General features: G+C 38.4%; 1 protein-coding gene across 1 annotated transcript; it reads right to left on the reverse strand.

Annotated features, from left to right (window-relative positions):
- Nucleotides 1-18,861: 18,861 nt before the first annotated feature.
- On the reverse strand, nt 18,862-100,344 carry LRFN2 (leucine rich repeat and fibronectin type III domain containing 2). The gene is made up of 2 exons (XM_088151312.1): nt 98,972-100,344; nt 18,862-19,990 (listed from the first exon to the last, which is right to left on the reverse strand). Exons 1-2 carry the CDS (start codon nt 100,342-100,344, stop codon nt 19,069-19,071), a joined length of 2,295 nt encoding a protein of 764 aa, XP_088007438.1. The 3' UTR covers nt 18,862-19,068.
- Nucleotides 100,345-144,179: the final 43,835 nt, after the last annotated feature.

Below are 144,179 nucleotides of genomic sequence, written 5' to 3' on the forward strand. Positions count from 1 at the left end.
CCTTCAACAGTCTCAAGGAAAGGGGGAAGAGATTTAATATCAAAATGCATTGCTGAAGTACCGAAATGTATTGCAGAAGAAGTTCTTGGTGACTTTCATGCAAATGCTAGAACAGCATGCTGGATGGGGAATTCTGGGAGTTGAAGTCCACACATCTTGAAGTTGATAAGGTTGAGAAACCCTGTGCTAGAAGATTATTGGTGAGTTGAGTGAGAAGCAAGATGAAGTTGCCTTCAAACATCAGTATCTATTGTGAGGGTTGTACATTTTTCAGATGTGGCTGCCTCATTGGGATTTCTGCGAATTTAATCTCAAAGGGATGCATCATCAGACATGAATATAAATGGGTAGACTAAGTAAAGGATTATGGAACATGCAGACACTATCTTATAGCTAAAGATAACTGGTTTTAAACGATGTATAATACATTGTAAGGTTATGTTTTCTAACTGTATTTTCTAACTATATGGACTTTTCATTAAATGTATATATCACCTTTTCATAAAATCATAGAGTTGGAAGAGACGTAAGAGATCATCAGGTCTAACCCCCTGCACACCATCCCTAATAGATGACTATCCAGCCTCTGTTTGAAAAGTCTACTGATAGTCTGTTGACTATCTATAAAAGTCTACTGATAGCCTGTTGACTAAGTCCTTTCTAATGTCTAATCTGTATCTACATCCTTGAAGTTTCATCTCATTAGTTCTAGTCTTACCCTCTGGAGCAAGTGAAAATAAGTCCAAACCTTTTACAATGTGACAGCCTTTCCAATATTTGAAGACCAATATCATGTCCCTTCTCAACCTTCTTTTCTGCAAGCTGAACATACCTAGGTCTTTTAACCATTCCTTATATGACTTGATTTCCAGTCCTTTCACCATCTCTAGACTTTCACCTTCTCTAGACTTTCCATTTTATTAATGCCTTTTTTAAACTGGGTTGTGAAGAACTGAACATAATACTCCAAGTGAGGCCTGTTTAAGGCAGACTAGAGGGGGATAATTACTTCCCACAATCTGGATTCAATGTTCCTCTTGATGCTCCTCAAAATGTCATTGGCCTTCCTTGAAGCTGCATTACACTGTTGGGACATGTTGAACTTGTGATCCTCTAGTATATCCAAATCCTTCTCACATATGCTGCTCTTAAGCTAGATTTTCCCCATACTGTACAGGTTTCTTTCATTTTTCTTAGCTAGATGCATGACTTTACATTTCTCCCTGTTAAATTTCATTCTGTTTGTTTCTGCCTACTATTGTAGCCTAAGTCTTGCTGAATTTTTCTCCTCTCCTTCCAAGTATTAGCCACTTTTCCTAGGTTTGTATCATCTACAAATTTGGTAAGTATCCCCTTGACTCCCTCATCCATATCATTTGAACAGTACTGGGCCCAGGACAGAGCCCTTTGGCACCCCACTCAAGATATCCCTCCAGGTACACATTTTCTTCAGCAGCTAAGAGATGCAAGTACATGATCAAGTCATTATTATCTGAACAATGATAGGGTAGACTGGGTGACTGGTCGAAGATCTCCAGTTTATTCCGAGTGTTTGTCATGTCTTGGGCAGACTTTTGGATTGTGGCCACGGCCTACCACCAAAAGGCCAAATGTGGCCATAGGCCTGAAAGAAGTTAAGCACACTTGATTTGTCTGATTTATTTTATTTCAAGAATACCAGGATGGTACACCTTAAAAATCAGGTATGCAATGCCACTTCATTCATTCATTCATTCATTCATTCATTCATTCATTCATTCATTCATTCATCAAATTTATATGGCCACCCATCTCACAAACAAATGACTCTGGGTGGTATACAACAAGTCTAAAAAAAATTAATATATACAAAACAATTGCTATTATTATTAATACTTTAAAAAAAAATTTAAAAAATACAAGACTGAAACAGAACAAATATTAGGCGAATAGCAGATGTTAATAACAGTGGAGCCACCTCACCATCTCACCAGTCCCCTGGGGTCCCTAGGCCTGAAGGCACAACCAGGTTTTCAGGGACTTCTGGAAAATCAACAAGAATGGAGCCAGACTTACTTTGGGGGTGGGGGGGAGGATGTTCCATAAAGCTGGTGTCACAATAGAAAAGGCTTGCCAGCCAGGATCCGCCAAATGTAGCCCCCTAGTCAATGGTACCCATAACATGCCCTTTCTTCAGGATCTGGTGGGAGGGGCAGATCTCTCAGATACCAGGATTTGGATATACTAGAGGATCACATGTTCAACATGTCCCAACAGTGTAATGCAGCTTCAAGGAAGGCCAATGACATTTTGAGGAGCATCAAGAGGAACATTGAATCCAGATGGGAAGAGGCAGTCCCTCAGATAACCCAGCCCTATGCCTTGTAGGACTTTAAAGCTCAAAAACAGCACCTTGAATTGGACCTGAAAACAGACTGGTAACCAATGCAGCTTGCAGAGCAGAGGTGTAACATGTGTTGTTCTAGAAACACACATAATTGCCCATGTGGTTGCATTTAGCACCAGCTGAAGTTTCTGGATACTCTTCAAGGACAATCTCATGTAGAGTGCATTACAGTAGTCCAAACAGGAAGTAGCTAGGGCATGAATGACCATGTTAGAGTTCCTTAGTCTAGGAACTGGCACAACTGGCACACAATACGAAGTTCTGCAAAGGGCCTCCTAGTCACGACTACCATCTGTTCTTTGAGCAGGAGTCATGAGTCATGAGTCTAGGATAACCCCCAGATTGTGCATGAGGTCTGTTTGGGGCAGTGCAATCCTATCCAACACCAAAGATGGCATAGTCCTAGAAGTGGGGTGGGTGGGTCCCCAAACCCAAAACCATTCAGTCTTGCCAGGGTTCAGTTGTAGCCTGATGTTCCCCATCCAGACCCTCACAGCCTCCAGGCACTGAGATAAGATGTTCACAGCATTGCTTAATTCACCAGGAGCAGAGATGTACAACTGGGTATCGTCAACGTACTGATGATACTTCGCCCCATGATGATAGATAAGCTCATCCAGTGGCCTTATGTAGATGCTGAATAGGAGTGGAGAGAGCACAAATTCCTGCTGCACCCCACGAGTTAGGGGTTGAGGGCAGGATCTTTTCCCCCAGTCACCACCAAATGGAATTGACCACAGAGAAAGGAGGTGAACCAGCACAACATCATGCCGCCCACCCCCAATCCTCTGAGTCAGTCCAGAAGGATATCATGGCCAAGAGGTCAAGTAGGGCAAGGATGGATGCACACTCCTCATCCCGCCCTCGCCAGAGATCATCCAAAAGTGCAACCAATGCCATTTCTGTCCTATACCTGGGTCTGAATCCTGACTGGAAAGGATCAAGATAACCTGCTTCATCCAAGATCCTCTGAAGCTGTTGCGCAACCACCTTCTCAACCACCTTCCCTCAAAAGGAGAGGTTAGATACTGGATGAAAATTGTCCAGTATAGTGAAGTCCAGCAATGGGTTCTTGAGGAGGGGGCAAAGGAACAACCCCCTCACTCAAAGAGGAATTCACAATCACTAGAACCCACTTACACAACACCCCCCAGACCACTTATTAAAACAACATAAAACTTTAAGTAACCCAATACACACAATGCACAGAGAGGCAAGATTAGCCATATATATTTCACATATATCTAGCTTTTCTGAAATATTACACAAAATATTACACTGTCATTCCAGGTTGTGCATCTGACACCAGCTATACTGAACAAATGGCTTTAGTGCTGCATTTTGCAATAGCAACAGAACCAAGTGCAGATGTATCTGCAGTAGTGAAGGTCAGAGAGCATTGCTTGGAATTTATTGCCATAAAAGTTACCACAGGAACTGGGATGACAAACATGCTTTTTAAAAGCTAGAGGAAATCAGGATTGACATACTATATATGAGGATATAGCACCTAATAATGCTGCCAATATATAAGGGACAAATATAGTTACAAGCCTTATTTTTGGTCCATGCATTTTTCATTTATTGATCAGAGTAGTTTGTCATGTCACTTCTAAGTTTTATCCAAAGAATCTGCCCTCTTTCTCTCTCTCCATTTCCCTACATCAGTGACAAGTTCAAAAGCAGGGGTGCAGAAGTGCAATTTGGGACCATGAATGTGATCCACCTGCACCCCTTTTATGGATCCCAGAGAGCTCCCTGTATGGATAGATCCAATATATTGGAAAGGTTTTTTGCATTCTGAGGTGTGATTGAGGCTTCTAAACAGGCAAAAAGGATGTCTTAAACCTTGTACCTGTTTAAGAAACCCATTGTACTCCTTAAAACCTTGAAAAACTCCCAAAATGGGCTTTGACCCTGCCTCACTGGAGTCCATCCCAATATGCCACACAAAGCCTGCTGGCCCTTGATCTAAGGGAAGTTGCACATTTCTGTTTTAAATGAACATCTAATACTGAAAACGAGGACAGATTTTATCACATATGTTCCTTGTATGATGAGAGCCAGTGTGGTGTAGTGGTTAAGGTGTTGGACTAGGAGCAGAGCGTCTCTAGGTTCAAATCCCTTGTCAGCCATTAAAGCTCATGCAATAATTTTGGATTAGCCACTCTCTCGCTCTCTGTCAGCCATCAGCATCTGCAACAAATCATGAGGATGCTGGAATGATGACTTGTACACAGTGATGTTAACATGCAAATGCCATAGTTATGTATTTGAAACAAGTACATGTGTACTGTTAGAGGAAAGGTGGGATATAAATCTAAATGATGATGATGATGATGATGATGATGATGATGATGATGATGATGATGATGATGATGCAGCACTTACATTAATGCTACTTAAATTAGAAGGACCAGGTTCAAGTGTGCCTTTTGCCGCGAAGGTGGGCTAGCTATTCTCTTGGCCTTGCCTTCCTCACTGGACTTTTATTATGGGGGTAAAATGAGATGAGAGCTCCAAATAAGCTGCCTTCTGCTCCTGGAGAAAAGGCGGACTATAAATCTGATGAATAAATAATAAAATAATGAATAACAGTGTTTTAATAGGATCAGTTCCTGCCAGAGAAAGATAGAAGGAGGGAGATGGTGTCACTCAGAATGAAAAATATATATATATACATATTTCAACTTTCTATGTAGCTTTGGATGATGGCATCATGTACTATCTGAAATAGATGTCAGTAGTAAGACTTGCCAAGAGATTGATCTTGATGTTTCTATAGCCCTAATGCTACATCATTTCTCCAGGGTTATTGTACAGATGACAGATTTGAAAATCTTTTGAAAAATGAGCCAAAGATGGCAGAGGAATTTGATCTTCTTGTCACCTTCCCACCAGTACAAATGCATTGTCTTGCCATAGGAAAAAAACAAAACAGAAACAATAACTTTTTGATTATGAGATTCAGGATGATTTTGTAACACAATCCAAACAGTAATTCAGAGTTGTTGCTTATTTTCCAAGCTTTTAACTGAATCAGTTGAAGAACATTTCTGGTAGTTCAAAGGTCACAATTGGCAAACTCTACAACAGACAACCTTATTCTAACTGCAAGCCACAGTTTACCTTTTATTGCCCTCACTTTTTTCCTGCTTCTGAGTTCCACAAGAATGTAGCAGAAACAAAATCCAAATGGATGCATGAGACTATTTTCATCAGCTTTATTTCTTGCCTTTCTACTTCTTTTGAGAGGTGTTTTTTGAAATAAGCAAAATAGGAGTATTAAGTGTATTAGAAGCTCAAAATGCCTGTTTTGCTGACTGTTTCCAAAAAAAAAAAAAAAATGCTTTCACATGTCAGTCCCCCCCCCCCACACACACACACTCCTAAGAACTTGGAATACATCTCTGTAATATTATATACAAATAGATCATTTTTGTTGTTTTGCCTGAGATTGTCTATGATATTCCTCTCCCTAAATCAAACTGCATAATCTTCAGTCAAACTATTTTGGTATCTTATGCAGAATTTTACTCAGTTTGGCAGTAAAGCATAAGAATAAGAAGCAAATTACAAAAAGGTTAAAATAATACACTAAACAAAATGTCTAAAGCAATTATCTCACTCTGCCTAATGATAGGGTTGGCCATGGATTCTGTCTGTGTGTGTGTGTGCGTGTGTGTATGTGTGTGCGCAGTGAAAGAAAAAGAGAGAGAGGATAGCTTTAACTTTCTAAAACAAGTAGAAAGAATTGATTGCTACAAATCTGAATCACAATGTGATTAGGGTATTTTCATAACTTCTTACTGATTTCCTTCTACAAATCATTAAGCCCTAATTGTCTAATATTATTTTATATTTTAAGAATACCTCATAAAACCCAGTTTTATTCTACCCAGTGGGATCTAAGCAGCCACTTAAGTTTCACCAGGTTCTTGCTATAACCTTTACAATCCATAATTATTATTCTGCCAGCATAAAAGTCACATGTTATTACCTGACACCATGTCATTCCTTTCACACCAAATAACAAGTAGTTGTGTAAATTAAAACCATAATTAACTCAGTGCTGAAGCAACCATCTTTCCACTGAGAAGTTTTGAATTAAAGAGATTCCTTTTATTCCCAATGGAAAGAGCCTCTGTCCTTTACCCATGGCATGGATATATTTTTTGTTCTTCTTAAAAACTGTTTTGATATGTGATCATTTGGGCCCAGCCTTATCATTAAAGCAAAATGGCCACCTGTTCCTTTGATGCTGAACTCTTTCATCTTTCCATTTTCACACTGTGTGTGTTGTGTATCCTGCACCCCACAAATTAATCTGATACCCATAGGCATTATGAAGGCCACTATCTCATTTCTGGGTTACTAGGACTTTTGGAGATGAAATGAGGACTGGGTCACCATCTCATTCTTTGCTTCAGGCCTAAAATGGCTGTGGGCTGGTGTTGGGGATATGAGCATTCAGAAGATTACAAAGACATTCCTTCTCTTTCTCTCTCTCTCTCTTTCTCTACCTTTTTCCCTCTCTCCATTCATGGAAGGAGAACACTGAATGTATACTGTATCTTTCATGTCTGGGACAAACTATGCTGATATTTTTGAATCTTAGCAACTTTAAGATGGGTGGACTTCAACTCCCAGGATTCCCCAGGTCTATGCCCTGACACAAGCTTTGAGCATGTAGTTTTCCCCTGCTTGGGAGGGATACCACTGGGAATAAATTCTGAGCATGGGAATAGGAATTTTTCTGAAATTTACTTTAGCCAAATTTCTCCACAGTTTCTGGAATTTTAAATGGCTGGATTTTGCTTCTGAACAGGAAGAGATAATAATAGAAATTCTGCAATACAGAAGTGGGCAACTAAAAGCTGCCACAGTCCCTTTCAAAATACACTGCTGGATTCAAGTTTCCTGCTGCTTTGAAACAGAAAAAGCATAAAAACCAAAGGGCCAGCCTGAGGCCTAATAAAGAAACAAAGCAAAACAAAACAAAACAATAAAGCTCAAATGGGTGGGGAGAGGGAATCCTCTGGAATTTAGGGAGGTGAAAGAGATAAGGTAAATATTAAGTTGGTTATCAGACTTAATTTATATTTATTCCTCATCCGTTTGTGACTTCTGGAAGTTATGCACAAGAAAAAGAAGGCTGTTCAGTGATTTAACCTTCTGTGTTGTGCTCTGCATGTTGTCCAGCTTTAATATCTATCACTTTCAGATACCATGGCAGACTTTTGGTATGATGCCTTCTTTAGCTTCCTCTTTCAACCCATCTTTTTAACATTAACATTTAACATATTTCTTATTTCAGTCAGCCAACATGTTTCTCCCTCTGGATCCATGTTATTTGGCAGTTCAGGTTGCTAGCCACTAAAGCCAGTCCAGAATGTTGTCACAAGAGTGGTCCCTCCACCAGCTGGGCTGTTCACCAGTTGGCTAGTCGCAGTGTGTCTCTGAGTTTGTGATGCCAGCCACCAGCTTTGGGGAGTTAGTATTGTCAGGAAACTGCAGGAATATGGCTTCAAGTGAATGAGCTCTAGCACCTGGCTAAAATGAGATGCAGAACGGTTTATTCAGGCAACTTATAAAGCTTTAACAAGAGATAAACTGTTTAAGAACCAGATATAATCAAACTGTCACATTTTATAACTTATAAATATATAACTTAAGGGCAAGGATTGAACCGTCCTTCCTTCCTCCCTCCCTCCCTCCCTCCCTCCCTCCCTCCCTCCCTCCCTTCCTTCCTTCCTTCCTTCCTTCCTTCCTTCCTTCCTTCCTTGAAAATATACAATCATAGTGGCTATTTAGCACATTGGTTTAATGGCACCTTATTTTTTATCATATAGTACCCAACTGAGTTTTTCAAAGAGTCTAATTAGGAATAAGCAAATGGCAAATCCCCCATCATCAAAAACATTGTTCACAAGCTGTGGTTGGCAGGCACTGGTAGTAAGAACCACAGAGAATCACAGAGAATAAATCAACTCCTGCAGATTGGGATAGGTTAGTACAATTATATTTTTAAACAAAATCCAGTTATTTCATAATTTAGTTGCTCTAAATAATTCATATGCTTCTAATTGAAACAATTGGTCACTGAAATCAACTGTGAGATTTTACAGACAAACATGGGAAGCACAATTCAGGCTAAATAATGTATTAGCCCTAGCAAAGTTTAACATCTTCATAGATTCAGATAAGAACTACCCGTGTAAAACTGGGGAATGTCCTCCATGCTTCGGAAGGGTCACTTGATCAGCTAACTAGTGACCTCTGGAGGTTGAGTAAAGAACGTCTTGCCTAAGAAGGACTGGCTTTTGAATCTGATGCTCTTGTACATATGAGGACAGTCTTAATAAAGTACTTTGAAGCACATGGGAGCACAAAGGTAGCACCTATCTGCAGCTCTTTAAAGCAGCCACATGTTTTTCCAAGATCACATGGAAGCTGTAGAAAGCAGCATCATAAGAAAAGATGCAACCGCTTTAAAGAAGTTATATTTGTGCTGTCCCACACCATGTGGTCCTTTTCTGAATTATTTCTGAAGCATTGCATAGCCATAGTCCTGTATCTATCTAGCGCTTTGAACTTCTTTGGCCTTGGTTGGTTGGTTGGTTGGTTACTTAAGGCATTGGTAAATTGTTATAATTTAAGCCATGCCTTTGAACTTCCTAAGAATTGTGTTGAAAACACAATAAAGTAAAATCCAGTAAATGGATCAACATAGGAGATCCCAAGGATGGTAATCAAGTTAACAAAAGCCACAAGTATGTCAGGGTTGAATGTACTAACTTTGCAAACCAACCACAACACACATGTCTTATGAAAGCCAATGTCAGTGCAAGTGTATGTCTGGTCTTTCAAAGTCCAGTCATACTTTATTTGCTAGCTGATGTTCCCCAGTAGGTTCTAGGCTCACTGTGTGTAGTAGTTTTCCTAAGTACGTTGTTGTTGATATTTTTCCCTTGCTGCAACCACAAGAGTCAGTATTCATCAATGTGTTGATTATCTGTCCACAGTTGTTCACTATACTCTGATTTAGCGGATGGTTGCCACTGAAGGAATAATGCGGCCTTTGTGAGATGGAGTAAGAAAAAGAAAAACCTCAGAAATGTCCTAAGCACAATGTCTTCTGAGAAATGATTTGGTTTCGCATTAATAGTCAACCAAACCCAGTAATAGTGCAGGTCATATCATTGTTGTTGTTGTTCAGTCGTTAAGTCGTGTCTGACTCTTCGTGACCCCATGAACCATATTGCGCCAGGCCTTCCTGTCCTTCACTGCCTCCCTGAGTTTGCTCAGTTTCATGCTCATTGCTTCAGTGATGCTATCTAACCATCTCATCCTCTGCCGTCCTCTTCTCCTTTTGCCTTCAGTCTTTCCCAGCATCAGGGTCTTTTCCAAAGAGTCCTCTCTTCGCATTAGGTGACCAAAGTATCTGAGCTTGAGCTTCAATATCAATCCTTCCAATGAGCAATCAGGGTTGATTTCCTTTAGGATTGACTGGTTTGACCTCCTAGCAGTCCAGGGGACTCTTAAGAGTCTTTCCCAGCACCACAGTTCAAAGGCATCAATTCTTCGGCGCTCAGCCTTCTTTATGGTCCAGCTCTCACAGCCATACATTACTACTGGAAGGTCATATCATACCTGTTTCTTTTACTAGCTTTTCCCCATTGCACACATCCTTGAGTAGGTTGCTGGGCAAGTTGAACAGCTGGGATGCCCTAGAGCTAAGTTATGATGAGCTGAGCTAATATGTGATGTCATATTGCTAACAGATTGTGTTTGTGCAAAATGAGCAGGGAATATTGTTTGACCTGCAAGTCCTGAAAAACTTGCCTTCCATTCTGAGCATACCTTCTCTGTCTTCCTGTACAGACTTGGAAGTTTGGGTGTGTTTTTAAAATATTATATAGCAGCCTCTCCCAACCAGTATTTGGTTATTACCTTGCTGGCTGGGAATTTTGTGAAGTATAATTGCAACACATCTGGAAGGCATCAAGTTGGAGGAGGCTGCAACCAATGTTACTGCAGGAATATAACCAGTGAAATCATAACAGTTCTATAATCTAATCATAAGGGACACTTTTCATTGCCTCTTTTATTTGCTGTGTAGTATAGCTATTTTTTTCTGCCTAAGATACACAAGAAGCTGTTTCTTGTAACACTAGATAGCCCTAGATGAATCGCTCTGAGGAGGCCTCGGAATGAAACATGGTAAGTTGGCTGTGAGGTCTACTTGTCCAGGTTGCGTAGCTGAAGGAGTGTGACAGTACTAGCAAGGAAGGGATGCATGGAGGGATTATGCAGGGAGGAGTATGTGAGGGAGTGACAGAAGAAGCCATGGGTCTTTCTTTCATCTCAGATGGTGGGTCTTCTTGGGGCATTCCTGGCTTCAAGCATGGAATCTGCCTCCACTGTGTGATTTTCTCTTTGAGCATTATTAGATCATTATCATACATAGCTTCAGATCTATGCAGGAAATGAACTGAGCTCCTTGCAATCAGTCAACAGTGTTACTGGATGGTTTCCATCACATCAAGGTCCCAGCGTCCTCCAGCTGAACTGATGAGATTGTGTGCAGTTGGAAATTCTCTGTTCCTGCCATCATAGCAGGGAGAAGCTGTGATCTGGCATGGCGAAGGATGCTCAGTGAGGCTCTTGACTAATCATAAGGCAGATCATTATGCTATCAGTATGGATCTAAAGCCTCATTTGGTAATATCTTAGTTTTGTGAAGTGAGTGCCAAACCAAATGGGATGTTATTTTATCAATATATTTAAAATGCTTGTGGCTTCAAGGAAGGTTTTTATAGGAATTTCTGCAGAAAGGAAAGGATAAAAACCATTAATTCCCCTATAGTCTGCTTATGGCCTCTCACACAAATGCTAGTTATGTTAAAAGAAAAGTCACACATTAATCACATTTATTGCAGTTATAGTGGTAGAAATGAAGTCTTTGTTCACTCAATAGTGTGTGGTTGCCGTCTAAAGCAAAAAAATTACGTCACTTTTTTCTTTCTTGCCTAAGATCAATCTTACAAGCCCCCCACCCCAGTTCTCCTCTCCCATTTATACTTGTAGGCATGGACAAACTCAAAACTGCATCACATAGTACTATTAATACTATTATTACTACTATTACTATTGTAGAGCATAGCTTCAGTTTTTATGACAAAATATATATCCTCCATAATTAGGTATTTTTCTGAGACTGTATATAGAATATGGAAACATGAATTTTAAGATACATTTGGTATACATTCAATTGTCATTTCCAATATTTAGATATAAGGAAGTGCATAGTTTACTACCATAATTAATACCACTTGGACGTTTTTCATCCTTGTGCTCCTCCGCCTTCTTCTTCCCCTCCTCCTCCTTGTTAGCTATTAACTGCCAAATGTAAAAATATCCCAGTGCTGTTTCTCTTAAGAAAATTCAGGCTATTAATAAATTATAAGCTTGTAGCTTTTAAAATACATAAATGACAGTGGAAAAGAGTGGTTTCTTTCTGTTAAAAAGGATTGTTTGGGAGAATCATTTTCTATACTGAGGCATGGAAAGAATTTAGAAAAACAGCAGCAAATGGATACTTTCCATAAGTGCAGTTAATCCAAATGAATTTAAACAATACCAATTATTCAGAAGAAAGCAAATACAATGGACTGACTCCATGGAAGTTGAAAAGAACAAAGTTTAAAAACAGGCATCAAATTAAATTCTTCTTTAAAAGAAATAGCTGATACAGGATTAAAACCACCACCACACAATCTTAGATGTGTATATACAATAATTAGCTTTTGATAGGTTGGCATTTATTTATTTAAAGAATTTATATGGCCACCCATCTCAGTCTACAGACTCTGATCAGCTAACAGTACATACAACATAAAATAACACAATGTAAATGAACAATAATAAATGTACCAAGGCTCCTAATAAATCTTTTCACATTACATCACAATACATATCAGTTTTCGTAGCATTTTGGCCCCTATGCCTGCAGGAAAATCCAGGACTGAAGGCCTTGCAGACAGATCTGACCCTCAAGGGAGATGTTGTTACATAGGACAGGGGCTGCACAGAGGAAGCATGTCTCCTGGGTCTCCTTAGATGACAGATGGGATGATCTGGTGCAATGGGCAGAGATAATCTGAGACAGATGGCCCTACAAATAGCCTAGGCCTCTGCCATGCAAGGTTTGTAAGTGACAGCCAGTACCTAGTTTTGCATCTTAGCGGAGCCAATACTGCTTGCGAAGCAAAGGTGTTACATGGGTGTACTACAATGTGCCCCAAACTGCATGAACGACTTCACTCTGAACCAGTGGCAGTTTCTGAATGCTCTTCAAGAGTAGCCCCATATAGAACACATTGCAATAATCCAATCAAAAGGTGACTAGAGCATAAATGGCTGAGAATGGGAAATTATAGCCAATCTATTGGTCTATAATTTATTACAAGCTGGGGATCAGAATCTTTTCTTTATGTCTGTCATGTAGGACAGCAGGAAGAAAAGGAATCATCCTCTTTGTCATACAGTTTAAGAGTTGCTACCCATTGTTTGTAGACTTGTTGGGATGTGCTACAGATTAACCACCAATAACTTGCAGATCAGTTGGTTATATCAACTGGGTGCTGGAAGTGGAGTTTGGAAGTTGACTTGGAGAACCTAATTCTTGGGATTTGCTCCTAGGTCATAAATGTGAGGTGTGATTTATGGCATTTTTCTTTTCTTCCGTCTTCCCAAGAAAGATGGACTCAAATGTTTGGTTTATGTGGTGGTGAGTTAAAGATTTATGCCACTCTCAACAAAAATGTTTGAACATGTGGGCTAGAATGATAATATTGGCTAGCAATCAACACTGGATTCTTGTTCTACTCTATGTCAAATTATGATCAGAAGTAGGAGAAACACTACTAAATTAGAATTTCATAGCCTATTGGCTTTGATTGCAACGCTCCTGAAATGTTTCATATAACTAGGCCTGTATAGAGGTAAGGGAAGATTCGTAGCACACATCAGGCAATGTTTTCAGAGGCTTTCAGGTTCAACCAGTGATATTTTCTAAGAGCAAAAAGTTTGGAGAGCCACTGCTTTATGTAGAGAATGCTGCGCTAGGTGGACCATCCATCCAGTTTAAACCATCTCCCTGTTTCTCTCTTTAAGTATAAATGTTCATCTGTAAATGCACATACTCATGTAGATCTCTTTCCATATTTGTAGCAGTGGATAAGTTCCCATAATACAAAGAAGAACAAACTCAGGTTTGACAACAAGATGTTGAATTCCATCTTGATGAATGGAACTGTAGATGTTCTGTTTCTCAAGACATGTTGTCACATTCACACTTTACAATTCTGAGTAAAAATCTTTTAATATTTAAAAATACAATGTGTGAACAGGTTCTTTGGTGTGAATAAGTAAAGGGGATAAAAAACTCCTAGTAAAATGAAAACATTCAGATGTTGATGTATTGTTGGTGACTCAAGATGGGTTAAATTCAACCATAGATTTTTAACAATTAACCATTGGCTTGGTGAGAATTCAAACATTGCTGTCTTAAACTGCAAAGGCAATCACATGATTCAAAAGTTGGATCTGTTTTGACATTTTCACTATAATTTTGAAATACATTCATCTTCCACTCCTATTCCATTAAATGGGAAACTCTTTTTTCAATGAATACTAAAATTATAAGGTTTATTTCTGTGAATTTGGGCTGGTTTACACATGCACATAATTACTTGACTTTTTTGATGCTTGTAATTGTGTGAACTCAGCTGCAAGGAAGTCTATTTGAGGTTATGTTAGCACAAACAGCAGTGATGGCTTCTTCTTCAACTCAGTAACAGATGCAAACATGAAGAGATTCATATGAGAGCCTGCTTTTAGTGGCATCAGATGTGCACACACATTTGCCAACACTTGCAAGATGCACAACATCAACACAGTGAGCATCTGATACTGAGTAATATAATAAGGCCCTCTGTGATAGCTGAGGTTGGGGAAGAGTTTTGGAAATGCACGGTATTTAATTTGGGCTGAAACATTCATATGGCAAAAAAGCAGTTTCAAATTGCTCATGTTTTTTTGCCAGAATATAGTGTATAATCAGAAACAATAGGGACAAAACATAAAATGAGGTAATCTGTATACCAAATTATACCAAGTAAAGTCTCCACTGCTTACATTAATAAAAATGGATGCAATGGAAATGCTATTTATAGTAATTTCCCCATAATTCCATAGATCCTTATTTCAAAAATTGTGAAATAGCCTTTAATAAATGCAACATTGGTCAAACTACAAAAAATGTAGTTTGGTTAAGTTTGGGAAAAATAATTCTTCCAGGAGAAAACTTAAAATAAGCCAGATGTTTATTTCTGTACAGAAGAGATAAGCAAGTAGGAGAATCAGGTGTCTATTTGCAATGCTGTGGGGCAGCAGATTTTGCAGCAGTGGAAAAAAATGGATGGCCTACAGATTTATCTGTGCTCTTATTCAGTTTCAGCAATTTGCTGTGTATGCTGGTGATAGAAGAATGAAAATAAGTGCATTGTGACATTTATCCAATAAAATATGTATTTATGGGTGCACCTCAGTATGTCTATATATCATACTGCACTGGTTACCAGTGAGCTTCTGGATGCAACTCAAGGTGAAAGTGGTCACCTATAAAGCCCTTCATGGCATAGGGCCTGGATATTTGCATGACCATCTGTCTCTTTATCTCTGCCCATCCTGTAAAATCCAGCGGGGTTGACATGCTCATCAATTAATCAGTGTCATTTTATGGGATGCAGGAGGCATGCCTTCTCTGCTGGAGCACCTGCCCTATGGAAGAACTTCCCCCTGCTGAAATTTAGTTGCCCCTACACTACCAGCTTTTAAGAAGGCCCTGGAAGACCTGATTCTTCCCCCAGGCACTGGACTGGTTATGTGCTGTGCAACTGGCCTGCAATGCAGTATGTTTTATTATTGTATCATTTTCAATGTATTCATGTTTTTAACCCTTACTAGCTGCCCAGAATTGCCTGGTGAGTGGGTGGCTATACAAATTGGATGAGTGTATGAATAAATAAAATACTTTTCGGAGACCACACCTTCTTCAGGGTTGCTTAATCTGAAAAAAAATTAAGAGTTCTAGTACCTGTTGTGGTGGTGTATTGTGGACAGGTATATATTCCTGGGAAGAAGAGAAGTGAAGAGAAGAGAAGAGAAGAGAAGAGAAGAGAAGAGAAGAGAAGAGAAGAGAAGAGAAGAGAAGAGAAGAGAAGAGAAGAGAAGAGAAGAGGAAAAATGAAAAGAAAAGAAAAGAAAAAAGAAAAGATGTTGATGGGAGGTAAAATAATGCTTGGATATGAATGCTAGTTTTTGTTAGATGATGAGTATTCATGAAAGGGGAACATTTCCCAATTGGTACTGAACTCCAGCTTTTATCAGCCATAGCAGGAGGGTCTGAAGTTAGAGATCACTGGAATTGACAACAGGTGTCACTTTGAGGGCTATACATTTCCTCCCATTGTTCTAGCTGAACTGTTTCTTGCCACTTCAAATCAATTCCAAATTATATCCAGGAAAACAAGAAGGAGAGCCATTGAATCAAATACTGACATCTGATTATATGCATTACCATTAGTTTCCAAGATTTAGTGTGCTGGAAAAACCACATTCTCTTTTTGGGCAATTTCCAGTTGTGTGGTATTATGACTGTGGTTGCACAGTTGAATGGGTGGATAAACTGATTACAGGCAGTGGTGGAATAAAAGGGAAACAGATTTTAAAGATTCATGCATGAACATTTCTTACTTAACATGTTTCAAATAATACAGCTGTCCCAGAAAGGGATTCTGGTGAAGTGTTTTCAAGAGGAAGCCACAATTTTATATTACCTTCTGTGTAAAGGAATCATTCTTTTGCACCATCTGGGTCATCAAACATTTGCACTGATTGTCCACTGCCCAGGTAATCTGGAATATATGGATAATGCTGCATCTGCTTCAAAGAGGATGTAGAAGAAGTCCTTCAGTCCTAGTGCAAGTGCAGCATCTTTCTCCTATTCATTAAAGAAGCCTTTTTTCAGAAGGCCTCTGGAAAAAAAAAGTGCTACTACTTTAAGAAGTCTTCTCATTAAAGGTATTGTGATACAAAAGATAGTTGCTTTGATGAGGGATATCAAATCTGGGCTGCAAAACCCCACATGAAATCATCTCAGATACCTCTTTGCTGTCATCTAGTGGCTGCCTGCAGTTTTACAACCCAGACATGTTAGCCTGAGCCTTGAGGCCTATCAAGTGCTACGTTGACTTCATGTAATAGATATTGCTAATTAACACAATCTGGACTGGCCTTTCCAACCCTGTGTCCCCCTGTGTTGAAATGGTTGCTCCCAGCATTCCAAGCCAGCTTTGGTCATGCAGGTTGGGGCTTCTGGGAGTTAACAACTTGCCGCCTTGAAAGGGCAACAGACTGTGAAAACTGTTTAAAATATTGAGTTTGCATAGCTGAGATACTTTTCAGAATCCTCGAGGAGGGCCCTCAGACTTTCTTATGTTCAATATTGCACCATTTCTTCCCTTAAAACACTCAAAGATCCTTGATTTTCACAATTTGCCCGATTCGTATGGTTCTGTAACTCAGCCTGAGGGTTATATCAGTTAGGAACTGATGAACAGTAGGAGTGAAGATACTGGCATGTAGCAAAACATTTCGGACAGAGAGAATGTGTGTTATATATATATATATATATATATATATATATATGTGGACATTGGCAGTTTCAAGGAAAGTGTAACACACATGCACACCACTCTTGCTAGAGGAACCTCACTTCTGTATTGGTGAGTTATTTACAGCCAGAGGTATTTAACTGATAGAAAGTATCTGCTTCCATGATCTGGAATGAATTCCCTTGAAAGAATGTACAATTTGAAGGCTCATTTGTTTTTTCTAAGAAAAAATATCAATTCTAGCATTCAGAACAGGCCATTGAAATAATGAATAAAAGAAAGGTTCAGTTTTTTTTCCCAATAAGTTGTTTTTACTGTACATTTTGTAGCAAAAGAGGAAGGGAAAAGAAAATATTTTTTATCACAGGGATGCCATTTTCTAAAACTTCAAATAGGAAACATGACGGATAACAGGATCAAATACATAGCCATGTCACAATATATCTCTGAGCTGAGCTTTTTCTTAAAAACAAAACAAAAACAGAGATTGTATGTGAGTGTTCTCTTTGCCCTTTACAATTCTTTTCTGCACAGATCCTTTGAAAAAATAGTGTGCAATTTCAGAAAGAGCTCCCCAATGGACAAATCTTTGGGAGTGAATAAATACAGAAAACAATTCTGAATTATAGGCCACTGAGCTTGTGGCTATAAAGGCCAACATTTCACTTCTGCCATGGAGTGGTGCTTTGGGAGGGCAGGATTTGTGCATTCACAGCTCTTCCAGATCCATTAATGCATTTGATTACCACTTAAAAAGGCATAATGGGCAGTCTCAAATGGGCAAGGGTTTTGACAGGAAAGACAAGCATGTGAGCATGATATGGGACAAAGAGAGACTATATAGCATGGTTGAATCTGGGCCCCACCTCATCAATACTGCATTTTCCAGAGCTCATGAGGAATATCCCCATAATCAAACTTTGAGTTTCATGTGGTGCCTGGAGATTTCAGGTTTCATGCCCTTCTTCTGACATATATAAGGATATGCCAATTTGTGGTATGAGGGCTATGGGCCCCCTCCCCCCCCCTCCCTTAATGTTTATGAGTCTGATTTTTCTTGTTTGTTCACTAAACATTGATTTTGGAACCTTGGTCAGAAACAAGAATGTCTTTCTCCTCTCTTTCCCAGGTTATGAAAACTGAGTTTCTCTCTTCCATCCTCCAATCTGTGACATTAAACTTGCTTATATTGTTAATAACCTGTGGCCATCTGGTGATGAATAAAATAGATTAGGGATTAATGATAACATCTCAATTATTAGATTTATTTATTTTTCCTCCTGGGAAAGTGCTATGGAAATTGTTTAAAAAAGTTATAACAAGGGAAAGAAAGGCAGTGGGTATGGACTAGTAGGGTTAGGGTTAGGATTGTTCCTGGAGAGGAAAGAATCTTCAGCCAAACAATAGCAAGACCTTTTCAGAATGTTGCTTTTAATCTTAAAAGGTGGTTTGTGTGTTCAGGGTCTCTTTCTCCAGCTATACTGGTTATGTAGTGACAGCTAATGTTATCCCCCTGCCAGTTTTGTGTCCACTGAAATGTTCTTCTCAGACAATGGGAAAATGAAGAAAAAAATAATTCTCCTAAGAGTTGAATGGGCATTTCTTAACCAGTATTAATCCTCTTTCAATCTCGTTAAACAGTTCACTGGGAAACTGGGATAGCACTGAATACTTCCAGTGAATCCATTGAGACATTCACACATACATAAATAATATGTTGAGGGCATATCACCATCTCCTTACACACATGCACACATCCTATAAACTTTTCATAACTTCTTTTACTCCACTTGAATTCTTTATGTTAATATTTATTGACCAATATGTGGCTGAATGTGTGTGTGTTTTTTTGTTTTCCTTCTATCACATTTATGGCCTTTTGAACTCATGGACTTGGTTATGTTTGGTGGGACTAAGAATGGTATGGAGGGCAACTTCTATTTACACTGTGCTTTCCATGACCCACTCTGAGCTCCCATAAGTTCCCTTTGACTCTGTCAGGTCACTGTCATTGTACTGTAAAAGCATACCATTCACTGACAAACTACGTTTTGTCCAAATGTTTGTGATCTTTTTTGGGTAGTTGCAACACTGAGATGTGGAAAAGTCCCCCATGTCAAAAGAATGGCTACGTTTAGTTTTACCCTCCAGTGGTAACATGAGGAGGCTACGAAATTTGGATTCCTGCTGACCCAAAAGTGGTTCTTTGTCTGAGTGACGGACCACTATGGAAGTTCTTGAGTCTATTGTTTCCTCCTTTTTCTGACACTTCAGGTCCAGAGAGGCGAAAGCTCCCATGAGCCGATCAATATTGTGATGCTTTGATCTTGATGGGGGCCTCCATTTATTGGACAATGTGCCCTGCTCACTTTGGAGGCTGTAGCCATCACAGTCACGGCTGTTCATGGAGCTAGAGGAAGAAGAGATGCTGCTGTGTGCTGACTCACAGTTAAACTCCATGAGTTCATTCCTTACCACAACTTTGGGATTGACTTGTGGCAGGACTCCATTCTGGACAGGTTGAGATCCATTGGTTTGAGAATAGACGTTGCTAACATTGGCCATCTTGCCAGAGGTGTTGTTGCAAACCTTGTACCGCACCATGAGTATGACAATAAATACCAGCAGAGTTGCCACAATGATGCCTCCAATTATTAAAATCATGGTCCCACCCAGAAACTGGCTGTGCATGGACTGGCACTGGGGATAGTCCTCTTTGGTGTAGAACTGGGCACAGCCCACTATGTTGGTAGCAGTGAGCGTTGTGGCAGTGTCATCCCACAAGGCCAGAACACAAAGATCATAGCCTGTTCCAGAAACCAGGTTGTTCACCACAAAAGCCTTATTTGTGGCTGGAATCATCCTTGAAGAGAAAGAAAAGAGTAGCATTAGATTAATTTGCAAGATAACAATAGACTAAAAAGGCAGAGGCAACTGTGGACTTCAGAGGAACTAAATAATGGCAGTAACAGGCACAAAAATTGAATTCTCAGTTTTTTCACCTGGGCATACAAGCACGGCAACCTTGCTTATTTCTGAATATGTGATTAAAAAAAAAAAAGAGTTCTGTCACCATACCTTGTGATTCCTCCCCACAGTATAGCAACTGATCCTTAAAAGATTAGTGGTATTTGCACCACGGTTAGGTAGACCATATATTCCAGCTTCCTTGTTGGTATTCAGTCCACTTTGACACATATTATAAATCATAATGGTTGCGATCCCATATTGACAAAGCACAAGCATTCAGAATTCAAAGAGGAGCAGTTACTTCAGTTTAAAATCTAACAAGGTTATCAAAATATCCATTACCAACTTTTATAGTAGATAGGTTATTAATCCAGGCTGGGTTTTTTTGTTTTGTTTTGTTTGTTTTGTTTTGTCTATGTTTTTAATTGTTTCAGCATTGTATTAGATGCTGTAAGCTGCCCAGTCTGTTGGGGGGACTTATAATAAATTAAGTGAAATAAATGCCTTTATTTGTTTGCTTGTTTAATTTGTATGCTGCCCGACTTCCTACAACTCTGGGCAGCATAAAAAAGATTATGATTGCTATATAAGGTTACAACTGCTATATGCTGTTTATTTGATTGATTGATTGATTGATTGATTGATTGATCATGTTTATATAGCCCCCCCATCTCACAAAGTGACACTGTTTCTAGTATTGGGGTCAACACTGCCTCGAAAGCATTCTCCAATGAAGAAGAGGAGTTGGTGCTTCTTCAGGATTAAGACTCATGAGAGACAGGGGAATCATAGTCTCCTGCCAGAGAACAGCTGGAGGGGAACTCTCCTCTCCAGAAGTGGAAATGTCCAGAGATGACAAGGTGCTTCCCCCCCCCCAACTCCTGGCATCACATCAGCCTAAGCAGCAGAGACAATGCAGGCTTCAAGAACAGAGATTCAGCAAACGTGTTTATATCTATCAGGCAGAGCAGTTCCCTCTCTCTGGCCAGCTCTTAGCTTCAATCATTCATTGCATTTCAGTTCTGCTAGATGCATAACAAGTAATGGCCTTCATGGTGATTCTAAGAGCAGTTCTTCCTGAATTGTAAATCAAAGAGTCTGCCTAATGTTACAGCGTGGAATTGAGTGAGCATAGCTTTTATTAGTGCCATACTGGAAAACATTTGCAACATTTGAACAGCTTTGTGCACCTACAGGAAATAAACCAGGGGTAGGAGTTGAGATACTCTTTGGTGTTAGTCTCTTATGTATATAAAGCATCCGAAGGAAGGCCACCGGAAACTTAATTGTCTCCATAAGTAGCATTGTGTGTCTTCCCAACATCATCAGTAAGCAAAAGGTTTTCCAAGCTGAGGAAAGCAAACAAACAAACAAAATATTTTGACATTACTCACAGGCATCTAGGAGTGTCAGGAAATGGCAGCCAGGGATAAATAATGGCCCTCTGCCACTTTCTCTAATAAAGGAGATAGTTTGCTCTTTGATGACAAACTTAGCAAAAGGTTCAGTTTAGCTCTAAGAGTTTAACATAGTAGTCTCTTAACTATGTTTGCCTTTCAATACTGGGGGAAAAACACACTGAGTAGAAAGGTGAACATTCTTCCTATTTGACAAAGCCCAGTTCAAGTAAATGTTGCTTCAGGTTGTTATATGAGTGGATATATAAGTATATTTGTAAGTTACATTTTTCATAAGAAAGACATTCTTCATGCTATGCCTAACAGCATGTCTTGAGTAGTAGCAGCTAGACATTAGCCTTTTCAGTCAAATATTGTGACTCCTTCTATCACACTCAGCAGTGAACCAAGAATATTTGACAGCTGGAATGGATAATTTTTTAACATCCCCCTCCTCCATTGCTGTTGTACTATGTCACCAACTGCCAAATAGCTAATTGGCACAGCAGCAGCAGCAACACGACTCCATACCTACCCCTGACCCTCTGGTTAGCCTCCTCATCGTACCCATGTTACCAGTCAATGCATCCCTTTATTACCTGCACCCAGGACAGACCAGCCCTACCTCTCTGTCCTTGGTATGCTACTGGCATCACTGCAAGTTATTTCAAAGGCCTAAAACAGTGGCTCTCAGTCTTTTCTATCTTGTCCACTAATTATTCTGTAAAAGCATCTGAATCCCACCTTGCTAGAAATAAAAAGACCCTTTTCCCCAAAGGGACGTATTGTTATTCTATTTATTATTTGCAGTCCAATTTAAATAATTAAAGTTCCATTGATTTATTCTGTGTCTTTTAAGTCCCTTCTGCAGCATGTGTACTATCAGTTGAGAACCACTGTTATAACATATCCAGTTAAATATGTCACTCTACACTCGTGTTTCTCAAACTTGGCAACTTCCAGATGTGTGGATTTCAGTTATCAGAATTCCTCAGCCAACATGAATGTTGCTATTGATGTTGAAAGTTGAAGCCTACACACCTGGAAGTTCTCAGGCTGAGAAATACTGCTTTAGAAGTTCTGGGCATAGAAGAAATTAGAGACACCATAGAAGTGAAGTTGCCTGAGACAAAGGGAAAAAAATCTTCAACTAACAAAGTGACAAATGTGGTTACTTGACCCAGAACCTTAGTTACTGGTTGAATGGGCCTTCCTGTTGGTTCCAAAAGCCATTGCTTAATTTCCATCATTGCCAGGCCCGGAACATAAATATGATGGTGTCTGTTCCCTAATTCAAAAATAAAACGTTGTTTGTTTGTTTGTTTATTTATTTATTTTATTATTTATTATTAAATTCGTATGCCACCCATCTCCTCCAATGGGTGACTCTGGGCGGCTCAGTTCTCTGACTACTGGCAAGATAATGCCTTATACATATTAAAGAGAATTTATAAAAGTGGATTAAGCATCTTCTCTAGACTTAGTTCTTCTTTGGGAAAGCAGTATCAGAAGGAATACCAGATGATTAAAATAATGTTAAAAAGTCACCACCATGCCTTGTATTAAATTAAACAGCTGCACACAGGTTTTTCCTATCTAAGCAAGGTACCTAAGAACCAGAGTTACAAATAGATATACTATGAAATTCTACTTAAAATAAAATAAACAAGAAAAACAACAAGAAAAATCAGATGGGTGAATAAGGAAGAGCAGCCAAGAAAATGTGATTGTCATTCACCTTTTCTTTGAGACATAGTAGAGTAGTAGTATTGGATGTGAAGATAGAGACATCTAATTTTTAAAAGGTAAGCTAAAGTTGCCCTCAAGAAAGTACATCAGCTGATGACCATATCAACATACCTATGTAGCTTTTTTGGCAATGGTATGGAAGTGGTTTGAGATTGCCTCTTCCCAGGATACCTAACTCTTGTCAGGCCTCCAAAGTACACCAGACTAGGAAACCAAAGTCATGTAGGCCAAATCTACTTTTATTGTAAATATACAGTAACAGAATCTTGGAAGTCTGAATACGACTCCCACTTCCTTCCCTTTATCTTTGTGTGAACTAGAGAGGGGCTTGTCTGAGACATTTGCATACATTACATTCCTACCCTGGACTTGGGTTTCTTTTATCTGACCATTGCCTTGGAACAGACTTTTCCTCCTGTCCCTCAAGGCCATTCTGTCTTTTCTCTACAACTCTCTGTAAAAGGCTCTAATGTTGGGAAACAGAAGGAAAGAGAAGGAGATGACCAGCAGCATGGTGGATGGACTCCGTTACAGCGGTGATGGGTGCACTGTCGGAAGTCTTGAAGGACCAGGTAGGGACAGATTGTTATGGAAAAAATCCATCTCTGTGATCTCTAGGAGTTGACACCGACTTCATACACAACACCATTCAGAGAATCTTAGGGATCAAATTCGAAATGAAACCAATTTTTTTTTCCTACTATGTATAATTCCAGAACATAACAATAAAAAGTACTATAATTTATTAAGATACATGTTTACTGCTGTGAAGACAAATTTTGTACAATACTGGAAAAAAAGACATAGTACCAACTATACATAACTGGGAACTTAAACTTAGAGAACATGCAGCAATGATGAAACTAACAGTATATATGTATAACAGAAGTTTAAATTTAAGCAAAAATTACTTCCATATATATATATATATGATACATTATGCCACAAGGTAAATACACTTAGAGAATGGTTTCTAAAGTTTATGCTGATTGATTGATTGATTATGTGCCACCCAGTCATTTTCAACTCCTAGATATTGCAAATTCCAAACAAGGAAGAAGTCAGAAATTAAATATTTATCTATAGTATTTTTAGGGCTGTTTCTCTTTTCTTTTCTTCTTTTTAACATTCATAAATAATTATAAAATGGAGATTTTGGCATTAAGCTCAAAAAGTTATACTACTTTTTTTATATCACAAAACAACTCAATGTACTCTGTCAGCTTTTACTAATGTTGTATAACCTCATTAATTATCTTTTTTTTAGTTCAGTGTTTTATCAATGTATGTATTCATTGCAGACTGATAAAGCACTGGTAAACACTGGTAAACTGATGTGACTGTATTCATCATACACATACTATATACATGCATCAATATTATTTTTTGTATGGCGATACATTTACACATCTGAAAAGCACTGCATGGAAGGAATCCTGATACAGTCACATGCAGAATCATGCCAACTACTTTTGTAGTGTTTCATTAATGTGTAAATTTGGGTCTCTTATACGGGGGGATGTGAATAAGGAAACAGAATTAAAAACTGTGGGAGATTCAGTGTAAGAACACTGAACACAGGGCAATGCAAGCAAAGAGAACAGAATGGGACTGCAGAGATAGTCCCAAAATGAACTATTTTTCCAGAGATAAATATGCAGATGTATTCATCATTTTCTACAGTAATGTATTTTCTTTGCCCCTCTTTTTTCAACCTACTTTTTTCACTTACTTGGTCACAACCTAATTGACAGATTCAGTTCTAATTTTGTTCCAATGATCTATCTTAATTACATCCTTACAGCTAATATGCTTTCCTTTCTTATTTCTCATTATCTATCAGTGTGGGCCAGGAATAGTTCAGACTTGCACTGGAGATGTAAGGGAAACATAGGTATGTTCAGCCAACCACGGTTTCGTACCAATCTGACAGGTAGTGATTGCTGGAAATTCTCGCTCATACAAAACCACATGTCATTTTGACAGTTTTAGTATGGAATATGTGTTCAGGCTAATTTGGACATTTTAGATCTCCACAGTTAGATCACATAGTCAAGATGAATAACCCTGCAGGATTTTTATTTTTGCTGGATTCAAACTAAAATAAAATTATTGCTTAGAATGCACAGTGAAGGAATCCACAGTCAACTGATTGCCATCCACACAGGTAATTCTTAACTGTTATTTAAGAATTGCCTGTGTGGTTATCTAATGTGTGGTTCTCTTTTTATAACTTTTAATTATATATTTATGGTTTTAATTTGATGTAAACTGCCCAGAGTCCCTCATTGTAGGGAGATGAGCGGGGACAAGTCCACTAAATAAATAAATAAGTAAATAAATAAATAAATAATTCCTGTAGACTGTACCAGCTTTTGGCAAGGCTACTCTGCTCATCACTTGGGGCTCTAAAATTGGAGCCACCAAGGAGTCCAGCAGCTTGATTGTGACAGGCTACCATAGCAGTTGTAGTGAAGGTAGAAGGATGTTTGTATTGTTCTCTCCCACCCCAGTTGGTTTTCTAAAAAAAATAAATGGGCGTGATCTCTGCCCTGCTTTTGAATGCCGTCAGGTGCCATAGGATTAAGGCCTACCAGAACCTAATATGATGACTGAGATTTAGCTAATAAGCTAATATGAGATCAATCTTTGTGTGGGAGACTTTACTGGTATATATATATACTCATACAGACATACAAGCACTTACAGTATATGTGTATAATTAATTAGCACTTCCTGTAGTTATATGGCAATTGAAGATATGACCCACCCATATTAGTTCATTTGTTTGTCAGATTTATATTCCACCTTTTCTCCAGAAAGGTGGCTTTCACTTTGTCCCCAGAAGAACAACCCCATAGCCTAGGTCAAGAGAGTGTGACTGGCTTGAAGTCAACCACTGAATTTTCACACCTAAAGGGAGACCTAAACCTGGTTCTCCCCAATCATAGTTCATTTCTTTTACTAACTCACTCTAAAGGTTCTTTTTTCAGTGCGCAACACAATAGGAATATGCAGAGCTTTGAAGCATTGAAATTTTGAATAAAGGATCCTCTTGAAGGTAAACTACAAAGCAAAGTGGCCAGTTGCTTCTAAGTAGTGGAGCAACCATGACATTTTGCTCATAGAAAATGGCATCTAGGAGTGAAGATTGGCCTCATCTCCAAGTTCATGTGGTGGGATGTATCACTGAGCCTCTGCATTGAGTTGGGGGCATGTTACAAAATTCTGCATTGAACCAGAGAGCAACCACTTCACGCTCCCTCTGCCCCTCCCACAATACAACATGGACCTGCTTTCATCCCAGAAAATGTTTTCAGGACTAACAACTTGGTCAGTACTATTTTATCTTTATTAAAGTTAACCATTTGAATTATGTTCCCTACCACATGGTTTTTCTCTTCCATTCTTTTGATCAACCACTTTCCTCTTTCTTAATCTCCCAGTTGCTTTGTGGTTCATAGGAAGGGTCAGGTGAATATTAAGGTTTTTTAAAAAAATTTCCAACCTAAGAATAAAATTAATGAGTATTCCCCCTTCCTGACAATTGAAGGGTTCTTAAACAAGTGTCAGGTTCCTCTCCTTACCTCTGCTGAAGTGTGAAACTAGCTGCTCTGGATTAACTATGGTAATCCTTTTTTTAATTCATACCTCCTGCATCTGAGATATGAATTAGCTATCCTGCATAAGTCTTGCTGGAATTGGTGAGAATGTTTATGCCTTTTCTGGTTGCTTTTGACTATAAAACATGATTGTTAGAGGTGCTATTTCATCTCCCTTTCTGAATTTATAATCTATTATTATATTCTGTGGAACTGCCAGCACAGATTTCTTGAAAATGTGAGGGTTTTTTCCCCCCATTCTGTCTCCTACATCTGCATTCTAGATGATATATGAACTACCTTTCCCCAAACACCACCTCTGTTTTCTTGCCATTACTTCCTGTAAGATTCCTTTGGAAATAAAGCATTTTTTTTATTACTAGAGTAATTGCTATGATTTCCTACCTAGCTTGCACAGATCTATGGATGAATAAATCTAGATTCATTCTGTGTCAGTTTTATATCCCTTCAATCATATTTCTGTTCCATCTAATATCCACATCAGTTTTCATGTGCACATTTTCATAAAATGCACATCTTACATGAAACTTTTCCTGACATATGTATTTGTGTATGCAATGTTTCCCAGCATTTTTGCATGAAGGTTCTAAGCCAAAGCCTGTGTAATTTGGAGATGTTTCAAATTAAATTGTTTCCATTAAAAAAAAAATCAGACTAAATAAAATTCCTCCATCCCTCTATAGGCCCAATGAGTTAAATAAATGGGCTGTCACTACAATCCTATAATCCTACTGAATATTGACTTATAAAGCTTTTATAATATCTGTACCCATATCCATATCCACATCCAGATCAACATAATATCACCATCCACACAGCCTTCATATCTTTTGCCTTCCCTTGTAACTGATGCAAATAGCTAGAGGGAAATCATGGAAGCATCTAAGAATTTTTCCCCTGATATGAAAGAATCCTGATCTTCTCGCACAGAAGGACCATTTATATAAGGAATAATTTGCATATATAAGTTGATTATGTTAGTATCTTCATTGGCTCTCTTAGTAGCCTTTTATGAGCTCCCAGCTTTCCATATTAAGCTACCACGATCATGCTTGCATTAATCTATTATTCTTGATAGATGCCAACATTTGCTTTTCTCAGTGATAGGTTAATTTTCCCCAAGGAAACTGTACATGTTCAGGCATAAACAACTAAGTTAAGTAAGTATATTAATCAACAGTTCTATTTTCCATGTTCCTTCTTAGGGAGACATTATCTTACTGAGCAAAAGACTAATCCACCTACTGCTGCTATTTCAAAATGTTGAAGTAGCAATGGCACACTAGATGTTGCACAGATATGATATGATCCCTCCCCAGAGCAGTTATTAAAAGTCAGGGAAGAAAACAATAAGCTGCATAAGAAAATGAAGTACTAAGGACAAAGGATGTGTTAAAGGAAATAGATGAAGTAGATGAGACAGACAATGTGATCCTACTGTGATCCAGGGTTTTAAGAAAAAAGGGTTAGAGACTTATGAAGCATGGGGAAATGATAGGATTATCCTTATGTTATTTCTCTTTTGGGGTTGTTTTTTTTTGGGGGGGGGCATCTATATTATGACATTAGCTTTCCCACTTTGGACACTGGATTTGAATGGCAGTGCCACCCTTTCCAAAGGGAGCACTGGGGAGGAGGCAGCATTGTTCTGATACACAGATACACAGCTCAGTGGTTGACCACTGCCAATAGTCCAGGCTTTGGTGGAATTCACTGGAAATCTCTATTGTGGAATAACTAGCATATGCCTGTTTTCATCAAGACCACAAGTGGAAAGGAAAGGTGTAACTTATCTATACTTACTATGTTTTTTCTTTAAGATTCAATAGCAAGGGAAGTCATTTTTCACATCTATAGCTTGGTTGTAACTGTTCAGTTGAATGCAGATGCTATATGCCCAGCTCTATTTAATTTCAAAGGAATGTGCAACACTCCACATGGAAACAATGTCCTAACTGCATCTTGAACAGGAGAGATGTGATCCACAGTCATAAATAATAGATCAGGAATGGGTAGCTATGAACAGATATGAAACAACTATGGAAGGAGGTGTCAAAAGAGGGGAAAGTGCAAAGGCATGTGGAACCTCAGAAAAGTTGACTGCAAATGGTTTCAAATAGTGGATCAGTGTTTTCTGAGCCTAATCATTTCATAATTTACGGCCAACAGATTGCTTTGAGATTCAGAAGTGGAGAGGGACAGTTTAACCGTATCTAGTTTCTATTTATTTGTATTTATACCAGTTATGCATATTGGCTGGATATATCTTCTGTGTTGGTTGGAACCTCATAGCTTTGCTTTCCAAAATTTAAATAGATGGTAGGATCATTACAGTATCCCCAAGTTTAAGTGCTAGTGTGAAACTTAACTTGCTTCTTTGTTTAACAGGGCTCCTTCTCAGAAAAAAAAAGAGGGGGGTGGGATTGACAAAATTAAACCCACTCCATTCCAGTTCTGAAGCTCAATCTGTTTCTCTTTGGCTCCAGGTTACTGCAGAGGGAATTAGTGTAGCAGTCACAGCAAACTCACACAAGCAAAGCATGGGAGAGACAGAGAGTATTGTATAGACAATGAGTGATAGCTCTGCCCTAAATCAAATAATTCTTTCAGCCAAGTACCACTGATTGCCTCAGCCACAACAACTTGGGGGACAGAGGGCAGAGGACATGAAAAATCCTGAGTATAGAGGGAGAGCTTCAGGTTGATGATTCTGTCCACAACATGCTCCTACTCCACTGTTGCTCAGTCTCTTCCTGAGTGATATTGGAAGACGTTTTATAACCTACATTAACTGACTTAGTCTAGTAACTTATTTATTTTATTTAGGAAGGAACATCACATTTCCTTACTAAAATCACTTCTTTCTTTATAACCTATTTCTGCCTATCTAAATAGCATTTGGCATCCATTTTCCCCACAGAATAGACTACTCTTGCTATCCATGTGATTACACTTTATACCAAAATGACCGTACTAAGGCACTTTTAAAAACCAGTTTTAAAAGAGCATGACTTAAACACCTCTGTGCCAATTTCTGTGAAATCTGATGCACTTCAACCCCTTATTAAATGTCTGGGTCACTTTTCAATTTCATTTAACTGGCAAACAGCCATTGTTAGTTTTCCTCATCCAAATTTTTGGGAAGACAGAACTCAGTTCTCTGATTCTCATTGTGATTCAGGCATTGAATAAGATTAAAATATATCTGGAGTGACCCAGACTAGATCAGTCCATTTCTAGAGTTCCACACTGACACCTTGGATTGGACTGGACAATCTATTCATGCACATATTCTATTTCTTCCCTAACACCAAGTCCACACAATAAATGTTCCATTATTAACTATTCTAAAACTGAAAGAAGAAAAGAATAGGAAAGAAGCCTCAATATGATGGAAGAAAGCAGAGACCGAAGTGAGCACTCTCTATTCCTTGTGTTGGAGCTAATCAAGGAGTCGTCAATATCCAAGAGTGAAAATACATCTGTATTGATTTTAGGTGTGAAGACTCTTAAGAGCTATCATCAATCACAGGAAACCTACAGTATATTCTGGAGAGGGAGACTTCTACAGAGTGTGTTAAAAAGAATGTTGAGATTAGGAAACTTCATGGAAAGTTACCCAATCCTCCTCAGATACAATTGCTTTGGACTATAAGCATTTCAAAAAGGATTAACCCTGCTCCATTTTCCAGCATTGTAATGGCCTTAAGAAGGCAACAGTGGATTGAATGTCCCTAAACACTGTTTCTTGGTCAATAGAAGGACAGCCTCGGCATCTGCCAAGGCTAATTCCCATGGATCTTGAAGATATTTTTGTCCAAACACAAATGTTCATATTTCAGATTCAGAACTAAAATACAGTTATAAGCATACTTTGGAAGATTTACACAGCAACTCACTTTTGGCACAAAGCTAGGTAACAAAACAGATTCAGGACAATTCTGAAAGTTGGTTCACTTGCTAAGACATATCTAGAAGGGTTAAATAAAGTAGACAACGTAGATGAGACAAAGAATGTGATCCTACTGTGATCCAAGGCTTTAGGGAAAAAAGGGTGTTTAGAGACCTGTGAAATAGGTCTCTTTCTTACCTGTTCTCCTATGTGTTGAGGAATCCAAAGCAAAAGACTGGTAGTATACATCTCACTGATGATCTCTTTGCTGCAAGGAATTCTCTGCCAACTAATGGGCAAGAAGAACATGAAACTAGGATTGTGAAGATCAGTCTAAATACCATCTCTATCAGTGTTATATGCCTCAATTTATTATTAGTTTTGCTATGCTGCCTCATCATGGTCGGGGGCTGTTCCTGAAAGGGATGGGAGAATAATGCTGGGAGTATATACCAAAAATATATTATCCCAGTATAGTCACCTAAGGTGTGAAGGTCATCCTCACTGTCCAGCTAAAGCAAGCAGGGATCGGTATTGGGCAGCAGTGATATAGGAAGATGCTGGAGAAAGAAGATCACTTTAGTGACAATGGCAAATTCATCACTTCACACTATGTGGGAGAAAGCAATGATAAACCACTTTTGTATTTTATCAAGAAAACTACATGGATAGACAATATAAAATGATTGACAATATAGTGCTGGATGATGAACCCCTCAGGCCAGATGGCACTCAACATGTTACTGAGAAATTCTGAGGATCATTCAGAGTACTAAGAGGGTTTACGATGTGGCTAGATTAAAATCTTTGGGATGTCTAACTGCTGTTATTGTCATGCAGGAAAAGCAAATCTGAAGCTGCAAAGACAGAATCATAGTGGGAACATGGAATGTAAGAAGCATGAACATGGGAGAGCTCAGTACAGTGAAAGATGAAATGAATTGACTACATGTTGAAATCTGAGGCATTACTGAATTGAGATGGACTTGAATTGAACAGTTTCAGGCAGAAGGTCACACTGTCTATTACTCAGAACATGAAAAACAAAGAAGGAACAGTGTTGTTTTCACAGTTAGGAAGGGTATAAGGTACTTGGCGACAATGCAGTCAAAGACAGTATATTATCAATTAGATTTCATGGGCAACCCTAAAGGGGTTATAACAATTATCCATAATGTTATGACAATTATCCAAGTTTAAGCTTCAACTACTGATGTAGTAGAGGAGGTTGATAAGTTTAATTATTATATTCAATTTGAAATTGACAGAACACAAACACGAGATGTGGCTCCTTCTAGTTGGAAACTGGAATGCCAAAGTTCAAATATTAAGGAGAAAAATGCAGTTAAACTATAGGGTCTAGGAAACTGAAATAAGCAGAAGAATGACTTATCAATTTCTTCCGTGTAATCCAATGATGTATATATTGCTCTCTGAAATTCTTTATTAGGTTCCTTTCTGAGATCTTTCTTGGCAATTTCCATAGTTTGTTCTGACATCCAATTTACCTTTTTTTGTTTCTTGATTTTGGCAGTCTCTTTTCACATTCATCTGTAACAACTTCTTTAAGTTCATTTTGCAGTCCTTCTGGTTCCTGATCAATGAGGTTCAGTAATTCAAAATGATTCCTGACATTCTCCTTGAAAACAGTGGGCATATGCTCAAGAATCGTATTGTGGAAACCAGTTGGTTTTCTTCTTCCTCTTTAGCTTAAAACAATATTTATAGCCTGCCCCACCATGATAGACTTTGGGCAAGGTACAACAAAGTCACAACAGTAAAAAATAAGAAAGCCATTGTACAAAATTAAATATCCTTTAATAATTCTTTAAAAATCATCAGTGAGATCATGAATGCCCTTAAAATTAAACAATACAGGCTATATGCTCATTGGAATAAAATTAATTTGATCTGCCTATGACTGTCAATAAGGTCGGGGCCATTTGTACTACCTGGAGGAGGGAATTTCATAAAGTGTGGATGGCCACTGAGAAGGCCTGTCACCCAATCGACATCCCATAAACCTTGTGAAGAGAGGTGATCTGCAGCAGTCTCTCTCTCTCTCTCTCTCTCAATCTCTCTCCCCCCCGCCCTTTTTTCAGCTTTCACACAGCTTCTTTTAATATAATCAGTGGAGAAATAATTTTTTTTTTAGGGTATTTTAATAGGTTTTTAAATTATTTATAGTTTTTAGCCATCTTGGAGAGAATTGTATTTCTTCTTTTTTATTGTGAGCCGCCCAGAGTCACCCGTGGGGGAGATGGGCGGCATACAAGCCGAATAAATAAATAAATAAATAAATAAATAAATAAATAAATAAATTTATCTCTCCTTAAATTAATAAGTGGAAATGATGCATGAACTAGTCACATCTTGTTCTGTGTTCTTCCATGCCATTTTCATAGCAGTTCCCAAATACCTCACTTTATTGCTGGACAATATCAACAGGAAAAATATAACACAGAGTGTGAACAGACAGCCACCATGCTGGAGCATTTCCATAAAAGAAGGTGCAAAGCAACTATATTACAATTTTTTGTGTTCATCCGAGAAGCACGAATCAAACTGGTTATCTTAAATGAAATCCTTGAGCATCACTACTTGGTAGTGTCATTACATAAAATAGAATTAATGAAGTTTGGTGAGGTAGCATAGAAATAATAAATAAATAACAATCAAAATCTTTTAGTAATAGTTGGGGAAAGGAACAAGGCATTCTATAGTCTTCACACTATCACTTTTTATATGGTGTTAGTAAATAAGGAACATCAGAATGCCATCATACATAGAGTACATACATGCCTTGATCCTCTCCCATGATTCTTCTTACACTTCTCCCGCTCCATTTTTAATTAATTAAAACAACAAAAGAAAAAAGTAAGAACAAGAAAAGCACGCACATACACACACATATATTAAATGAACTTTACACTAAAGCAAAGGTTGAAATGAAAATATAATGGTTATAAAAGATTTGTAAAGCTTTTTTTTTTTTTTAACAAAAGGCAAAACAAACCAAAAGAATAAAGAAAAACATTATAGGAAAAAGCATTGTAGTACTCCCCCCCCCGCTTTTTTTCCCCAGCTACTAATTGCTACTTAAATATTTTTGGACTGTACTTTGGTATGTGTGATTATTGTTCATTTCTATTTGAATCATTTTGGTTATTTAAAAAAAAAAAACAGTTCCGCTTTTTTGTCAAAAACCATATTGTAACTGTCTTAGTTTTTTACCATATGTGATGATCATATAAAAAGGCTCCCAAGTACTAAAAACAAATATACCAAAACATCCAGAAAAAAATTAAAATAAGATTTGAATTAAAACCACAATTATTTTTATTACATATGGTCCCAGAAAATTTAAAAGCAATGGATCATAAATTATTATGATATATGCTGACAGCAGTAAGAATCAATCTGGCACAACATTGGAAAAGAGAAACCTTGCCATCAATACAGGATTGGGAGGCTAAAATTCAAGAATTCACAGCAATGGAAAAACTGACTGTATTTACTCCCAGCAGAAATCTGGAGGAAATCAAATTCAAGCATCTTGTACTCTTTTTATGACTGGGCTGGATGAAAAGATTTGATTCTGGCAAGGTACTGCCTGATATATCCTGATGCTACATAAAAAAAGGCTTTAAAGAAAATGACCAGTACTGTGACCTGGACTAAGAAGCCAACAGGTAGCCAATGCAGCAACTTCAAATAGGTCTTATGGGCCTGATGGGTTGTGCTTTTATATCAGCATAACCTCGGAGTAATCTCCAAAGACAGCCCCATGTAGGGCATGCTACAGTGGTTGGGTGCTGAACAAAGCATGATTTATCATTGCCAGGGAATGTTTTTCCAAGTGATGCTGGGCGAAGATTCCTAGTTGTTTTATTGGGAGCCAAGAGCCCAGGAGAACTCCCAAGTCACAGATCAGCTATTTGGGAGGAATAATTGCTGGAGCCAATGTCACTAGGTTGCACAGAAGTCTACTGACAACTAGAAACACGATCATGTATAGATATAACCTAAACTTGTTTCACCCAGTCCAGATTGTCACATTAGAATTAATAATGAAGATATCAAAGTGATACTTAGCTTCTGCCTTTTAGGATTAACCACTAACAGTAAAGGGATAATCAGTCAAGAAATATGCTGCACACTAGCACTTGGTAGAGCAGCCACATAGGCCTTGGAAATTACATTCAAATGGTGTGATGCATCTATACCTACAAAGATCAGAATCGTGCAAGCTACAGTATGATATTCCCTTTGACACTCTATGGAAGAGAAAGTTCGACTTTGAAGAAGAAGCAGGATAGGAAAAGTACTGAGGCTTTTGAACTTTAGTGCTGAAGAAGACTCCTGAGAATGCCATGGACAGCCAAGAAAACAAACAAATGGATCATTGTACAAATCAATTCAGGTTTCTCACTCAAGGCACAAATGACCAGATTCAGTTAGCCTACTTCATAAATATTACGCAAAGACCCAGCTCTCTGGAGAAGGCTGTAATTCTAGGAAACATGGAAGGAAAAACAAGAGGTTGACCAGCAGCAAGGTGGATCGACTCAGTTACAGTGATGATGGATATCAGGCATTTGAGATCCAGGAACTAGAGCTCTGACCTTCCATGACCACCACCTGGAACTCTCCATTGATGTAGGAGCAGAACCACTGAAAAATGTTGCCCCCTAATCCTGCAGGTGGTTCAGAAGGATACCACAGTCAATGGCATCAAATGCCACTTAGAGGATTGAGGTCTAAGAAGCACATGTTCTCCCAATGAACTCAACAAATCTAGCATATGCAATGATGAATTAAACTTTTGTCAACTAAACATTTCCCAGATCAAAACCCAAGGAAATACATTCATTCATTTTATTATATTATATTATATTATATTATATTATATTATATTATATTATATTATTAATCAAAAAGTGACTCTGGGCGGCATACAACAATCCAATAAAACAATAAATATATAAACCATCATTACATAAAACCACTATATAGTAATTATTAAAAACATTAAAAACTATAAAAACAACTGAAAGAAGAAAAGAAAATAATAGACGAAGGAATGTTAATAATAGAGCCACCTCACTAGTTCACCTGTCCCCTGGGGTCTCCAGGCCTGCTGACATAACCAGGTCTTGAGGGACCTTCAAAAACTCAGGAGTGATGCTCAATTCCACTGTACTGAAATATAAAAGATCTTGGTAAGTGAAATTTGTGTCATATACCATTCAGCTGGGAGATTCTGAACTCCTTGCTATATGTTCCGTGTTTCAGGATGAGGAGAAGGAGGCAATTTTATTTATTTACTTACCTATGTGCCAAAGTTTATATGCCACCAACTTTTCCAATGTTGAATTTCTAGAAACTGTCTAGCAGAATAGGGTGTCAGTTTTTCAAGAACTGGGGAAAGCGACTGGGTTAAAAACTAAAATGGATAAGTCCTTTGTTTGGACAGTTATTCATATGTAGCTGTTTGGCATGATGGAAGTCAGCATGACGGTCAGTGGCTAAGTTACATGGGGTCTCTCTCTCTCTCTCTCTCTCTCTCTCTCTCTCTCTCTCCACTCTGAAGTGTCCCAAAGTAGTTAATGCTACTGATGCTTTTATCTGTTTTAAATTGCCCTTTGATGCACTTCATTAGCTTTGCTTTTGAATTCCAAGAACCTGCATTTCAGTATTGTACAGAGCCAAATGTGCTGCAGAACTTTGAATTCTGCCCTTTTTTTAGGGGCATGGTGAGGTGGGAGCTAGGCCCAGTATTACTTCTTTGTACGCTGCTTGTTTACATGAAATTTTCCCAGAAGTCTCTTCGGCAGCAGTAAGGAGTCTTTTTAGAAGCCAAGTACCACAACACTAAAACAAATAGCCCAAACAACTCACTGGAACCAGAGCAGCCAACAAAGTAATTGCTGCATATTTTCTCATTTTAATTCTTTTCTTCTTTTGTTGACATGCAGGCAAAGTCCTAATTTTGTCTTTTCATAGAACAATTATCATTAGAGTTGATTCCCTCCCCATGTTGCTGAATCCTGTCTTCTCATCACTCACACATCCAGCTGCCCTTTGGAGAATTTGTCTTGTCAGATGAAGCCCATGGTACATGTTGCCTCATTATTATTTCCTAATTTGATTATGCTCTTTTCAACTCATTTGGAAAAGGGGGAAGAAAAGACAGAGTCAAAGGCACATTGATAAGCTTGGTATGAAATGGCAAGGAAGACAGATCGAGATAATGAACATTCCCCCTGAGCTTCAAAGAGAAAAGGAAGTCATGTGAGATTCTGTGCATGAGGGAACATTAATTAATTAATTCAAAATTTACAGTGCTGGAACTGGGTCCCAAAGGAATAGGAAGAAAAACGTTTTAAGATGATTGTGCAAAATATGGAGGGCCTAGTTTTGGTCTTGCAAAACAATCCTACTTGCAGGGAAATCCCTCCTACAGTCCTTGTACTTTGCCTATGACCTTATATATACATTGCCCTCTGGCTGGTGTGGCCCCTAAATGAACATGCAAAAAACAGAACAAACAAATTCACAACCCATTTTCTTTTTGAATTAATGGGAAAGGTCTTTAATATATTTAAGGGTTGCACTCTCCTTCAAGTATAGCATTTTTAATATGGGGAGCTCATGGATTTATCTGGATTATTGAAGCCACAAGTAGCTTTTGTGACTTCAAGCATTGAAAAAAAAAAAAAATTAGCCTTGTATGCCAGTAATGGATCTGCCTGATATCAATAGTTCAGTCATTCATTTTCTGGTAGTTTCCCATTGCTACAAGGTGGCATGCAGGTAATCCCTAGGTTAAGAATGCCCAATTTACAGATGATCCATAGTTAAGAAAGCAGCCTATTGTAGCAAAATTTGAATTAAATACACAATGGTTTGAGTATTTAATGGTACACAATGGTACCATTAAATGGTAGAATTGCACAATACTACTTATACAGTATTATACAATAATACTGTTCCAGCTTACATACAAATTCAGTTTAAGGACAGGCCTTGAGAACGGAACTCGTTCTTAAACTGGGGACTACCTGTATATGAAAATTGCTAACTTGGATCAGAAAGCCCAAACATTTTATGCCACTGCTTTATCTTCTTCACCTGTTTCCAAATTTGGGACCAGGGTATTTAAATGGTTATGTCTTCCCTCTGTATCAGATTCCCTGCAACAGTGGGTGTCTACAGGAGAGAATTTTCAGCAGGGGCATAACATGAAATGTCCTGTCCAGCAAGGTTTGCCATTTCACTAGGAAGGGAAAGGGGACGCGGTGGCGCAGCAGCTTAATGACGCTGAAAGTTGCCGGCCAGAAATGGTTGACGCTTCAGCGGTGCAAGTCCAGCCTTCACGTTAAACAGGGTGAGCTCCTGTTTCCTCCCCAGTTCCTGTCAACCCAACAGGTCGAAAACTCACGTGAGTAGATAAATGGGGACTCTCACTCTGGTGGGAGGAAAAATGCTGGCAGTGCCTTGCAAAAAGGAGTTGGGAGCAGTTGCCGGTAAGCGCGAAAAACCGCGCACGCCCGGAAAGGGCGCGAAGCAACGGAAACCCCGCCTCCTGCGCTCGCCAGCTGGGCTCTGCTCTAGGAAGGAGGCTCTGGCAAACCACTTCCGAAAAACAATTGCCTTGAAAACTGCAAGGACTCGTCCAAGCAGTCACTGCAGGGTCAGCAATGACTGAGCGCAGACCAAAAAAAAAAAAAAAAAAAGGAAGGGAAAACCTTTTCATAATTTTATTTGGTCTTTTAAATCCATTTCACTGCACCATTTTGACTCCATTTTTTTCCAGTTTGCTGCCACCCTACAATGTACATTATTCTTATTGCCAGATTGTCATAGCTATTCAATATGTAACTTGTTTGCTGTTGCAAGCTGGTCCTGTTTTATTATGGGTCAACCTATACATTCTGCAAATGGAGGAATGAATGATCTTTGCCTAAAATTCCATTGTAGGGATTAGTAATGCTAGAAACAATGTCACTTGATCTAACCAACCCCACTGATCCTCTTTGATTTCCATCTTTCCTAAATCCAGTTAGTGAATTTGAACATTCTTATATTTTTTTGGCACCTTTTCCCATTCTAAACTACATTTGGTTTATCAATAAAGCAGTACCTTATTTTCAGTAAGCATCTTGAGACTCCAGGTCTCGGATCCAGAATTAAACAAACACTATCCAATTTTGTGTGTGTGTGTGTGTGTGTGTGTATCATTATTCACAGCAGCATTTTAAACATCATTTATTCATGAACCAGTGAAAGCCAAGTGCTTTAAAAAAAAATAAAATAAAGGATTCTGAATTAGCTCTTGTTCTCCCCATTAGAAAGATATCAACGATAATTTAATGTTAACACCAAGAGACAATTACTTTCTGCAATATATATGTGACACAGAATTTCACAGTTCCTTATCTACATTCTCTCTTCAAATTTATTGGCTAGTTGAGATTAGAAAAGATTAACTTGACAAAGCACTTGTTTAAAACTGATAAAAACTTTGCTTTTTTAATTGCTAGAATATTACCTTGAGAGGTAAGCCATTGACAAGTTAGACAATCATACCTTCTATATGTGACACTGTCCTCGTTCACCTTAATTACAAGAGTGTCTCCACTGAACATACTTCTTCACACTGTGGTCCCAGCTCTCACATCTCATGTTCTATCTATTTTATTTTATTTTATTTTATTTATTTATTTATTTACTTTTTTACTTTAGTTTACTTTATTATTTTATTTATAGTTCCCTAAATGATTCTGGGCAGCTCTGTGACATGAAGGGTTTTAAATGTGATACCAGCACATTAAATTGCTCCTGGAACCCAACAAGCAATCTATGCAGCTTGCAAAACAGCATGACACAGAGGCCACATCACTGCCTGCACCACCACGTTCTGCACTAGCTGCAGCTTCTGATTAGTCTTCAAGGGCAGCCCCATGTACAGTGCATTACAGTTATTTGATTGTGAGTTGACTAGGGCATGAGTGACAGTTGAAGGGCTTCCAGGAAAGGGTGCAACTGGTGCACAAGATGTACCTGTGCAAAAGCTCTTTTGACCACGGTTTCCACCTGCTCTACAAGCAGGAGCTGACAGTCCAAGAGGACCCCAGATTGTGTACAAGTCTTGAATGGTGAAGTACAACCCTATTGATAATAATTATGAAATACCTCAAGATACTCCAGCCACACATTATTATGAAAAGTGTTTTCCTTCCAAGTGTTTATTCCTCTGGGGAAAAAAATTCTATGTGTAAGATATCCTGTATTTATACTTTGTGTTCTTTATTCGAGTTTTTTACTATGACTAGAATAATAGAAAGGAATTAGCAGTCATCAGTTCTGCACTGCTAATGTGCAACAGTATTAAGGAAAAATGCATTGAAAGTAATTCTGCACTTGGTTTTACCCTGGCTTTGCAGTCAGAACCCATGACCTCTTATTGCTCTTCTACAAATCAAGGCATTTGCTTTCTAGATTCTAGAATGAGAAATGCATCTGTGTAGCTCCTGAATTAATGCTATTGGATTTTCTGTAACCTGAAATTAATAACTACGTTTATTAGTTGTTACTTATATACCCACCAAAACTGAAAATAGCAACATATCCATTAACAATAGTGTGAAAGTCATTGGACCAATGAAAGCATTGATTCCCATTTCTATGGGAAAATGCATGATTTGATTTCTTTTGTATCTGGGTCAATGTCACATGTATATTTGCATAAACAGGTCTGCTTTCACTTCAATGTTTCAATTTAGAGCAAAAAACCCTTCATATGAAATTGGATTTATATTTCTATATGTGTATATAAAATGAATTTTGTATCAAGACATAGTTTGAAATCTATTTTCTCTCAGAACATACCCTCCCTCCCCATTTGTTCTCACAATGCACTTTTAAAACCACAATTGATTTTTTTTTTTAATGTAAAAAATGGTGCTGGAATGTTCAAGAAGTGCAGAGGTCAGCACATCACTCTATTCGAATTTGCATTTTAGCTGGGGAAGTCGAAATTGGGTTAGATCATAACTGAATTCAGAAAGAGTTATGAATTCAAGCATCCATGCACGCAACTAAAAACACTGTAGGTGTAGCATTTCAGCTAGTATTTTGTGGAGCTGGGCATCAAAGATATTGACCATGCTTCAAAGATGAGGCATGTGATACAGTGCCATCTTGTGGATAGCTTGGAAAAATTTCAGAAGGGTAGAGTGTAAGCCAAAGATACAAAGGTCTGAAGTCCCAGGACTACCATATGGCCTTGAAAGCTTTGAGCATAGCCTCCAGAGCCCTTTCCCAAAGTACTACTGAATTTTAATGAGACAGTAGGGGGAAATGATCACAAATCTGGACCGTAATTATGTAAATTAAATTAAATTAAATTAAATTTCAATGAGATGAAAATAAAACTGATTTATGTGCTGTCCCCACTTAATTTTTCCCTCCAGTCCTTGGCATGCCACTCAAAGACCAAGTATGTTCCTCATCCCAAAGCTGTGCACCTTTGGGATGACATTGTGCACCTTCAGGAAATCCTCAACAATGATTTCGATTGTTGAAATCCTCAACAATGAAAGAAACGATTTTCTTTCGTTTGAAGATTCAGAAATCTTCAGGAAAGCCTCAACAATGATTTCGTTAACCAATCAGAGCAGAGAATTCCTGAACCTGAGAGGACAATGCAGCAGGAGACCCTCCAGCATATGTACTGTTAAAAAACAGACTGATGAAAGAAAGGTGTACTTGCTGGAGAGGTGGGAAGACTGTCAAAGAGCTGCAACGCTCAGTGTCCTTTTAGTGAGCTGTGAAACATTCAGCTTTGTACTTGTCAGAGTAGTTTGATCGAAAACCTGTTCACTGAGAGCTAAAATCCTCCTTTCTATAATGGCTAATTTAAATTCAGATTTCCACATCTTTTAGTTCTAAAGAAAAGCATACAGATTTAAAGGAGTGATTTTTTTGATTTAGCTTTCAAAGGTTTGCTTTAGAATATTTGCTAATATATTAGATCAGACATTTGATTCTATCATGATCTATACTGCAGTATGCTCACAAATTCTTAGCTCTACTATTTGAGCAGATTGAAACATTTCAGCTCTCTTCAGATACTAATTTTCTTGATCAATGTCAATCTGGGTTTTGTTCTTTCTCCCTTCTCCTGCTATTAACTGCTGGCTCTCTACTTCTTTTCTTTACTTTGGCCTCTGCTTTCCTTCTTATTTTAACCGACACCATCGTGTTAATATGCTGCACCAAATGCCACCTTGCCTCAAACTTCTGACACCATCTTCTGTTTCCTCTTTCCTTCCCTCTTTCTCAGTTTGTTGTGAACCATGTTCCTTTTCCTTTCCACTATTTTCTTACTTCTTTTATCTCCTTCATTTCTCAGTGTCATAGTACCTACTAGCTTTTTAATTTTATTATTTCCCCTTCTTTGTTTCTGCTCAGCTTGTAACAGCTTAAAGAAATCACAGCTGATTAAATCAAATGTACATTTTGCTCTATGTACTGTTTGTAATAATGATCTTCCAGATTCTTCTGAGTAGTCCACAAAGGCTTTCTCCCATCAAGCAGCATTAACAAGAAGTGCTGTTTCTGATCCTGGAAGTTCTACTTAGTATCATGGCTTGGTTTCACTAAGAAATAAGAGCTGACCTTCTCTGTAAAGTAGTTAAACCAAAGTATGTGGCTATTGCTACATTCTGTGATAACAAGTTCCATAAATAATGCCTGGTGTATTTTAAAACCACTTAAAGTGGTTATGGTATGCATTTGTAAACCAGTTTGCTTACACATTGTTTGCAAGTGTTTTCCTGGAATATAGTATATTTTGTATGCTATTTTCACATTGCACAGTATATATATTATTGCATTCATTTTTTGAGTGGGGAAGTCACTTGCAAAATTCTAAGACTATCAAATATGTTAGGATAACTGTCTCTCAGTATGCATATTGCTATGGAAAGCTGAGTTTAGGAGGTATACATTAAAATCAACCAACAAGATTTTTTCCTTTTTGCTAAGTCATAACTAACTTATGCCTTGTCCCACTGATTTCTACACACTTACTTCAACTAAGATTGGATCCAATGTATTGATTTTATGTACATTTGTGTATATGCTTTTAGTGTACATAAAATGTATGCAGTTTGAGATGGAAGACCCTCTGTCACTGTTAATAATAAAGTCTCTAGGTAGTTTTATATGGTCTCATGGTACAGATTTGTAGGAAGGCCTTCAATTGTTAATAACCCAGTAACATGTTTCTTGTGAGATGACCTGTCTGCTGAATGTATGTCCCGTCCTTGCTTCAAGGAACTGAGGTTAAGGTATAGAGGTATCTCATTTTTTCTTCAAAACATTGCATATCCTTTTGAGCCTGAAACAATGACTTGATCAAGGCTAAACACTGAATTTAACAGCTGAAGTAAGATCTGAATCTCACAGAATACTGGGGATTATTAATGCCATCCACTTGCAGAGACTACTTCCTAGTCTTTGAAATATTAAACCAATGGAGCCCTAATTGAAGCAAAGATGGATAAAGTCAATCAGCATTTATAGCAAAATATATATTTAAGCAAATTGCTACTGTCTATGTGTATTGGGAATTGCAGAATGAGGGTCATATTTCCAGCACACAAATTAACTAAGATCAGTATTCATTGAGATTCAGATTCCATTTTCATTACAGATTTATAGGAATAGTCAGATAGCATTAAAGATGATAAAAGGCAAAACTGACATTAGATGGCAAGATGTTCTTGTATAATGCAAATATGTTTGGACAAGACTCATAAAATAACATAGTGCCATTCTTGGTGGAACAGAATGAACAAATAATATTTATTTTCTCTGGCTTTGGGGAAAAAACAGTTAGATCTAATTAGTGACATGTTTACATTAAAGAGAGTTTTTTTTTTTTAACGTCCTAGTTGGGTTGACTTTAAATTTGTTTCACCATTGTGAATAGTATAGGGAAGAACTCTCCTTTTCTCTGCTTATTGTTGCTAGGGTACCATTAATAAAGGACAATGAGTTCTGAGGATTGCAATGTCTATCCTGCTTTTGGGTAGTATCTCAATTACTTTATATCAGCCTCTATGAAGCCAATTCCAGTCTCAATTATCCCTGTTATCATATGCGTTGTAGAGCAGAGAATATTTTTCTCTTTGGATCTGCTCCCATTTTGGCATTTCCCTGTCAGTTAAAAATAATGAGCCTGAAGGCTGAGTGACACAGACACACACACGCACTGTAGCTACAGTGCAATTAAAGTAGTGTCTTAAATATTCAAACATCAGGTGGAAATACCAGAATGCAGGGCTGGCCATTAGGCAGAATGAAGCTGCTACTTCAGGCGATGGCACTGGATGCATGATAAATTGGGACCAGGCTTCTGCTGCCCAACTGATTATGACTGAAAGTAGTCATTTCCTTGTGCCTAGGCACGTGACTCTCCAAATCAGCTTATATATATTGCTCAGAAGGATCCTAACAGTGACACACTGTAAGGAAACTGGGTGTTTGCTTGCGTTAGCGCCCATCATTGGTTCCTCAGAGAATGTGCCTCTGGTGACTTTATCAGTATGTTCTCTATGGGGTAATGTACTGCTAGCAGTAATGAGACAGGTAATGGCTTCCAGGATCTGAACAGAAAATGAACATGCTGCAGACAAGGTGCAACAGATGTATTTTACTGTTAACCTCACTGACCATACAAAGCAGTGACACTAAGATGTTGCAAAGGATTCTCAGACAAGGGAAGAGACAGAAACATGTAAACCTGTTAAGCTTTCAGTAGCTGGGAATTCCAAATGTCAGTGGACAAACTACAGCTGGCTTTTTCTCAGGGTGTGTATCTGCAGGTTGTGCTCCATGGAGAAGTCCAAGGAAAAGCTCACCTGTTGTTCCCTATTAACACACTCAGACTTTCTCAGGCCTCTTGATACACAGCTCCCGGGCTGCCGACCATCTTTCAGATACTTTCTTTACATCACTTGCAGGGAAGTACAGAGAAAAGTTGCAACTCTTCTACTAAAACTGCCTTTTCCTCATGCCTAAAATGCAAACAAGCCTGCAAAATATATACAGGCCATACAGCTTTTCTAGGAATGCTATTAAGGAAGGACAAATTAATTTGCTCATGACAATAATTTTCTGCAATATTTCTAGTTTGCTACTCTCCATCCCTTAAGGTTGTCAGAATACTGTACAGAATTTTATAGTGTGTGGTGTGCAGTACATTGCATACTTTGTACACAAATTACATTGGCTACCAATTTATTTGGGGGCACAATTCAAGATAGTATCCTGAAATTGCTTGGTGTTGGGCTATTTGAAAGATTCTCTCCTCCCATATGCCTGTATCTATAGTTTATCTTGCTTCAGAGATTCTTCTGTATCTCCCACTTCCAAGAAGCTATGGACTATAAAATAACAATCCCAGGTACAATTTGAAAAATGCTTATCGCAGGCTGCAATTTCCCATCCCTATTGCGAAGGGCCACATCAATGTTTGGGAATCTGAAATAGTGGGCTTAGTCTAGATACAAAGGTCTTCCATGCCAGGTCTACTATATTTCTTCCACTAATTGCTGCAGCTTCCTCATGGTTGCATGGTGATTATACATTTTCCAGGTGAACAAGTTCAGTTTGCTATGGTTTGATTCTTAGTAAAGAAACAAATTCAGATGTGTTTCAGTGAATGCTGCTGGATCTGATAAGGAATTTGTGGTGATGTCTTGTTGCCACTCCTATTATATCAGGGGTTCTCAAAGTACGGCCCGCAGGCTGAATACAGCCCGCCAGGGTCATTTATCCAGCCCGCCTGCCTGATTGGCCGCTGCCGCTGTCTGTCAGAAGCGGAAGTGTCGGGGCTGTGTCGGGAGCTGCAGGCGATGCACAAGGAGGGAGATCGCAGAGGCGGACTATTCTACATGACAGGTACACTGGGTCCAGCAGCATAGTCCAGTCCCCCAACATTCTGAGGGACCGTGAACTGACCCTCTCTTTAAAAAGTTTGAGGACCCCTGTATTATATAATCTCAGCAAAAGAATAACAGGTGAAGAATTGTTATTCTCCTTTTCTTAACAGGGCTGTATCAAGATAAATAGTAATATCAGTGGTTTCAATTCATTTTAATCAAACCTGGCATTTGAATTACATTGTGGACACAGTACATGAGGGAAATTTACAAGAATGTACATTTATCTGCTCCCCTAAATCTTCCCCTGCAATGCCTCCACAACTTTGTTTCTTTCTGCATCTTGGGTTTAATATCCTCCTTCAAAGGAATGTACCAAGTCCACTTAGTTATCCTCTGTTCTACCCCTTTTTTTCTATTTCCCATTCCCATTGTTATTGCTCTTCTTTATATCACCCTATATGAATAGTCCCTTGTTCTACCAGAACTCTACCAGAACTGTATTTAACAAATCTATTGTTCAGATTAGTCAAGGCACAGTGCTATCCTTAATTCTGGCCACCATTCTCCCATCTTGTTCTCTCCCTTTTCTCACATTCAGTTTTCAGCATACCACACTCTTCTGCACATTTTATTTTTCAAGACCTCCATCTGCTCTGCATGGATGCCTGAATGAAGGTGACTAGAGGAGTTTCAATCTTACTATAAATCCATGCCCAAGGTTGTTATTGTGGGGAAAATAGGTGAGAGGAGCATTATGTGTGCAGCCTTGACCTGTACAGAATAAAGGTGGGATATAATAATAATCGTGATCAGCCAATTGCAAAAGGCAGCTTTACCTGGAACAGCTTACATCCTGCAACAATACCTTTAACACCATCAAGCAACATCTACCTATCTCAGGTCCTTGGGAAGGACTTGATAGGTGGATAAAAATGCCAAATCCAGTCTAAACATCTGGCTGACTGTACGACCAACAATAATAATTTGCACCACAAACTCTTTTCCATCTTTGTATACATACATGTGCTACATGTATGTGTATAAAGCATATGTAAGTGTTCCTGCATGGTTCCATGAATTGCTGCACAAAACAGTGATTTCAACTTCAGAATCCAATCAAGTACTGTTGTTTTCCCAGTAATTATCCCATAATACAGAGAAAGAATTCCCTCCTTGCTCTTTGTTGCTGCCACTGCTCTGTTGGCAAATGATAAAGAGGGACTCTGAATTTGCAGACACTCTTTTTCCTCACCCCTTTCCCTTTAGTGATTGTGCAATCCCTCCTCACTGAGGCAAGACCTGACAGACCTTTCCCTTTCCCACATTCAGCCAGGCAGCTAACACACCCATTCCAAATGTGAACAAATAGACAGAAGAATACATATTGACTGCAAAATCCAAGTGTCAAGTGGGGATGGGAGGAAGAAATTTTCCCAGGTTTACCCAGCAGATTCTTCTCAGGCCCACCCTTGCTGGCAAGCAAAGCTTTGTTTTGAGACAAAGGGAAGAAAGTTAGCTGGGAGATATGAAAGAAGGCTGATCACCTGGGAGGAGAAAGAGGGAAAAAACACCTTGAAGAGAGAGAAACGGGACTTGCTGAAAGATCTGAGCAAGATGAAGATTGGAAAAAACCATATGGTTTTGGTGTGCTAGTTTCCAGAAGGAGCAGAGAGCAGAGGAAGGTTCATGTGAGGGAATCAAGCAAAATTGTACTTCTTGGGGACTAGTGGTGAGGGAGAGTGTTTACTAGAGTCAATAAAATCTTCAGAGAGTAGAAATAATGCCTAGGCAGAGAAGAGGCTTGATAATGAAGCTCAAGCTCAGATACTTTGGTCACCTAATGCGAAGACAGGACTCTTTGGAAAAGACCCTAATGCTGGGAAAGATTGAAGGCAAAAGGAGAAGGGGACGGCAGAGGATGAGATGGTTAGATAGCATCACTGAAGCAATGAGCATGAAACTGAGCAAACTCAGGGAGGCAGTGAAGAACAGGAAGGCCTGGCGCGATATGGTCCATGGGGTCACGAAGAGTTGGACACGACTTAACGACTGAACAACAACAAGGGAAGAGGCAGAGACTCTGGGTAGATGAAATGGATTGCCTGGGGTCTCTGTTAAGAGCAGAGCCAAATGTCTCTGGGCTAGAGGTGAGAGAAGGTGCTAAATCTTGATCTGGAAATGTCTAGGGAGTTAACAGAAGCTAAGAGGAAGTGTTCCTAAAGCTTTGACAGAAGGTTGCAATCTATAGGAGTAAGGGAATACTAGCTGGAAAAGTAAACTGGGGGAAATTCTTCCTCTTGTCACTGTCCTTTCTCCCACATCTCCTTCATTAGCCTGGGAGCTTCCAAGCACCTCTGTCCATAAAACATTCAACTCTTGGCTAATTTGCACATCATCATGCAAAGTCTTCATCTACTTCCAAGTTGTTCTCAAATCACCTCCTGCTAATGAGGGATCACTTAGGAGAACCCATCTGATTTCTCACAACACTTCTGCTCCATTGTGTCCTCTCCTAGCATGGTCTGTCATCATGCCATAGCTATTGGAGGATGGACTAAACTTTGAATTCCTGTGCAGTTGGGGTGGTGGTGGTGGTTCTCAGTTTAGCAACTAATAAACTGGGGTCTGAACTGGTGTGGCTAGCCATCCCAGAATCCTGTACATTTCCAGCCCTTTGGATCTCATCTTCTTTCTTCTTAGCAACGTTGCCTCCTTGAATCCTGCCAATGATTCTAAGTATACTGCAATTTATTGTTAACAGCACTGATTATATAATATAATATAACACAACACTAAGGTGCTATTTAAAAAATAACTAAACAAGAAGAAACAGAGAGATGGTAAAACATGCCAAACTTTCAGCTGCTGGGAATTCCAACAGCAGTAAGTGACTTTCTCAGACCTTTGGATACTAAGCTCCTAGATTGCCATGTTACCTTTACCTTGGAAGGCTTTGTTTACATGAGATGCAGGGAAGACCAGAGGTAGGTGCAGCTTTTCTCACAACCTTGGCCTCTTCCCACACCTAAACATCAAGCAGACAGGCAAAATACATAGAGGCCATAGAACATTTCTGGCAACCCCACTGCTGTGTCTCTACTCAAAATTACAGTAGCCTTCTGGACTAGTTCTCTTCTGCTAGAGGTGGCTAATCACAGGGTAAACAGAAGCATTCAGGAGCATTTGCATTGTAGCAAGTGAAATCAAGTCACACAACTTGATTCCCAGAAAATTAAAAAAAAAAAACAAAAAACAGAGGGCTCTGTGTGTGTGTGTGCATGTGTGTGTATATATATTCCTTGCATTGCCAGATAGGCCAATAGAAGCAGAATAGGCAATTATCAGCAGAAAACAGCTGGGCAGGCTGGCTGGCTGATTTCCCCCCCCCCTTTTTTTTTTGGCCAGCAAGCAAGAAACCACATGTGTCTTTGCAGCATCTGAGCATGTGCAAAGACAAGCCCCACTCTGCAGCAACATCATGATGCCCACACATAAAGGAGGGGCTTACACAGTGACATCACTACAAGGAAGGGTTTGCCATAATTTGTTCCACTTTGCTGCAGGCACCCTTGGAAGCACTAGTACCTTTGGGGAAGGGCTGTGTGGGTGGGAGTGTGAAGAAAGAAGGGTTCTCTCATCTCAAAGAGTAGGTCCTCCTTCTCATAGCTGTCCTCTTGGACTGATTCTGCAAAGATGTTCCTAGACTAGAGTTCTCTGCATAGCATAGTTGCCACGGGTGGAATCATTTGCTGGTATAGGCATCAATGCCTTTTTCAAGACAATAATTTCTCATGCTTAGGCAGTGAAGTTTGCAGACTGCTAGTTTAACAGAGACCCAAATATTGTCAGCCAGGCATTCTCTTATTCTGACATGCAAGCATATAGAAATCTATTTTTGAAGAAAATTGCCTTTCAGCAAAAAGAGAGAGAGAGAGAGAGAGAGAGAGAGAGAGAGAGAGAGAGAGAGAAGACAAATGACTGTGGTTCCTGTCTTTGTGCCTTAAGAAAGAAAATAACATTTTTGATAGTGATGATGACAATTATTCTATTTTTCCCTAGTATATTTATCATTCCAGAATCTACAAGCTTGGAAAGCTTCTTTCTGTCTCTCTCTTTCCTTCTTCTCTGTCTCTATCTTCTAAAAGAATACAGATGGTACTTACAGAAGCATGGCATCATAATTAACAAAGTAGCACAATTTTTGAAAACAAACAAGCAGCCAAATCGCAAGAAAGAAAAAATTAAGGCTTATGCCAGGCTGTCTGAAATTATCTCAATAAATTCAAAACTATTTCCACTTTTTGTGAGCAGACTTAGTAAATGTATCTTGCAAAGTGTGATGAAAGAGATGAATGAGAGAGAGTTACTTCATACAATAGCCCTTTCACTGATAGTAGAACTGCTAATGTGCTTCTCATTGTTGCTTCAGAGGCACCAATGTCAGCACTCTATAATCCTTGAAGCAAGCACGATAATCCGAAGAAATCAAACCAGGTTGGAATATTTATGCAAAAAGAATGTCAAAATAAAAATCTTCATGGAGTACTTTCCTCATGCATGGTCATAATCTCACTATAAATCTTCCCACCCAACCTGGGTGTCTACATGTGAAGGGGCTAGGACTGGAAGGGGAGGGACTCATACCCTAGCAAGAAGACTTGGAAGGGTGTAATTGGTACTAGGCCATGGACCCAAAAGCCACACTCCAAACAATGCATGGAACTAGGACAATAACTAAATATGATTTCATTTCATTTGAATTTAGATTTAACAATAAATGAATAGATGATGATTCCTCACATCATATATTTAAAAAATTTCCTTTCTATCACATTAAAAATGATAATTTGGTGACAATGATTGAAGTGCCTCTTTCAGCCACTTCAGAGATGTCAGTTATAGAACGTGATGTGAAGCTCACATTGTGCACCTCTGCCTTAGATCAACCCAAATGCCAATCAAAGCTTTATAGCTCCTGCCATTATAGAGGCAGGTCGAAGGAGCTGCTCACTACCTAAGGTATAGAGACCTAACTGCTCCCATCCTCCAAGTATTCACAGTGGAGATTGATAAAAAGTAAGACTGTTGGAGGGTACGCCAGGGAAAACCATAACCTCTCATGGTTCTCATATAAACAGCGATATTTAAGAGAATCTAATTAACTCAACTGAGAAATTCTTCCCCTTCCAAACTACTGAGTAAACTGGGGTAGAAATGCATTCAGGGTCCATCGGAGCTACACAAGGACTTTGGTACACAGCTTATAAATCATCATGCAGCTAATCCTGCATTATTTTTAAGGGAGGATGGGCAGGTTATTGTGGAACTGAATAAAGGGCAGGGTCAGGCAAAGGAATTATTAATTAATTAGTTAGTTAATTAATGCCAATCATGTAGGGAGGGAGACTTACAATGGATCACTAGTTCTGCATGAAGCCGGGAAAGATACCTCTGTCTCCAGATGAGAGCCTAAGCAGCAACTTCATTTGTAACAAACTAACTTTGTGCATAATTTGTAGCTTTCCATGATCAGGGAAATGTAGGTAGAGCTCTTTCTTCCTGAGAGACTATGATGCAATTGCAAGCCAGTATGCTAGTATCCAAAGACATTGGTCTTTAGTTTCACTTAGCTACACAGCTAATTAAGGTATAATTCCAGCTCGTTGTGATTAAATACAATTGCTTTATTAGAAGGATATTTAATTAGCATTAGCTCTAACCATTTTTTTTCCAGTGGAGAAGGATTCATTCAGTAATGGTTGAACTTCACTGCTAAGTTTATAAAATCCAATTGCTGTTTAATGAGCAAGCTGATTGTCTATGTAGCAGCCAAGGAAAAGGCACAGGATTATCTACTAGGATCATTGATTTCATGGGCATTTGAACAGATGCACAAATAATTGGTAACACACTTGAAGGTCCAGTATTGTTACTGTATTGTGAAATGTTCAAGCTGTTTGGCTACTTATTTCCATGCTTTCTAGTGATAGTCACTATTTTCATTTCTGAAGTTAACAAAACCTTGATCAGTGTTTTTAAAGAACAAAGATTCAGTGACCATAAAGACATATTGTCAGTAGAGTTGTGGGCTGCTCTATGCAAAAGGGATTGATGCTTGCCTGTCCTGCATCATCACCCCACAAATACTTTTCTTTTTCCTCACATTGTGAAATTTATTTGGTCCATGCAGAATTAGCAGCATCAGCCTTAGTGCTGGTAAGTCTTTTGAGCTCTCTTGGTCTCTTTGGAATTCACATAAGTGCAGTGTTTGTAGAGTCCTTGGTGCTCTCTGAACTTGGTTGTTTGCTTGTAGACATTTCATTATCCAACTAAGTAATAACTATGAAGTCCTTGGTGCTCTCTGAGCTTGGTTGTTTGCTTGTAGACGTTTCATTACTCAACTAAGTAACAATTATGGAGTCCTTGGTGTTCTCTGAGCTTGGTTGTTTGCTTGTAGACATTTCATTACCCGACTGTAATGAAATGTCTACAAGCAAACAACCAAGCTCAGAGAGCACCAGGGACTCACAGTTCAACCCTGAGCTACAAATACTCTCTTCTATTGGAGTGCAGTGTTTCTCAACCTCAGTAACTTTAAGATGTGTGGACTTCAGCTCCCAGAATTTCCCAACGAGCATTTGCACCATTACAAAGTTGCCATGGAGCCATAGATATTGCTACACTCTGGGCTATACTTCATACAGACTGTGGAGATTGCCTGTTATAGACTTCTGGCCATACACATGGTGTTCAATGTTAATCCAACAGCCATATGCTTCTATTATGCTGCCCAGAGCCACCTTGTGTGAGATGGGTGGCTATATTAAATAAATAAATAAACAAATAAACAAATAAATAAATAAATAAAATTACCCCACTAGTGCTTTCACAATGCCCGTGTGAACAACATTGGGTCTCCCGATGAAGTGGCACAGCGACAATGATCAAAGCATCACATTACCTGCACTACACAAAAACACTCACAAATCTGGCACATTATTTTTTGCGTGTAAGCATTTGGGAGAACCTTGAACACTGAAGCCATCTAAACTGCTGATGTATCATGGAAACTCAATTCTGGAAAACCACCTTCCTAGTTCATAAAATTTTAGAAAATAAGAACAGATGAAAGCAAAATAGATATAGAGGTATATGTAGATAATCTTGGAGAAAGTATGCAGAAACAGTTACGGCAACATAAGAGACAACTCAGTCCTGGGAAAGGAGGAGGGGTGAGGAATAAATTCAAAATAACCTGCCTTGAGACTGTGTGGTATAATATGTTGTTATACCAAATCATTTGTTTTGGGACATAAGCATTTTTCTAAGTGATTTTGTCCAATATATATGTTTTGCATGCAAACCTCTACTGAAATGCATTTTGTACACTACTTTCATAGATATGCACATTTTAAATTCCATTTTTCTCTATTATGTGCATTTTTTCACATTTTCAAATTGAAACATTGCATTATATAATTCAGAGAATGTGGATTTTGAATGAAAGTACTATGTTGGTTCAAAGTAAGAAATTAAGTACTTATCTGGATTTTGGTTATGAATGTTAGCAAAACTTCCTAGTAGTAAGCACCATTCTATCACAGTGGAACTAATTAGCTAGAGAGGTGATGGTGGGATTTCTCTAGTGAATTTGTACAGAAGCTGGAGAGACATTTATTGGATATGGTTTAATTTGAATTCCTAGATGTGTCAAGGGTTGGACCTAATAGCCAAAACTCTATGATTTTATGAATATCTGAATTAAATGAATTTCTGCTCTATCCCTAGAGGTAGACAAAGTTTTAAACCCCATCACTGGAAGCATGCATAAAGTTTAACTGGAGATTGCCTCCTTGAAATTTAGAATAAAAGTACTACTTTGGCTCAATTTCAATTTCAATAGATTGCAGCAAACGCTTAGCTTCACTGATTTTGTTCATTTCAGTAAACATAAGTGACTTCTATTAAGTTTTTGCTATTCTGAATAGCTGGTAGGCTGAGTGAATTCTACAAAGAATGGCTGAGTGAATTCTACAAAGAATTTTATGGAACTGTAGGCATTGTCAAACACCAAAAATCTTTACCAATGATTCTTCTGCTGAGTTATAAGTCTTCAAGGTATAGGATGCTCTCAAAATTCTCTTAAGGTAATATTTCTCCCAAGAGATTGTTATCTACTGAATCATGTAGCCTTATTCCCAGCTAGATGCATCTGAAATCTTTTCTTATTCAATATTTTGATAGATCCAGTCTCCTCTCCCCACTTGTTAGACCATTCTTCTGCAGAAGGGAGACATGCCTGCATACACTCAGGCCAAAATGGAACTCAATCCACATGCTAGGCTGATTTTCCTATGACTCAGCCTTATGCTAAACTGGAACTGTAGGAATCATCTGGAAAACACTTCATCAGGACATACAAAACTTTGATGATCAATCTGAATTTATGTCTTTGGAAGCTACTCCCAATCCCTCCTAGAAATAGTTTCATCTTGTTGGGTTAAACAGCTTTGTCTTCCAGAGGCCTCTGGAAGCAAAGACCAGGCCCTGCTGTGGAACCCCAGGAAATCCTGCTCTAAGTTTAATAAAAAAATAAGATTCCTAATAAGCTTAAATAGTTGGATCTAATGAGTTCAACTAGCAAAGACTATGTTTTGTTTTATTTTTAAACTACAGTTTAGGATTTCTAATTCATCTCTGCTGGATTCTTTAATACATGTATTGAATTGAGGATTGCAGTTGATTTAATCTTTTTTGTTACTGTGTAGAATGGACTAAGTCCTGTGCAAGACTTCTGGGTATTCATAGTAATCTGGTTCTTAAGGAAAGAAAAATAAAGGGTCTGAAAAAAGGATAAGTTCTTGATTTGAAGCACAGTCCTTAGGATGGGATATTTGTGTTTCAAGACTGAGCTTTTGTAATTGTTATGAATCACAATAGTGATGAAAGAGTATCTACTTCCAAAATATATCAGGAATGATTCTGACAGTATGTCCAGCCTCACGGGATTGGAGGTGCACAAACCCTTCCCTGAGGTTGTCACAGTTACCTTATTTTCCGTTTTTTATACAAAATGCTACATGTGTGCAGTTTTCTACAGCTTTCATCATTTGACTTAATTCACATATTTTTTGCTTTTTTCATTAGAAATACAAATAAAGCCACCGACAGAATCATGCCAAAAATAACAAGGCTGAAATGACTGTATATCTGCCCACATTACCATTCTTTTAGTACAGTGGAACCTCGGTTTACGAACTTAATTCGTTCCGTGACTCTGGAAGCGACCCGAATTAGTCGCAACCCGAAGCAAATTTCCCCATAAGGTTCAATGTAATTACCGTTAATTCGTTCTGGCATGGAGGACAGGGAGGCGGCTATTGCTTGGAGGGAGAGTCCCCCTCCCTACGACCACGTGTCAGGGGCGGAAAATGGCCATGGACCACGTGTCAGGGGCGGAAAATGGTCGCGGACCACATGTCAGGGGCGGAAAAATGGCCGCAGACCATGTGTCAGGGGCGGAAAAATGGCCGCGGACCATGTGTCAGGGGCGGAAAATGGCCACGGACCACGTGTCAGGGGCGGAAAAATGGCCGCAGACCATGTGTCAGGGGCGGAAAAATGGCCACGGACCACGTGTCAGGGGCGGAAAATGGCCACGGACCATGTGTCAGGGATGGAAAAATGGCCACAGAACATGTGTCAGGCGCGGAAAATGGCCACGGACCACGTGTCAGGGGCGGAAAAATGGCCGCATATCCTGTTCGTACCCCAAGGCAGAGTTTGCAAACCGAGGCAAAATTTTGCGGCCAGAGCTGGTCGTAACCCAAAAAGTTCATTAATAGAAGCATTCGTAACCCGAGGTTCCACTGTATATTGTTTTACTTTTATGCATGTGTACATGAGCATATTGATAAAACATTGCCTAAATAAATAAATAAATAAACCCATGCACACAAAACCATTTTCTTTTGGTAAATGATACTTCATATTATTATGGATAGAGACTGGCTATCTGAATGGCAACCTTGTTTCTTCATAAACTACAGCTTAATAACTGCACTCAGTGATACGTTGCATAGAAGCAATACATTGAAGTTGAATGGAAGCTTTTGGGAATAGCTGGTCTCCCAGCTGATTCCTGGATCAAAGTTTGTCAGTGGAAGCCCAGGCAGTCTTAAGAGTCAATGTGATTTGAATCATTCTTTGGACAGAGAGTATCAAGTCATGGTCCATCATACTGTGATAACATCCTGACACTGACACTGCACTTGGAGATGACCCAAAAACATCAAGTATGGTTTCTTTTTTATTTGTTTTTAAAAATGAATAAGCCAAATTCTTCTAGAGTAGCAGAATTCAAGTTGACAGGTGCAGCCAGATGGGACCATGTTGCAATGAAGTTTAAATTACATGATTCATAAAATATGCAAGGTGTTAATGTTCTTTTGTTTAGTTAGTTTTGTTTCCTGATGTTTGTGTAAGCATGCAGGAGCCAATTCCCACTAAGCTTAACCCTTCCTTCCTTAGCCATATGCTTCATCATATCCTTCCACCAAACATCAAGGGGGCTGAGACAAACAAGCACAAAATCCCCAATCAGTACCAATGTGGGTAAAACAAAATGAACTGAGGCTCATCAAAGCTTCTGAAGGATGTATTGGTATATGACTCCAGAAAAATTGTCTAGAATGTATACAGGTACTTCATATTTATGTTGGAAATGTGGACAACATAAAAGGTCATTTTATCATGCCTGGTGGACTTGTAAGAAAGCCAGAAAATTTTGGGTTCAAATACATACACTGATACAAAAAAAATTAAAGACTGAGATTCAGCTGAAACCAGAACTTTTCTTGTTGGGATTAATGGATAGACAACTAGAAAAGAGCCATGGAAGACTATATTTATATGTGATCACCGCTGCAAGACTACTATATGCACAAAAATGGAAAGACTCTGATACACCCACAAAAGAAGAATGGTTGGTGAAGATGATGAAATTAGCAGAGATCACAAAATTAACTTGTTTGCTTAGAGAAAGATCAACTATTACATGTATTAGTGACTGGAAATCCCTAACAGACTTTTTGCTAAAAAAGAAAAAAAAATGAACTTGTGATTTATGGGTTTGACAATTAGAAAGGGTACCTTACGGAAGAAGGAAATTATGATGTAACCTTAGAAAGAGAGGGTAAAATATAAATGGATTTATAACTGTTGGCAAAAAGATCAGAAGCCACTTCTTAATAATAATAATAATAATAATAATAATAATAATAATAATAATAATCATCATCATCTTCTTCTTCTTCTTCTTCTTCTTCTTCTTCTTCTTCTTCTTCTTCTTCTTCTTCTTCTTCCTCACTATTCTTCTTTCTTTTTTTTGTTTTGTAATATCTCTATTGTTTTTATCTTTTTAAAAATTTATTCAATAAAAATTATATTTTAAAAAAAAGCTTCTGAAGGATGCAATACTTTGTTGGCAGCAAAACTGAGAGATGTCTCCAATGGAGACTCTTCATTAGTGCAGAATGGCACAATGGAGGTCTGTACTTGCCTTTGTGTGGCATGTCAAGGGCTCCATTCCAAAATGGAAATAATGCTAGGACAAAGAAGTGCATTAAAAACTATACTTGCTTAAGTTTAATAGCTCATTTAAATGCAATTAATATAACCACTTCTGGGTATTTTGTAAATTTTACCCTTCTATCATATTAACAATTGCAATTTGGGGAGAAAGTTTTGGAGATGCTATTGGGTTTTTGGGGCTGTATATACCCCTTGGCCCTCAGGTTGTACCTAAGGTCCTGTCTTAGTGGAAGGCATTTCTACTTCTGTAAGTTGAGCCACCCAATTTTTGCCAGTTCCTCCTAACCTCTTAAGTTTCCACCCATGAATTTGCTCCTGAAGATTTAGTGATTCTGCAGAACAGTTTAGGACATGACACGGAAGACTGAAGGAAGTCAGAGAAACAGGTGAACATTGGGCATTCTTTGATTACAAACTTTAGAACCTAGCTCCTACAGGCTGTAGATTACATTATTCTCATGTGCTGCTATTATTTTATTGAAAATCTGATGTATAGGCACATCAGGATCAGAGTCCAAATGGTCCAGGAGTAGAGTCAGGGAGCAAACTTTAGGAGTTTTTCTGATGGGTCCTACTAGGCTTTCCTTGGATTCAGAAGCTCAAGCAGAACTTATCTGAGTACCCTAAGACTGCAGTTAAAATGGGCTGGGGAGAAAGGAGATAATATTCTTTTCTTAGAATCAGATCAGAAGCAAAGGCATCCGAGTTTGTTCCTGGTTTTGTTCTTTCTTTGGTTTGCTCATCCTGCTCCCCCATAACTTCTTAAGAGCTGAGCCTCAAAATGGGGTATGCAAGAACCATTTTTTCCCCTTACTTTTTCATATCGTCTTAAAGGATAACATTTGAAATTGTTCTTAAGAAGTGGTGTGTTTTTTGTTATAATTGAAGTATAAAGTGCAAGCCACAGCTGGAAGGCCCCTGATGGGCAGAGGTCACAAACAGAAAAAAGGGGAAAAAGCCAAAAGCCAAAAAACCTGCAACACTATTCACTGAAGGAGAAAGTGGTTTCTGCCTATCACCTGCTTCACCTTAATTAAAGCTTTGTGAAGGCACTCTAGCATATTGAGAGAAAAAAACAGAAGTTTTTATTCCAGCTCACTCTTTCTTTTTATTGTTAGAAATGGTACTCATATAGCAGCATCAGTTGCTCTTAGTAATAGAATAATATATACCACATTGATAGCCTGCTCGAATCTCTTTGTATTAAATCTCCAAAAATTGTATGGGAGAAGACCAGAACAATATCTTCTCAAAGCATCTGAAACATTGGCAGGCATTCTGTCTTGTACTTGTGAGCTGCAACTTACCCGCCTTCAAGGGAGGTTAGTGGTGATGAAGAGGAGGATGAATATATTAGGAAGTCTTTTCCTTAGCATGCTTTGCTTGAAAACTCTGGAAATAGTCCATCTCGCTAAATATTAATTCTAGCATGATAATGTGAGACCAGCTTACTAGGTTTGGTATGTTTCCTTCATAAAACACAATAAGAGGTGGAAGCAAAGTTTAAAGCCACTTAGAGGCAGAGGGAACTGGCCCTCAATAATCAACACCATCCTGACTTTCATCCACTGAGCCAAAGGTTTTGGCATTTACCCACAAGAAACTTAATTATGGTTTTCTCAATGAAACACATTTTCTGAGTTTGCAAGTCCCACTTTTGCATTGTCCATTAAAAGGATTCATACAGTACAGTAGGCAACAAGAGGATTGGCTTGTCTATGGTTCAGCGTGTCAAGGTTATAATGGAAAGAATGGTGCTCCCTCACAAGCCACATCTAGACAAGCCTCCATTAAAATCAGGACCATGTCCTGGCTTAGTGTTTGTTTACTGATCAATATACGTAGAAAAAGAACTTATTTCTATTGGTTCTCCATCCAATCTTAGAACCCAAGCAGATGCCTTATATCAAGTCAGGCTATTGTCACTACTGCCTGGTACTGCTTACATCGCCTGGTATTTGCCAGGATCTCAGACAGGAATTCAGTCCCAGGACATCATGCACCCCCTGAAAACTTGGGTGTTGTCCCCAGAGCCCTCCCTAAGTGGCAGCTATGAAATTGTAATGTTTAATCATGCAGAAGGAAAAAATGATTAACTACTTGACTGGAAGGTAATCATGTTCATTATGTTTGATTTTGATTCAATGTACATGAAATCAAAGTTTCATTTTTGTCCTGGTTGAACCAACTACTTTTTAGAAATCGTTGTCTAAAACTGGCAAATATATCATTCAGAAACCAAGTATGACTCTTCAAAAATGGTGTCCATACCTGAGCAAGGTGGTATCTGTCTCACAATTAAGAGAGTGCTTTCTTGTGAAAGAATACCTAAACAGAAGTCTATGGGTACAGAGAGTGAAAAATAGCTCTTTGTGATGGAATGTATCTACGAAGAGAAGGGTGATGTGAGAGAGCAAGGCCATCAGGAAAGAGGGGGTGCATTCCAGGAAGGGAAAGCAGACAAAAGACAACCCAGTCCATGGGGGGAGTGTGGGAAGTGAAAGAGGTTCAGGATAGCCGCTCCCTAGAATCTCCCAGGGTATATACATTTGTTGCAGTAGTATAGATTAGTCTGGCAAGATTCTGTCTGTAAGGTGTAAGCAAATAAAGGAACTTTACTCAACTGGACTGTTTCACTGTTGTTCTTGGGCTGGGCCTGACACTATCCCAGACTCTCTCTTTTCCCTGCATCTTTTTTCCTCCAAATCTATCTGTCTGTCTGTCCATCCATCCATTCATCCATCCATCCTGGTCTGTCTTCCCTGCTGTATTTCACAAAATTGTTCTCGCTTTCTCTTTGCAGCCCTTTTTCATTATTCAGGACAATTATGTTTTGATTGCCAGTCTTTCAGCATTAATAATAACATACAATAAAGATAATAAAATGAATACACGTTACAAAGGGGGGCCCACTCTTGTCCACTTTTAGTGTAGCTCACTGAATGAATAGGGACACCAAACAGAAGTTGACCATGAGAAGTTAAGGAGAAGGCACTTATTTTTAGTGCTTCTTTCTTTTTCTTTATTTCTCTCTTCTTCCATCTTATTTCAGTTCAGGTTAGTCCTGACCAAGAAGGCCGCTACTAGGAGCTTGCAATGAGAACAAGTAAATAAGGAAGATTTGTGTAGACATTTTGTAGTGTAGTTGACAGGGAAGGCTTTAAGCAACTTGGACAGTGAGGGAAGTATCATTCTGAGAGGCAAGTGTGTGCAATGTCAGTCTTCCTGCTTGAAGAGATCCAAACTTCTCTTGCTGCAAGTGCAAGCTTGTTTCCTTGCACTGGAGGGGAAAATGAAGTGACTTGAGAAGAGAGTTACTATACTGAAATGCATCAAGCATATGAGAGACAGACAGCTAAAATTCTCCAGGAAGGGCAGAGAAGTGAAGAGAACACCTAGCAATGGGGGCGGCGGGGGGCGGGGGGGGAGGACTTTGGCAAAGGCATACATGCAGAAGAATGTGACCCACAGAAGTAAGAGGATCCAGAGGCATTTGATGCTTTTAGAACTTCGGAATCAGTATCAGGCTGTCCTAGAGGACAATTGACAACCACATGAGCAAGCCATACCAGAGAACACTGTAGAAGACACTTATGCCTCACCCAACCCCACATTAAAGAAACCCAAGATCCATCTTGAGAAAAAAGGTGTGTGTTGTGGTGGTGTGTGATTTCCTGATAAGGGGAATCACTGTGGCTGTGCACAGACCCAATACAATGCTGTGACAAGTGTGCTGTCTTCCAAGTATACAGGATATGATAGAGAGGTTACCAAAACTATTCACCAACAACTAACTTCTTGATCCATGTGAGGAAGAATGACATAACCAAAAGTGTCTATGAGAGAATTTCCGGAGACTAAAAGTCTTTGAATAAAAAGGTGAAGAAACTGGGAGCATTTTCATCAATCCTTCAAATTAAGGATCATGATATAAAAAGGAGAAACAGGATCCTTTTTTGGTCAATAACTTACTATACACTTGGTGTTGCCAAGAAGGATTTAGTTTCTACAACAATGGCATAGGCTACTTTCACAACTTCTGGAAAGAGATGGGATATCTCTTACTAAAACTGGGAAGGAAGGGTTGGAGATGGACCTGACAAGTACCCATCAGGAGGGTATTAAGCAGAATGAAAGGGGGGAGGTGGCAGAAGCCCAGAACTGATTATACAGCCAAGGACTGGGACCAAGAAAGAAGAACAGAAGGGGAAAAGTAAGAAACCAGAGTGAAGACTCAAAGTTTTGTGGGACACTACAATATAGACACCAGTAAGTGGTACCAGTTGAAACCTCAGATGTTTCTACACCAATGCAAAAAGTATAGGAAATAAGTAGGGAGAATTAGAGATAATAACTTAAGAAGACAAATATGATGTCATAGGTTTCACTGAAACTTGGTGGGATAATACTCATGATTAGCACACAGCACTGGAGGCTACAATTTATTCAAAAGGAACACACCAAATAAAAATGGTAGTGTTGTTACACTCCATGAATTTTTTTTAAAAAAAACAAAACATGTATATACTTGCATAAAAATTCAGGAATCAAAGCCTGGAAATCTTGTTGAAAGTATTTGGTAAGAATAAAAGGAGAGAAAAAAAAAAGTAAGGAAGCTGTGGAAGTTTATTATAGATCATCTAGGCAGGCAGAAGATATGGATGAGTCCTTTCTGCATCAAATGTCTAGTTTTTCAGAGACATGCATTAGTGATAATGGGAGATTTCATTTATCCTGTCATGTGTTGGGAATATAACTCTGTCAAGAGATTGAGGTTGAACCTCTTGTCCTCTGTTCCTGATAACTTTATTTTTCTGAAGGTGGAAAGAAAAAACAAGGAAGTCTGCCATTCTGGACTTAATCCTTACCAACAGGGAGGAATTTGTTGAAGAAAAGAACATGAGTGGCACCTTGGGAGAAAGTGATTGTTCTTGAATCTGTGATATCCTGGAGAGAAGGAACTGAAGAGTCAAAACTGCATATTGGATTTCAGAAGAGTGGATTTTGATCAACTCCAAGGGAAGGTAGATTGGATCCAATGGCTTGAAATCCTGAGGAAAAGAAGTGTCCAGGAAGGAATGAAAATTCTATGGGATGAGAAACTGAAGGTAAAATTACAGACAATTCCCACAAGAAGGAAATATGAGTGAAATCTAAAAAGGCTGGTATGGACACATGCAGAGCTCTCTAAAATTCTGAAGAGAAAAAATGTGATATACAGGAAGTGGAAGGAGGGGAACATAACCAAGAGAGACTACAAGATAGTATCCAGAAACTGGTAGCAACTCTGTCAGAAAGGATGACACTCAGAATGAGTTGCGGCTTGCGAGATATAGATATAGCAATAGAGATAGAGGTAGAGAAACTGTAGATAGATGTAGATAGATGATATAGATAGATATAGATGATATAGGTATAGATTAGATAGAGATAGAGATAGAGATAGAGATAGAGATATATAAATAAAAGGGGGTTGGGGGTTATTTAAAAAGACAAAAGCAAAAGAGGGCATAAGCCCATTGTGAGAAGAAAATGGTAATGGATGATTGTGAGAAGACATAAGTTCTCAACTCGTATTTTGCATCTATCCTCTCAGACAAGAAATGGCATCCTAGCATTTTATTCTGTTTACCACCCAGAGTTCCTTCTGGTAGATGGGTAGCTATATCTTTTATTATTATTATTATTATTATTATTATTATTATTATTATTATTATTATTAATATCTGAAAAGGAAATATCACACAGAAGAGGGAATGAACTTATTCTCTGATGCCTCAGAAGACAGGACCAAGAACCAGTGGGTTAAATACAAAGAAGTAGATTCAGGTTAGACAAGAGAAGGAATGTCTTGACTGTTAGGAGCTGTCAGCCACTGGTAGGGTTTCCTTTTGCTGGAGGTCTTCAAATGGAAGCTGAATAGTTATTTGCCAGAGATGCTATAGTTACAGTGACCATATGTCATTTATTATAACATAATATGATAAATGTATTATAATTTATACTACAGGTAGTCCTCATTTAGTGACCACAATTGGGACCAGCATCTCAGTTGTTAAGTGAAGCAGTCACTAAGTGAAACTGAAGCTGTGCTTACAATCTTACTTCAACTTTCCTTTGCTTTACAGACCTGCAAAGGTCATAAGTGCGAGGATTGGTCATCACATTTTTTATCACCATAACTGTGAATGGTCACTAAACAAGGCAATCACTGAACAAGGACTACCTGTATTTCAGAAAGCTGTCCTTTGGATTAATTTAATTTAATTATTTATTTTCTTGGTTTCGCTCTTGAATTTTCCTTTGTAATGCAAAGTTATAAACATAAACAATTCATTTTTTTTATCCTTAAGAACCTCTTTCTGATTTGCCCCTTTTTCAGGTTTGTCTTTTATTTTTTCCAAGAAACTATAGTCACTGTAGCTATAGTGGATCTTGCACAGAGCCTCTGGTAGAGGACCTGAGATTGAGGAAGACATATACCACCCATAGGGGTGAGAGGGTATACATATACATATACATATACATGTGTGTGTGTGTGTGTGTGTGTGTGTGTGTAGAGACTCATAGATTTGAAAGAAGCCTGGTTTGGCCAAATCATTACAGTATTTGTCCTAGCAGAAGACAACCATCAATGTTTATTGCTTCTGCTGCCAGTCCATTTCCTTGTTTGGAATCCATAGTTCCTTTCCTCTCTTCCTCAATAACATTTTAAAATTGTGTGTGCAAATTTGTAAGGGGGGGGGGGGAAACAGGCAGCAATCATAATGAATGAGAAAGATGCTCTTGAGCAAGAAGCCTGAACAATATATTTCTGCCAGCTCACTTAAAGATCCAGTAGAAGTCTCCTCAGTTTTTAACTAGACAAAAAAATCAGCTTTTGAAAAATAATATAGTTGGTGGCATGTTGTTGTTCTCTAAATTAATCTATGCACAGTTTAAGAAAGGTTTTTGGTTTCTTTCATGATATGTGAAGTTTTTCAAGAACAGCTGAAACAACTTGTTTCAACAGTTAGTATCCACAGTAGTTATGAGTGAAAGCTTAGTTCAATTCTCCCTTTAATATACTTTCTAAATCAATATGTAAATTAACGTTATTATTTGAGTGTCTCATATTTCTGAAGCTTAGAATAGTGCTTTCCAAACAAAGAGAACACGTGACTCATGTATTGGGGAATATGTGTATATATATATACATACACAAACAATGCATATATTTGAAAAATACATATAAACATGAATATTATGAAAACATAAATTAAAATGGGAGCTTTTTTAAAAAAAAAATCAAACTTACTAGGTATGCAATGGAACAGGCTGAATGGAAAATAATGAGAAACTAAGCAAAAATTAATGAGAGATTATTTCAGTGTTTACTTGGTTAACTCAAACTTTTATCAAACAAACACTAGGATATTATGTTTGTGATACTCATTCCAACTTCAGCATGTTTAAGCTTTTTCTAATCAGGTATGTATTAATTTCTAAATCAGACTTGGGCGAAACTAGTCAGGTATATGCCTAGACACTTAATGTCAAGCATAATCTGAATATATGTCAAAAGGATATAAATTTTGATCCACGCACTTTAAACATTCATCAAAACAGGGCAAAGAACATGGCTGAAATGCCAGGGATTTTATGGTCCATGTAATAAAAATGCAGATGAGATTTCTGATGGAAGTCGATCTTGGATTAAAATATTCTGGTTACAGGTATGATTTCTTTAAAGCCTAGCAGACAACAAAGCCCAATGGGTCCAAGGAAATTTGAGGACAGAGGCTGTTGTGCAGTGAAGCAATGAAAGCAATTAAGAGAAACTGTGAAAATTTCCTTTTTGATGTTTCCTGTCCATAAACTTTCTTTCTTTCATTCTGTATCCCTGTATTCCTTTATTGCTTTCTCCCATACAACAAACCATCCAATGAAGTAGATGACCCTTGCAAGTGGGGAGCTGAAGCAAGAGTTACTGATTTCTGCAAAGGCACAAAGTACCAAAGGTTTCTGCCAAATCCAAAGCAAAATAATTATCCAAAGAGTGCACTTGCTTCCAATGAAAAATAACTAAATAACTGGCCCAGAGGTAGGTAACAATTCTTACTCACTTTGTCTGGAGACTATTGAGCACTAGATCATATATAGTATAATCTTATTCTGGGATGATGATGATGATGATGATGATGATGATGATGATGATGATGATGATGATCTGAGATTTTCTTGTGGTTACTCATCCAAATACAAGTAAGGTCTCACCCTTCTTTCCTTCCCTCCTTCTTTCCCTTGGCTAAGACTGGCTAGGAGGATACTCTCTTTCTTGCATACCTGAACTTCTTTATTGCTTTTTCCCATATGGTAAACTACTCAGTGTAGATTTATATTATATAAAACATAGGATGGTAAGGGACTAGAAAAGATCAATTGAGATGCCAGTACCAACAAGGCAGCACTAAAGAATGCTCAGACTACTGTACAATTGCACATATCTCACATGCTACTAAGATAATGCTCAAGGTTTTGTGATCTAGACTTCAACAATATATGAAACAAGAATTGCCAGATGTACAGGCTAGATTCAGAAGAGGCAGGGTCTCCAAGGATCACACTGCTAACACCCAGTGGATAATGCAAAATGCAGTGGAATTCCAGAAAAACATCTATAAAGGCTTTTGAGTGTGGAACGCAACAAACTGTGGATAGCTATGAGGGAGTGAAGTTGGGGTTTCTGTTTGTGTTTGGGAAAAGTAGCTGCAACCAGGTAGAAATGCTTCTCACCCCATTTCCCTCATTTCCCTAACTCAAACTTTACTCGCAAGCATCCAAGCCAGCATCCAGCTGCCTGTGGTAATTGAGCCACACCCTAGTGATTTTAAGGACATGCTGACATCCAGAGGCAACCTCACCCCACCCAGGCTCTTAGCTTAGAAAAGTAAATGCTAAGACAGAGTGGGGAAGTGTGTGTGTGTGTGTAGGAGGAAAGGTGATAAGCAAACTGCATACAGATGGGGAAGCGGAGGCAATGCCTGAAGATTGGCAGCCATTATAGCTGTGAGCTGGACCATCAGAAAGGTTGAACAAATAAAAATTGTAGTAGTCAAAATGATGGTTGAGAACACTTCGGACAGCAAGAAGAACGACTCGTTCAATACTCCAAAAACCACTAGCTAGAAGAACTAATAATAAAGCTAAAGATTGAATATTTTGGACACAGTGCAAAAGCAAGAGTCATTGAAGAAAATCCTGATTACTGGAAAAATAAAAATCAATCAATAAAGAGACTGACTGAAGACAAGGTGGCTACATATAAGCATGAACTTCAAAGAATTCAAAGAAGCAATACGTGATAGACAATCCTGCTGAACTGATGTCCACCAGTTAAGAAGAATCAGAAATGACTGAATGACTGAACGCACACATACTGTATATACATGTACACACATATGTCTTTAATTTGAAAATATCTGGCGGTATATCTAAGTGTGTTCTTACTTTATGATGTTATTGCATGTTGGTAAAATAAGGTTTTCCCCTGTGAATGCTTCCCACTCCCTTCAAAGAATGGCATTTTCCACTGAATTCTACAGAATGGTCACAGGAATAATTTTTCATACATCAAATGAGTTATGATGGGGTAGTAGTACAAAAATATCAGCATTGATTTTACTCTGTGTAGAGATACATATTTAGTGTACATATGAATATACTAAAACTGCCAACAGCTGGAATTACAAAGCTCGAATTTATCTTCCATCTCCCTTGATTTATGGGTATTTTGGCAGAATGATCCAGATGTTTGAAAAGAGTTAATGGTAACACTCTGAACAACTTCTTTCACATGAATATATGTTTGTGGGTGAGTGAGTGAGTGTACGAGATTACGGACACAGCCCTAGTACATGGAAATTTTACATTTGATGTTCTCTAGTTGCTATGTAAACTGTGTCAGATTCAGCCGGCACAGCACGGCGAAGCGCTGCTCAGCCGTGCCTAGTCAATTTAATTCCCCGGGCGCTAGCCGAGAAAAAGGGGAAGTGAAACCACAAACTGATTATGGCCAGGTGGTGACACTTAACTCAAAACCGCAAGCGGATACTTTGTATCAGCGCAGTTTCCTTTCGGGCGCTGCAAACAAAGAAAAGCGCAGAGGCTCAGAAGCGAAGCAATCAATGAACAATCGAGAACTCCCGGCTTTGCCGCAAACAGGCAAACCCAATAAAGGTGACAACAGCACAACCCATAGACTGCAATCAGAAAGACAAAAGCCCTGGACTGAATCTGCCATTTGGGCGAGGGGGGATTACTGCGGGTAATCTGTAACTAAGCAACGGGTAAAGTGCGGGAACGGGGAAGCTATAAAATACCATGTAAGCTATGCCAAGCCAACCCTGGCTTTGTCTGTACTTACTTACGTTACGCTTGAGTAAACTTCTTTGCTGAACACACGTGTCACGAGAGTTTCTCTGAGACGAACGGGGTAAACCTTACAAACTGGTGGTCAGGACAGCTACTTGCTCAGAGGATGGGAGAAGATCTAAGCTTGACAACAACCCAGACCATGAAAGGACAAAGTCACTAAGTTGTCACAAGTAGCTGGTTGAAGATTAGAATGTGCTATCTAGCCTAACATGGCTTATTTTCTCCTTCCTGTCTTAATTCACTGTCTCTCTTTGCCTTCCTCTTAGTTTTCTTCCTCATTCCTGGATACAGGAAGAGTGTCTCTGCTTGCAGAGGAGAACATGGGAGAAAGGCAAGAGGCTCATGCCAGAGGTGAATCATTTCATTTTTTCCTACCAAATACCACCTTATGTCTATATTTTTTAAACTACCTATAGAGGATCATAAATATAACGCTGAAGAATGAATGCAATAGCAGTTACATCAATATCAGGCTAGCCCTGAAAGAGAGGAAGGGGTATAAGAGGGGGGAGAGAGAGCCTCTGTCAGGCTTTCAAGATGTCAGCCCTTCAAGATAGGGCAGGTGAGGACACTAGAAGAACCACTGGAATTCTATTATTATAAAATTATAGAGTACACTGACCATTACTAAGTTGGAAGGTTACAGGAACTGATGGAATACCAACAGAAATATGGCTAGCAACAGAAGAAGAATAATCAAAGTTTCCAACTAAGCTATGCTAGCAAATCTGGAGAATGACCAGTGGCCAACAGATCAGAAGAAGTCAATCTACATTCCAATAGGAGACATGCCAGAGTATACAAACTATCATACAATATCCTTACGTTCATTTGCTAGCCAAATAATGCTTAGTGTATATTAAATCCCTACACAAAAAAAGAGATGCCAGATGTTCAAGCTAGCTTTAGAAAAGGCCAGGGAACAAGAGACATTATTTCTGATACACACTGGATAATCAAGAGTGCCAAAAAATACCAAAAAAGAAGCTTCATAGATTATAGAAAGGCCTTCAGTTCAAGCTATGGAATGTGCTTAGAATAATGGGAATCCCAGAACATCTCACTCTCCTCATGAGAAACCTACATACAGGTCAGGAAGCCACAATACAGACAGAACATGGTGAAACAGACTGGCTCCAGGTTGGCAAAGGAGTGAGGCAAGGCTGTATACTCTCCCCTTACTTATTCAACCTATATGCAGAATATATATTAAGGGAAGCTGGACTGGAAGAAGATGCGCATGGTTTGAAAATCAGAGGAAAGAACGTCAGTAACCTGCACTTTGCTGATGACACTACCCTGATAGCCAAAAATGCAAAGTATCTGCAAGCTCTAGTAATAAAAATGAGGCTAAAATTAAATATAAAGAAGACCAAACTAAGTATAACAGGTGGAACAACCAGCCTTAGAACTGACAGTGAAGATATCTGACTGGTAGATAGCTTCTGTCTTTTAGGATCCGCCATCAACTTGTAAAGGAACAAGCAGTCAAGAAATATGCACAGACTAGCACTTGGTAGCATAATTAATTCGTGTTTTGCTAACCATTGCATTCCTTTTCAAAGGTCATCTCTGTTGTTCTCTACAGTTAGTATAGGACCAATTAAATTCAGATTTAAATATACATTATTTCTACCGCTCTGTCCAACTATTTTGTAAGGTGGTGGTTATGGGAATCAAATTGAAGGAAACAGTGGTATGTACACTGTTTTAAACTTTGAGAGAAAAATGAAGGAGAAGGAGAAGGAGGTCCTTCCTTCCTTCCTTCCTTCCTTCCTTCCTTCCTTCCTTCCTTCCTTCCTTCCTTCCTTCCTTCCTTCCTTCCTTCCTCCCTCCCTCCCTCCCTCCCTCCCTCCCTCCCTTCCTTCCTTCCTTCCTTCCTTCCTTCCTTCCTTCCTTCCTTCCTTCCTTCCTTCCTTCCTTCCTTCCTTCCTTCCTTCCTCTGGCATTGTAATGGCAGCTTAGTGAAGAAGGCAGCTATGCTCTCAATAAACAGGAATCCAAACTGCTGTATTAATGAAGTAAAATACCTAAGTTGGTTTGATTTGGACAGGGAGTTATTTTCTCCCTGACCAGGGACAGACAAGGCTCAATATGCTAACCTGAGTTGATGATGATGTGAGACTGTTTTATTTAACAAGTTAAGGCTTAGTGATCACTGATAACCTCCAAATTTCTAGTATCTTTAGAATTCACTAGTCATAACATTTTAGTGCTATAGCAGGAAGTTGTAACATGATGCATCTCTATAAATAGCCTCTACTGAGGAAGCATTTGTGAAATTGTTATTTGTAATTTTTATACTGCTGAAACCAATGAGTACCTCAGGTGCTCTCCCTAACCTTTCCATATTCATCTAAGAACTTAATACCATTATAAAGGAGGGTTCCAGCATCTGTGAAGACATAATCTTTGTGAATGAAAACACAGCTCATTTTCAGACACTCTGACTGATGATCAAGAGGTCAGGAAAAACAAAAGATAGTATGAGGTGGAATGTGAGGATATAAGTGAGGGAGACACAACTTTGGGGGAGTATGCCTGGAATAGGACTCCAAAAAGTGTCCATGTATTCTTCAAAAATGGCTGGAGAAAGAAGTGGGAAGGATTAGGCCAAAAATTAAATTTGATTTGATGAAAATTAATTATACACACACACACACACATATATATATATACACACACAATCAAATATATTAGAATGTTTGCTCCTTGTGTATCCATACATTTTCCCCCTGTCACATTAAACATTAATTTGATGGCAACGTTTGGAGGGGCTCTGATGTAAAGGCATCTCCAAAAGTCCTAAGCCCCAGTAGTAAGGGGTATGGCACTCTGATTGCCTTGTCCTCAGGGATTAGGACTCTCATATCTCCTCAGATGCCATCTGCAAAGCACCAGGATTGTTGCATTGTAATTCTATCTTTCAATATCACCAAATCTTAGGAGATACAGGTGTTCTTGCATGACTACTGGTGGTACTCATATGTCAAGTTCCACGAGATCTCAGATAAAAAGGCTGCCAAAATCGTGCATACTTGAGGGAGGGTGAGGAGAAAAGAAAACATTTTATTTATTTATATGTTATGCATAGCATCTGAAAAGATTGCAAACCATTTGTTAACCTTCATGTATTTGTTAAGACTTCCCAAAGAATTCTAGAAAGCATGAGAACAATAGGAAATATTGTTATTCTCATTAATTCACTCAACGTCATTCATGAAAGAAACCATTTACTTGGCTGAACAGACCATAAAACTACATTATCAAATGAATAAGTTCAAAGAAACGTTGCTGGATTGACAGATAATTACAACTAATACATACACATCTTGCCTCTCTGTAAAAGAAAAACCCCAGACAAAGCTATTTCGACAAAACAATGCAGCCCCCCCTACTACCAGCAATGAACAAAGCAGCCATGTTGCCTCACTCTGGGGGGGCCTACTCCAGCAGGTCCAATGCTGAAAGTTCACAAGAGGTTTCTTTGCATGTGCAGTGCATCTTCTGATTAAAGGACTTGTTGAAGGACGTGTGGGGCATTGTGCCTCGTTGAGGAGAATTGTGCCCCTTCTTTGTGCCCCCTTTTTGCTTCAATTTGCAGTTGCTCTTTGAGGCAAGCCAAGCTATCTTATACAAGTTTAATATTTACATCACTCACCTCTGTCTGTTCAAAAAACAACAGCAGCTTTTTATAGAGTGAGAGGCTAATGCGATTGAAAGGAAGAATGATCCCTTTGTATTTGAATATGCACATTAGAAATCCCCCAGGCTCATCTGTTTAAATAATCTTGTCATTTAATGTCAATCAGAAGACGGTTGAAGTAAAAAAAATGCTTAAAATTAAAGGTCTCCCATGCTATCTTGACATCTACTAGCTAGCAGGTATGTACATATTTTCTGTTGCTACTTCTAAGATCTTGCTTCTACAAACGCCTCTCCACCCATAGAAGCATCTTCATTTCCCAAAGAGAAGTCACTAAAGAATAAGAAAATTATTTATTGTCAGAATAGGTTTTCTCTCTGTATTAATTAGCTGAATTAAATGTACTTAATAATAGGCAAGTGCATGACAGAGATTGGATGTGCAACACAGGTGGGGAAAGGTAGATAATCCAAAACAATATTTATCAATGGGACCTGTGTTAAAAGAGTCACCCATTCTGACAGCAGCCCAAACTGGAAAGAGTAATACAGAAAAGAATTAATTTGATCATCCAGCACAGAAAGCTAGCTGGCAACCAAATTACAAAATAAGGTAATTAACCATCTCATTCTGACAATGCACATATTAGTTTAGCAATATCATTTTTAGATGTTTTGTGTGTTTGGGTGGGTGGGTGCTATTGCTCTTTATTTCTCTTGCTATACATCACTGTGAAGGGCAGTATAAACAGTGAATGTTTGGCAACTCTTTTGCATCAACAACATATAAAGCTAAAGCCCAACACCTAGTGATTACATTTGATTTCACTGTCTATTTTACTGGTCTATATTCCAGTATATTAATTTTTGACCCACCCATATCCATTTTGTCCAATGTGTGCAGCTTTTGAGAATGAGTGAGAAGTGGAAAATGGGGGAGTGAAATTGGAAAGGGGAAAATTGGGGATCTAGGAATGTAGTGGAGGGCAGAGGGCTTCTGGACAAGGAGTCCTCCATTGAACATTGTCATTCTTTGAGTTTCTTCACTGAAACAATGCCATCTTATGGGACCCAGGAGGCAGGCCTTCTCTGTTGTGGCCCCTGCCCTTTGGAATAATCTTCCCCTGGACATACGGTTGACCCCAACTCTACAGGCCTTTAGGAAAACTGGCTTATCTCCCAGGCTTTGGAGTCCGGTTGAGCGAGTCCCCAATGGGTGAGTTGTAGTTTTGTGTTCTGTTTGCCATTTTATTGCTTAATATACTTAAATGTGCTTTGATATTTTGTATTCAATATTATTATTATTATTTGGGGGGGGTCTTTTGTATGCCACCCAGAGTCACATAGTTTGGGTTGGGCAGCCATATAAATACATGAATGCATCAATAGATAAATGAGTTCTTTGTTTCATAAATTTCATAAGTTTCATAAAGATTCACAAAGCTCCTGCTGTAAACTTTAAGGTAACCACTTTTTTGTATGCAGCCTTCAATATACAGACTCTTCTTAATCAGAAGGAAGAGTTTCACACAGATTTTTCACTTGTGAATCTCATTTGGTGCTATTTCAGTGCTGTGGACAGATTCTGTTTTGATGGACAGGGCAAAGTTACTAGCATATAAACCTATGGGGTTTTGCTTTATATCTCTAGGTGTAAGTTCTCACGTGTTTACCTGTTGGAATTACTGCCTCTGAAAGGAGGAGGAGGATGTAAGAGTAGTAAATATCTGCCAAACCAGTTTGATAAAGACGTATGAAAATGGTCTCTTTTCATGGCAAACTGTACTATGGAGAAAAGGCATCTATTCTGTTCTCTTTTAATATCTTTGCCAGTGTCAAGATCTATATTGTAAATCCTTGGAGGAAGAAATCTGTCTTTTTAATTTGCTTCTTTGATTATCTTACTCCATAAAATATACTTTAAAATGTAGCTGCTTTTCAGATATGTGTTTTTGTTTTGGGTGTTCCTTATGCTGGGAAGTCACAATGAATGATTTGTTGGGAGAAAGCAAAATCCTGATAATGGATAGCATACTAAATGTTTGGGTTGTGCAGCAGTCTGGATTCAAAGGAGAAAAGGAGATTCAGAGGGTGAGTGGGTGCTTCCTCAAGGAAAGAGTGCTGTTTCCTGGGCTTGTGTAGTGCCAATCATCAATCACAGAAAAGTTTGGCTTAAGGGGGTGCTGATAGGTGTCTTGTGCCACCTGCTCATGCTCCAAATCCCTTTTGAATCTGGACATCTAATAGTCTGACTATGTATTCATGGATATGTGTTGTATTATGTAAATTATCATTGTTTATGTTGCTATTACAGTGTAGTAACCACACTACAGCACCTTATAAATGCCCTGGACACAAAACCTGTTCATAATTCTTCATTACAATTGAGCTTCTTGACAGTGAACAAAACTTTGCTGCCATTCTCTTCTCTTTTCCTTCATTTTTTCCTGGCTCTTGTTATTGCTAAATTACTGCTACTCGTTTATTTTATTTTCCCATTTGAAAATGGCTAGTTGAAACTCTGGGGATTTTTAATCTGCAATATTATTCTCTAATCAGAGGCAAATTTACACTGAGATTTGTAGAGATTACTCTCAGGTGAGTGGGTAGATGGTTTTAATAGGATTGGGTAAGTGCTATAGATCAGATGATTGATTGAAATTGAATACAAATTAACATCTGCCCCCCTTAATGAAAGAAATCCAGTCCAAAGCTGGAAACTCTTCATTTTGAGACCTGACTCAGATTGGCTTTATATTCTACCTTGCTTCCAATCTACATTCTCTCTTCTTCAAAGAATAAAAAGAGTTTATTTTAGGAAAGTGGCAGGTAGCAACTGGAAATTTCAGAGATGCTCCAGGATTGTGAGAATGCTGCAGACATAATATTTTTTGCTTTCTGCAAAGCATTTGACTGAATACTCCATAATATTCTATTAGCAAGCTATTTAAGTACAGTGAAAGCTCAATTTAACAGACAATTTAAGGGGAGGCAATGTGCAATCTTCCCAGATGTCCATTAAATATAACATCTAATAATTTATATTGATTTGTGTCATGTGTGTAATGACATAATTATGCAAATTGCTGTCATTTGCATCACATCATTAAGCAAATTATGTAAATTGCTATGAATAAGGAAAATTTAATGTTTTCAAAAGTATTTTAAGTGGCTTGTCCAGATTCCTTTGGATACAATGGACATGTGTGCTATCTTGAGGGGCTGTCCAGACAGAAATGTTGCCTGTTGCATCAAAAATCTTCTAAATGGGTTTTCGCTGCCTATATCTTCATTAAACTACTGAAAACCTGTGTAAATCAGCTCTGATTCAATTTGAATTGCAGATTTGAAGATTTGATTACAAATTCAACAGAAACTGATGTTATTTGAACTGTTCAAGATTCAGACTGGGAAAGATTTGTCCATACGGTACAAAGGGAAACTTTAAAAGATCTGAAGCTGTTTTATTTTTGGCAGAATACAATGAAAACATCAGGGATGGTAGGCCCTTTAGAAAAGTTTAACCCCATTACATTCTAGCAAAATAGCGTCAAAGCTTTTCCCTATGCATGTGTCTTGCTTCATATCTATTTTAGGGCCGAGATAATAGGGCTAAGGAAAGAAAAACGCAACTTGCCTCCAAACTGTCTAATTTCTAGCAAAGCACCAGTAGAGACGTTGGCTGATGCAATTTTCAAACTTTCAAAAAACTGTAAAATCTGAATTTTCGAAACAATTTTTAAAAAATAAGCTCTTCCTATTAAACTTTTGGGGGGTGCCACTCTTGTACTCTGATCCCTGGTTCCCTGGGGTGCCAGAAGGACTGGCATAACTTGGCCCCTCCCAGGAAGGACCCCCTCAACACTGTTCTCAGACTAAGGTTGCATTCTTTTGGGTTGGACTCATAAGAATACATACTGACTTCCTTGCCCTTGTAGGGTGATGGAACATTGCTGCCTCTGATCCCAGAGTTTGCTGGAGTGCCAGGAGGGCTGGCATAGCTCCTTGGTAAGCTTGGTCTTTTCCAGGAAAGACTCCCTGATCACTGGCCTTGGAGGGTTGCCAAGCAGAGCAGGGGACTTTAGCAAAATCTGGCCTCTTTAAGGCAGGTCTCCAAAGGTTGAAAACTGACCTGCCCTTGGAGGCTGGGATAGCTTTTCTGCCTCTGTTCCCCAGGTTTTCTAGGATGCCAGTATGGCTGGCATACCATCTTGGTAAGCCTGAACCCTCAGTGCTATCAGAACTCATTTGTTGTTTGCAAGCACTACTTTATGCTACTTCATTAGCAAAGGCAGCAAAAATGGTCTAGCAGAATAAGACACAGCACCTTGGAAATAGACAGGCTATAAAGAAGCAGGCTGGTACAAAAAAAAAAAAAAAAATCTGTAGCCTTGCTGTCCTCCCATTCCTAAAAGCAGTAACGATCCACATTTGTCAAAGTAACCTTGATATACATTTCCTCATTGTGATATGGAGAAAGTTCAGTTTGCCCCAATCATACAGAATGTAAAAGTACATTTGATGCAAACCTTGATCCATATTCAGAGAGCTGGATTGAACTAGCGCTTTTCTTGGCAGGACCAGCACAAAAGAGAGAGCAAAGTTATAGCTTATGTCTGGCCACACTAAGGAAGTTAAGAGTATCAGCCTTGTCACCTCAAAAGAAGTCTGACAAGCAGAGAGTTTAATGAAGTTATAAATCTCATCAGCTAGCTGCTTCTGTCAATGTCAGAGCCCATCATATCACTAATATCTCCCCCTTGGTATTCTCAGTACATGGAACTAATGTTGCAGTATTGTTTATTGCCTGTAAGACTCTCAGAATCCCAGTAGTAGTAGCAGTAGCAGCAGTGGTAGTAGCAGAGGAGAAGGAGAAGCAGTAGCAGCTGAGTCCTCTAAGCTCTTTAAAAGCACCCCATTCAATTTGTTGTTTCAAAGCAGTTTCCCACTTCTGTTTGCCAATCTGCTTCAAAGGGGTGATTTGATCAAAGCTTCATCAAACTGATTCACCCATTTGAAGCTTCAAAAAGCCATACTACTTAGGTGTAGATTGAACGGCATGACAATTACGTGAATGCATAGCTGGTTTGAAAATGAGCTCAAAGAATGCTCTTCAGGGGGTTTTCATTGAATGGGAAAGAGGTATCAAATGAGGTACCAGAGGGTTCAGTCCTAGGTCACCTACTCTTCAATATACTTATCTATGATTTGGATGAAGAGGTACAGTGAATGCCTATCAAACATGCAGATTAAAAAAAAAAAAAAGGTTAATCCTGACTGATAGAGAACAGTAGCTGCAGGACCTTTAACCGAAAAAAGTGCAAAATTCTCCACTTAGGACACAAACATTAACTGCCCAGGTACAGAAGAACACCTAAGTAAGCACTAGCATATGTGAAAAAGATCTTGGATAATACTAGTTGACTGTAAATTAAATACAAATGAAATTTTAGGCTACATCAACAGAAATGTAGTTTCTAAATCATGGGAAATAATCATTCTATTTGGTCAGAACCCAACTTGAATACTATGTTCAGTTCTGGGCACCACACTTGATAACTGGGAAGCTGACCTGGGGAGGAGGGGGGTAGCATTGTTCAAATACTGAAAGATTGTCCTATAAAGGAAATCAAGACCTATTCTCTCACATTCCAAAAAGCAGTACATGGAATAATAGATTTCAGTTAAGGAAACCACTTGCTAACAATAAAATCAGTTTGACAGTGGACCTAGTAATCCAGAGAGATGGTGAGTTCCCCTTCACTGGATGTTTTCAGGTGGAAGCTAGACAGCCATCTGTCTGGCATGGTTTTATTTGGATTTCTGTACTAAAAAGAAGGTTGGATTCAACAGTGTGAATGGGCCTTTGAACTCTATGAATCACTAATTGATAAAAATGCCCCCCCCCCAAAAAAAAGCATAGTACAGAGCAGGAAATGACACCATTTATAGCATTTGTAACCACAGAGGTTTTGCAAGAACTCTGCAAAGTCCTTTTGCTATGCCCTCTCCCTTTCCAAAGATAAGAAATTTTACCTTTAAAAAAGGGGATTAAGGACTGAACGCGGAGGCAGTGCTAGCTTCCTCCTGCTGCTATAAAGGAGATTGAACTAGCAGAGGAAGGGGCAGATCCATCTGGAGATGGGATACTCACAAACAAAGCACACCGCATACCAATGGGCTTGCAAGGTAAGTGAGATGGTGTTTGGCCATCACTATGAAAGAGACCTAAATATGAAAACATCACGTAGTGCTATCTATGAAGCATATAGCATACAGTACAGCTGCCTACGGTAAGTAACAGAGTTTCAGGAGTGTGCATTACCGCTCTTGATTCTGTCATTGTGAAATATAATAAATACACATGAGAGGAGGAGGAGGAGGAGGAAGAAGAAGATGGTGATGCTATTTTTTTTTCTTCCTAGATGATGATGATATGTTATATCACACTTGTCCTCTGGAAGCTCAACCAGGGTATACAATCTTTCAATTCTATCCTCACAACTATAGCCCTGTGATAGGGCTGGGCTTTCCCCAGTCCATGTCAAACTGCACCACATTAAGTGAAATGGCTGAGTTAATTAACTTGAAAATCAGAAGTTAAAAAAATCCAATATGAGAAGAAAAATTCAAAATGATTTTTGTTTCATATTTTTTCAATTGAGTAGATTGGATGGTTTTAAAATTCTCATATTATGAAGTTTAAAATATTTCTCTGGGGAAATATCGTGCATCCATGCCAAGGCTATTCTCAGGATATGACAATGTGCTGCAAGGCATGAACTAAAGAAAGCTTTTATCTCTAGGAAAACTACTGTCTTCAAACCGAGGTGTCCCACAGATAGAAGAGGAATTAATGCAATATTCCCAGCTATTTAGCAAAAATAAATGATTTTTGGTTGGTTACATGACAATTCAGTTGAGTTAGCATATTAGATTTTACCAGAGAGAGGAATCACTAGAAATAAATTGGCCATAGCTAATGTAAGTTGGCTCATCATTGGGCTGCACTTCAATTTCCCCCGCTTGTTAGACGATCTGTCATGTAGCAGATCTCCCACAATAGGCAAGTGGGATTTATTTATCTGAAAAGTTTATAGGCTGAACTTATATCCTTCCTCCTTCTAGAACAAAACCAAACCAAACCTGAGAAGGATTTAACCTTTTCTTGAGAGGAAAGGAGAGATTGCTGTCTCACCCATCTGGTTCAGTTCCAGTTGTATTGTTACTGGTAGATCTGTACATGTAGCCAGCTGGGCTTCAAGAACAGGGACAGTGAATTCACACCTTTCCATACAGCCTGTTCGGACTGAGATGATCCTGTGCCTTCACTGCCATTAATTAAACTGATACTAGTCTGTGTGCTCATTTAGTTCATTTTGTACCATAGTCTGCAGCTTTAAGATGAACAGTAATTGAAGACAATACTGCTGTAATTGAAAAACACAAAGAAAATAATAGAGTGGCCAGAAATAAAATAGGATCAGCATTGTTCTTGGAATAAACAACCAATTAAAGATCTAAACACTGGGTAGTGTTGGATGAGTCATCAGAATGAGTGATTGCCTTTTCTATTATGAAACTGGACATTCAGATCTGTAAGAGAGGCACTTCTGGAAATGTTTCTGCTTTAGGACTTTGTCCGTTGGGAGATTTTCTTGTATGGCTCCAAGCCCATAAAAAGCCCTCAGAGCCCACTCTTCATGCCTTTAGAAGAACACTTTAGATCAGTGTTTCTCAACCTTGGGAACTTTAAGATGGGTGGACTTCAACTCCCAGAATTCCCCAGCCAGCATGGCTGGCTGGGGAATTCTGGGAGTTGAAGTCCACCCAACTTAAAGTTCCCAAGGTTGAGAAACACTGGTTTAGATGATGCATCACTTGAGCTAAGACTTCAAATATTAGTGGTATTATGGGTTGTATTTTAATTTTTCTTAAAGTTTGCACTGCTGTTTATTTCTATTTGCTTCTTCAGGTTAGGAGCCACTTTAATGAATAGGAAGGAGGGATAGAAGTTATATAAACAAGTAATAACATTTTAAAAATGTGAAGTCAGAATGCTAAAAGTGAAATGACCCTATTTTAGGTCACCATTCGCACCACTTATGAAGATAGTTCTAAAGTTCTGTTGGTCCATGTGTATAAAATGTGATGTTTTTGCAATATTCTTAAAATTAATGTAACATCCCCAAAACTATTTTGCTATTATTTGTGATATCTCTGCTTTCCAAACCTTTCTCTGGTTTAGGAGATCTCAGCAGATTTTTTTTTAAGTACTTGGTGAGTACATTTGTGGACGCTTGTACTCACAACTCTTCTTAATTTGAGAGATATACACACTATATCTAATAATTATTGATTTGACATTTGTGCTGCTTTTCTATTTCCTACTTTCCTATTTCCTACTTTGGCCTAACAGATGGATATAACTCTCAGAGATTTCTGTCATTCCCTGACTTCTTTATTAATTGCAGCAGAGTTCAAATATATGTATTGTTCTGATTAGCCTTTTGCCTCTGTTTATTTGAGGATCACATTAAATAATGATTTTTTTTTCCAAGTTGTTTTTCTCCATCTCTTAATTTATATTTAGGGCACTGTAATCCTTTAGTAGAACCAGTTTGGCATAATGGTTTAAGACACCAGGCTAGAAATTGGGAGACCGTGAGTTCTAGTCCTGCCTTAGGCACAAAACCAGTTGGGTGACCTTGGGCCAGTCACTCTCTCTCAGCTCTAGGAAGAAGGCCCAGTTCAAAAAAAAAATATTGCCAAGAAAACTTTAGGGATTTGCCCAGGAGTTGCCAGAAGTTAAGAATGACTTGAAGGCACACACAAACACATGCATCCTTTACTGGTAGAAAAAGTGGCAGAGTCATTTCAGATCCCATTAATTTCCCATGCTTACTTGTATCATTTTTGGGTCACTTCTTGTCAGGTACTTCCATACCATATCAGTATCACCAATCCCTCAAGGCCATTATGAAGGCTGCCTGAAGTCATCTGCATTTCCTCCAGCCTTAAACTTGGAGAATAATCCTATGGCTGAATGGACAGGGTGAGGCAAGAGTTCCCACCAATGGAGGAAAGGGAGCTGAGAATTCCTTCCAATGAGGAAATGGACCGACAAGAACCTCTTCAGAGCTCCAGCACCTTAAGAAAAACATGTTGTCTTTGTTGAAATTCCATCTACACCACAGCAAAGCCAACCATAGATTGACTTAATTCCCAGAAACAGCTAATATCATGAGAAAGGACAAGTTCCTTTTACTTCAAATAATATTTTTATTTTTTTAATATAACTTTTATTGAAGAAATTTTTAACAAGATGAAAGCAATACAAATATTAGAAAAGAAACAAAGAAAATAAAGAAGAATATTCAATAAGTGAAAAAGAAAAAGAAAGAAAAGATTATAAAGAAGCAGCTTCCAATCATTTTGGAAGTTATACGTTCATTTATATTATTACCCCCTCTAAGTTTACATCACAACTATAATTTCCTTCTTCCATAAGCTACCCTTTCTAATTGTCAAATCCATAAATCTCCAAATTGTATTTTTAGAAAAATAATATTCTTTGACTACAGGTGGTTCTCACTTAACAACGACTCATTCAGCACCTGTTTGAACTTATAACGGTGCTGAATGAATGGTACTTATGACCAGTCCTCAAAGTTCTGGCCATTGTAGTGTTCCTGAGGTCATGTGATTGCAATCAGGGTGCTCAGTGACTGGCTCACAATTACAACATTGCAGTGTCCCATGGTCACATGATCATCATTTGCGAACTTTTCTGGCTTCCTATAAGCAAAGTCAATGGGGAAGCTGCCAGGAGGTCACAAATGGTGACCATGTGACATTGCACTTAACAACGGTAAAGGATTCATTTAACAATGGCAACCAGAAGTGTACAAACTGCTGTCACTAAGGGGCATGATCACATGACATTGTGCTTTATGACCACATCCCTTAGGGACAGAAATTCTGGTCCCAATTACTGTCATTAACTGAGCACTACCTGTACGTTGATGCCAGTTTAACTCTGAAATCACATCATAATTTGCTCCACATGGCATATCCTTGAAAATGAGCCAAAAGCACACAACTATGCAGAATGCAGCAGCCCACATAGTGATGGAGTGATATAACGTATGTACTGGGGGAGCTATACTGGCTCCCATTTTGTTTCCCAGATGCAACTCAAGGTGCTAGCGATGACTTATAGAAGTACTACATGATTTAAGAACTGCTTGTTTCAAGGAGAATCTGTCTGCCTAAGCCATGCCGGTAGGCAGTACTTGCTAAAATTTCCCTTTTCCATGAGGTGTAGTTGGAGGGGACTCAGAAATACATCTTCTGTGCTGAAGCTCCCCTCCTGTGAAACCAGGTACTCTTAGAAATAAGAACTGCATCGAGGAAAAAAAAAAATCTGATGAAAACTTGACTAACTTTGTGGATCTCAGCACATGAACCATTTTATAGACAAGAAATAATAGGTGAATGCAAATAACTAAATTATTGTGAGATTCTAGAATTTTGTCAAGGGGAAGGTAAAATAAAATCAAGAGAAGAATTGGTGGCAGAGGGATGTAATTGCCAATGGTTTTCTTATTTACAGCTGTTAGAAAGATATAAAGTAGACAAAATAATGTATGGTTTTGAACATTGTAAGACTGACTTTGAAATAGAATTGTGTACAAATGATGAACATGTCATTGCTAAAATATATAAACTTTTATTGAAATTTGAAACGGAAGAAGAACAAGTGAAAGAATGTATGATAAAGTAGGCTAAAATGTTTGGTTATAATATACAGATAAAATAATGGGAAAATATGTGGTTGAAAGGATTGAAATTTATACTGTGTTCTAATCCTAAAGAGAATTTTTATAAACTGATGTACCGTTGGTATATGTCACCACAGAAATTGTCTAGAATGTATAAAGGCACTTCAAATTTATGTTGGAAATGTGAACAACAAGAAAGGACATTTTATGATGCTTGGTGCACATGTAAAAAAGCTAGAAAGTTTTGGATTCAAATACATAGACTAATTCAGAGGATTTTAAATATTTATATACAGTTGAGACCAGATGTTTTTTTGGGGGGGGGGATTGATGAGAAAACAGTTGGAAAAAAATTATGGAACTTAATTTTTGTACATGATAACTGCAGTGAGATTATTGTATACACAAAGATGGAAAGATTCGGCATTACCCACAATGGAGGAAAGGTTGGTGAAGATAATGGAACTTGCTGAGATGGCCAGATTGTCTTCTTTGATCAGAGAAAAGACAATATCTATGTTTATTGCTGACTGGAAACCCCTTATGGGCTTTTTGCGTGAAACAGAAAAAAATGAATTTATAATAGATTATAGAAAGAAGAGAGTTGTAACCATAGAGAAAGAGATAAATTTTGCTGTAATGAAGATTGGAAACAACTACTTTATATCTTTTTTCTTTCTTTTCTATTTTTCTTTTACTTTCTTTTTCTTTTCTTTTCTTGCACTTTTAGTTTTCTGTTTGATTTCTTTCTTTTTCTTTTTCTTTTTTTTACTTTACATTAGTTTGTATTGATTTTTATCTTCTTTTTTTAAAATAAATTTTAATCAATCTATATATATATATATATATATATATATATATATATATATATATATCAGATAGTATGCTAGAAGATGCCAATAGAGCCCTCACAACAATCCCTACTACCACCATAACTCAAACCAATGACTTGGTATATGCTACAGCTGCTGTAATCTTAGAGATGCTTGCTACATGATCAAGAAGAACAGCAGTACATACCCCCTCCACCAGAAATTGAGGTGGGAGGCTAAGATCAAGGCAACTTGGAGAGAACTTAGTCAGAGCAAGTGACTACAGAATGGTGTCAAAATTGAAGATAAGACCTGGCTCCTGAAAAAAAATGCAAGAGCCTGATTCCATCTGAAGTCCTAGACACTGCTAAAAAAGGCTCACAGAGCTGGCTGTCAGGCTAAGGAGATACACTAGAGAATTAGAGGCCAAGAAGATAAATGCCCTATTCTCCAAAGAACCATCCAAAGTGTACTTCCAACTGTAGTACTACAACACAGTAACAGCAGAGCCATCAACAGCAGAAACTGAACAATACTGGAAGAATATATGGGAGATAGAGAAGACACATAATACCAGTGCAAAGTGGCTGCAGGACCTGAAAGCAGACCACAGCAATCTCCCAGAACAGGAACCAGTCACTATCACTTGACCCACTCTTGGATGTAGCAGACATCCAATAGTGGGTCAAGAACATGAAGACCTGGACAGCACCTGGTCCAGACGTGATCCACACCTACTGGCTAAAGAAACTAACAGCAGTACATGAACACCTAGCAGCACAGATGAACCAGCTGCTAGCAGCAGGCTCCTGCCCAAAGGCTAACACAGGCTAACACAAGACAGGACAGTGTTGATCATGAAAGACCCCCACAAGCACCATCCAACTATTGGCCAATAATCTGCCTCCCCACAACAAGTCCTATCAGTCATCATAGCCGCCAAGCTACAGGATCATATAGGCCAGTACATGAGCACAGCTCAGAAGAGCATTAGGAACAACACCAGAGGCTCAAAACACAAGTTGCTCATAAATAGAGCAGTTGCACAAGACTTAAGGTCTAGACAGACCAATCTGAGCACAGCCTGGATTGATTACAGGAAAGCCTATGACTCAATGCCACACACATGGATCTGTGAATTCCTGGCACTATACAAAGTCAACAAGACACTAAGGACTTTCCTCAAGAACTCAGTGGGACTGTGGAAGACAACACGGGAAGTCAACTCCAAACAGCTCACACAAGTGGCCATCAAGTGCGGCATATACCAAGGTGATGCACTGTCCCCACTGCTGTTCTGCATAGTCTTGAACCCTCTCAGCCAGATAATCACAAGGACTGGATATGGATACAAGTTCAAAAGTGGAACTACCATCAGCTACCTCCTCTACATGGATGACATCAAGCTGAATGCTAAGAGTGAATGAGACATTGACTCACTGATCCACCTGATTCAGATCTACAGTGAGGACATTAGGATGTCATTCAAACTGGAGAATTGTGACTGTATGGTAGTAAAGAGAGGGTAGGTAGTTAAGACTGATGGGGTAGAACTACTAGCAGGCCACATAGCAGACATACAGGCCAGCTACAAGTACCTTGGTATCCCATAGTCACATGGGAACCATGACGAGGCAAGGAAGACAGCAACATCCAAGTACCACCAAAGGATAAGACAGGTCCTGAACAGCCAGCTTAATGGGAAGTTCTATGCCATAAACATGTACACCCTGCAAGTCATCAGATATCCTGCTGGTAGAGTAAGCTGGCCAAAGCAGGGCATGGAGGCTGCCAATGTGAAGACCTGGAAGCTCCTCAAAACATATGGAGGTTTCCACCCCAAGTCCAACACCCAGAGAGTGTACAACAGCTGGAAAGAGGGCGGTCAGGGTCTGATGAGTGTCAAAGCCACTGTCCTGGATGAAACCCAGAGCATCCAGGAGTACATCAGTAACATGGCACCCAAAGATGAGCTGCTGAGAGAATGCCTGAGGCAGCAGCAGACATGGGAAGAAGTTCAAGTGGAGGAAGTGCCATGGCAAGACAAGCCCCTGCATGGGATGTACCATCAACAGATAGCTGAGGTGGCTGACATTGGGAAATCCTACCACTGGCTGGAAAGGGCTGGACTAAGAGACAGCACTGAGGCACTGATTATAGCAGCACAAGAACAGGCACCAGATCCATAGAAGTAGGGGTCTACCACACTAGACAGGACCCAAGGTAAAGACTGTGCAGAGAGGCCTCAGAGACAGTCCAACACATAGTGGCTGGGTATAAGATGCAGGCAGGAATAGCATACACTGAACGGCACAACCAAGTAGCTGGCATTGTGTGCAGGAACATCTGCACAGTGTATGGGCTAGACCTCCCCCAAGTCCAGATAGGAAATTCCACAGAAGGTCATAGAGAATAACAGGGCTAAGATCCTGTGGGACTTCCAGATTCAGATGGACAGGCAGGTACTAGTCAATCAACCAGACATCGTAGTAGTAGACAAGGACCAGAAGACAGCAGTGGTGATACATGTAGCGGTGCCAAGTGACAGCAAGATCAGGAGAAGAAGTATGAGAAGCTGGAGAAGTACCAGGGCCTGAAGGAGGAACTAGACAGGATGTGGAAAGTAAAGGCCACAGTGGTCCCAGTGGTGGTAGGAGCACTTGGGGCCGTGACTCCTAAGCTGGGAAAGTGGCTCCAACAGATCCCAGGAACAACATCAGAGCTCTCTGTGCAGAAGAGTGTAGTGCTAGGAACAGCTAAGATACTGCGCAGAACCCTCAAATTCCCAGGCCTCTGGTAGAGGACCTGAGATTGAGGAAGACACAGACCACCCATAGGGATGCAAGGGGAATTCTTATATATAAAGAAAGCTATTTAAGCGGTCATTCAGGGACTAAGAATGTGCTAAGTAGGGAATTGGGATATGCATGCAATTATTTATTATAAATTGATGAAGATTCTAGTTTGGGATGACTGAATTATGGTTTGATTTATAATTCGTATTTATATTTGTTTATATATATAATTTATATTTGTTGTAATGTGGTTTATTTTACTTGTTAGCTACTTAAATCCACTCAGCTGCAGCAACAAAGAAGTACTTGTAAGATATATAAACAAAATAAAAATCTTCATTTCCACCAACACTATCAGCCATACACCCACGTGAATTCAAAGTATACTAGGGTGATATTGAAGGAGATATAGTTCAGAAAAGTAAGTTTGTTTGAGCAAAATTTACAGCTTCTTCTGAAGTTGTAGAATAGATGGGTTTTCATGGGACCCATCAAAATCCTATATATATTTGTGCATTTAGCATGGCAGCATCCCATGAAATTAAATTACCATTTGGCTTTAGGACTACAGGGGATTGCTTTAATGCCCTTTACAATTATCTCCATTATTAGGGAAATGGCAGGTAAAGGGAAAACAATGACTAGGAAATAGCTAGAAACAGTTATGGAAAGTAGTATGATTTCAGACAAATGGCATGTTTATTCTGTTCTCCCAACTCTTGATACAGATACAATATTCAAGTGTCCATGTGAAAAGGAAAAATTACAACGTAGAGTCAAACAATGAGAAAAAGACTGAGCACCAAGTTCAAATTTATAAAATTGTGGAATGTCTATTGTGACCCTAGAGACTTGATGCAGAGTAGTGGGGAGACACAAATTTTACAAAGTGCCAGTAAGCCTCTAGTGACCTCCTTTCTAAGGACACCAAGCTTGGGAAAACATTGCGTCCCTGGGACATTCAGACTGGGCCAAGCATAAAAGTATTATGATATACGTAGCAATATCTAAGTACAGGATATAAGAGGGAAAAAATGATCCATCGCTGTCCCTAGGAATTTGCAACCTCAATTTCAGTTCAGGAAAAACTAGAGAAGCCATAAGAAGGGGAAGTCGAGACAAAGATAGAGAATGTATATGAGTAAAGCACTTCAGCAGACAGTACATAATGTTGTGCTAAACATTTTTCTGGTGTTATTTTCTGTTCTTCTCATTCGATTTGATGAAAGGGATTTTGCTTTTGGAATTTGCATGGATGGAGAAGTCCACCTCCAGCAAAAAAGGAAACTCCAAAACACCATTAAGACAAATGAGAAAGATTCTGAAGCAGCCTAAGAATTAAAATAGAAAAACGGGTCTTGTTCACAAAGGAAAACAACTTTGAAGAAACCTTAAGGTAGATTTGACACCGTGTTACAAGCATACTTTGTTTTCTTTATGTTGAAGATGAAGACTGTTGGTAGTATTCAGGCACAATATATTGACAATCCCCTATATCCATGTATTCAATCCCTCTTCTTGTTAGGAATAATGTTACTGCAGGGTGGTGTTCAGAACCATGACAGAAGCGCTCTGTCTTTCCTTGTTATCTTACAATGCCTGTTTGAAGCTTGAAGAATCAGTTAAAATTCAGCAGACAACGCCAAAGACTAAAGGCCACCTGACACTTTAGCTGGTGTGGGATCCAGCAGCCTCCTTTGTTGGCATTTAGTATTGATGGCTTGTATGAAAATGTTAAAGCATCCGATTTCACCCATGAAAATGGTGAGTCACTTGAAGTTCAGCAAACATGCTGTTTCAAGCAAAGCATCTTCTTCATGTTGAAAGTGTGAGTGTAAGCCTGGCCTTTTAGATGCCACCCAGCTAAAGGAAGAAATGTGACAGATGTTGTGGGTAAGCACCATGACGTGATTCATCCTGAATATGACTCGAGAGCAAATGCTTCGCCTTTGATGAGCTAGATAAACCATTAGAGGCAGCACTAAAACAGACCAACATTAACATGCTTAAATAGTTACCACAGAGACATCTTGAAAACTTCCTGTGATATATTCACTTCCACAAGTGTAACTCCTGTGACTTTATTGCTGATTAACACCAATGTTACATGAAACACAGTCAGCCTTTTGTAAGCGCAGTTCCTAAGGCAGAGTTTGGAGCCATGCTTGTGAAGCTAAAATCATCAGACATGCTTTTTTTAAAAAGAAAAATCAAAGGCAACTTGTTTCCAAATAACTCAGTGTTGTACACTCACTTTGAAGATGAAGCCCCAGGTCCACCTTACTTAGCCTGATGTCCTCCATATCTCCTGCAATTATAATTCCCAGAATCCCTAATGCCTATGCAAGCCAGCAATTCTAGCAGTTGTATTCCCACCATATCCAGAGAGCATCAGACTGGGAAAGCTGACCTACTTGATATGATATGAGAAAACCACTATAACACCCAGATCTCCAGCACTTCTGTATTCATTCATTCATGATACATTCCTAAGACCCCTCCACTCACCATGACTCTTGGGCAGCTTACAAATGATTAAAAGCAAATTAATAAAACCAAATAGCAGTAAAGAGATAGCCAGGCCAGGGAGGGAAAACATAACAATTGCACAGTTATATAGCAATTATATGACAACTAATGGACCCACACTCTGTTCTGGCCCAGTGCCAAGTCTTTAATGTCCTCCTAACAGACTGCAGGGCTGGGGTTGTATGAAACTTGGAGGAACGGAGTCTTTACTCTAAATATGTAACTTGGCATGCATGTCCCCCAGGCATGTGGGGGACCAACATGCCATTGTAACACTTTTTTTTTTATGCCGTGTCCTCACGACGTTGCCTTTCTCTCATCCTCAGACCCTAGCTGAGGCAGCTTAAGGTCATATTTGGCTGTTTCAGCTTTAAAGTAGTGTTTTCTGTCTTCTCTCAATGCAATTTTTGCTGTAATCTAGCATGCTTCATCAAAGACACGGTTGATGATATAGTCAGGGGCTGGGATTGGCTCAGCTCCTGTTGGGTTTTTTTCCCTGCTGCAGGCATGGCCCTTCCTTCCTGTCATGAGAAGTGTCCTCCATTATATTTTGGCTTGGACTGTAGGACAGTCAAACATCAGAGGGCTCTTCCTTTGTAATGCCTGAGTGGCAGTTTCCAAAACTGTTGTCCGGTTTTACATGCACACTTATGTACTTATGTTTAGTGCTCTTTTAAGAGAGTGCTAGACCTGTTTTTTTTTAAAGCAGAACTGAGCACTTGCTAAACCTAGACCAGGTGATTTTGTTGTGTACAGAAAGTTGATTTAAACAAGGTTGTTAGTTATGGCACAAATAAATGCAACACAAGCTTTCTGCTGCTTCTACTAACAAAGCTTTATGTGGTCATATTTCTACTGTATGGGGGGGAGGGGGGAGACCATTTTGCCTATTCCATAGGTTACTTCCAGGTACTGTTGGTCATGGCCATCCCTAGCCAACAGTGCCATTCCCTTGCAAAACAAGTTGAGGATGGAGCCTGCTCCTTATATGTCAGTCCACCCCACTTCCCTTCCAAACCTCTCCCCCATTCTAGTCAGCCAACATATGGCACATGGCACATCAGGAAAGCTCCATCCTACTTCATCCTGCGTAGCAGTCTTTAGGTGTAGTGGTCTTTCTAAAGAGCTATAGATACATGTTCAGAAATAGTTTGATAGACTGCTCACAGATTCATCTCTGTGCCTGCAATCTGTTAATCAGGCAACTTGAAAGGTGGCTAAACCTACTATTCCAAGTACTTGCCCATTTTATCTTTATACTCCAGCTAGATTCAAATGAATTAGTGGAGATTGCTATAGTGAAATGATATGATACAATACACATACCATAACTGCAAAATCTGGAGGACCACCACATGTAGCAAAGAATTAGAGTTTTCTGCAATTTTTTGCTGTCATCTAATAGTCATCTTTTTTTTTTTTTTGGCCATACATATGTAGACTATAACCTAGATGCAGAGTAAAAAAAATAAAATTGATGTTTTCAGAAGAACTTTAAGAACTAGGCTAAGATCTCTTCATGTTCCAAGCATCCCACATCTGACATTGACAGAACAACCAGTGGGCTAGTCCCCAAAACATTTTCCTATGGTGCCTTCACTGGGAAGTCTACCCAATTTCCAATTTTACAATGTGTGCATATAGCAATTTACATGGATATGTGGTAAAAATGAGCAATTACCAAAAATGTGTTCCATATACTATTAATAGCTTTGTAGAAAAGCAAGATTTAGCAATTCATTGATATTATTATTTATTTTTTAGATTCATGTTTTGCTTTTCCTCTTGGAGCTTAAGGCAGCATATCTATTTCCTCCTCCAACTCTATTTCTGAAGCAACAACCCTGTGAGGTATCTTGGGCTAGACCAAGGTAATCAATGAACTTCATGCCTGATGATGAATTTGTCCCTAAGTCTCCCTGGCCCTAGTACAACCACTTAAATACAACACCAACCAGCTTATCAGCTTTACTCACTTTTTAAAATTTCCCTATCAACTTCTGTTAGGAATGTGGGAAGTTTTTGTTTGGGTTATATGTTTAAGAAAACTCTCCTAATTTGCATTTCCTGGATTGGCATGTCTTCAAAGATTTCTGGGTGTTTGCTGACAATGATTTTGAGTGCCAAAATTCAGCAATGTGGTTTCTGATTAAAGACAGAGGTGAATCTGTTTTCATTTTTAATTTGGTTTATTTTGGATTGGATTCCATTTTAGTTGTGGTTTGTTTTATTTAAGCCTTTCTTAGGATTGCTTTAATTGTCAGACTTGGGGGGGGTATTTAACAACATCACATATGGTATATAAATGATTTTTCCTGAGATTCAACTTTTGTGGTTACAGGGAGCAGGGTTCTTGTGTCCATTGAGGAACCAATTTATTAAAAAAAACTATTTCTTTTATCTCTCTGGACATTGGCACTCATAGGAGGGAGCAAGGGAAGCAGGTGACAAAATGTGCATTGCAACATTATATATAATTAATTAATAATTTCTCTTTATAGCTTAACTCCCTTTTTCCCTTTGGGGTTTTTTAACCAGAAGTTCTTATCCTATCTTATGTCTAAAATCTAAATTCCAGTAATTTAATTGCTAAAGCAGGCTGTGACCCAAGAAGGGAATGTGAAAGAAAGAGTACTGTAACTGAGTTGCTAAAGTCAGCTGTTTGAAAAGCTAGAAACCAGGAGATTTTCTTCACACCACTTGCATGCCATAGCATGTGCTCAACAAGCACCCAACCACCCTCTGTAGACTTTAATTTGACATATCTTAAGTCAAATGGGGAAAAGACATGAATGACATGAAGCATAATTAGGCATGTGTAACCTCTCCTTCTAGGGCAGAAATACCTTAACATTTCTTAACAGTTTCTTAAACTTTTTTCTCTCAGAATCCTTTCCCATTTTTAAAAATTATGGAGGATCCCCCAAAATACCTTGTTTGGATGAGTTATATTTATTGAATATTTATTGTATGAAAAATTAAAATCAATGCATTCATAGAACATTTATTTACTGAATCATGGAAAAATAACACTATTAAACCCATTAGATATTCATAAATATTGTTCATGAAAAACCCATACTTTTTAACAAATAAAAAATAATAATTAGAAGATTGACATTGTTTTACATTTTTGCAAACCCCTTCAATATCTGGCAAATAATTTTGATTTTGTGGACCCCTAAGAGAGTCTTTGGGGGAGGGGGGAAAGAAACACTGCCTTAATACAATGGAAAGGCTCAGTAGCTTCAATGACCTTGACAGGGACATTGACAGGAACAGTAATGCTCAATACAGTTACTTTTTCCAAGAAGAAATGAAATTAAGAATAATCCTTAATGGCAATGAGGGCAGATAGAGTTCTTCAGGAGTGAGGGAAGTTAATCCACCTAAGAGTTAGAACCCAGAGTCAAACCTGGAAGAAAGGAATGATAAACATTTCTATATTGTTGCTAAGAAACAAGGCATTTAGCCATATTTAGGTGTCAGATGTTTAGAAGATGCTTCTCTAGTTGTGGAGTCCTTGGAGTTCTCTGAGTTTGGTTGTTTTCTTGCAGATATTTTGTTATCAATCTAGGTAACATCTTCATTACCTAGCACTTTCATTACCTAGCATCTAGTTAACATCTTCATTACCTACATAACTTTTTCATTACCTAGATGGGAAACAAAACATCTGCAAGAGAACAACCAAGCTGAGAGAACTCCAAGGACTCCACAGTTCAACCCCGAGCTACAGATTTTCTCTTCTATTGGTACTCCTCTAGTTCCTGAGGGAGGCTGTCAGGTTTTCCTAAATAATGTTGGAGGTGAGGAGGTGGTCAGATTAAAGCTACTAGGAAGCAGTTTAATTATTGTTAACGGATGATAATACGTGCTGTTTATCAGGTATTTGTGTTTGCGGCATATATTTATTTGAAAAATATTTAGTCAATTATGGTGACATTCTTGAAAGAGAAGTTCCTTCTTTCGTAAGGACATATAAACTGGAACCTGAAATATGAGAAACATGAACCAAAGAAAACCTGAAATTGCCAAGGCAGAAATGAAGCATACTCAGATGGACATTTTAGAATCAAGTGAACTTAGGTGGACTGGGATAGGCCACTATATCATCTGATTTAAATGATTATGTGATCTACTATTGGAGGCATGAGACCCAACAAATGAATGAAATGGTGCTGATATTCAACAAGGACTGCACAAGAAGGAGGCATGACAGTTAATGGCCCAGCTGTCAAGTATGAAAGTGAAGGTGCAGATGCAATATCCACTGAATTATTTGAAGCTGTAGAGGGAACCAGTAAGATCTGACAGTTCTATGTCAATAAATATGGAACAAGACTGTGTTGCCTAGAATTTTAAAAGATAGTGTATATTCCTATACTGAAGAAGGGAGATGCAAGAGAAAGTGCACTGAACAAATTCATCACAAAAGATGTGCTTGCTTAAGATCTTACAAAGAGAAAAAGAGTTGTACATAGAGAGAAAAATGTTATAACATTTCAGTTTCAGAAAGGCAGAAGGACACAAGGTCACTTAACTAATGTAAGATGGCTAATGGAGAAAGGAAGAAAATATAAGAAAGAGATTACCTTTGCTTTACGGATTAGAGTGAGTTATATTGTATGGATTATGCTGGAATGTGTTGCCAGATTATTATTATTTTGGAACATTTTCAAGGGATAAGAAACTATCGATAAAAATTACTTTGGATGAGCCGTTCAGAATAGGAAATTGAATGAGACAAGATTCATATTGTCCATATATTTGCTTAACTTGTATTATGGTTATTATGAAGACAGAAACTGATTGGATCAGATGGATAGAAGAGATCCAGCCCAGAAGAAGGTAGGGGAGAGTGAGGAAACTGCTGTTTCTGCCCCATCTGTGAATGTGGGACATTTTGCAAAGGGAGGGGCAGAGTTGATTCATGTAAATATGTACTATACCTATGTACTGTACCTAACTGAGTGCTCAGTTGTGTACAAGAACGAGAAAAAGGCAGAGCTGCTAGATTTTCTGCAAGCCTCTCTGCAGCATAAAGAAAAAAAAAAGTATTGAGTTGAACAGCTTAGTGTTGTTGAAAGTTATTCTTGCACCTGTGTTGACCATTTGTACATCAGTATGATGGCTGCTTTTTTATTGCAAAGTGGTTCATGGTTGTCAACAACTACTGGTTTATTTTTTGCATGTCCCAGAGGGAAGAGAAAGGAGCCACTAGTGCAGTGTTGTCCAAACTTGGCCACTTTAATATGAGTGGACTTAATGCAACTAGAAATAAGCCTGCTCAACAGAACGCTGCAGCCAGCTTTGAGAAGAGATGCATTAGAATGCACTATTAGATGAATCAACGGCACTCTGTTTCAAATAAATAAATAAATAAATAAATAAATAAATAAATAAATAAATAAATAAATCTTGTTATTAGAATGTTCACTGATCTCATGTGTAAATATATGTAGACAACAGCTGGGTGGGCTGGGGGGTGTCAGAATGACAAAAGCAGCATTGTGGCATTATAATTGGAGCTTGTGGCATCAAGCCACAGTGCTGCTTTCTTCATTTTGACAAAAACAGCAAGATTTCTGGATGTCCCTGTATATAGATTTATAGGTCCATTGTTATTCCCCATGTCCGTGATTATCAGATTGATATTATATTGGGAACGCTCCTGGACATTCTGTGCCTTCACACAAATGTTTCCATAAACATCAGCAGAGCATAAGCTTTGTAGTTAAATGACCCAGTATAACTCACAGCTACAACTAGTAAAGTGGGGAAAATATGAAATGCTGCCAATTCATAGCATGTCCAGGTAGCATAGGAGTACAATTTCCCATCTGAAATGCAGTTCCTTCATCTAAAACTCAACATATGCCTGGGAAATTGGAATGGCTGGCTAGAAATTCAGGTCTGTAAGTCAATATTGAGATAGATGGAATCTGATTCAATATAATATAATATAATATAATATAATATAATATAATATAATATAATATAAATAAATATATAAATTCAATATAATCAGGAACTGTTAATATTTGAATGTGTATACAAAATATATTGAACTCCATTCTAGCCCTTCCACTTAGAATAAAAACAAAATATGAACGGTAATCCAATCCTAAACAATTTTACTTGGAATATATTCCTAGTAGATATGATTTCAGTAGCAGCTAAATCATAATGATAAAAATTATAATGTTTATGTAATCCAGTCAACTCACAATTGTTTAAATATGCCAAATAATGGTACATTGAGATTTTTTTAAAAAAACGTCCCAGAATTATAAAATGTATACAAAAATATAAATCTAAAGAAATACCTAATATGCATTTTCAATATATGAATATTGCTATTGCACAAACAGAGATGATGCACTTATTCATAATCTGTAGTCTGGTTTTTATCATCCTTAATAAGAAACACAGCAAAATAAAATGGGCCTAAATTTGCCATAAATCTGAGCATTGTGAAGTACTTCTTAGAATCACATTTTGGAGCAGAAGGATCCTTTCTTCATTCCATCTGTTCTAGTCCTGGTTTTTGCAAAGCAGATCATGTAGTCATGGAGCAAATGTATCAATGAAGTTCATCTTCAGTAGGATTAAAATGCACCTGTGTAGCAAAAATTGACCCTGCCCGACCCAGGCAGACATTTGTGCCAGCAATTCCAAAGTTGTGATCTTGTGTATGAGTCTCAAATCAAGAACTAGGGAGAATATGTGCTAGGAAATGTCTCAGTGATTCTGTATGTTATATTTGTAGACTGCATCACCCTTCATTATCCTTTAACAGTTTCTATTTCCTCTTCATTATGATTCTTAACTCTCTTAATCACTAAGCAATGAGATACCCAGTTGAGAATGCAATGATTGTATGCCCTGCAGTAGAATGGACAATTTTTCAGACAGTTTGAAGAACTGTGATAAGGGGACAAAGGCCTTTAAGTCACCTACCAACGTGTTGAACCTGGACTGCAGGCATTAAGTCACCTGATTTATGTCTTCTTCACTATAGTGAGATATATCATATTTATATTTAAATGACAATAATATCTGAATTTACATCTTCATATATAAATTTGCATAAGAATGTTTTATGATAATCCTCACCCTTTTTTTTTTTCTCTTTGTGACACACAATCACATAGGCAACATATTCACCATTATGGAAATAGCAATAATTTTTAAATGTGCATCAGTGGTTACATGTTCATGTATAACGTATGTACTTCGTAGCAATATATGTGGCCTTGGTCTCATGGCAGAACTGAACAACCTGGTTCATGTGGGGGATTTTTAAAAACTTGTGAAGACTCTGCTTCGGTTCTAATACAAGAAAAAGCTGCTTGGATTCTTTGAGGAAATTGACTTGAGTTTAATCATCTGCAAGCCTTGTCTTCTTCCCTAAAGATCAATAGGATGCCTGTGGTTCTGGGCATAGTCAGTTGCTAAGTAAAAGCATTGTAATTCCAAAGGAATATACATACATGCAGTGGACCAGTCTGACCATTATTCCTAGTACCACAAACATCTGCATTTTGATAGACTTCCAGGTTCCTTGAAGCTGGCAGGACTGGGGAAAAATCTTTTAATTATTTCTTATGTTTACTAATTTGCAAGTAATCACTGAAACCATGAAATCTCTTTTGCTCAGTCCAGGAATGTATTGGGTTATATTGTAAAGAATTTAGAGAGGAGGAAATGTTCAGAATTAATTATGCATAATTTATTCTATGTGCCTAGAAGAGAACAAGCTGTGCCACTTCTCCTGGCATAAGATTTATTTATTTGTTTTTTTGATATAGATTCCATTTTTTTTCTCCAGGAGTTAAAGATTTTTTTTATGGAATTTCCTTTAATTTTATCTTTTTTTTAAAAAAAATAATTTTTATTAAAGTTTAAAAATACAGAGATTAAAAAATTAATACAAACTAACACAAATATAAAAAGAAAAAAAGAAAGAATAAAAAGTACAAAGGGAAAAGAAGAAAAGGAAAAAAGGAGAGAGAAAAAGTATGTGTGTGTGTGTATATATACTGTATATGTGTGTGTGTGTATTTCATATATACTGTATATATATATGAAAAATAATATATAAAGAAATGACTTTCCTCTTCATCAAGACAACTACAAACAATTTCAGTAACTCATCACCTTCTCTAACATTTCAGTCAAAGATCTCTTAATCCTGTATCTCATATTTTATCTATTAGTAAATAATAAAACCCCATCATTCAATCTTAATCAACAAAAGTCCATTAAGAGCTACCAGAAATAACAACATATATAACATTAAACAAGTAAATCAATTTCATTTCATTTCTTTTGCACAGTAACTTATCATTTTCTCTAAAAATACAACAAAAAATCTTCCCATATTTTATCTTATATCTATAAGCATACTATAGGAGCTTATTGTTCAAACTTAATAATAATAATAATAAAAAATTCTATTAAGAGCTACCAGTAACTTAATATTTAAACCCTTCAAATAATATCCCACAAATTAATTTATCATTTTCTCTTCATCTCCTCTCAGAAATTCCTCCACAAATTTAACATTTTCTCTCAACTAACGTCATAACCCATCACTTTCTCTAATCATACAACAAAAAAACTCTTCTCCCCAAATCTTATCTAATAGCAAATCTTTAAGGTCTTGTCATTCACTCCTGGCCATGAAAAATCCATTCAAACTACTGGAAGAAAAAAAAAATTATATATTTTAACCTTGATCAAACAGACTGACTTTATAATCCTTCTTTTTGGTTTTAAAAGCCTTGCTGTTTATGCCTTTTAAATAATGTCCCCAAAAAACTGATTTCTTTTCATTCTGTCTTTATCTTTTTTCAGAAACTCCTTCATAAGTGTAACACATCTCTTTTGTAGGTCCAAAATAAGAAACTTGTCCAAGTCGCTCTTCTGCATTGAAATCCATATATCCAAATCACTCTTCTGATTTATTATTTGTATGTCCCTTTTAACTATTAAAACATGAGCCAGTTTCATTTGTAAGTCCTGTGTAGCATCTTTATCAATATCATTCTTGTATTCTATTATTTTTAAATTCATATCCAAAACAGCCTGATTCTCAGTTATATCCTCTTCTAGTTCCTCTTTAAAACCCATTTTTATACTATCAGACAATCGTAAGAGAAAGTTCTGAATACATTGCTGAGAAATATCCTTGAAATCTTCCAGAGTTAAAATACTTTTCTGCGTTCTGTATTAGTGGATCTTCTCCTTTAATTGTAATCTTTATTTCTTTCTGATTGCCTCTAGTAACCAGCCTTCAAGGTCTCCTTTTATCATATTTTTCTCTAATCCACACCATTTTCTAATGGAAAGATTTCTTACACAACTTCAAGTTCTTCATATATATTTGAACAGGATTTTAAACAAACCACAGGAAGGATTCTCACAGCTGATTTCAAAATCTTATTTCCAGTCAATCTAGCCCTTTAGTCCATTTATAACTTTCCAAAATCAACGTTCTGATCACCCTTTTGCTGCTTATTTCCAAATAAAAGAAGTTTCTTTAAAATATTTAAGTTCTTAAACTTACATGAAACTTCTTTCATTGAAGGAAAATCACCCAGTGAAAGAAAGTGTCTTTCTGAAGGTTCTTAGTATCCAAAAAGCAATTTACGAGCCATTTTCAGAAGTGATTAAGAAAAGAAGTGGGCAAACCTAGTGTCTCTTTGAAGGGTCCGAACAGCAGCTTGGGCCAGCTGACTCTCCCAGCTCCCAGAGCTCTAAAACCTGACCGAGACTACTGTTTTACAGTCTTGTTTTGGGGACCCTCTGTAAGGAGCCCTATGGGCAGTCCCAAGTCCTCCCATTTATCCAGAGAGGAGTTTAGAAGCACCAATCTGTTTGTTGGCTCCTCATTCCACCACAGTCATCGGCTCTGCTGAAAGTGAAGCCATCTTCAGTTCACCATTGCTTCCCTGGAGGTCAGAATTTCCCTTCATTTTATTCATGTAATAGCAATTTTGTCACGTAGGTTGTTCTGAGAGAGAGAGTAGCTGGTCCAAAATCACCAAGATGAAAGTGGACTTCAATCTGGCTCTACTGAATCATACATCTGTGGCTTAGTTTTCAAACCCCACAGAATGTCCCCCTCCTGCCCTTTGATTAAAAATGCATGCTACTGTGTTATATGTAATAACACAGAATTATTAGCTTACGAGTCACCAGCTTCCTTATATGATCTCAAAATTGCCAATTCAACCATTTATATTCAAGACATCATGGTTATTGTACAAAGTTAAGGGGTGATGTGAAGCTAGGGCAAAATACAAGGCAGTTTCAGTTTTTCATAACTGGAAAAGAAATAATTTTGACAGAAGAAAAAAAAAGTATATTCAGATGTAAGAGTTTAGATTTTTTATTTGCTCTTATTAGTGAACCTATAGTTCAGTACTGTCATCTGGGGCAATTTTTTAAAAAAATGCTACTTCAAGCACAGCAAACATACCAAAGAGTACATGTTTATCTGCATATGATATTTTTGCCATTTCATAATAAATGCACCACTCATATAGACACAGTACAGAAAATCTTTTAATTCTTGTCTTCGGTGATAATTCTATCAGGAAAAGGCTCATGCTGCAAATCCACATAATAATTTCTCTCCTAAAGGTAGAAAGTAATACCATTCATGCTTACCTGTAAATTAGTACTTCATCATCAGAGCAGTTATACTGTAGCTGGTACATTTTAACTCTTGGCGCTGACTTGCTTACTGTCCACTTGACTAAAGCCGAAGTAGTTGTCACCTCAGAAACCAAGACTGCCCGATCTGGTGGTCCCTTGTTTTCTCCTCGATTAGACTTGCTGGAACTTGTGATGTCAGAAAGTCTTGATTTAGGAGGGGCTGTCCGTCCTGTACCATTGCTGAGATGTGGAAGCTGGACAATGGATAACTCAATTGTTGCAGTAGACTCTCCAGCAGCATTTGCTGCTATGCATGTGAACGTTCCATAATCTTTAGAGGTTGTGATAAGGATTTCCAAAGTGCCATTGTCATAAACTACTGTTCTTGAGGAATTCCCAATAAGTCGATCATCTGGTGCCACCCAATGAATGACTGGAGATGGATCTCCAATGGCTTTGCACTTCAAAGTGGCAGTTTGTCCTTCTAAAACCAACAGTTTGTGAGTATGCTGGGTAATCAGAGGGGGCTCACAAACAAATTCCTCTTCCTGGACATACCAAAAGTATCTTCCCTTTAAACCTGGAGGAGAAGCACAAGTTTCCATATCATCATCTCTGTCCAGGCGCCGTAGCCACAGTAGCTCACAGTTGCAATGCAAAGGGTTTCCTCCAAAGCTTAGAGATAAAGGTGGGGAAAATGGAGTTGAGGTTAATGGAGATATTTGAGACCTGGCAAAAATGGGATCAGGAGGAAGCTTCTGAAGTCTGTTGGAAGTTAGATCCAACCTGGCTAGTTTCTGAAGGTCTGCAAAGGTCCCCTCTGTGATATAATCTATCAAATTATGATCTAAACTAATCTGGTGCAGGTTTACCATCTTCATTATGGATTCCCAAGGGATGCTTTTGAGGTTATTATAAGAAAGATCCAGATCTTCTAAGGTAAGCAGGAAGTCTTCAAAAGCTTCATCTGAAATATAATTTAGTTGATTGTTGTTTAGAATCAAGTGCTGAAGGTTAATCAAGCCTCTCAAAATATCCTCCCCAATGTCAGGCAACCTATTACTGTCTAAATGCAAAGATCGTAGGCTTTCTAAGTCAGCAAAGGAATAGGGCTGAATGTAACTGATGGTATTCCTAGACAATGTAAGGTCAACAAGGCCAGTCATGTTGGCAAAGTCCTGTCTGCTGATATTAATAATAAAGTTGCCCCCAAGCCGGAGTTCAACAGTCCTCCTGTCTATGTCTGGTGGTACAAAAAGGAGTCCCTTTGAAGGGCAGAGAGTCCCCAGTGACTCAGACAGATTCTGACAAACGCAGTATTTTGGACAGGCATTGACCACAACAACCACTCCAAACACCAGGATGCTGCAGAACAGTTTTTCCATGGTAAATCAACGATGGGGCCTGCAAGAATGAGAAACAGTTACACATTAGAGAATTGCTTTCATACCAATATCAGCGAATGAAAACAAAAACAAAAATCTAAAGCAGCATGTTTTAAAATCTAGTGGCATTTGAAGTGTTATTTTACCAAGCAGGACATGACAAATGTATTTAAGCAATACCTCTAACAACACACAGTTATACTTTATGGCTGTTTTCTAGATAGTGTGATTGGTACTTTTAGAAAGGATAAAACATGCTGCTTTTTTCTGTATGTTGACAGAAATCCCATCTCTTTTATTCTGAGAGCTATTCCTTATTTAGTTAATCATAAAATACTATTTCAGCTGGAGAGGGCAAACTCTTCTTTTGGAGGAAAGATCTTACACTTATTTATCTCCTTGAAAACATCCCTGTGTTAGGGAAACGTCTGGAAGTCATTCAATGGTTCACCTGCAGCTTGTACAAAGCTCTAAGCAGACCTGGAGCAAATTTAAGACCAAGACAGGAAACAGCAGCAATATCAACAACATACGCACAAAACATGAACCACCCTCCACCCCAGTGCCTTGGCATCAGAGAATGCGTGTTTAAGTGCTTTCTATTATCTGAAGGGGGGAAAGCTTTCTGGTAATTGTGGGAAGCTCTGGAAGTTAGAAGACCATATTGAGTAGGGCAATGATGCAAAGAAGGCAGGGCTGCATTCAACATGTTGGGGAGGCCAGGATGTTCTATTTTATTTTTTGTGGGGAGGGATTTGGAACATATTTTTTTCCTTTTTTAGGGCAATTTTAGCCTGTCACAGTTTTGGGGTGTTTTGAATCTTCACATCTATGACACCAGTTTTCATCAGGTATGATTAGAATGAGCTTTAAGAGCCAGTATGGAAAAATTAGGAGAAGAGGAGGAGAAGTGATCTGGTGGACCCTGAATTATTTATTTATTTATTTATTTATTCAATTTATATAGCCATCCATCTCACCAGCAAGCAACTCTGGGTGGCATACAACGAGGCTAAAACAATCAATCAATACATTAAAAGATATAAAAACCAAGTAAAGCAAATAACAACAAACAGATGAGGGGATGTTAAAAATAATGGAGCCACCTCACTAGCTCACCTGTCCCGTGGGATCCCCAGGCCTGCTGACATAGCCAGGTCTTGAGGGATTTCCAGGAGCTCATCAGTGATGAGGCCAACCTCACCTTAGGGGGAGAAGATTCCACAGTGCAGGGACCACAGCAGAAAAGGCCCACCACCTAGGGCCCACCAGATGTAGGTCTCTAGGTGATGGAACCCATAACATGCTCTCTCTGCTGGAACTAGTAGGATGGGCACTTTCAAACAGCTTTCCTCAAGTAGGTGCTGGTTAGAGATTATAAGAGTTGAAGTCCAAAACATCCAAAGAGTAACCAAGTTAGGGAAGTTACTTTAGGATGTAGATTTAGTTCTTTCAGTCACTAAGTGCAACAAGAAGGAATTAGTATAAGACCACACAGTAGCCAGCTCTACCTTCCATCACACATCTTTGCTTCAACAGCTGAATTGCTCCTATGCATTTAGTCCTATGCATTTATTTATTAACAATATTGATCACCTGCCCCCAATTCCAAAGGATTCTGGGTGGTATACAGCTAAAAACATCAGCTATACAGAGACATTCTGTATGTATATACAGTTCAGACTATAAAAAAATAATAGTAGAAATATGTAATAATGGCCATGTAATTAAATGATGAATGCATAGATAGAAAAAAAGGTCTTCCTCTCTTGATGTGTTAATACTCTGCAGAAGTAAGTTAAGACAACACAAGGTCATATAACAAGAAAGGTAGCATAGTCAGTTTTATGATGAAGGATTCTGCCCTAGTAAAAATCTAGAAATAGACTATCTCAGGACAGGCTAGACTTTTTCAGAAATGTTGATTTAAAAAAAAAAAAAATTACCTCTTAGCAAAATATTGAAATAGTAATCTTTCGCTTCTGCTACATTTGAATGTGAAGCTCCTATCATTTATGAATCTGATTATACAAGTCCTTGAGATTTGCTACACTTGGAGAATTCCTGCTAATGCATATTTCAGGACTATACAGTTCACAGCCACAAAACAACGCAATGCAACACATTTCCATTCTTCTTAGATATCATAATGTAACCTGTGAAGAGACAATCTCCTAGAAATATTTGTATTGTAAGAATTTTTCCGCTCACAATTGTTTAGATGTCAGTTCATGGAGTGCTATTAATGTGAGATGGAGAAGAAGAAGAAAAGGTTGAAATACCTCAGTCTGTTCAATCCTGCAGATAAAGAGAAGACTCTTCCAACACATGTTTAGCTTTACCTTCTCTCTTAAACTAGAATCCTGTGGCTTTGTAGCCATGCTGTTTATGCAAATCTCTGTTACAGTTAGCAAAGCTCTGAGCTTTGTATTTATCCATTAGTAACAGACAGTGGGCTTTCGGAATCTCAAGTATAATTATATTCTGGAGCTTTAATTTAGTGTGCTATCCTAGAAGCTGTAACTATAAACAAACAAACAAAAAAGGCTTTAGAAAACAATTTGAGAAGGAGATGGATACAGTTAATTAGCAATGAGCAGAGATTTCTTTACCTATCTCCTTCCCCTATTGCCTAGCCCAAATCTGATTTTTTTCAAGGTTTTTGTGCAGTATGGTTTCTCCTTTTAGTGTGTTCTATTTCCCCAATTACCATTTGGGGAGATGCTGTTATGTGTCACGGCACCCCTGAGAGCAAGTTGACATGAAGAAGCATAACTGAGGAGGAACAATCGAACACAGTTATGGGATATAGGTAACAATATCAAAGAAAGGACAGCTCAAGTTATGTCTATAACTTCTAATGCCTAGGAATTAAGTTCTCCAGGCATGTGTATGTGTGTGTATCAGAGAGAAAGAGAGTATCTGTGTATGTATGAGAGATGCATAAAGAAGAGCGGTGCCTTCACTATCAGAAGGATTATAGAATCTTTGAAAGGATGAAAACAATGTGAAAGTCATCACTCTATTTTATTAATTAATTAATTAATTAAATAAATAAATAAATTTTTCAATCGCCCATCTCCCCCCAATGGGGGAACTCTGGGCGATTCTATATAAAGTGGACATATTCAGATGAGCTATTACATAAACTGAAATGCAAACAATTGCTGGCTTCAGAGGCTTGTGTCCACAGTGACATCAAGGAATTCTGAATTCAGTACCTGAAATAAACAATAAATTATTTAATTATATTCACGAAAAATAACTGCTGAGGGCGATTCCCTGCAAAATCTATTCAGTGAAGAGAATAAAAAAAAGTTATAGTAACATTGGAAGGAATGACTGAAGATGGAAGCTAAGGACTATTGCTGGTTGCGACAATAGATCTCTCTTCTCGGAATAGTTATCTGGTGAGGACTGTAATGGAGAAACCCAGATGAAAGGAGTATGTAGTCCTTAAAAGTCTTGGGCATATGGGGAAAAGGAAAGTTAAGCTCAGTCTCCATTACTAAGTAGACAAAAATCAAATAAGCCAAACAGCCACCATACTAGAGTGATCACCTATTGATCAAAAATCCAACAAAATTCTCCTATAGGATTATAAAAGAATCAAGGTAACCTCTTGCCATTAGGTAAAACTGAGGAGTTGGACCAGATATTGATCCTATTGTACTGCTTTCTACTACTTTCTAAGGAAGAGAGAAATGAGCACAGGATTCTCTCTCTCCCTCTCTCTCTCCCTCTCTCTCCCCCCCCCCCAACCACTCCCACCCCACTATCCCTTTGGTAGGAATCCCAGCTGAGTCTATGGAAGCTCATTCCTTCTGCCTCTTTAGCATCAATGGTGGACCCAAAGAGCCTCTTCTCAGCTCTTGCCTTTCAGGAACCAGCTGCTCACCCTCTTATGGAAAGCCTTGAAGCTACATTTAGGGTCCTTTTCTTCAAGACAGGTTCCCTACTCACACCTTCCATGGGCCCTGACTAAGGGAAGGCTGGTTGGAATGATGCCATGAGTTTCCTCCTATGTTTGTTCTCTTTTCTTTCCTTTTGGGGTGGTGGATACAATAGGTTTCTTCTTATAAAGTCCAAGTGTGAAAACATGAAGTGGGGGAAACCAAAGACCTCATTGAATTCTTCCAGCTGCCCTGGAAGAAGGATGACCTAGGAAGAAGGAGAGCACCTTTCTCTCTTTGTGCTCATGATCCCTGATCACTCTATCCCAGAGAAAACCTTCAAGTTTTCTTGGAGGGAATGTTTGCAAATGAAGCACTGTGGGTGATTGAATCCCTGCTAACTGTAGAAACAGGGTGGCCCAAGTAGATTGAGTTTAGCAGGAGATTAAGTGTATCTGGAACTCTGTCAGACCAGACTTCCACTTTGGCAGAACAAGTACTTGCACATAAGGGGTTAGCTTAGATGGGTTCTAAAGTGTCTTCTGACTCTGTGCTTCTATGTGCAAGCCTGCACTTCCTACACGTAGAAAGTGAACTAAAGGGGCTACATACACCCTTTCAGCATTCTGCAATTCTATGAATTATATTAAAAACATATGAAACCAGCCCCAAGAACAGGAAACATTGCCTGGGAAACATAAACTAAAGAGAAACACAAGCAATGCCACCTGAAACATCTAGGATCATTTATAGTCCTACCTGGGGCAAAATTACTCCAAATCCCCAAGATGGTTATTCACATTGACCTTGATCTAAAACAAAATATATCCATCAACTCATTTGAATGGAAGGTATATTATGTGCCTAATGACAACATAAGACAAAGGATTCCAGGTCAAATCGAAAGCTCAGCTGTGCACCTTCCTTTAAAGTGGTGAAGGTAATGAAAAGCTAAAGAAGATAATGGGAGCTAGAAGAGCTGCTGCTATGGCTGTGAGCACATACCCCAATGATGTGGTAAAGTGGAGAAAGTGGCATGCTGTGGATGACATCTGTCATGGGTAATAAAGTGGAGAAAGTGGCATGCTGTGGATGACATCTGTCAGGGATAATAATGCCATCGGTGTTGTATCACATAGGATACTCTCTCCATTCCATCAGTTATCAGGAAATATGTTAAAGCCTAACTAATCCAGTTAGTTTTTCATGGTGGTCAAAAAATTTCTATAGGAACCCCTTAAACAAGACATGAATTCAATCACATCCTCCTGCTTGCATTCTTCAGCAGCTGCTGAACTGGGATCCAGAGATATATGCTGCCTTTTTATACTGCCTTTGCTAGACCTATTGTTCCACCATACTGCCCTGGTTGTGATAGTCCCTCTGGAGATGATGCACCCAAAGAAGTGTATGGCTTAGTATCAAAGCCTCTATGGAATCTATCTTATTTGCCTGCTCTAAAGGGATTTTTCCTTTTGGCAGAATCATCTGCTCTATTACCCAGTGCTTCCATCTATGGTAAACATTATCTTGACATCTCCTCCCATAGCTTTTCTACTCACCAGCAATGTTTTACAGAATGCCTGTGATATCTTATTACTTTGCTGATTTGCATTTAATAGGCTTCCATCAGACTGCAAAAGTGGCATTTTTCTACCAGTCTGTAAATCAAGGTAGGCTCCTGGGTGCCAAGTGAAAAACAGCCTCTTTAGACCTCTTATCACATGGTTCAGCATGAATTAATATGAATAATAGCACGAAGACCCTTGTTTTGTATTTAAATTTCCCTCATAAAGATACAGGTGTTAAGAAGTGGCATTTAATTTTTAGGGATGTCTCCAAGGCACTTTGTTTAAAAATTCTGTGTTCAGTCACTGAGCTTTGCATTTAAATTACAAATCATCTTTGCATACACTGGTATTAGTTATAAGATAATTTGTAGATTAACAGCTTGTGGGTGTGTATGTATCTATGTTCCTGTGAGTGGGAATCAGGCAAGATCCATCTATAAGTCAGCCAAATTCCACCTAATTTCAGCATGCTCTTTCTTAGGATAGGCAAGTCTGTCAATTTCAGTTTTGCTTCGTTTCTATTTTTTAGTGATAGGCAAGGACCACTGATTTGCTTTGTGGCCAGATCCTCAGCTCCAAAAGCACCCCTACCAATCTACATTGTGTACATCTGACTCATCCCACTCAATTCTGCATATGAATCAGAGACAAGGGAGCATTGACATCTATGTAGTACAGGAAAATGTGTAAACACACCACAGCCCCTATTATGTTTTTACTTTTGATCAGAATGGGACAACATTTGCAAGAACCTTATGGGAAGATGAAGCATGTAAAGTTGCACAGGTATTTGTGCAGTTCCCCCCCCCCCCCCAATTACATGGTCTATGGAGTCCTTGGTGCTGTCTGAACTTGGTTGTTTGCTTGCAGACATTTCATTACCTGACTAGGTAACATCAGGAGTGCGAGTGAGTGTGGGATTTGCTCCCTGTTTATATAAAGTAGCTTGCCCTGCCAGTGTTGGCGGGGTGTGGTTTCCTTCTTGGTATTTCCTTGATTAGAGTATTGTTTTCTGATAGATGTTTGTCTGGTGTTAATCTCTGCTTATCTGGGTGTAGGCTGCTGGAGAGGATGTATTCAGGTCTTTTTGTTTCCTTCTTACCTTTTTTAATTGTCTCTTTTGAATGCTGTGTAAGTGTGGTTTATCTCTATGTGTCTATTGATGGCTGATTTGTCTGAATGGCAAGCTTCCAGGAATTCCCTAGCATTTTTGGATTTAGCTTGGTCTGGGATACTTACAGTTTCCCAGTTGAAACTATGGCTGAGTCTGTCCGTGTGTTGTCAGATTAAGGAGTTTTCATTGTCTTCTGACTGCTAGTTGCCATTTATGGGTATCCTCTGCTAGTCTTCTGCCTGTCCGTCCTACATAGTGGCTGTTATAGTCCTTCCACTGTATGTTTTAGATGTCTCCTGTTTTTTCTTCTTGGGCTACTGGGTCTTTTGGTTTACTTAAGATGTTTTGGAGGGCTTTAGTTGGTTCGTGTGCTACAGAGATGCCATATGGTTGTAACAGTCTGTTGGTTGTTTCTGAGATGTTTTTTATGTACAGTAGTGTTATCCTTTTCATAGCTCATGTTGGTTGTGCTGTAGTGGGTTGAGTGGTCAGGCACTTTTTGATAAAGTTGCGTGGGTATCCATTTTGTTGGAACATATTGTACAGTTGGCCTGTTTCCTTTTTCTGGTGTTCTGGGTTGCTGCAGTGTGTTTGTACTCATCTGAATTGAACTTGTCTGAACAAACAAGTGCTACTCATTCAAACGGTTGGGCAATCAATTCTAATATGAGGCCAGAATTGTTAGTAATGACCTGAGTTACTTCATCCTGTGCTGGGTTCATCCCAAACTGGAGCAAAATCTGCCTAATTTTCCCAACTACAAGTCTATTCTGGCCCCATTCCTGCATCAATTTGCAAATCATAGGCATTTTCAAATATTTATTTTATTTATTTCTATTTCTCCTATGCATGAGTATGCCTTTTCATACTCATGTTACCAAGCATTTGGACCAAAGAACCCTTTTAATCAGTGTATTGCACTTTTGTCTATTATATTAGTGGGAGGATGTATGATTATAAAGACATACAATTAAGGCCAGAAAATAACTATTTCATATTTATGATCCTATCTTTATTCTGAAATATACTGTGTGCATAGTAACTGATAACTTCATCTGGCTGTTCACAAAGGCCCTCAACAAGGGAAAGTGAAACCCCTCACTTCATCACACTTGGCATCTTTTATCTTTATCTTTTTTGTTTTTTATTGATTTTACTGAAATTTCTTTCTTTGATTGTTGTGAGCTGCCCAGAGTCATTGAGAGTTGGGTGGTGTACAAGTTAAATAATAATAACAATAATAACCATCAGTGAGGTACTACCTTGATGCAGTTGTGGGGCTCTCATGCTCTGAGGAGGATGAGAACTATGCCAGAGTTTCAACCATACTGGACAGGTCTCATCAGAGAAGCCAGATGAAGAAAGAACAAAGCCCTCTAACTAAAAAAACAAGAGGAATCGAAACAAAGAATAACTGAGCATCTATAACAGAACAAAAACAACAGAATTAGGTTGCATGCATTGAAATTTGTTACAAAGAAACAGCTAGCACAAGCATTAAAAGATGCCAATACTATAATATCAAATATAAACACCAGCTCACTTCAAGAAACAAACTAATGTACAGCATGGCTGCTGTTATAACTGAATACCTTGGATATAAAATCAACAAACAAGAAGAAAAGCCAGACAGTGCACTACCAAAATGGTAGTTCAGATTGGAATATGATTTGCGTGCTAAGAGCAGATACAAATGTCATATAGAAACAAGGAAGATCAAAGAAGCACTGGAAATAGTAAAGCAGCAAATAACAGCCATAGCCAAAAAGATCAACAGATCAGAAGCTCAAATTGCACACTATAGGCAGAATCTCCAATTTCAGTCGAATCAGAAACATTTCTACCAATCCATCAGTGGAGAGACTGCAATGAACCAGTCAACACCTGACAAAGAAGAAACAGTGCAGTTCTGGGCTCAAGTATGGGACAACCCAAAGAAATACAATAAGAATGCAGCTTGGATAAAGAAGGTGAATAAAAAAGAAGATGAAATGAAAGAACTTGTAATAACAGCAGAAATGGTGCATAAAAAGGCAAGGAAGGGCAAGGAAGATCAAGATCAGTGCCAGGTGAAGATGAACTGCATGGTTTTTGGTTGAAACATCTGATTGCTCTGCACCCACTCATTGCCAAGCAGTTCAACAAGATGCTGCAAGGAGGTGAAATTGAAGATTGGTTAACATCTGGCAAATCCTACCTGATAATGAAAGATCCAGCAAAAGGGGCAGCACCAGGCAACTACAGGCCAACTACCTGCTTGCCAACAACTTTCAAATTGCTAACTGGTGTGGTTGCTGATACAGCCCAACAGCACCTAGTTGAAAACAAACTCTTTCCACCTGAGCAGAAAGGAAACTGCCCAAACAGCAGAGGGACAAAAGATCAGCTCCTAATTGACAAAGATGATTTTGGAAACTGTAAGAGAAGGAAGACCAACTTGAATGTAGCTTGGATTGATTACAAGAAGGCATTCAACTCCCTGCCACATGACTGGATAATCAAGTGCCTAGAAATAACAGGAGTCAGTAGAAACATCAGAAGCTTTGTGCAAAGATCAATGGCACAATGGAAGACACAGTTGCTGATCAATGGTGATAGACTGGGAGAGGTTAACATCAAGAGAGGAATCTTTGAAAGAGACACATTATCACCAGTACTGTTTGTCATTGCATTGATTCCTCTGTCAACAATACTGAACAAGTCAGGACATGGCTATCAAACATCAAAAACATCTGCCAGGCTATCCCACCTCCTTTACATGGATGATCTGAAGATGTATGGAAAAACACCAACTGAAATGGACTCGCTGCTCAACACTGTCCAAATATACAGCCAAGATATTGCAATGGAGTTTGGACTGGACAAATGTGCCACCCTGACCATTAACAGGGGAAAAATAGTGAAAACTGAAGGAATCAAGATGCCCAATGGAAATAACATCAAGAGTCTGGATGAAGAAGATTACTGCAAATACCTGGGCATCCTTCAGGCTGACAACATCAAGCACACTGAAGTCAAGAACAAGGTTAGTAGTGAATACATCAGAAGAGTGAAGAAGATCATAAAGTCCAAGCTCAGTGGAGGAAATATCATGAAGGCGATTAACATTTGGGCAATTCCAGTCATTAGATATACAGCTGGAATACTGGACTGGACTCAAGCTGAACTAAAAGCCCTGGATAGGAAGACCAGAAAAATAATGACAATAAATCATGCCCTTCATCCATGCAGTGATATTGATAGACTCTACTTACCAAGGAGAATAGATGGGCATGGAATGTTACAAGTACACCAGACAGTTGAAAAAAAAAAAAGGACATTGAAAGAATATCTGAAGGACAGTGAAAAAGATGCACTGAATCTAGTACACCATGAAGGTTTACTGAATACCAAAGAAACCAAACTGGCCTATAAGAAACACTAAATGAAGAACAGAAAAGAAACATGGCAAAGCAAAGCATTACATGACCAGTACACACACACACACACACACACACACACAAACTGGCAGGCAAAGCAGATAACAAGAAGACCTGGCAATGGCCGAGAGCAGGAAAGTTGAAGAAAGAGACAGAGGGGCTAATTCTGGCTGCACAAGACCAAGCCTTAAGAATAAATGCATACAAAACCAGAATTGAGAAGACAGCAACAGACAGCAAATGCCACTTCTGAAAAGAAGCTGAAGAAACAGTGGACCACCTAGTTAGCTGCTGCAAGAAGATCTGACTGACTACAAACAATGGCATGACAAAGTAGCAACAATGCTGCATTGGAATAGCTGCAAGAAATACCAGTTGCCTGCAAGCAAGAACTGGTGGGACCACAGAACAGACCAAGTAATAGAAAATGAAGAAGCTAAAGTGCTCTGGGACTTTAGAATTCAGACAGACAAGCACCTGCCACACAACACCCCAGACTTAGCAGCTGTTGATAAGAAAGACAAAAAAGTCTGGATAGTGAACATTGCAATACCTGGAGACAGCAGAATAAAAGAGAAAGAACCAGAGAAAATCACAAAGTATAAAGACCTGCAAATAGAAGTAGAATGACTATGGCAAAAGAAAGCAAAGATAGTACCAATAGTAATAGGCACCTTAGGTGCACTCTCAAAATGTCTGGAGCACCACTTGAAGACCATCAGCAATGACAAAATCACCATCAGTGAATTGCAAAAGGCAGCTTTACTTGGAACAGCTTATATCCTGCGGCGATACCTTTCATACCATCAAACAGCCACATCTGCCTATCCCAGGTCCTTGGGAAGGACTCAATAGGTGGATAAAAATGCCAAATCCAGTCTAAACATCTGGCTGGCTCTGTGACCAACAATTATAATAATAGCCTTACATAAAGTACTGAGTAATTTATGATTGTTGGAACACTTTCAGATTCATATCAAATTCCCTTTTTTGTGTCCACTCAATAGTCCCTGTTCACCTATATAGCAGTAGATGGGATTGCCGAATTTAAGCATTATGAAGCTAAGCAAAAGAGGACGCTGGAATCTTCCTCTTTTTATTTTTTTACTATTTTTTGCCCCACACAATCGCAAGGAAATTTAGTGTAATGGAATACTTACAACTTTGGATAAAAATTCAGAGGCATAGGTTCAAATACCAAAATCAGCAGAGTGGATAACCTTGTTCATGCAGCTGATTCACCTCATTGTTAATTGACCTGTGAAGATGAAGATGAACAGGAACCAAAGAACCTGAATTTCTTGAATACAGCCTGATTATTTGAGGGACCACCTGTCTCTAGTTTTGTCTGTCCATCCAGTGAGGTCAAGCAGAGTGGGTATACTTCTGGTCCCATTGATTAAGCAGTTTCAACTAGCAACATCCAGGAGCTGTCCTCTTGAATGAAATCCCCCCACCCCGCCCAGAGATCCAGATGGCTGTTACCTGGATGATATTCAGAAACTATTAAAAACCTGGCTTTCTCCTAGACTTTGGGGGTAGGGAGATGGCTGTGCCCCTGTTGAATGGCTTTGTTTACATGTTTGTCTTTCCTCCTCCTCCTCCTCCTCCTCCTCCTCCTCCTCCTCCTCCTCCTCCTCCTCTTCTTCTTCTTCTTCTTCTTCTTCTTCTTCTTCTTCTTCTTCTTCTTCTTCTTCTTCTTCTTCTTCTTCTTCTTCTTCTTCTTCTTCTTCTTCTTCTTCTTGTATTTCTCTTATTTTTCAACTGTAAACCCCCTAGAGCCATTGGGAGTCAGGTAGCCTCTAAACTGTATAAATAAATAAATGCCTTGCTGTAGCAGGTATGAGACCATTTAACCAAGCTTCACTCAGGGACCAACTGGCAGTGCTGGGAACCTCTTAAGTCTGGACTGAAGGCTGACAGCTCCTTCTTAAGAATCAGTATTTAAAGGCATGTGGTCTATGATCCGGGAAAGGGCCATCGCTATTAGCAGCCATGAATATTCTGATCCTCCATGAACCTGTCAAGTCCTTTTTTAAAAACTCTATTTGGTATTACCAACTTTTAAAACTCTATTTAGTATTATTAACAGTTATTACCACCACTGTTGGCAACAAATGCCATGAGTTAATTATGAGCTGAGAGAAAGAGAATTGCCTTTTGATGGGCCTGCTTCTCCTTGCCTTCATTTTCGTTGGATGATCTTGCATTTTCAGATAGGTTTCTCATCTTTAACAGCTATGTGAAAAGCAGTATAACATGGTAACATCCAGGCAGTGAATAAATAAGCCTTTTGAATTGCTTGGATGCAAATAAGTGAACATTTGGTTAATTAAAAAAAAAAATCTGAGCTAATTTAGTATATTCTCATGAACCCAAGATTATCATCTTAAAAAAAAGGGGAGAAACTGTAATTCATTCATTACAAAGCAGAGTTCAACTCATCTTATCCGCTGTCCCTTTTAATATTAAAATTCATATGGAAAATACCAGAATATATAAGCAAATAAATTATATATATTTGAATCTTCACTTATGCCCTCAGCTAATAAGGACAACAGTATTTCAATGTACTTCTGAAACTCTGCATTCTCTATCCTCCTGTGTCCCTTCCAGGAAAAGCAAGCATTTTAATATATGTCTGTAAGGTATTAATAGAGTGTGAACTCTGTTCTTGGCTAGGCCTCTCATGTCTAATTGCAACATGAGATAATTAACAGCATTAATTGCATGAACTATAATTTTGACTCGGCCACTATTATCAGCAGGAAGAAATTATATTCAGACACCTTTTGCCTCTGTGGCCATCATCTGTCTCTGCCAATGAGATGGACAGTTTCATTTCCATGGCAACTGAATAGCTTCAAATAGAAATGAAAATATAGGAAGGGCCTAGAAAGCCCCTCCAAGTAATAATAAAGGGAGAAAAATGCATCCCGTGAAACCATTATGTTAACAGTAAAGGAAGAAGGAATATTTATGTGAAAAGAAAAGAAGAAAAGAAAAACTTGGAACAAATTGAAGACTGGAGAGCTGAGAAGATGAGTGACCTCTGACTTTAAAGATAGATACACCTATAACTATACAGATGCTGTATTTATACCTCCCTGTTTGTTGGATTCTAAATTTTCTTTGCTGTTGTTATTTATATTTGTATTGTTTAAGCATTTACTACTTATCTTCTTTAATCTTACATTATGGGTAATTGAGTTTTGCTTTAGAGAAGCCCAAGCTGCTATACAATTCTCTGCACAAGCATTTCTACAATATTGGCAATACAGTGCCTCTAGGTACCACAAAACAGCAACCACAGTTGTAAATTATTGGCATTTTGTTGGATCTCTCTTATGAAAATACTGAAATCTCATCACATTTCAGGGAAGATCACCACATTTTTGCAATATTTTGTTATTTACTTGCAAACACTTGCATGCTGACTATAATCATAATTCTAGGCAATTTACAATAAACACAGCAAAAATCTATAAAATACTCTTACAATCAAACCCATTGAAATACTATTAATAAACTCTATTAATAAAAACTGTTGCTAGCATCAGCTAGATCTGAACGTCATCTTGTAGCAGACTATTTTCACCACTTCTGTGAAACATCATTAGAACAGGGACACATATGACCCAGGGGAGGTGTTGTGGGGGAGGGGGAGGTGGCAAGCTGTTCCAGAGTAAGTGGGCTACTAATGACAATGCTGTTTGTTCTCTAGATCCCAATCCCTGATCATTTTCAGGGCAGGTACACAGAGCATCCTTTCCCAACCAGATTGTACAGGGTAGGCAGATTCTACCTAAAGAAGATGATCTTGAAGGTTACAAGGATCTGAACATAAAAAGTTTTAGAGGTAACTAGACAACCCATGACCCACTGGGTCATTTCAAAGATATTTCCTTACCTAAACAGAGAAAAAGAATGACCAAGGAGAAAAAAGCAGTGGGAGCGTGAGCGACTTACTACTTGCTGCCAGCTTCCCCATTGACTTTACTTGTGGGAAGCTAGCAGGGAGCATCAGAAATCTTCCTTCCTTCCTTCCTTCCTTCCTTCCTTCCTTCCTTCCTTCCTTCCTTCCTGCCTTCCTGCCTTCCTGCCTTCCTGCCTTCCTGCCTTCCTGCCTTCCTGCCTTCCTGCCTTCCTGCCTTCCTGCCTTCCTGCCTGCCTGCCTGCCTGCCTGCCTGCCTGCCTGCCTGCCCTCCCTTTAGCCTCCTCCTCCTCCTTCTCCTAGGCTGACCCATGGAACTACCTGCTACTTTGCTGTGGGGAGGTAGAAAAAGGGGGCTGTGGAACATGAGGAAAACTGTACCCCCGCTCCTCATTCTTGTGTGTCTCCAAGGGTCCCATCCCTCAAGGGAGGAAGAGGGCTCACCCATTGACTGCCAGCACCCCCCAGCCAGCCCTATCATGCCAGCAGGTATACGAGTCACTCCCTGATCCTTCTCTCAATGCCCACAAATTTTAAGAGATTTAAAATTTTTGCCTTGTTTCCAAATCAGCCGATTGCCACTCACCGGTCGGGCCTTGCAGCCAGTCAATTGGGCACAGGGGACAGAGGGAGGTGGGAAAGAGGTCAGGGATACACCCATGATGATCACATGATTTGGGCTGACTGCAGTGGTGTGGCAGCAGCAGTGCTGAAGCCGCCACAATTTCCCAAATTTCAATCCCACAGGAGTAATGGGTTCTGGATTTTGGACACATTCTGCAAGTTAGCCCGTTAGAGGTACTTTGATTCAAAAATTGTTCCCTGTGATGCACCGTTTTGCCCAGTTTAAAGTTACAGACACAAGAGTTTTAGTAATATATAGATCATTAGCACCTTGAATTAAGACTGGAAGCTTACAGGCAGTCGGTGAAGCTCCTTTAGACAGGTGTTATTCTGTTAAACTGGCTAACACTGCTCAGCAAGTGAACTACTGCATTCTGTACCAGCTATAGCTGCAGAATCCTCTTTAGGTCCAGCCCAACATAAAGCAAACTGCAAATTGAGAAGGGCATGGGTTACTGTTTTTAGTACCTCCTGGTTCAGCAGGAGCCATGAGTTCAGGAAAAACCCCAGAGTTTACACTGACTACTTCAAAGGAAGTAACACCCCATATACATTTATAAATGGAACATCTATGATACCTAAAGGTTTCTGGGGGAAAAAACCAAAATAAAAGGAAAACAATTCCCTCTTGCTAGGATTCAACTGTAGTCTGCTTGCCATTGTCTCATGGCCTTCAAGCACCAGGTCAGGACTTCTGCCACATCTCCTGTTCAGCTTGTGAGTGAGATGTAAAGCTGAATATAATCAGTATATTGATGATACTGAACCCCAAACCTTTTCCATCAGTTTTATGTAGATGTTAAATAACATGGAAAAGAAGACTGAACCCTGGGGCACATCACACTGAAATGCTCAGAGTTTGGCCTCTCCTCCCTGACAACTGGAACTGCCCACCCAGGAAAGATGTAAAAGTGTCCCTGTCCCCAAAGCTCACAGGATACCATGGTACTTATGGTTGATGGTACTGAACACTGCAAGACAAGAAGGGATACATCCACCCACAACTCTCATCACAGATCATCCCCAGTGCAGTCCTTATCCCATACTTAGCTCTGGAACCTGCCTGGAAAGAATTCAGATAATCCATCTCATCCAGAGCCTTGTGTAGTTGAAAGCCAAGTTATTCCTGGACTCAGGTTATTGCAAAAGATAGTGTGATGATGCCAATGGCCAAAAAAGGTTGCTGGACTCTGTTCTAAAGAAACTCCTTGTGTTTTAAAACAGGGAGAGGCATAACATTACTTTCTCTGAAAATGAACGGTGCATAATTTTATCAGTATTTTGCTAACACATTGACAGTGATGATATTGAAGTGGTGGTCAGCTTCTGTCTTTTAAGATCAACTATCAACAGTAAAGTAACCAGCAGTCAAGAAATATGCCACAGACTAGCATTTGCTGGATAGCAATGAAGGCTTTCAAAAAGTTATTCAGATGCTGTGATGTGCCTATAACTAGAAAGACAGAATTGTGCAGGCAATGGTATTCCCTGTGACACTATATAGAAGTTGGACTTCAGAGAAGCAGGATAGAAAGATATATGACACATTTGAACTTTAGCATAGGAGAAGACTTCTGAGAATACCATGGATAGCCAAAGAAACAAGCAAATGGATCATAGAAATAATCAATTCAGAGTTCTTACTCTGAACTTTGAAATGACAAAGTCAAAGTACCATATTTTGGACTCATTCTGTAAAGACCAAGCTCTCTTGAGAAGTCTATAATGCTGGGAAAAGTGGAAGGAAAGAAGAGGACAACTAGCAACAAGGTAGATAGACTTAATTATAGTAGTGATGGGTGCACTGTTGGAAGACCTGAGGGCCAGTCTGGAGACAGATCATCCAGGAGAAAGCTTATCTATTGAGTGCTAAGAGTTAACACCAATTTGATGGCACATAATCTATTATTATTATTATTATTATTATTATTATTATTATTATTATTATTATTATTTTGACTTGTCCCCACCCATCTCCCAACAATGGGGGACTCTGGGCGGCTTACAACAAACTAAAATCGACAATACATAATTAAAAAATTAATTGATTGCTAATTAATCAATTAATTGATTGCTAATTCAATGTGAATTTCTAAGAATGAACATAAATACCTAATTAATCTGGAATTGTTAATTAGTACTTATAATCTTACAGTGATGAATTCTGCTGCAAAAATACATACGTAACACTATACTTCTGATTCAATTTTATGTTATACATTTATACCTCCACACAGTAAATCCTTGGTTTTTAAACTTCAATGTCTAGTAAAAATAGTTCTGCATCAGCCGTTTTGCCAAGTTCAACCACAAATTTAAAGTGAGTTTGGGACAAAGGTATTTAGATTAGAAAACAGTTTCTTGTAAATTAGGCTTTAGTTTATGTAGTACTTTAAAACATAGGACAATTTTTATAGTTCTTGCTATAATCAAAATAATTTAATGCCTTGGTTGGATGGAAATGTACACTGCCAACCAAATTTAGAAGCAAAGTCTCATGTAACTGTATTGTTGTGAATTTGGCTTGAGACACTGCAAAGATATGCCCAGCTGCAAGATGCAAAACGAAGCAGTGCTTAGCTGTGTTACTTGAAGCCAATGCCTAAAATATGGCAAATCATTACAAGCAAATGGTTTGGGCTGCACTTGTTTTTCAGTGAAGAGAAGAAATTATACAAGTCTTATAGACCCTGAGAGATACATCCATTAGCTCTCAGGCCAACAGAATAGGCTTCTTTTTTTTAGATGTTCCAAGCATTTGCCAAACACATTTCATCTCTCTCTCTCCCTCCCTCCCTCCCTCCCTCCCTCCCTCCCTCCCTCCCTCCCTTTTTCTCTGTTGTATGCATACATGATCACTGATGAAGGTTAAAGTATTTTGAAGTAATAATGCCTGGGCCATCTAGAAACCATTAAAAGCATCATACATCTTGATTCAAGCATTGTTGTTACCTTCAGGAGATCTACAAAACAACAATGTATCCTTCCTTAGCCATGATGAGTTTTTCTTTTTTTATATTGAGATAAATTTTCCCCACAGGACATAAATGTGACTTGAGAGAATGTATTGGAAACTACTGTATCTGAATTATTGTCTCCATGTTTCTTCACGCCCACAGATATCATTAAAGGCCTGATGTTAAACTTTTCCTTAACATTCTCATTCAATAAGTGGTGTCTGTAAAGAAGGGTACTTCTTGGTCCATCCAACTGGCTTTAAACTGATCAACAAATACTTCTTAATGCAAAGAACTGTGGGAGCAATTGGCTAGACCTGCTGGGTCTTTGGTAAACTTAGGATACAGCTGCTAATTCAGAACAAGGCAGAGAATATTCATCAATGTAAGACAATATGACTACCTCTCCCATTGTTGTTGTTATTATTATAGTTAGTCACACAGGCAGCTAGATCTTTAGACTGGATTTGGCATTTTTGTCCACCTATTGAGTCCTTCCCAAGGACCTGGGATAGGCAGATGTTGTTTAATAATATAAAAGGTATCATTGTAGGATGAAGTAAGCTGTTCCAAGTAAAGCTGCCTTTGGCAATTGACTGATGGTGATTTTGGCAATGCCAATGGTGTTCATGTGGTGCTCCAGATGTTTTGGGATTGCACCCAAGGTGCCTATTACTATTGGTACTGTCTCTGCTTTCTTTTGCCATAGTCATTCTACTTCTATTTGCAGGACTTTATATTTTGTGATTTTCTCTAGTTCTTTCTCTTCTATTCTGCTGTCTCCAGGTATTGCAATGTCCACTATCCAGACTTTTTTGCCTTTCTTATCAACAACTGTTACGTCTGGGCTGTTGTGTGGCAGGCGCTGGTCTGTTTGAATTCTAAAGTCCCAGAGCACGTTAGCGTCTTCATTTTCTATAAATGAAAAGAAGAAATGAAAAGACACAAAACTTTGTCTGTTTTGTGGTCCCACCAGTTCTTGCTTGCAGGCAAATGGTATTTCTTGCAGCTATTCCAATGCAGCATTGTTGCCACATTGTCATGCCATTGTGTGTAGTCAGTCAGATCTTCTTGCAGCAGCTAACTAGGTGGTCCACTGTTTCTTCAGCTTCTTTGCAGAGGTGGCATTTGCTGTCTGTTGCTGTCTTCCCAATTCTGGCTCTATATGCATTTGTTCTTAAGGCTTGGTCTTGTGCAGCCAGAATTAGCCCCTCTGTCTCTTTCTTCAAGTTTCCTGCTCTTAGCAGGTCTTGTTGTTATCTGCTTTGCCTGCTAGTTTGTGTGTGTGTGTATGTGTGTGTGTGCACATGCGTGCTGCTGCTGCTGCTGCTGCTGCTGCTGCTTCTGCTTCTGCTTCTGCTTCTGCTTCTGCTTCTGCTTCTGCTTCTGCTTCTGCTTCCTCCTCCTCCTCCTCCCCCTTCTTCTTCTTCTTCTTCTTCTTCTTCTTCTTCTTCTTCTTCTTCTTCTTCTTCTTCTTCTTCTTCTTCTTCTTCTTCTTCTTCTTCTTCTTCTTCTTCTTCTTCTTCGGAATAGTTCTGCTTCTAAAAAGTAGAAATTCTCCCTGTAGAGAAATGTAATATCTGACTCAAGTACCTAGGTTTCATTTAATAGGATCCAACATTCTGATGCACTTCTTTCTCTTCCATTGTCTGCTTTTCCTTTTCTTTAAGTATACATTTTAAGTGCCAGCTTTCTGGAAGCTATGTTAAGAAAGCACTATTTTATGAGAATAGTAAAAAGACATAAGCAATATGAAAAGAATGTGCTATGCATGTATGTGTATAAAAGGTGATATTTTTGCAATATTCTCAAAATTAATGTAACATCCCCACAACTGTTCTGCTATTATTTCTGATATCTTTGCACTTCTGGGGAAGAAATGGCGAACTGAAGACAGCTCCACTAAAAGTGGAGCCAACAACCATGGTGGAATTAAGAGTTGGCAAGTAGACTGGCTCTTCATAATTCCTCTCTGAACAAGGAAACGACTTGAGATTGCCGACAAGTGCTCCATACAGTTGTTCATGAGGAAACCACAAAACAGTGGTCTCTGGTGGGTTTAGAGCTTTGGGAGATGAGGGAATAGCTGTCTATTAATTATAAGAATCCTTCCCATGGAAAAAATACTTTTCTTTTGAATTGTTTTTAAAAAAACGCACAATAGGATGAGACTTTAAAGGTTGGAAACTAGAGGGAACTAGAAGGAGCTAAAGATTACAATTAAAGGAGAAGAACACTTACATTTGACTTAGTAATACAGAATGGAGAAAATATTATAACATTTGACATACTGAAGGATATTTTTGAACAATGGACCCAGAAGATAATTTTAAGAGTGTGGAGAATAGTCTATCTATAGACTATAGATAGGTTTAAAAGATTTAAGGAAGAGGAACAAGTTTTGCCAGACAAGACCAAGACTGATCTGAAAGTGGATCTAAAAATGACATGTTACAAGAATGATGTGGAAAAAGATGTTACAGCAGATTTACAAATGAAAGTGGCTGATGTCTTAATAATTAAAAGGGATATACAAATAACAAACCAAGAGAGTGAGCTGGATAATCTACCTATATTGGATTTACAAAAGAGATTTGTTAAAGCTTTGAAGAATTTTGTGAGAAGGGACAAAGAAAAAAATGAAAAAAAAATCAAGTTTTAGGACATTATTTGAAGGAGCTAAAGATCAAGATGGTTAAAAGTCAAATATTAAGTTGATTTATTTGATCAAAGTTAAAATAGATATACTGTTACCTCTGATAACCTTTAATGGACTTTTGCTGATCAGGACTGAAATGACAAGGTTTTTAAGGAATTTTTTGTAGATAAGAGGGGAGATATGGGAAGAAGAGATACTTTGTTGTATTTTAAGAGAAAGTGATAACTTACTAAAATTGTTTATACTTGTTATGATGAAGGGGAAGTCATTTCTTTATATATTTCTTTTCTTTTTCTTTATTATATTCTTATTTTTTTTTGTATTTTTTCTTTTTTTCTTTTCTGCATCTTCTATTTTCTCTTTTTTAACTTTTTTTTAGTTCATATTAGTTTTAATTACTATTAAAAAAAAAAAGAAAGAGAGAGTTCCTGGCCCACATCACCTATTGAGCTTCCCTGGCTGAAGGTGGCCTTGAACCTGGATTTTTGTCCTCTAAACCTTAAAAGCAGATTTCCCAAGGGCACAAGAAGCTGCAGACTTTCCCAGATAGTTTCTTTTTTTTTTTGGCCCTGGGTTTCCAGATGGGTTCATCTAACAATGGCTTCCTTTTGAATTTACAGGATGAAATACTCTTGAGTGTGGGGCAGGGTTCTGGCACCTCCCTTCATCTGAAGGAGATTGAAGGGCATCCAATGATTTGCAGCCTCTCTAATTCCCTCATTTCCTTTGAATTCCAAGGGGACCTTACTTGAGGGAACTTTTCCCATAAAGCTTTCATCTCTCATCTCAGTCTTAGTATTATCTTCTTTATTATTGTTTTTTACTAAAGTCTACCTAAACAACAATCAAAACAATAACAATGTATATATTCCATACTTGTAAAAAAATCATTTAAAAGTATCCCATTAACTTTATCCATTCCTTTACTACACCATTCATTTTATCTCTCAAATCATTCCCGCAGCATTGCTTTATTTTCTCTGTTATCCCTATTAGGATGTACAAAGCAATATTTTATGTCTGTTTCTTATACTGCCCCATCCTGTTCCACCACCATCCCCCCCAAAAGAAAAAGTTAGGTGAATCATCATCATCATTAAATATTTAGTGTTGGAACAATCTGAGCTTTATTTAGAAGCAGGGCACTTCAGATAATTAAATGCAGATAATTAAATTCAAATAATTAAATTCAGATAATTAAATTCAAATAATTAAATTCAGATAATTAAATTCAGAGAGAGAAAAATATGTATGCTGGCTTAATTATGGATCCTGAATGATTTCTGCATATATAGTTATATATGCAGGGAATGCCTTCTCAAGAGAGTCTGAATGGAGATCTTCCTGGTTGGTAGGAATATTTGGATCATATGGGTTCCACCCAATATCCAGCAAGTGACCTATTGATTATGCAAAAACGCTCTATGTTTGCCTTTTCTGTTCTACAACTTTCCCATGCCTCTGGTAAATCTACTGTCAAAGTTCTTTATGTTATCTACAACAGATTAGGAAGTTGCAGGAAGAGGGGGAATAAAGCTCAGCAGCTTCCATTCTGTTGTTGAGAGTATGCTGATAACAATCTTCTTTTGTGATCCACATAAAATAGAGAAAGATATATATCCTATGTTTCAAGAACAACCACATACTATGTTTAAGCCCATGATGTCCAAAATATGAGCTGTGTGATACATATTATTCATTTTGCTATTAAGTATAACAACAGAACACTAATTATATGTTGCATGAGTGAATAACCATGGGGACCTTAAACATTATATGGAAATGCATGAGAGTGAGTGCTGTTGAAGAGCAATCAGCCAATTTACTACACTGGCTAGAATGTTCGTCTTAGAATTGAGAAGTCCAGCTTTTCAGGCCCTATCCCAGTATGAAGCTTAACCTACATTACAATGTTCTTGGGAAGTCAATTTGTCATTTTGGAAAAAGATGTACACAAATAAATAAAATCACAGAATCATAGATGGTGGAGTTGGAAAAGACAAAGATCATCTAGTCCAACAGAATGTGCAGGAAAACAGTTAAACCATCCTGGAGAGGTGGCTGTCCAGCTTTCTCTTTAAATATCTCCGGAGATGGAGAACCTACAACATAAACATATGTTCTTTATATCTGCATTAAATTTTTGGCTTGCTCGCCTGAATTGATATGATGTCTGCATTTACTATTCCTGATAATTGTCTGGGATGTGTAGTATGTCAATTCATTCTAATAGGTTCAGGTTTCCATAGAGCTGAGCTCATCTTCCTTCCAAAGGGGCTCCTATTCACTTCAATAGACAGTACAATGGGAAGCCCACAGAGAGATTGATATCAAGGTTCATCTTCCAAAAAACTGAATGGGAAAGTTCTAATCTCAGAGGAAATCTGTAAGAGCATTAGAAAGCTCCTAAAGCTTTGCACTGGGAAACTGATTTTGTAGCATCTACTATAAGGTCAGTTAATTTTAGCCATCCCCACATTATATGCTGACAATAAATCAACTTTACAAGCTTATAAATGCACATGGAGGATTAGTCAGCTCTTTTGAGTTGGCTACAATTGTGCTTCCTCAGCAAACTCCCCTGAAATTTGCAGCTCCAATCTTTCTTTTCTATTACAACAAAATAGCAAAAGGATTAGGCCGTGACCCTTGAGGAACCCTTCCTACTGTGCAACATGAGATTGCTCATTGAGCCAGCCTTGTTTCCCTCTTTCTAGTACTGCTTCTTCTAATTCTGGTCCAGATTCCCTGCTGCTAAAAATGCAGTATCTCCCAGGGTGGTCTGTTATTATGAGTTTGCTCTAATACAGCTAAATAGTTGTATGGCCTTCTGCTTCCCAACTATGCCAGAGAAGGAGATCATTAAGCTTAGATCTTTATTCTTCTGTTTGGCTTGATTTGTGATTGCTATTTTTCTTAACTTGTTTTAAGTCCATTTGCGGGGGGGGGGGGGGGACTGCATTTGCTGCCATCTGCTTTAACTTGGGGTTACTAAATGACTTGTTTAAGTTAACTAAAAAGAACAAATAGTAGAATTCAGGATGGTGGCTTAAAATAGAACTGAACCTGAAGTGGAAGTACATGTTCTTGTCTGTATTGATCCCCTTCCTCAACTTTGGTTGACCTTTTCTTTTTAAGTGTTTTTTGTTTTTGTTTTTTTAACAAAGGAGAATACACTATTCAGCTTCATTTGCCTTCAGATATGGCAAAATGAGAACAGATCTGGCTCTTTCTGTGGTCCCCAATGGGCTAGCCAATTGACAGTCCTGATTGGGATCAGGAATGAAGCAAAAATAAAAGGGAAACAATAGGCATGTACTAAGTGGGATCAGTGCTGTTTCAGCAAACAGATTTGAGATGGTCCTTTAATCTGGAAAGGTAAGTTACAGTACTGGTCCTCAGTATGGAACACTGAAGAGGGCTGACTTGATTTGGTTATCAGCACATGTGCAGAAGCTCCTTCTAGCATCAAGGGGAGAGTGTGCACTATTCAGATCTGAACTGGGCAAAGGCGCCTTTGATTTGGAGTAGACACCTTTGTTGTACCTGTCAGTAGGTTCTTGAAGAAGGCTGTGCTTATACAGTAGCTGCATGGCCTCAGGAAAATCTGTATTTGAGTAAAGGAGATATAAAGGAGGTTGCAACAGAATATCAAGCCATAGCTATCTATCTATTTATTTATTTATTTATTTATTTATTCATTCATTCATTCATTCATTCATTCATTCACTCACTCACTCACTCACTCACTCACTCATTTATTTATTGTATTTATGCATGATTGCATTGTTGTTACACTCTGTAAGGCCTCCTGGCCTAAGGCAAGTATCTTCTTGGGTCCAGGTGGCTACCATGCAAGCCCAGGAAAATGTGTAACTACTTTAAGGAGCTGTTGACAGATACAGCAAGGATGCCCTTGCTGGATACAAAGCACCCTTGCCCACTTCAGATCTGAATACTACCCACTTTAAATCCAGAGCAAAGCAGGGAGACTGCTCCAATCTGTTGCTTTGAAGGGGAGCATGGCTTTGATCACTGAATCAAAATACCCCACAGAAGCTCTACACAGTGCCAAAGTGCTCCACAAGTCATATTAGGAAGAGGAAACAAAGGCAATGGACATGATTTTCAAAAGAACATTCTTGCAGTTCAAAGGGGTTTGATGGAAACATTTCTTCTCTTTCAAAAGGCAACAGAAAGAGTAAATTGCTATATATCCTCAGAGGCAATGGGGTAGAGAATAGATACTCTGGTAGGCTATTAATCTGACCTGAAGAAGAATGTGGGAGTTCAAAAAGATGGGCTCAAACACATCACCAGTAAGATTTCTTTGTAGGTATCCCATCATCACAGCATGATTCTAGATACTCTCCGAACAGTAGTGTTCCTTGGAAGTAGGAAGAGGAGGAGGAGGAGGAGGAGGAGGGTAGCAATATGGTGATAAGCTGAGTTTGTTTGTTTGTTTGTGTGTTTATTTATATGTCAAATTTATATCACCGCCCAACTCCCCCACAAGGAGGGACTCTGAGTGGTTCACAACAAAACACGTTTCTTATATTTAAAGGAAACAGAGAATAAGTGGTAACAAATAATCCTATACCCTTGAAGAATAAATTGGGCCTCATTTTACAGTTCCTGTTTTCCAGCTACTCCCAGAATGGCAGCAATACCAGCTAGAAGGAGCTTGTGCCTGTAGACAACATTTAAATTTATATTGCAAACAACAGGCTCCATTACCTCAGAATTTGCTCACTGCATTCCTAATATTGTTATTTCTCATCCTTTATTGTTTCCGAACCCCACGTAACACATCTCTCCATTCTCCCACTTGCCTTTTTCCCCACAACCTCTTTGACTTTTGTTTAAGCAACCTGCTGTTCAGTTCAGCATATTCCTTCCATGACTTTTTATTTTTACTTTTTTCCTTATCCCATCTTCAGAGTTGTTTTCCCTTGGGAGCTTCTGTGTGCTTTCTGTGTATGGCCCTTGGGTTCTCTGTACCCAGCACTCTGTTGTTTGCTTGTTCCATTCAAGTACATGTCCATCAAGTTGATGTTCAGTTTAATTATTTTTCTCAAAATGATGACCTTTGAGGCCTTTATTGGTTACAGGAATTTTCTTCATTGATCTTGGCCATACCCCAAAACTGCTGACTCCTAATATATTTCTCAGTGTGAGAGGATTTTCTTGTTGTTGTTTCAGCATGTAAAAGTGCAAAGTTTCATGAAGTACTGGGTACTCACAGACAGTCTTTGGGGGATTTTTAATGTGCCTTACTCAGCCAAGAAAACCTGTAATAATTAGTGATGGGAAGAGCTTCTTTGATGAGGCTTGGAAAAAGCTATTTAATTTCTCTAAACTAGCCTGGGTCATTTAAAGCCCAGTACTGATCTAAACTGGACTTTATCCCCCTCAGTGATGTCCTCTGAGTCATAATCTGGGGATTATACTATTCAATTCCTTCCCCCAGTCTACTGCTGAGTTTCTAAACTCTTCTCAGCTTTTTATCTGGATTGCCTGTTTGCCTCTCTTTTTCTACCAAGATTGCTCTTGAAACAGTAATAGGAAAGGGGTGGAGGAACAAACCAACCAGAAGGCCTTGGGCTTGCAAGATAACTATGGTATGAATCAAGACACTAAGAATTTTACCTAGAATAGTGGCAGAGTTCCAGCTGTTTGTGGTTTCAAATAGGGATTGGGTCTCCTATAGGTCCATTCCAAGTCCTATATTCAATTATTCTATTTCTTTGACCAGTTGTGACTTTTATGATCATACTTTCAGAATCAGCCTCTCTTTAGCATCCACAGAACCCATTAATACCTGTACTAGCACTGACAAAGGTGGGACCAAACAGCCTGGAGAACTACCACTAGATGCACAAATCATTGCCAACCAGCAAGAAGTCCCCATGGCTCTGTCATTTATGACTCTATCCAAAAGTTGGTGCAATGGTGCCACTGGACCAGACTGTGGTACGCTACCTGTCCTTCTCTTAAAATTGGAAATGGGACCACAGACTGGACAGCTATGTAAAACATGCCAAACAATACTAAAACAATAGATGTTTAAGATGAGAACATACAATGCTTCTGTTTTTAGGCAACTCAGTTATTCTCTTCCATATACTTCCCTTTAAATTCTATTCTGTGCTAAAATTCCAGACAACTAGAACTTATATTCTTGTATATCCTGCCTTCCAGTTGACATTTGGCAGGTTCAACAGGAGCAAGTAGGAAGAGCTGTTGCTTGTATGGATTTCATGTGTCCTCTTACCAAACTGTAATGCCAGTTTTGCTCTCTTTTTTTGTCACTGATTTTTCTCCCTTTTTGGATTGATTTCTAACATCCATATTTACCTTTAAGAAATTTGGAATTTTGCCTTAATAAAACTCTATCCCACTAGGAAGGCGAGAGTCCCTCTCTCACACACAGCCCGCCATTTTTAAATCTGTACTATAGTTTTCATTTATAGTTCTAACCTCCCTTTTTTGTCAATCTGCTGCTTTTATTTCCCCATTTGTGAAAACTTTCTCAACAAGTTCAAAATAGCAAGGAAAGGAAGGCACACTATTTCTATAAAAGTTACTTTGCCATAAACAAGCAGTTTTGCAGGTTCTACTCGGCTGCATGCACATTCATTAGATTTCCTGTTTACATATACCAACGATAATAATTACACAAAAAGAAAAAAGACCACATTTATAACATTTCTGTCTGTCTGCTTGTCTGTCTGTCTGTCTCTCTCTCTCTTTCTGTGTGTGTGTGTGTGTGTATGTGCATCTCAGGAACCACCCAAAGTTACTGCTTATAAATCTATTCTTCGGGCAGTTTGAGCATTATATTTCCTCACTTGGGAATGAAAGTGAAACTCTAGTCTAGAATAAATTTTGGAAAATTTAAGATATCCAATCTTTGTGGCTTACTACATAAAATAAAATAACTTGAGCCTCCCCTTTCAGACCAAGGTATTCATTAGAATTTAATTATAGACTTCATAGGGTTGCCTGAGCATTGGCCATGATGGGTGGGATGACAGAGGTTGTGACTGAGAATTGTTACCATTGGCTAGATTTCATACTTTGTTGAATGACACAACTCGGTTCCAGGCAATCAAAGTACTGTATATCAAAAGGCATATTTAGATATCAATAAAGAGAAAATACACATTTCATGAATATTTATACTGATGGCTTGCAATAGAGCCTGATCAAAGACAGAATCATGACATGACTCTCAAATAGACAGATTGGTCACCTCTAAATCAGTCTTCTTTAAAAAGGGCAGCCAACTGAAAATAATTGCACACCAAGGATGTAGGAAGCCAACTCCTGTGCATTTATGCTGATCACCTAATTTGGAAACATCTCCAGTGGTGCAATTAGAAGGAAGAAGGGAAATGAGGGAAACATTTTGTTTCTTGTCTATTTGTCTTTTATGCTGAGGTATATTTATTTGTCACAGGTATTGGCTTCAGGGGAGAAGATGAAGAGGAAAAAAATGGGAGGAAATATGTATGAAGGGCTTCTTTTTAAATGACATAATGAGTGGCTGATATAATTTCTACTCTTTAAGCTTGTAAAGATATTTCTTGTTTCAGGAAAATCTCAGCCAAGTAATTGCCAGAACTGACTAATGAAACTGACTGCTTTGATTATAGAAAAGACAACATCTACATTTACTGCCGACTGGAAATCCCTTATAGACTTTTTGCATGAAACAGAAAAAAATGAATTTTTGATTTGTGGTTTGGATGATTAGAAAATGATAGATAATAGAAAAAATAGAGCTTTTTTTATAATCATAGAATAAGAGACAATTTTGTAATCATATTTGTACTTGCTGCAGAAGAAATCAGAAGCTTCTTCCTTCTATTCTTTTTATCTTTTCTTTTCGCACCTTTGCTCTTTCTTTCTTCTTTTCCCCTCTCTTTCTTTATTTTGCATTCATTTTTGTTAGTTTTTACTTCCTTTTTAAAACTTTTAATAAAAATTATACCCCCCCACCAAAAAAACCTGACTAATGAAACCAAGAGGTTTAACCTTTCATCTTTTTAGACAAAAGCAATTGTGCTCTAGCAGCAAGAAAATGAAGCATGACCAATTCAGATGAGATTACTTCATCAATGGGAGGAAGGAGAATATGTGTTCATTATCCACATGCTTCACACTAGGACAAATGCTGTTCTAAATACTCATTGTAACAGCAAGACTGGTATAGCAGCACACATGAACTGTTCCATTTCAACATTAAGTGATTGTTACTATGAGTTGAAGCCTCTTCGGGCTGAGATAAAGTAATTTCTCTCTAGGATCCCATGCAAACAAGCAGAAACCATCTGTGGAGAAGGAATAACTTTTGTAGTTTTTTTTTTCTTTTTAAAGTATTTGTTCTTTGTACATTCATCCATCCAGGTTAATTAATTAAATCAGTTTTAAAACAGGAAAATTTCTCATCAAGCTAAAGGAGGATGGTTTTGTAAAAAATGCATAAGACATTTCTAAAACACAGCAGTATCCATCTCCTGTTCTGAATAATTCCTGCTGAGGTATGCTGTCCACTAATTTCAAGATTTGAGTATGGATCCTTCATGATAGGATGGCAGGACAAGATGGTATTTTTTTATGCTCTCTTGTAGAAACTGGTGAAGATAATCTTGATTCAATACTTCCCACATAAATAGAGAAGGGACAGAATAAAACTATACTTTGCATATAAATAAACAAATTTGTATAATAAAGGAAATTGGCCTTCCACTCAAGGCATGTAAATGCATGTGTCTGTCTATCTGTCTGTCTGTCTGTCTGTCTAGGCATACACAGAGTATGTATGTTTACACACATACAAATACAGAGTTGAGGTTAATGAAAACATTCATTATACCATCAAAGTTATCTGAAGTAAAAATACATCTTTCATAAGGTTTCAAAGGTTTTCCTATTTGTCAGGAAGGACACCATCCAAGCCTTGGTTATTTGGATTCCCATTTTTCATACGGGAATATAGTTATATGGGTCTATAACTAAGTTGAGTGTGTTTGGTTCACTTTGTAATTTGAACTGATCTACATAGCTCAGACCTACACAATTATCTTCTGTTTTTTTCATGTTCTCTTTGGTCTTGGATGCAGGTCTCCATTTAAGGGGAAAATGCATACAAAAACTATAGATGAAAGAAAATCATGTAAAAAAGACATACATTTAAGGAAAAAATGCATGATGAAGTTTTCTTCAGAGGGCAGTGTTGGGCTTCAGGGTTTAGTGACCATGGTTTAGACAACAGATTTCCTGACATTTTGCCAGCAACTGTGATTGGCATCTTCAGATGCAAGGTGGTCTGCCTCTGAAGATGCCAGCCTTAGTTGGTGGCAAAATATCAGGAAATCTGCTGTCTAGACCATGGTCACTAAACCCTGAAGCCCAACAATGACCAACAGACACCAGCTGTGAAAGCCTACACCAGTATATATTTCTTCAGAGCCTTGACACCTGATGCCTGCTTGCTGTGGAATCATGGTCATCATCATCATCATCATCATCATCATCATCATCATCATCATCCTATGTCACAAAGGGCAAGGCTTCACCCCATTTTCTTTTATGTCAAAAGAAAGAGCCACTACATTTTCAATGCAGTATCAGATGGTTGCCCAGCACCACTTCCAAAGTGTGAAAAATGGCAATAGTTCAATCTTATTGTGGCATGATCCTTCACCCAATGCATGTGGGATTTATTCTTTGTCAAAGGCAGGCATGAGATGAATTGCAGAGCAAGGTTCGAGAAGGAGCAATCTGTTCCTGATCTTTCCCTCCTTCCTCTTCCCTTAGCGGAACATAGGAAGAGGACCATGCAGGCAAAGAAGCACGTACTCAGCTAGAATCTAGTGTGCATTACCTTTGAAAGGAATGAAATTCCTGCAGATTTATATAGCACTAACAAGGAATGACACAAAGCAGACAATGGCAATATTAAGGACAATCACATGGATGGGGCAGAATGAGGTATGGGTAGAAGTCTGCAGAGAAATTTTGTTTTGCATATTAACATTACTTTAATTCTCCCATTTCCCTGAATTGGGGATGGAAAAAAGGGCTGGGGTTTCAGTTGCATGGCCACAACTGCCATAGTAATTTTTCTGAAATAGCCCCTGCCCCCACCCCCCACAGAAGCCTCAGCCTTGTGAAAATATGGCAAAGTTGTTTGCTTGTTTGGTTTTTAAAATTTAATCTAGATTTTGGGGAGTTGCCCACCCCAGGACAGTCAACCCTAATTCTATCTTCCCCAAATTACAGATTTGCTCTGGAAACTTCTAGGTAAAAGAAACACAACCCTTAAATCAATGCATGTATGACTTGCATTCTTTTCAGATCTTCTACTGCAAAGGCAACATGAATGTCAGGGTTATGCAACTCCCCATTCATATTTTATAATGCGGTACATGAAGACAGAACAAGCATGCATGTCCTTTTCCACTACTTCTAGCATTGATAACATAGTTAGACAATCATTTGGAGCCTGGTGGGCACACTGGAAAGTTTTAGACTATGTTTTAGGCATGCTCAGAAAATAGCTGCCGCAATGGCTTTGCATATTCACAAAATATACTATATACTGTAATTCAACATTTGGGCTCAGTGATCTCTGTTGGAGCTCTGCTTTTTCTTTTTCTGGGCTCTTGTGATCAGGTCAGTTGCTGGGTTAAGCCACATTCACTGATGATGATAGCTACGCTGAATGTAACTCAATTACATCTGCTGTGAAAAATATGTTTAATTTCTAGTTATCTACACTCATTTCCAAAATTAATTCTACCATTGGAACATGTTCACACTGCTTTCAGTTCATTTCTGTACCTTACTCTCCTAAATTTATGGTACACAAATGGAAGTTAACACAACAGCATTAAGAAGGCCATCTTTGTATGCAGGATGCATCAGCATGCTTCCAGTGTAGTGTTTTATCGATGAGCTTCTGCACATTAATGGGATATTACACACACAAAACGTGCACAGTCTCATTTATTTGGAAGACCATGTTTCTTGCCATACAAAGATAATGCTCTGGTAGAAATCCATCCAAGGTCAGTTTAAAGAACCATAAGAAAGGAAAGTAGAGGCCTTGGCATTGTTCATCATTTGTTCATGCCAGGAAACACACTAAGCAAGCACAAGTCATCTAATCAGACTTTCCTGCTGGGATGAGATCTACCATACTTCTATGTATTATACCATTATTTATACATGCATTTTTACATGTGAATTGGCAACCCATAAAGTAACTGTCCTTGTGATGCTGAGTTTCCTCTTCTTTGGCTAAGCAGAAGTGGTCAATCACCCCACGCAGGCTACTTTTGTTTGTTTGTTTTTGGTAATGCTTTATCAATGCTCACTTGCATGTTTGGCTGCGCGGCAGAAAGATGATGCGAAATGAACAGGGTCATATTAGTTCTGCGGGTAGAGAAAGAATGTTTGTTTTGATTTGTTCCCATATTTGGACGGAACGCAGGCATTTATTTTGAAAACCATGTTAAGCTTTCCATCATGCCACAGTTTTTCTCTACTCCTAGCATAATGCATTGGTTCTGTTTTGGAAACAAGTCCCATTCATCTGGAATATTAAAACTTGAGATAAATTTAGAGAAGACTTTTATGATCCATGAATGCCAGAGAACACTTAGCAAGCTCTAACAAAACAGCAAAGATTATGTTAGTCAATAATAAATACAAATAAGTTGCAATTGTGGATGTTCTAGAAACATAAGAATAATATGCTAATTATATCAATTATGGATGATTGAAATAGATATAAACAAGTAAGTTCTATAACTTGCAATATTGCTTTTTGTTGAGATAAATACTTGGCTGAACATGTTGCATATTTTTCTTTAAAAGCATCAGAAGGAAGAATGTGGGAGATGCACAATACATGGCCTCCAAAGTAGAAATGCATTTTCCTTGCAATAGATTTTTTTTTAATATGGTCATAAAAATGTAGCCTTTCAAATATTAAAAAAAAATAAACTCTTATGAAAAATTCAGCTAACCTTCAAGGTTAAAAAAAAAAAAAACCCTACAGAAACTGTCTTAAAACATCCTTTCTCAACCTGGTTCCTTAAAAAATTAAATATATGTCAGAGAGCAAGTGAAAATATCACCTTACAACATTTACATTTTAAAATTGCTTTCCTTTAAGCCATTCATCCAGATATACTGGCAAGTTTCCTCTTTTTGAAAGGGGAATAAGAGAATCTTCTTAGTCATTCTTGCCTGCTTGGGAATCAGTCCTACAGCTTAAATTTCATTAAAACCCCATTTCAATGTTACTATTCAGAAACTGGGCTGAACAAATGGAGGGAAGGAGGACTGTATTTCATATTCCTATCCTTGCTGTCTTCTCCTGTTGCCCCCAAATGTTTGTGCATGGAAATCGGAAAGGCTTCCATGCACACACCTGGGCCAAGTTTTCTTTGGAATCACCACTGGCCTCTTCAGGTCTTCTAAATGTCCATGTAAAGAGGCAACAAGACTATAGATGCAATCTCTGCTTCATATAGCCTCATCCTCTTTAGAGGGACTGTCAACATGAAGATCTTAAGGATGTTTCTGAACATGTCCAGAATTTGGGGAGGGGAGGTAACTACATGGACTGGTCTCTGCAGTTTTCATGGCAACATTTTTTGGAAGTGGTTTGCTATTGCTTTCTTCCTAGGGCTGAGAGAGAACATTTGGCCCAAATTCACCCAGCTGGCTTCATGCCTAAGACTCACAGGCTCCCATTTTCTAGTCTGGTACCTTAAATCACTATACCAAACTGGCTCTCCTCCAGAACTTATTACAAGCCCTTTAAGATTTGGAAATGGCCTCTATAGCAGTAATAAACATCAGCATCATTGTAGAATGCATTAGAGCATATGAGGTATGCCTTAGCATGTCTTGGGAGATATCTGTTGTGAAGTCTACCCAAGAAGAGTTACAGTATTCCAAAGTTCTTGGTTTCCTAAAGACTCTTATGATAAACAATGTCTGCTTCTCATATATTTCCTTAAGAGGACCAGGATATGCTAGAACACAGCAAACTAAGCATCTGGGACATCCTTTTGTCCCCTCTGCAAGTGGAGATTCTGGCTTGAAATTTGGAACTTTGTCTATCCCTTAAACAAAAGGTTTATCTTGTTTTATTTGTTGTTCTGCTTTCCTCATTAATTGAGTTGACACCCCTGTGTGTACATTAAATAATGTCAAAATACAATAAAGCAAAGCAGAAGATGTTAAGTGACATTTGTTGACATTTTCTACAGAAGCAAAACAAGTTAACATTGTAGCTGAATGTTAAAAGGTCTGGGAGTTAATGTTTTTACTCATCAGTGTGGCTCTAGGCAGAGTTGACTGAATGCAGCCTGAAAATATATTTCCTAACAGGTATTCTTATTCTTTTCATCTAATTTATTTCTAAAATATTAATGAAAAACAAGAAGGGAACAAAAACCTGTTATCTTATTCTTATTACTTTCATTAAACATTAGCTTCAAATAGGAAGACATAGAAAGGTTTTTGGGGTTTTGTTTTTGTTTTGGCTTTTAAACCGAGGGAAATGTTTCTATATAAAAATGCAACATATTTTCCCCCATCTCACTATATAAATTTTGTTTGCATTGTTCTCTCAAACAGATCTGAACTGTGGAGTGTGGGGGACCTGGACCTGCTTTAGAAGCAGGGAAACAAACTGACAAACAGAACAAATGTTTATATCTTCCTGTTAGCTTAACCCCCAGGAGTCCAGGTATGATATTCATCCTTGCTGAAACTCCTTCATTGGTTTTTGAAACAGACATGATTTTTACATGCAACTCTTCATTTTGCACAAAACTCTTCAACTAATCTGTTTGAAATTTGGCATGGATATTTCTCACCATTAGAGCACTATTACTGCAAATATTAGAAAATTCAGTTCAAAAAAAGAGATTGATTTTGAAGGATTAAAGACTGACAACTGTTCCACTGATTTTTATTATCTCTAGCATGCTTTATACCCTGATAAAATCTCAGATTGCTTTCAGACTTTGTCCTGTTTTGCTACCCTGCCCCACCCCCCAAAAGACACTTGTGCTTCTCCCATTCCCAAGCTCTGGATCCCCCCGCCCCGCAAAAAATAATGTGGTCTATGCATGCTCCTAGTAAATAACCAGAATACTCTAAAAATCTTGGTGGAATTCCTCATCTTCATCCCAGGAATGCAATAGCACTCAATCATGGATGATCAATTCCCTCTCTGAGTAATCAGCAGGAGTAGAACAGGGATGTCCATATTTTTTTCCCATCTCATGTAAGAGGAAGATGGATGGGGGACCATGAGAGTGTATGGTGTTGTATATGGATCAGCTAGTTTAATAATAAAAAGACTAATGATCATATATGGCACTCAGCTATTTTGTATCCATCAAAGATGAGAGAAATGCCTGTATACCCCAATCCTTTGTTTCAAAAGCTGATTCTTTTACAGTAGCTGTAACACCCACAGTGGCTACACCCTAATAAAACGCAGATAGGCCAAACCAAGTGAGGATAGCCGGCAGGTCTTTCACTGTTATATGTATGTATGTGTGTGCGTGTGTGTGTGTGTGTGTTTAAAACAATTGTTGGTAAGACCATTTGCTGTAGAATGATGATGATGATGATGATGATGATGATGATGATGATGATGATGATAAGATGCTCTTGAGGAATAAGCACATGTGATCTGGAGAGGTCAGCTCTGTTTCTGTGAGAAGAGCTTAGCTGGACAGAACTGAACACAGTGAAATGTGCTGATATTGGACCTGGAAACAAACTTGGGAGACATGGGACACTCACCTTGAAAGACAGTCACTGTCACTGTGGTTGTTGTCACCTAAATGGGTGGTGGGAGTTTCCAGATAGGCCTTTGGGCGAAGCATGACATCCTTCCCTCTTCCTTTCCACAAATGACCAGCCTGTTCCACCTCTCTCTATTGACTTGGAGCTTGTAGGCTTGCAAACTCATGTGCTGAAAGTTACTTGCAATCTTTTGACTCGAGCTTATCTGTGTAGAAAGCAAAAAACATACAAAATCATAGCAGGGACATACTTTTATAAGATCCATAAAATTAACACATTAGTGCATGCAAGCTTTTGAATGTCTGAACTGCTTTTTAGGTAGAAGTATTAGAGGACATAAAAGAAACACGCACCCCTAACTCTGAGCTTCCTTAAGGTCAACATAAGGTAGCTTCAGCTACTTTCTGAGCTGAGGATTTGGTAATGAAGCAAGTTGGATAGCTTTGCACAGCCAGAGCTTACTACAGCAACTATTTGGTTAGTGATTATTTAAAGACAACCAAGTATGAACATAGATGATACGACAGCAATTGCTGATCCTAGGCACTGGAAATTCTCCCCCCCCCCCAATAGTTTCAGTAATAAGATGGCTTGATAGGCAATTCCTCTTCTTTCTCATTGATGATAAAAACATTATTATGTTCTCCATGTTTATATTGGTATAAACAAAACGATAATCAGAAAAGAAGACCAAGGAATTATGTTAGTAAAACAAGACAACCATTATATGTCTGGGTTATGCATTTGAAGAAATGATTTCAAATATCAGCTGAATGATTTCTCATTTGTATGCAACATCAATTTTGCAATGCAAGTGCAGTTGACTGAAGTCTTTTTCAGAGCCTAGCCTATTTCATTTCTCGTATTAGCAAACAGCACTTGTGCCAGCTTGAACAAACCAATCACCAGTTGTTTCAGTAAAGCATCTATACTTTGTGGTTTATCAGCAAACTCAAGCTAGAAATAAATCTATTGATATCTCCACTTCACATTAGCACTGAAAGCTTGTATAGTAAAGAGAGCTGTGTAGATCTTTGAGAGGGTGCTTCACTATGATGAAGCTGCATCACTTGGCTGGTCTGCCTTGACTGGTATTTGCAATAGCCAGAAGAGAGGCATATACAAGTGAAGAGAAGTGAAGTGTCTCATTGAGGCAAATCACATCACTTCTTGGCCTCAGAGAAGAGAGTTACCTTGCTTCTGTGGCATGACATTTTTGCTAAGGTGAATCCAAGCTGCCCCACATAGGCCTAATAGTAACTTTTCAGAATAACAAAGATCTTCATTGATAGCATCTCCTTGGGACTCATGCAACTGTTTTGTATGGCAACTCAGAGTAAACATTCTTCCCCTTTTTTGCAGAGAGGGAGGCTGGTCTTAAGTCTACAGTAGGAGCTCATTATGAACATAATTCATATCACAATCACATGCCCTATACTACATTACCATTCTTGCACATATTTCTTCCCATGCATTTCTCTTTTAAAAAACTGCTTTTGGCTGAGTGGTTCCCTCTTTAAAATGCATAAAGACACTGCAACTAAATACACAGAAATTCAGTTATTGCTGAAAAACAATACCGTCACCAGTTGTTGACTCTACTTAACACCAGCTCTACCACTTCATAACACACTACATAATGAAACTATCTCTTAGGTGGAACTTGTAATGCTCCTTTTTTATGATGACATGGAATCTGTAATACAAGTAGTTACCTTTGTATGGCGGACTGTAGGTTTAGTTTGGTTACTTATTAGGGTTAGATTTTTCTTCAGAATGATCCTCTACATAAGGTGTAGTCATTGTTTAGCTTCCAACAAAGCCAATCATTTTAAACAACAGTTTTATCAACAATAGGAAGAAGAACAAGAATAGTAACAATGTTGTTATCATATGCCATTTTTCTTCTAAGGAATTTAAGTCAGCATCCAGGATTCTCTTTCCCATGGTTTTATCCTCAGAATAGCTCTTGAAGTAAATCAAGCTAAGAGCTAAGTTAGAAAAGTAACTCAGTGAGCATCAGAGCTTCAGGTCTGATCCTGTTTCACCCCAGACTTAATATGATAGATCTTGGACTCTTATACCATAGTTTGGGTCTAGTAAAGATAAGGACTCAAGTTAAGTTTAGTTCCTGGAGATTGCATGGGTATGTCCATGTAATTGTCTTGGTAGTAATATGAAGTGGTTTGCCGTTGTGTTATTCAGGATTTTTCTTAAATTCCCAGTCTAGTATACAACTCTGGGATTTCCTCCCATCCAAGTATTAACCAGCTCGATCCTGCAGAGCATTTTAAGGATCAGCCAATAAGTGGATGCTGCTACCTATTGTGAGTTCAATCTAGTATCAAAACTTTCAGATCTTTAACTTCTGTGAAGCCCAAGGATATAATGAAAAGAAATGAACGGTGATCCAATTTCAACTGAGTTACACAAGAGGAACAAAAAATGGGATATAGCTACTATTTCCTAATTCTGTTATATTATTTTCTGTCACCATGAAACAGCAGAATGTCCCTCTCATGTGTGGAGAACATAATGCTCATGATATGGAGCTTACACTTATTTTTGAAATAAATGCTTACTCTACTTACATTACGTAGATGCACGCACAAAAACTCACTGGCATAATGTGATGTAGAGCACTCAGGAACTTGTGTTAAAAGAATGTTTTGTAAACAATACAGATGGGGCAGCTTCAGATAATTTGAGAATATGTGCAACCTGATCATTGCTGTAATTGCTTTCAGCATATATTGGCAACCAGAAGAACAAGGAGCACTGGGGTTCTGTTCTGGGTTTTGCTCTTGATGGTCCTATTATTTTAGGTATAGAAGTGTTAGCAAGGAAAAATGGAGCAAGCCATTCACATTACAAAAGCAGTCAATGCTATCTCTAAGTGCTTACTTCTGCATTGAAGACAATGCCACAGAAGGGACACTTGGGAACTCTGTACCAGCTGAACCTAGCTGAGCACACAACAGCATACATGATGAGCTGCAATGGACTTTCAGGTTATCCTTGAACTACTCAGGATTATATACTTGCCCAAAGCATTATTTGTCCTTGTTACCATAGTATAAAAAGAGAGAAAAAACATCTTCCAAACCAAGGCAGGACTGAAGTGACATCCTTCAAACTAGTCTTGCATCACCGGGGAAAGCAATTTAGTAAGACCTCAGATGCAATCACCAGCTGAACCAGGTGAAATTGGCAGCACTAACAAGGTTGTGGAGCCACCTTAGATTTTTATAAATCATTTGAAATCCTGCTCTCTGTCCATCAAAACCCCCTTTTTCCAATCCCATTTTATAAACAAGCTCTCTCTTGCTTTACCATAATATGTCTTTTCTGCACTTGTTGCTACATATTAGCACCCCTTTGCATCAGCATTCATGTTGTCAGATCATGTTATCCATTTATCAATAATATTAACATTAATATTATTAATTTATTAATTAATTAAAATTTGTTATAGTCATCTACTTCAGCAAACTCCAGGTGACTTACAAAATCCAAATAAGCAATTAAACAGTTTAAAAACATAAAACAAAATGGACAGCCCAGACTAAAAACAACCATAACAATAAAACAGAATAAGGCCCCTACAAGCATGTTAACTCCAGGCCTGAGGAAAAAATGTCCATCTATATAAATGCAAACAATTAATCTCCTGAGTCATGGGCCAGTTTCCAAATTATTTACTTCTGAATTCTTGGGAAATTCTTAGGAAGTTCTTGAAGAACTTCATATTTTCCATGTGAGTTTCCCAAAGTCATCTGATTGGCTACTGTGGGAACTGAATGTTAGACCAGAGAAGATTTGGGTCTAAACTAGCAGGGCTGTAACATTCTGAACTCAGAGATAAACTGATTTTTTTTTTCTTAAATAGAGTCATCATATCATTGTTATCATCATCATGATCATCATGATCATCATTTTTGGAGCCACAGGATTTGTCGGCAAGTATATATCCCACTTTTATTTTAAGACATTTTCCATTCTGACAGAAACTTTATCTCCACACCAGGAGCAGAAATCCCAGTATATTTGTTGGCATACCTACTATGCTGAGTAGGCTGATCTGAGAGTAAGTTCCTGAATAATCCATTGAATAAAGGTTGACCTTGAGAACAGCATGGAAGTTTAGTTGCATTTCCCCTTCCCCCTTCCCCCCCTGGAACCAACCTCCCTGGTGTCCTAGCAAGAAATTGTTCACAACATCTCAGGGAACCAGCTGAAAGGCAAAACATGTGCCTGCATGAAGCTGATGACCTTTCTCTGTCTATCTCCCTAGAGTAGTCACAATGTGGGGGATTTATATCCTTCTGTGAGTCTACTGAACAGCATGAACAGCTTCAGGTGCCAGATCTGACTCTGATGCACCCTTGCACACACATACCACACACTGGGGGGGGGGGGAAGCAAGATGGTGCCCTGCTGTTAGAGGGTCTGAACAGCTGTCTGGATGGCACAATGAAGCTCAGTTTTCATTCATAAAATAAACAGTCAGGATGTCATTTACAGAGCACCAAATTACACTGAAAGGCCAGCCTTGCTACTATGTAAAAATCAGCATTTTAGGCTATATCCATTTCAGGGGTGAAATGAATATAGTGAAATGGTTAAATACATATGGTATAATGGTGAAATGGATATTTCATCTTTTTTTCTAGGAAAGTAAAGATAAAAAAGATAGAAATAATTTCCCCTTCCCATGTCACTGCTCCACATTCAAGTAGGGATGTAAACAACAACAACAACAACAAATCCATTACAGATTTCTTTCGGTCAAAATCTATCATTCACCAACCAGTCTCTGCTGTGATCCAATGGCAACAATCCATAGAGCCTGCTGCCATCTGCCATCCTTGGTGAAAAATGTTAGTAAGCACCATGACACATTCAGGAAACTTGTGTAAAAGATAACACAAATTTGGAAAGTTGTGCCAAAAGGAAAAGTAAGTCAGGGACAAACAGTAGTGTACATACGGGATGTTGCCTAGGAAATAAGTACTTGTTTATTATGCTAATATTCCACTTTCGTCTAAATGGCTCAAGGCAGCATCCATTTTATCCTTATAATAACAACCCTCCAAAAGAGAAAAATATGTAAAGTGGGCAAAAATTGGTATAGCATCCATGTAACAGCAAATGCAGTTTCAAATTAGATGTTCTTCAGTGGTTCACTGAAAAATTAGATGGAACAGAATGCCATCAGAATATACGCAATTACCTGTTGAGAAAAGTGGATTGAACTTTCTACATTTTGGGTTTTATCACTGGGCATTTATCCTAGCTTCAGTTACTGGCTGGAATGAGGAACCTGAGAATTTAGCCCCATTTTATGCTTTCTTATTGGACTGTGCTGAAATCTCTGTTTAGGCTTCCTGTTTACACAGGGATGATTTTCAATACCTGCTGCAGTTCAGTGCCACGAGAGGTATATAGGGAAATATCAGCTCTTCAAGGTAGGCCAGGTTAAGAAACAGGCATGGCAGAGAAATGCTCTTTATTATTGTAGGATAGAATAACTAAATCTTGAAACCAAACAGCATCAAGACAAGGTTTATTGTTTGTTTGTTTATTGGTTTATTTATTTGTATTTCTTTGGTATGCATACAGCCACCCATCTCACAGTAGTGACTCTGCGCAGCTTGCAACATTTAAAAGCAACCATAACCATGACTTTATATATAAAACATAAACAACAGCTAGCCTTAAAGAGAATTTTTATACAGGTAGTCCTCAGTTTACACTCACAGTTGGGACTGGACCTTCCATTGGTATGTGATTCAGTCATTAAGTGAGTTAATTTTGCTACCTTTCTTGCTGTGGTGTTTAAGCAAATCCAGCTTCCCCCATTGACTTTGCTTGTCAGAAACTCCCTGGGAAGATCATAAATAGTGATCACATGAGCCTGGGATGCTGTAACCATCGTAAATACATGCCGGTTGCCAAGAGCCCGAATTTTGATCACATGACTGCGGGGAACGCATAGTCTCCCAGTTTCTAATCTGGTGTCTTAGCCACTACATCAGACTGGCTTTCAAAATTTTATACAGACTCAATGGAATTTACAGAATAACTATTTTGCTTCTTATAGATCAAAACTGTGGGACATCAGAGGCAAATAAGATTGGAATGCTATATAAGCCTAGAAAATGAAGAAATGTAAGTATAAATAAAACTATAAATAAAATTACCCTCAGTTTTCAAGAACTACAAACATATTAACTTTCTATTACTTACTTTCAGTTTTGTTTGGTCTGTTTTAGTTTTGTTTTGGTATTTTGCTCTTCCAGTTGGTTGTATTCTTTTATATGCTGGTTTTTAAAAAATAAATAAATAAATAACAGCTGCCCAGAGTTATTTAGGAGTTGAGCAGTCCAATAAAATAAATACATAAGATTTGTGCTTTAAACTATTTGGAAATAAGGATTTGTTTCCTGTTTTCTTTTTCCAAAGAAATAATAAAAATTGTCAAGTTTACAGTACACCTTTGCATATTTAAAACCATGATGATGATGATGATCATCATCATCAAAATCAGGGTAAGTAATGAATAAAACAAAACAATGTGCAGAGACACTGGGTTTTTTTTCCTAGTCTTTTTCAGCATTTACTTACTGACACATATTTAGAAATATATAACCTCTTTCCTTCATAAAAGCCTAATCAAAACTACATTCAACATTTCAACACCTTTAATTAAAAAGAATGACAACAACAAATATCTGCTATTTATGATTTTAAAAAGAAAATAAATTTGTGGAATAAATGTGTTGATATATAAAAGAAGAAGGGGGAATGCATATGATACTCTGCTTTATTTGAGCACTGTCAACACATCTTTGATGTGGGCAAGAATTCTTTTTCTTTATCAGAAACAGCTAAATTATTTGGATTCATAATTTACTTGATTGATATGCAAAATCAGTGCTCATTCATTTTATTTTGCACTGTGTCTTTGTTCTGGATTTCTTTCATTCTTAGTCAATGAACCATTGTCATCCTATGGACCGCTCTTTATCATGGATGGACAAGGGTCTATGATGGAACACAAGACCAAAGGCGCCAATGCCTCTATTCACACCCATCCATCCACACGTTCTCTCTCCATATACACATATACTTGCAAGAAAGCTCTGTCTGTAAATGCAGCAGTTAAGCCTCCAGCTTGCAAGCAGACAAGGAAACGCATCTTGATGAGCCAAATTCATCTGCTTCTTGTTCAGAAGAAAGGAAGTTTTAGTGTATGGAGATGGAATTACTAACTGTTAAAATGAAGTTTAACTACAGTAAGATAGGATGTCTGATGAGGGTCCATCAAAAAGACCTAGGGTATCAACCATTTACTCAGCATGTTATATCAGAGGGGCATACCTCTTTTTCCAGGCCACTGAACATTTGAATAGTATGCAGTTGCTGGGTTAGGCTTAGACAAAAATTAAAATTGATTTAATTTCCACTGGGATTGAATGAAAATTTAATTATCATCCAAATGAGTATATTAATATATTTAATTATATTAATTATATTTAGTATGAATGAACAAATACTATACTATTATCATCATTATTAGTGGTTTGATCACTTTAATAGCAGTTATATGTTTCGTATTAATTATGTGATCTGTGTAACATTACTTAATTATATGCTGCATAGAGCTATTTACCCCTTATGTCACACTGAAAGTTTTTCTGAGCCACATCTAGTCCACACTTTGCTTGTCATTCTTAGAGAAAACTGCACAGTTCATTAAATAGACAGAATGAAGCTTCCTTGCCATTTTTTAATGTTAGAGTAAATGTACTGTTAACATTATCTCAAGGGGAGATAATTATCTGAAAGAAAGGTCCTGGAAGAAAGGATTTAGCTTCTTTGCTCATCACCAATAAAAGATTTATTTAAAAAATGAAAATATTACTCCATTTCTCAAATTGCTTCACAAATGGGACGGAAATCATTTGAGATTAGCAAAAGGAAATGAGAGAGAAAGGAAAGCTGGCAGATCCCTCCATGGGTCTTGCACCTTCTCAATGTAAGAGTTAAGGCAAAGGTTACATCTTCTGTTTCTAATTTCCACTATTTTTGACTGTTCAGTATTGTTTATGCTGGCTGTCAGTCTCAGCTAAAAAGTAATGTATCAGATAGTGCTCTGTGCAATCACAGGGTTGTGTTTTACTTGTCAATTCATTTTTAAGGAAGACATAGGGGATATGCAGATTTTAAATACATGATTGAAATGGATAAATTTAAAAAGTTAACTCATCTCTCTCTCTCTCTCTCTCTCTTCCTGCATTTCTGTTTTCTTGTCCTTTATATGGTTTAGACAGCTGGTTCTGTCTTTTTCACACACCCCTCCAAAATAAGAACTTTACTGCCATGTAATGCACTAGTACAGAACATATATGAATACATAACCATCGTAGTGAGCCAAAAGTGTGTGGATCCCTCCTGCTGCCAGGAAAGCCAGTTCAACTAATCTTGTGTAATTATGATATTCACAGTCCTTCCTTCCTTCCTTCCTTCCTTCCTTCCTTCCTTCCTTCCTTCCTTCCTTCCTTCCTTCCTTCCTTCCTTCCTTCCTTCCTTCCTTCCATTTGCCTTCATGAAGGTGGCCTGTTATCTTCTAAAGAGGGCAGATCAGATGTTCTGCAGCTGCTTATCTGAGCCATTTGGTTCAGGTATAATTTAAACAGAGTGGGGGACAACACATCTGACAGCTGAAATGGGCAAAAGCTCGCTCTATATTTGAAGCAGAATAAATGCGCAGCTTGTAACAGAAGGACAGTTTCGCTGCCAAGCACAGGG

This window comes from Python bivittatus, unplaced genomic scaffold (assembly GCF_059951505.1).
Source record: "Python bivittatus isolate LINGU-HERP-01145 unplaced genomic scaffold, Pbiv_v1 ctg000020_np1212, whole genome shotgun sequence".
In the NCBI taxonomy this organism is placed as follows: domain Eukaryota; kingdom Metazoa; phylum Chordata; class Lepidosauria; order Squamata; family Pythonidae; genus Python; species Python bivittatus.

Coding starts and splice junctions, on each gene's coding strand:
- LRFN2 (XM_088151312.1), bottom strand. CDS start 100,344: ATGGAAAAACTGTTCTGCAGCATCCTGGTGTTTGGAGTGGTTGTTGTG. Junction 19,991..98,971: donor GATGAAGTACTAATTTACAG/GTAAGCATGAAT, acceptor TTTCTCTTCAAG/GATGATTCCAGCCACAAATA.